The sequence below is a fragment of the Diabrotica virgifera genome, chromosome 1 (genome assembly GCF_917563875.1).
Source record: "Diabrotica virgifera virgifera chromosome 1, PGI_DIABVI_V3a".
Taxonomy (NCBI): Eukaryota; Metazoa; Arthropoda; class Insecta; order Coleoptera; family Chrysomelidae; genus Diabrotica; species Diabrotica virgifera.
In genome coordinates, this window is record NC_065443.1 from 240,808,308 (window position 1) to 240,952,486 (window position 144,179).

A 144,179-nucleotide genomic window follows, 5' to 3' on the forward strand; every position below is an offset into this window, starting at 1 on the left:
TTATGAATTTGTAAAAATAAAAGGTGCAGATTCGTGATTTGCAAAATTAAATCGCAAAAATTAAGTGAAAAAATTTGAAATTGATCTATTTGATCACGTCTGTGTTAAACTATAGAGTCCAAAGAGAAGTGTTATGGGGAGTTTTAGATCTAGACGTGTTATAGAAAAAAAGGTGAAACTTTTAATTTTAAGAAAAACGTTGTTTATTTTTTTTTATTTTTATGGTAAAATTGCGATTTTGACAAATTTGATTTTTTAATAAAAAATTAAGTAATCGCGTGGGAAAAAAATCAATATGCCGTTTTAATTGCCTATTTGTCTAATTTGTAAAATTCATATTAGAGTTTTCAAAAAGCGTATACAGGGTGAAATTTTTTCTAAGACTCAAACGAACTAATTTTTTAATGCCGGACCTGATTTTTTTCTAGTTTAAATAAATCAGTTGATTGGGTGGAAACATAAATCAAATATTTGTTTGAAAAAAATAATTTTTGTAATAAAAGTTATTTTTTTAAATTTATGTTTCACTTTACCAAATTTTTAATTCATAGTAAAATTTTTTTTTTTTATAAAAAATTAAGTAATCGTGTGGGAAAAAAAATTAATATGTCATTTTAATTGCCTATTTGTCTAATTTGTAAAATTAATATTAGAGTTTTCAAAAAGCGTATACAGAGTGAAATTTTTTCTAAGGCTCAAACGAACTAATTGTTTAAAGCCGGACCTGATTTTGTTCTAATTTGAATAAATCAGTTGATTAGGTGGTAATAGTATAACGATTGACCAAAATAAGAGACACCTCGATCTGACCGTTCAAAAATTATGACGAATATAAATTTCTGTCAAAATGCGAAACTCGCCCTGTATATTATTAAACAATGGGAGCAGACACTTTTTAATGGTCATTTGTTATTCCCCATAGGGGCCTCTATACGACGTAGGAGTATGTACAGTTCCTCATGACTCACCCTGTAGAAACAGACTGTTTGACTTATACACACTTTTATATAAATCAAAACGGGAACTGGTGTATGGTTTCAAAGACTGATAGTATGTAAATAAATTTATTAAATTCAGCTAATTACTTTCAGCATTTTAATGCCATCATCAGAGCTATCCTATAAAAAGACTAAGTTGAAAAATCTTATTAATAAAAAATTATAAAGTGAAACTTACGTCTTATAATTGTAACTACCTCAAATGAAGAGAAAACTTTTAACAAACGCGTTCTACTATTAAAAGTTAACCCAGGGATCTAACCACTGGCCAGGGTAAAAACCCTTAAATGAAGCGTTCGGACGAATAACGGTCTATGTTACAAATTATCAAAAATAGAGTTTTGGTATGAATAACGGTCTATGAAATGTGTAGATTCCACTAAATATTATAGTTTGTTAATATACCAACTGATGGGGCGAGTATACCAATATGGAGAGTGTGAAAATAAATTTTTAAGTTGGAACAAAGGTCTATGCGACATCAACGTCAAGCGTGCTTCGACTGTACCGAACCAAATCGGTCTGTTTTGTGGTACCGTGCGAATGGTTACCTTTTGTTTACATTCTAGTATTGTTTTGGTTGTAGTGTGGTTGTAGTCTATGTAGTTTTATTACATTATGAAGGAAAACGAGATAGAACAAACCAAAAATGTTCGGTTTTCACCTACTGATATTCGTAGACTAAATAAATCAAAAAGAAATACCAGGCAGATAAAACTAGAAATTTGGAATGATGTCTCTAGAAAAAATCGCAGAGATTCGGGTCTGGCATACACAACAAGGAAGACAAAAATCTTAGTTCCTGCTAAGACGGGTATAAATAAGAAAAAAATCATACAAGCGAAAGTTTTATTTTCATAAAATTAAAAATTAAACTTTACTGTTTTTTTTTTCGTTTTACTTCGAAATGATTATTAAAATAATACTATTTTCCATTCGTCTCTATATAGATTTATTAATTTTATGTTATTTGTTGAAGGTAAATGTATGTCGCAAATCGAGTAAGCAAATTGAATTTTATATCACATGTTATATTAATACATATAAATGTAATAATTTGTGTTAATAAAATTATTTCAAAAACAATTTTTACTTTTATTTGTGGAATAACGGTCTATGTTACATTTTCAGTCACAAACTTTCAAGAAATAAGCAACATGTTCAAACTCACCTTTTCTCGAAAATGTCAACTTGTAACATAGACCGTTATTCGTCCGAACGCTTCAAATGTATAAAATAATCACATTTAATGCGTTTTAAAAAATGGCTAAAATCAACAGCTGTTACTGACAATATGCAAAGACGACAGGATGCGGATGGAAACAAAAGTTCCTAGCGGTATCTGTGTTATTAAAAAATAATTAAAATTTGAAAATGACAAGTTAAAAAACAAAACAAAACAGTCAGTTCTGACCAAATATAGAAGTAAGATAGATGAAAAAACCAAGGAGATGTACCGTTGGACAAGCTCAGATTTCCAAAGCTGTTTCTTTAAACTAATAATATTGTTCTTAAAGAAACAGCTTTGGAACTCTCAGCCTGTCCAACGGTACATCTCCTTGGTTTTTCATCTATCTCACTTCTATATTTGGTCAGAACTGAGTGTTTAGTTTTTTAATAATTTAATAATACTTTGACAATTTTGATAATTTTCACATTTAATTTTTTACTTTAAACTTAACGATTGTTATTTAAATTTAACTTTAGAATTTCATATTAACTTCTAACTTCAAACCAATAAGTAACCTACAAAATATGACAACTTAGTCATTTTCAAATTTTAATTATTTTTTAATAACACAGATGTCGCTAGTAACTTTTGTTTCCGTCCGCATCCTGTCGTCTTTGCATATTGTCAGTAACAGCGGTTGATTGTAAAAATGGTAGCCATTTTTTAAAACACATTAAATGTGATTATGATTATTTTATACATTTAAGGGTTTTTACTGTGACCAGTGGTTAGATCCCTGGGTTAATTTTTAATAGTAGAATGTGTTTGTTCAAACTTTTCTCTTCATTTGAGGTAGTTACCATTATAAGACGTAAGTTTCACTTGTATAATTATTTATGAATAAGATTCTTCAACTTAGTCTTTTTATAGGATAGTTCTGATGATGGCATTAAAAATGCTGAAAGTACTTAGCTGAATTTAATAAATTTATTTATACACTATCAGCAAAGTCAGGCAAATATTCAGGCTAAAAAGGAAGATATATGCGCATATATTATGCATATTATTTGTGTCAAATATGCATGTTTGTACATAATATTTTAAGTATGAAAGTTGCTGTGGTACTATTTTATGTTTCACCAATTCTTTGAAAAATATAAGTGGTTCGGAAGAATCTACTGGCTTCAATTCAGCAAAAGTTTCTACATAAAACATTGCAGCCTCTAATCAAGTTCTCATCCAGTAACAATAGGTTTTGGTGGAAGACAAAGATTTGGAAAATGTTCTTTATACCACTGATACCTCATAGGTGCTTTAAGAATAATTTTGTTCATATTTAAAATAAAATTATTAACAAGTGGAAATTTATTTCTAATTTCTTCTGCGACGCTATTTAAACCATGTGCTAGGCAAGTTGTATGTACTAAACGAGGATAAAAAATTTTCAAATTGCTTCCTACTTTAACCATGTAAGGTGCAGCATCTGAAAGAAAAATAAAAATTTTTCGTTGGGAACAGCTAAAGGAAGAAAAAAAATGCTAAGCTGTCTTGCTAAAGCCTTAAAACTGTTAGCTAGTGCGTTGGTTTTATTCAGCTTCTTAGAAGCAATTAAATGCGATTTACAAGCTTGCCTATTTTTAAGAGATCCGATTAATAAATGTACGATGTAACGTCCAGAAGAATCAATTGTTTCATCCACACATATATAAAAATAATTGTCTCCTATTGTCTCTAATTTTATGTTACTCAGTACCGCCGAATATACCTACAGAATTGATCTCGTTTCTTCTTAAGCTTCTTTCACTTGAAATATTCCATTTGCAGTACTTTCCAAGAAATATTCGCTGACTTTCGTTTGATAATTTGGACAAAGATATATTTTAGCTTAATGCTTCGAACAAAATCATGGTTAAATGTCTCTTGCTCACTTGATTTCCGATTAGTTGATTTTAAGCACCTAGATATCGAATCTTGCTTTTTCTCTCCCGATTCTAATTTATTTTTTTTACCGGTGTGTAAACCAGTTCTGCAATGCAATGCTGGACCGTTTGGAATTTTATTTTTGGCATGGAATTTCTACAGTAACGAAACAGCATGAAAAAAATTCCTACAGCAAACTAAATATTTTTTAGATCGGGGGTTTTTTAAAGCATTTTAAATTAAAAATGTATATTTTTTGGTTTTCTGATTATTTTTATGCAATTTAAAATATTTAGGTTTACTTTGTATTTACTTACTGCATGCTGAGCATAATAATTTTCCCATATCAATGACTAATTCTGGATGCCTTGATCCACACAGAAATACCAGGTACGAAGGATTTGAACCATGAATAAACAAATAAATTCGCTTTGAAAACCTATTATATGCATTTTATTTTTAAATATACCAGTATATGCAAAATTGAAAAGAAACTACAAATATATGCAAATGCATATGCATATACACTATTGCATAGTTGCCTGACTCTGACTATCTGTCTTTGAAAACATACACCAGTTCCCGTTTTGATTTAATTTAATTGTTGCTAAACTATTCATTCAACTTCCGTTGGCTTCTGGAAATTATAATCTATACCAAAAGGGCTTTATTTCACCAAGTTATTTAATTCTTCTTCTTCTTCTTCAAGTGCCATCTCCGCGACAGAGGTCGGCAATCACCATAGCTATTCGGACCTTGGAGACGGCTGCTCTGAAAAGTTCGTTTGATGTACATCCGTACCATTCTCTCAGGTTGCGCAGCCACGATATTCTGCGTCTCCCTATGCTTCTTTTTCCTTGAATCTCTCCCTGCATAATGAGTTGGAGCAAGTTGTATCTCTCTCCACGTGTAATATGTCCGAGATATTCCAATTTTCTGGTTTTAGTTGTATTTAAGACTTCCATTTCTTTATTCATCTTTCTCAGAACCTCTTTGTTTGTGACGTGTTCTGTCCACGATATTATTAGAATTCATCTATATACCCACATCTCGAATGATTCCAGTTTTTTCATTGATGCCGCATTCAAGGTCCAAGCTTCCATTCCGTAAAACAGAGTCGAGAAAACGTAGCACCTAGCCAACCTTATTCTTAGCTCTAACCTTAGATCTCTTTAGTCCAGGGCGCATCTGTTTTGAGATGGACGTTGAGAGGTGACTCAAATTTTTTGCAGAAATTGCTTGAAAATAAATCAAATAATAATATTTGAGTTATCCTCCCTCTTAAAAAGGTCCGGAACATTGTTTAAATAATGAAAATGTCAAAAAATGAAGGAAAAATTCGATTTTTTTCTTCGTTTTTTGATTATAACTTTAAAAGTATTCATTTTCAAGAAAAGTTGTACTGACATAAACGTTGTGTAATTAAATTTCCTACAATCTAGAATTGGTTAAAAATTTAAAAAATAGTCACCCTAGTTGCAAAATAGCAATAATTTCGAAAAAACTATACAAAAACAAGTATGCGCACTTTACGTTTTTCAACCATTTATGCTAAACTTAGGACCTTCATATTTAACCCAGAAAAACTTTACGATATAGTAAAACAATACTATAAATTTCATTAAGATCGGTTTAATAGATTTTGCAAAATAAATTTTGCAATCCAGCTTTCGCAAAAAAAATTCATTTTTTCAAAATGTTACAGGACTGAAAATAAAGCAGATAGCAAGTTGAAATTTTTTTTTGATTATAGAAGGTCATTGGAATGCCCAATCAGAACAAACTATCCACTGTGCTGCGCGTAGCACCAATAATTAATGTTTATTTAAAAAAATTCCTGACGCCGTCGTGTTAATCGATTTTAATTTTTCAAAATTGCATATAAAAGGTACAGTACACTTATATACGTAAAAAAAAATTCAACTTTCTATCTGCTTTATTTTCAGTCCTGTAACATTTTGAAAAAATGATTTTTTTTTGCGAAAGCTGGATTGCAAAATTTATTTTGCAAAATCTATTAAACCGATCTTAATAACCTTTACAGTATTGTTTTACTGTATTATAAAGTTTTTCTGGGTGAAATTTGAAGGTCCTAAATATAGCATAAATTGTTGAAAAACGTAAAATGCGAATACTTGTTTTTGTATGGTTTTTTCGCAACTATTGCTATTTTGCAACAAGGGTGACTATTTTTTAAATTTTTAACCAATTCTATATCATTGGAAATTTAATTACGCAACTTTTATGTCAGTAAAACTTTTCTGGAAAATGAATACTTTTAAAATTATAATCAAAAAATGAAGAAAGAAATCGAATTTTTCCTCCATTTTGTGACATTTTCATTATTTCAACAATGTTCCGGACCTTTTTGAGAGGGAGGATAACTCAAATATTATTATTTGATTTATTTTCAAGCAATTTCTGCAAAAAAATTTGAGTCACCTCTCAACGTCCAAATGTACTATTTTTACAGATGCGCCCTAGTCTACTTGTGCAGAGCACTTTTCTCATTTTGTTAGCTCTAGCCTTTTCTATTCTAATTTTAATCTCCTGGAAGTAATCATTTGTGGAGTTGATCATTGTTCCAAGATAAGTATATTAGTCTACTTGTTCGACGTTGGTTCCGTTTATGAGGAGATTCTCGTTATTTATTTGAGTTTTAGATATTCTCATAAATTTTGTCTTCTTGATGTTCATTGTTAAACCGTATTCTTGGCTATATGTCGCTATTCTGTTAACCAGTCTCTGAAGGTCTTCAATATTTTCGGCTAAGACGACAGTGTCATCCGCTTATCTAATATTGTTAATGGGAACTCCGTTCACCTTTATTCCAGCTGTTTCACCCTCAAGAGCTTGTTTTAGGATTTCTTTCGAGTAGGCATTAAAGAGAACTGGAGACAATACGCATCCCTGTCTCACCCCACGTCTAATTTCAATTTCCTCTGACAGCTGTTTGTTAACACGTACTTTTGCTCGCTGCTTATAGTATAAATTAGATATGATCCTGAGGTCATTGTAGTCTATCTTCTTTAATTTCAGGACATTCATTAATTGTGCATGTCTTACTTTGTCGAAAGCTTTATTATAGTCAATAAAACAGACATATATATCTTGATTGACATCTAGGCACCTTTGTATTAGGATTTTAAGTGAGAAAAGAGTTTCACGCGTTCCTAGGCGTTTGCGAAACCCAAATTGTGTATCATTAATATCTATGTCCAATTTATGATATATTCGGTTATGGATGACTTTCAGTAGCAACTTCAGCACATGGGACATTAAGCTGATGGTGCGGTAATCGGCGCATTCTCTTGCGTTTTTCTTTTTGGGGAGACAAACAAAGATCGACGTTAACCATTCTTTGGGTAATACGCCTGAGCTATAAATTTGGTTCAAAAGTATAACTAGAACATCAATGTGCTGTTCATCTATAATTTTTATTAATTCGATAGGAAGCATGTCAGCCCCAGGGCTTTTTCCGTTCTCCATTCTTTCTTATTTAATTATTGATAAATAATTACTAACCTTAAATTTTAGTCGAAAATTTAAAATTTTGTTGGAAAAACCCGCATTTTCCGAGGAACATTTTCGTCGAAGTAAATTCAAAAAAACGTGTCTCTATGCAGATATAATTACGGTGAATTTTTATTTGGGTGTTTTTGGTATAAAGTTAAAGTCTTCGGAGTTATAGAGCAATAATTGAAAAAAGACAAATTGGGGGCGCCATTTTGTTTGTAAAAAATAGCACACTATCTGCGGACTTTGCATACCTATATTATTAATAGATAGAATCAGAAGATTAGATTCCAGCAATGAAATTGCTGGTAAATAACTTTTCCTTGTATTTTGCTAATTTGCCCAGAGTACATCAAATAATTACGTTTCATAAGGCTGTAACCTTGTACTGTTATACTTGTTATCTATTTTTTAAGTTGTTCTAACAACCTCGCTTTTATTCTGTTGTTTTTCTGTTGAATTCTGAAAATATGTACTACCTGATAACGTAAGTTTACATATAGATAAAGCTTAATAGGATAAGTTTTGTGTTTACGTAGTATCAATAAAACTGCTCTACTTTCTCTATAAAAATGTATGTGGCCACATTTGTACAACATAAATAAAGGATTCGTGATTTAAGGTTCATGTTTATTTATACAAAAAGTATCTCCCAACCTCAACAATACTAGTCAAACAACAACTTTTTGCTAATCAACCCCGTATAGTTCAACCCTATAAACTCTCACAGCTTACACCGACTCCTTCCTTCATTCTCCACACCTTCGGGTCTCTGGAAGCGGCGACCGGTACAAAACCACGTTGTAAAAGGCCTGTAATCAATGGACATTGCTTCAACTTGTTCATTTCCCTTTCTAATCAAAGCGCACCTCCCTCTATTTCCTTTTTTGACCTGTTGCAATTTGCGGAGACCGGATGGTGTACGAAATATCTCGACCGAGCGAGATAACAGGGCAAGGGAGGTTATAATTTTGTGACAACGGAGATAACGAAAGCTTTGGAGACCCTACAAACGATTTTTGGAACTTTATGGTTGTTTATGGCGCTCGTTGTGTTACGCTATGTCGCTCTCAATTCACACTTCCCTCATAAATATGCTTAATGTAGTACCATTGACAAATGTATAATTAAACCAATTAATGAAAATTGTAAAAAAGAAAGAAATTTCTACGTTTCCCGGGTACCAGTGGCTCCAATAAATTCATAAAAACTTTTAATTGACTTTCTAATCTTTAGGGAGGGGGTGTCACTAGTAGTATAAATTTAAAATCTCGACTGAATTTGACCGTTGCGTTAGCCGCCATCTTGATTTTAAACGAGAACCGTTTTTGCTCAATATCTCCGCCATTTTCAACCGTTCGACAAAAAGTGTAAAAACTGAAATTCTTGAAAATGTGATTTTCTATAATTTCGTTCATTATAATTTTTTTCGTGCGGTCGATATTTTCCGAGTTATGGGGAAAAATAATGACAGTTAGAGAACAATTATTGATTTATTGAATTATCTCGTTTACTATTAGTTTTATACCATATTTGAATCTATAATGAAAAGGAAGAGAATTAAATTTTGTACAATTTTGATCTCTTTCATTTTTTTGATGAAATCAATATTTAAGGTAGTACGTATGCGGTAAAGGCGCGAGCGTAAGATCTGATTGATTTTATAGCAATTGTTTTTGTTCAATATCACCGCCATTTTCAACTTTTCGACAAAAAGTGTAAGGACTGGAATTGTTGCAATTACGATTAACTACAATTTTTCGGGAAAACCAGTGGCGGGCCTACGAGGGGGGATGGAAAAATTCCCCCCAACAGGATCCAAAATTTAAAAAATAAAAATATGTTAGCTAACATGAAACTTAACTATCGACAGATAAATAGACAAATTCAACCAATAAAACTTGCTAAATAATAAAATTAAGTGAACTTAATGCGTATAAGTTATTTTTTATGTCTTTTATGTATGTACTTAGTTTGGTTGGTGTTTCATTGGGAGTTTCAAAAATTGTATAAATTATAATTGTTTTTATTTTTGTTTATCTACAATTATGTCGTAAAGTTAATAATAAATGAGACAATTCAATAAATATGCTTCCCCTCCGCTTCCACTACTTTCCCTTTTAACTCGGAGAATATTGATCGCATAAAAAAATTGTCGAAAAGAAATTGTAGGAAATTTCGTTTCCAACAATTTTAGTTCCTACCGTTTTTGTCGAAAAGTTGAAAGTGACGGAGATAAGCAACAACGGTTCTTCTTTAAAATCAATATGGCGGCTAAGGCAACCGCGGAATTCAGTCGAGATTTTAAATTTACACTACTACTGATCTCCCCTAAAGGATAGAATTATAAAATTTGAGGCAGCTCGGAAACAAGATTCAATTCAATAGTTACGCTACCCCCACCACTTTTTACTATTTTTCCACTTAACTCGGAAAATATCAACCGCATGAAAAAAATTATTAAAAAGAAATTGTAGGAAATCATATTTGGAACAATTTTAATTGAAAATGGCGTAGACATGGAACAAAAACAATTGCTACAAAATCAATCAGGTCTTACGCTTGCGCCATTGTCGCATACGTACTACCTTAAATATTAACTTAAGCAAAAAAATTAAAGAGACTAAAATTTTGTAGAATTTAATTCTCTCTAGTTTTTTATAGGAATATTTTTGTCGTAAACTAATAATAAACGAGATAATTCAATTATGCTCTACCTCTAACTATTTTCCGCCATAACTCGGAAAATATCGTCGGCACGAAAAAATTGTAAAAATAAAAATGATAGAATATCACATTTTTAACAATTTTGGTTGTTATACTTTTTAAATTAACATTAAATGCAAAGATAACATCAAGTCAATTTTCTCTCATACTAAAGACAAAATAAAAAAAACTTCAAAAAGTGGCATTTATAAATTGTCATGTGACAACGTGGGTATAACGATGCGACCTTTGGATACTCGTATCAAAGAGCATCTGTCAAAGATCGATAAATCTAGCTTTGGTCATCATTTACATGCATCGAAACATAGCTTTAGTCCACAAAGAGATAGTAGGATCTTACACAGCATACCTAATAATAACTATACCAAAATGAATCTACTAGAAGATCTAGAAATAAGTAGAGAAATGAAAAGAAACCCTCAAAACTGTGTTAACACCCAGATTCAATTAAATTGTATATTTGATCCTATCTTTAAGAAATTTCTTTAATAATTTTGGTTTAGTATACAGTATACCCAACCATTTATGAAAGTTTTTTGAACATTACTTTTAGGTATTCTTGAGTTTTCGTTCATTTTTTACATATTTTTAAACAAATAAATATTTGTTATTTGTCTGAATTAATCAATACGATTTTTTAAAAAAATTTTAAATAACAGCTTTCGAACTCTGAGCTTGTCAAATGATATTTTTCCTAGGTATGATTTCATCTAACTTCTTCTACACTTGGTCGAACTATAACAGTTTTGTTTTTGGGAGAATTTTGATAACTTATAATATACACGTTAACATTTTACTTCAATCATAATAATAGTAATCTTTTGAAAATTTAACTTTAAAATTTAGTATCTTAACTTTAAATTCATTTAACCTATACATGGCTTTTTAGTCATTTTCAATTTTTTAATTAATAATTTATGAATATAGAGGTCGCTTAAGATTGTAGTTCCTTCTTTACCATTTTAATAAATGACAGTCTTCCTCAGCTGATCTGCTGTTCACGTGGGCTCAAAATGGTCTGACTCAGCCATGTTGTCTTTATAAATTAATAAAAGAATTTAGATGTGATTCTATTCACTGTAAAGGGTTATTATACCCTATATCTGTGGCTTTTGCCCAGTATTCATGTTTTTTGTTGTGTTGTTAAGCAATTGCTCTTCTATGAAGGTATTTTAAGAGGACGTAAGTTTTTCACTCATTTTTTATATGAAAAAAAATCTTATCTTAAATATGTCCTTTTAGGAAGCTCTGATGATGGCACGTTATGTGTTGAAAGTACTTAGCTGATATAAAATATTTTTTTTACACACTATCAAAAGTTTTTTGAAAACATACACCTGTTTGCCGTTTTGACCTATTTAGAAGTGTGTACAAGTCTTACAGTCTTTTCCAAGTCTTTTCCAATTAAGTTATACTTTTTGTCAAAAAGTTGAAAATGGCGGAGATATTGAGCAAAAACGGTTCTCGTTTTAAAGCAAGATGGCGGCTGACGCAACGGCGGAATTCAGTCGAATTTTAAATTTACACTACTATTGACCCCCCCTAATGATTAGAAAAATAAAATTTGGGGCAGCTCCTAATGCAAGGTTAGGCCTGTTATTCGTCTAACAAGACTGGACTATCAGTCTACTACTACTCGTCGGTTTATAATATTCTCCGCCGTTTGCCGACGTCCAATAGCTACTTCGTCCGTTTTTTCCCATACATCCTCTTCTATTTTTGTCTCTCTCAGCTCTTTGTCTATTCCTTCGCTCCAACTTCTTCTCAGTCTACCTAGTTTTCTATTCCGGTCTGGTTGCTATTTTAATATTTCTTTTGGTGTTAGTCCAGGACGCATCTGTTTTGAGATGGACGTTCAGAGGTGGCTCAAATTTTTTTGCAGAAATTGCTTGAAAATAACTCAAATAATAATATTTGAGTTATCCTCCCATTCAAAATGGTCCGAAACAAAAATTCGATTTTTTTATTGGTTTTTTGATTATAACCTTAAAATTATTCATTTATAAGGAAAGTTGTACTAATATAAAAGTTGCGTGATTAAATTTCCTACCATATAGGATTGGTTCAAAATTTAAAAAATAGTCACCCTTGTTACAAAATAGCAATAAATGCGAAAAAAACCATACAAAAACGAGTATTCGCATTCTACGTTTTTCAACCATTTACGCTACACTAAGGACCTTAATATTTTACACAGAAAAATTTTATGATATTATAGTAGAACAACACTGTAAATTTCATTAAGATAGGTTTAGTAGGTTTTGCAAAATAAATTTTGCAATCCAGCTTTCGCAAAAAAAATTCATATTTTTAAAATGTTGCAAGACTGGAATTAAAGCAGAGAGCAAGTTGAATTTTTTTTTGCTTATAGAAGTGTACTGTACCTTTCATATACAATTTGCAAAATTAAAATCGATTAATTACCACGGCGTCAGGAAATTTTTTAAATAATCATTAATTTTTGGTGCTACGCTCAGGACAGCGGTGTTCGATTCACACAAGTTGATTTCTACCAAAATTTCTTCCAATCTTTATGTAATATATTATTTTCTTACTCTATATTTTGTTGTATTTTAATATTTTAATTCCACAAAAATCAAACTAATTTTATTATTGTTTGTAAAATATTGTTTAAACAATATTGCATATATTTAAAAATAATAAACTTTTATTCTCTAAGTTAAAATATATGAACAAAGAAATTTTTGCTAAAAACGTGTTATTTCAAAGGATAGAGTATGTGGTTTTATTTTGCAATAAACAAATTTGTTTATATATATCGAAATGTAATAAAAATTAAAATGTATCAATCATTATCAAAGGTCATTGGAATGCCCAATCAGAGCAAACTATCCGCGGTCCTGCGCGTAGCACCAATAATTAATGTTTATTTAAAAAAATTCTTGACGCCGTGGTAGTTAATCGATTTTAGTTTTGCAAATTGCTAATGAAAGGTACAATACACTCCTATAAGCAAAAAAAAAGAATTTCAACTTACTATCTGCTTTATTTTCAGTCCTGTAACATTTTGAAAAATGAATTTTTTTGCGAAAGCTGGATTGCAAAATTTATTTTGCAAAATCTATTGAACCGATCTTAATGAAATTTACAGTACTGTTTTACTGCATCATAAAGTTTTTCTAAGTGAAATATGAAGGTCCTAAGTGTAGCATAAATGGTTGAAAAACGTAAAATTCGAATACTTGTTTTTGTATGGGTTTTTTTTCGCAATTATTGCTATTTTGGAACAAGGGTGACTATTTTTTAAATTTTTAACCAAATTTATATTGTAGAAAATTTAATTACGCAACTTTTATGTTAGTACAACTTTTCTCGGAAATTAATACTTTTAAAGTTATAATCAAAATACGAAGAAAAAAATCGAATTTTTCCTTAATTTTTTGACATTTGGATTATTTAAACAATGTTCCGGACCTTTTTGAGAGGGAGGATAACTCAAATATTATTTTTTGAGTTATTTTCAAGCAATTTCTGCAAAAAAATTTGAGTCACCTCTCAACGTCCAAATGTACTAATCTTTTTACAGATGCGCCCTGGTCTATGTTCGTTATTCGTCTAATCTTTATACACTGCTTTTTAGATAAAGCTATCCACTTTAAATAACTTTTGAACCACTGATTTTTAGAAAAAAACGCAAAAACACGTCAAATAATACTTGAAGGGGGAAACATTATGCCATATTTAAGCTTGCCGGGAAAGGCATTCTCTCACCCCTCGTATCACTCTTCAATTTTTATAAATAATTACTTCCACCTTTTTTTATTTTATATTTTAATTCTCTTCTTTGTACTGATTTCAAAAATGTACACGTGATGGTTAAAGTGATTAGTTTATGAGAAAAATAAATTCAAAAGCAAGAAAACTGGATTGAAAAAAAATATTATTTTTAACAATTTTATTACATACAAACATTATTTAGAATAAATATTTCACTACCAAAAATTTTAACAAGAGTTATTCAAAATAACTTTTGATATCTTTTGCAATGTTCATTCGTTATAAAATTGTTAAAAAAATAATTTTTATTCAATCCAGTTTTCTTGCTTTTGTATTTATTTTTTTCCTAATAGTAGGGGAGGAAAGTATGCCAAATGTGCAGTCACTCGAGCAATATGGGGACCTATTGTGTTGTGAAGAGTAGGTCTTAAAACCAAAAAAAGTTAAGTAAAATTTTCCATTTTAGTGGGGACTTTCCATTTTTTAAGATTTTCCATTTCCAACAATCGTTCCGATTATAGCGGCATCTATCCATAATTTGAAAAAATGTTTCAAATAAAAGTTAGTTATTTTTACGTAAGGAATGCAAATCTGCAATAAAAAATGGGGGCTCCTATTTGAGATTTTAAATTAACCCCTTACCCCACCTCCGTGGGGGGTCGTGTTTGGTGCCATTCGATTGATTTTTCAAAAATACGGAATAAGTGTATTTTTTAGTTTTTCGATTTGATTTTTATTTCACGAAATATCGCCGGATTTGTGTTTAAAATTTTAAATTTACCCCCACCCTTTTCCGTGGGGAGTCGTGTTTGGTATCATTCGATAGATTTTTGAAAAATATTGAACAGGTATTTTTTCGTTTTTCGATCCTACGTTCATTTCGTTAAATATTCGCATTTTTCTTGTGAAACTTTGTGATTCGCCCGTTTCCTTACGCCCCGCTTAAATCGTCAGATTTTTTAAATATGCACTATTTTGCATATATGCTTAACTTACCTTATCTTAATCTGACAATTTCGAGTTTTTCTAAGGGTAGATTTTTTTTTCGGCTCCCCTTAACGAACTCCCCCGTATTAAGAGCTAATGTACGGCAGAGGTACATTTGTAGAGTACAAGGTTTCTCCCCATATGATAACCTGACGCGCTCGAGTAACTGCAAAAATCCCCGTTTGGGCTCCCCTACCATAAACTCATCACTTTAAGCATCAAGTGTTATACATTTTTAAACTCAGTACAAAGAGGAGGATCCAAATATCAAATAAAAAAGGTGAAAGTAATTTAAACAAAATTAAGGGATGATACAGGGGGTGAAAGGGTGTCTTTCCCCGTAAGATTAAATATGGCATAATGTCTCCTATTACATTCTTTCACGGTTTTTGCTGTATATTTTAAAGAACCGCTTGAATTGACATAAAATTTGGCATAAGCATAGCTTAGATGTCAATGAAAAAAAGTGATATGGTGCCGATGTATGCTTTTGCTCTAGGGGTAAGTTTCACCCCTTTCACCCCATCTCGGAGGTGAAAAAATATATGTCCAAGATAAGTCCTGAAATAAATAAACTGCCTAATTTTTATCAACTATTGTTTTATAGAGTTTTTTCACCAAATCAATACTTTTCGAGTTATTTGCAAGTGAATATGTTAATTTTTCAATAAAATAACCACGTTTTAGAAGGTTTTTCGCAAATAACTCAAAACGTAAGCATTTTGTCGAAAACAATATTCTCAGCAAAACTATAGCCTGTAAAAAAGTGAAAAAAATGCTGTATATATTAGGTCTCTACACCTAGAAAAAGCAGACTTATAGCTAATGAATGAAAAATAGCTTCATATTCGAAAAATTCCAAATAGAATAATTCAATCTGAAATATTCAAATAATGAAGCCTTCTTGGGGAAAACACATGACAACTTTTTTAAAGTGTTTAAAAAAGCTATATTTCTGTTTTTATAAAAAAAATTTGTAGCTTTAAATGTAAGCAAGTTACGCTCAAAATAAAGTCGGTCCCTTTTGTTTTGACAAAAAAAAAATCAGGAAGATCACCCCCCAATTAGTAATTTAAATGAAATTAATGGTTACCGTTTCACGAGTTACTTAACTTATATTGTGTTTATATGATCTGTAAGTTTGATCGATTCAAAGTGCTTATTTTTAAAAAAATTTGGTTTTAAAGTAAAATTTAGAAAAATTTTATATTTGACAAAAATACTTTTTTTTCTAAATAAATTAGAAATTGTTAGAGATACCAAAAATCTTAAACAATAAAAAAAGTCGCCTTTACTTTTCTGAATACTTAAGACAAAAATTGGTCAAGATTCGGTGTTTCCAAATTTGCATACACTCGTGATAAGTGACTCCTTCAAGCCCTTTTAACTACAGCTCTTTCAAAAATAAGGACTTTGAACCGATGAAACTTACAGATCATATGATCAATACATACGTGAGTAAAAAACCTGAAGTGGTAAGAATTAAGTTCATTTAAAATGCTAATTAGGGGGTGATTATCCAGATTTCTTACCAAAAAAGGGACCAACTTTATTTTGAGAGTAATTTGTTTACTTTTGATGCTAATTTTTTTAAACAAAAATAAGCATTTTTAGACACTTTGAAAAGTTCAAATGAATTTTCCCCAAAAAAGCGCTTCGTTTTTTGGTTATGGCACGTTAAAATATTCGATTTGGAATTTGACAAATATGAACTTTTTTCATTAGCTATAACTCTGCTTCTAGGGGAGTGCATATAGATTTTCACTTCGGAAAAAATCAAACAAGGTAGAACTTTTTGTAATTTTATTAAGAGATGTTTAATAAACAACATATCAAAAAGTTCTACTCTAGAAGTGGGTGCTTCATTTTTTATTAATAAAATGAACTACGAAGTTTGATGTTTTTTTAAATAATTCCGAAAATATAAATTTTAGAACCAAACTAACTTGACCCTTGAAAAATTCAGAAAATTAAAAAAAAAACTTATATAAAAAATTCTCTAAAATTAAATCTGTATCTTCTATAATTTTTTATTTACAACGTTAAAGTCACCCTTCTCACAAACATTGGGGCACTGTAAGCTAGCGTACGACGAAGTGCACGGTTGAGTTATTTTAATGTAATTATTTAACTAATAGATCAAATGAAATTTTACAAATTGAACCTAAAAGAAAAATAATTAAGCTATCTTAGGGTTATAATAAAAATAAATAAAATGTATGGGAATAAGTACGGTGGGGGCGGAAATTGAGCCTTACATGAATTTTGTTTAAAAATGATTTAAAAATGTATAACTAATACAATTTTTCTTATAAAACCCTCAATTTTGCACAATTTACCTACCATGCATCGTACTAAATAATATTTCATTCAAAAAAAATCTCAAAAATTTAATTGAAAAGATGTAGTTAGCAATATATTGCTAAGACGTCTTAAAAAATGTAATTTTTGAAATCTTTGTAGTTTTATAGAATCATCACCATTTTAAGACTGTATTACTCAAGTTTGAACAGATCTATTACAGTTTTATATATGTTTTTTTTTAATCTTAGTATATAGTCTTTAAAATGCACTAAATTATTTTACTTTAAAAATGAAATAGACTATTTCTTTTTATAAAAATTAAGAAAGATAAGAAAAATATAATACAAAAACCGAAAATTACCAGCTAAAAAAATGTTTATATAAAGTGATCAAACTTTTTCTGTAAAACTTACCTAAAAACATTTAATAATAAACTTCAACAATAATAAATGTTCAGCAAAAAAAAATTTTTTAACGCTTATACACTGCGTAACTTGGAACCTATTGATAACTTTTTTATTATCAGTTTTACGAAAAAAAGTTAACCTTTATAAAACACTTTGCATCGTACATAATCTAAGATGCAATCATCAAATATCAAATTTAATAAATTTTATACGAGGTATGTCAAAAAATACGAATTTCACTCTGGAGTAAAGTATCGTTAAATTTCACAATATCGAAAATTGTTAATTTGAAAAGTTGTTTGGAATTAAAAAATTTGTTTTAGTGTTCAATTACATCTTTCTAATTAAAATATTGTGAATAATAAAGGCACTTCACTCTTAAGAAAAATTCATATTTTTTACATACCTCGTATAAAATTAAAAAAGTTTAATACCTGATAGTTGTGTCTTATATTTTAGACCAGGAAGAGCATTTCATGAAGAATAACTTTTTTTCGTAAAAATGATAATAAAATAGTTATCAAAATTTTAATAAAATGATGTTAAGTATCCGTAATTTGAAAAAAAATTTAATTTTTTTTTCGATTAGAATAATGTGATTGTATATTTAAACATAGCTTTTAATTTCAAACAACTTTTCATAATAGCATTTTTTGATATTCTGAAATATAAAGGTACTTTACTCTTTTACGAAATTCACATTTTTGACATAACTCGTATAAAATTGATAAAATTTGATATCTGAAGTTTTAGATTTTTGGCTATCCAGAGCATTTTATGACGAATATCTTTTTTTTTTCGTAAAATTGATAATAAAAAAGTTTTCCATGTGGTTCCTAGTTACGCAGACAAACTGTATAAGAGCTTCTGTATAAGAATTTTCAAATTGAAATGCCATATTCGGATTCAGTATAATCAAAAACAAAATAGAAACATATTTGATCAAAGTAAAATCATGAATTCAACGATATTTTTAAATTTATTAATACAAAATAATTGTTATTGTTTAAACAATTAGCGGCCAAATCTGCGAGTAGAACTTTTTACTTTAACATTTATATTATAAACTAACAAAAAAAGTTTTAGAAAAATATAAGCTTGTTTGAATTTTTCGAAACAATGCATGTTTTCGTTCTAATTGCACTCCCCTATTCTACGAGGTATGCTGACCTTATATATGCACCATCTTTTTCTTTTTTTCCCTCTATAATAATAATCTGTTTGCACAGAATTAAACACGTGATGAAATTCTTAATATACGATGGGAAAGTAAAATCATTATAAAATAATTGTTTTAAATTTGTAAAAAAATGGTCCTTATAACTACTTCAACCTCATCTAAGATAAAGACTAGAAAACTTATTTATGACAAAACAATATTTTCTACAGTATCTCGGACATGTGATGGGGGCGAGAAGTATGGCATCCTGGGATTCATAATGCAAGGAAAGATAGATAGCAGAAGCATCGGAAGAAGGCGAATTTCATGGCTGGAGAACCTGAGAGAATGGTGTGGCTGCAGCTCAAAACAACTATTTAGAGCTACTGCCTCAATTATTAAAATAGCGATGATGATTGCCAACCTCCGTAGCGGAGATGGCACCTGAAAATTATTTTCGTCAGTTTCAAACATGATTTTTTTCCAGTAGTGGAATCGTTCACAAAATTTTATAAAAGTATAAATGTTATGTTTATATGGGACTAGACAGTTTGGTTGTAATGAAAATTACATTTTTACCTAAAAGATACTTGACCTTTCGATTTCCACTTCAGAAATCGTTACCAAAATAACGTTTATCAAAAATATTTGGCTGTAGCCAAAGCCAAACTGTGGCTAATCCTATTAGACGAGGCAACGAAGCTTTAAACCTAGGAATTTTGTGCATTAAGATGAATCGCCATGTTTTTCATTCGATTCGTCGGAGTGTCAGGGAATTTTGTGAACTAAATTCATCTCCGGCAAAAAAAATTGTGCACGAGAAAAAGCATCTTTAAAGGGTATCTCAACACGATGGAAAATAAAAAATTAAGGCTCAGAAAATATTGACGGAAATGAGTTTAATTTTTATACTTGGGTGTTTAGGAGGTCACTGAACACGAATTTCACGACGGCGATGGTATCCGAGGTACCTGGTGGCCAGGTACATTCGCGAGACCATCGAATAATTCCCGAAATGAAGATTGGATCGAAAAATTGAAAAAAACGATGTTCAATATTTTTCAAAAATCTATCGAATGACACAAAACACGACCACCCCACTCCAACCCCTGGAGGTGGGGTGGGGGTAACTTTAAAATCTAAAAAAGAAACCCCATTTGTTATTGTAGATTTGGATTACTTACGGAAAAGTAAGCAACTCTTATTCGAAACATTTTTTAGAATTGTGGATAGATGGCACTATAATCGGAAAAAACGATTTTTGCGTGATACCATAGGTAAATTATAGAAACGGTCTAATACCTCGAGAAATAAACTTCCAAATAAAAAAGCAAAAATTTTGGCTTATTTCACATTGAAAATAGTTGATTATAAAAATCCCACAAGGAAATAGCTTCAGAACAACATATGGATAGATGGCGCTATAATCGTAAAGACACTATTTATTAGCGCCATCTGTTAACAATTCTAAAAATGTTTCGAATAAATATATTACTTATTTTTTCATGAAAAATCCAAATCTGCAATAAAACATGGGGATTCCCATTTAAGATTTTAAAGTTAACTCCCCACCCCAGTTCCAGGGGGTGGAGTGGAGAGTCTTTTTGATGTTATTCAATAGGTTCTTGAAAAATATTACATACGTATTTTTTGGTCTTTTATTTGGAAGCGTATTTCTCGAGATATTAGACCGTCTCTATAATTTACCTATGGTATCACGATAAATGGTTTTTTTCCGATTATAGCGCCATCTATCCACAATTCGAAAAAATTTCTCGAATAAAAGTTGCTTATTTTTACGTAAGTAATCCAAATCTGCAATAACAAATGAGCGTTTCCGATTAAAATTTTAAAGTTACCCCTACCCCACCTGCAGGGGATGAAGTGGGAAGTCGTATTTAGTGTCATTCAATAGATTTTTAAAAAATATTAAAAGCGTATTTTTCCGTTTTACTTTATCGTACTATATACGTAGTATAGTATAATAGATAAAGTTATAGGATCGTGCAAAAAAATTTTTTTCAGATTTCACTTTTTTTCGACGTTTTGAGTCCCGCTGGGTCTAAAAAGCAAATAAAAAAAACATGTCGGAAGTATGTACGTACGTACGTACGTATGTCGCCACCGCCCAGCAAAAACTACCGGACCGATTTTGATGAAATTCGGTATGAGTAAGTTTAAGAGAATTTTGTCGAGAAACTAAGCTTTTAAAAAAAACCTCTCAAAGGGGGGCCGAAATAGGGGGGTTATTTAGGGCCCATTTTTGCAAATTTTTACCGAAATGAATGAAATTCAACTCAAAGTAAGCTTATCTATAGGTAAATAAAAATAAGGAATTTGACATTTCCAAATTCAAAATGGCGGCCAACATGGCCGATCGCCCACCCGACACATTTCGCTACCTATCTAAAAACTTGTTTAAGATAAGTTTAATTTGAAAACGTCGTTATATAGCTTAAAGATGGGGCTATAAGAAGAATGTTATCGTTTTTCAGAGAAAGTTACGGGTTGCCTATATTTAAGGGGTCAAAATTTTACATAAATTTGAACTAGTTTTTCTCAAAAATGGCTCCAAGGAATTTTTTTATTTTTTGATATGTTTTTGATATCCTATCGCTAAATTGAATGACATTAGTCAGATTTCTTAACTCCCTATAGGAGGCGAGTTATGTATTTTTTATAAAAAAATGTTTGAGTGCCCGTAACTTCCTTCATAATAGAAACTTAAATTTTAAATTTTGCAGACATATATGGTACTTTATTATCTATTATCACAATAAATTTTACCAAAAATATGGCTTCCGGTTGAACCGGAAATGAATAAAAAATCTTAATCTTTTTAGATGCGCCCTGTATATTTTTACATATTTTGAAAAAATGCAAAATTACCTTTCCAATGACATAAAATTCGTTGCTGTACCTCAAAAACTCGAAAAGTTACGGCAACTAGAAATTTTGCTATAATCTTAAGTGTGTCCTCTCTCACGCGATCATAGCAGAGCATTATTGTAGGGCACTCAATGAGGGTATTTGGCTCCGAATTCTATCCTACTACATTGATGTACTTGATATTTTCACAGTAAGTAGGAAATAGCTCAAGAAACAAAATCTACCCTATATACTATGGCGCTTTTATCTTGGGGCGGTTCCCACTTCTTCAAGGGGGTGGAAAATTTGTTGGTCAAAATAACCACGGAAGTGGCTAAAGAACCTATGTCTAAGCAAAAACTGGTCTATACTTTTTTTTTGAGAACTCAATACTTTTTGAGTTATGCGTAGTTGAAAATTGGCCATTTTCATTGAAAAATTACACCTTTTCGGACTGATTTTTTGTGAATACCTTCAAAACTATGCATCGAACTAAAAACACTATATAAAACATTATTTAGATTATAAATAATAAAGAGATTCGTTCATTCGTAAATGTTGTATTTATAATACAAAAATAGATATGGTAGGTGAAAATAGTTTGTTTTTTGGTGCATGATCAAATTGGTGTATTCAACTTAAAATAACAGAGGAACGGTAGGTTTTAGGTGTATAATGCTACCAACACCTTTTGTAGTGTTTGAAAAGGCCTTTAAAAAGAGCACCGTTAAATGTCGGTTACATACAAATTAAGCGAGATATGGTGTAAAAAAATATAAGACTAATGTACTTTAAGGAAAAATGAAAAGTATATACATTTAACTCCTCATCCAACATAATTTAAATGTATTGTTTTCCTTTTGCAATACCTTTTAATATAGTGTTACTTCTATTTTCAAAAAGTTGAACGAGTTTAAAATGAATGGTTTTTGTAGAAAATGTGATCAAATTATAGAATGAATTTTTAAATTTTCTTAAAAATCTTCCTTTTTCTACATGTAATTCGAAAATAAAAATATTTCACCCCTGAGAATTGGTGGGAACCGCCCCCATGATAAAAGCGCCATAGTATATAGGATTGACTTTGAATTAGGAGATTGGACTACTCCCAAAATTTCCTTAAAATCCATGCAGTAGGATAGAATTCGGAGATAATATCTTGACTGGCATAATCGAAATAGAATGAAATGTAAATAATATAAGCTATTAATTTCTCAGAAAAATGAACTAATTTTAAATTCTAAAATATCAAAATAACGAGTAACTTTGTTATTTTTATAGAATGCCAGTATCTAGTACCATAACGATAATAGATCGGTACGATAAAGTTCTCGGGCGACCCTTCCGTCCAGCGTTTTTCGGTCCAATCTTTATTTCGCGAATTATTCGATCGTCCCAGGCGACCAGCTCCACCCTGGGCCCCAGGTACACCGGAGACCATCGCCGTCATAAAATTTGTGTTCACTGACCTCCAAAACCCCAAAATATAAAAATTGAACTCATTTTCTTCAATATTTCCTGAGCTCTAAATTTTTAGTTTTCTGTCTCTTCGAGATGCACTTTTAGTCCAGAAAGCCACTGCGCATCCGCTAGGAAAAATATTCTAATTCGGATTTTTTGCACAATCTTACTCAAAAAGGACCCCTTTTAACAAATTTGCATGTTGCCAGGACCAAAAGTTGGTCAAAAATTTTTTAAACGTTTTTTTTTGTTTTTTTCCTAAAATTATTTTTTTTTGCATGGAACAATTTTTTTTAAGTTTTTTGGATCATTCCAAACAGAAAAGGTCTTTACTGACTTTTCTCTAAAGTTGATAGTTTTTGACATATAAGCGATTAAAAATTGAAAAACTGTGAAATAGGCCATTTTAACCCTCAAAAACTATGTGAAAAACTGAAAATTTGAATGTTGCCAAGGTAGGTCGATATTCTTTAAACATCGATTGATGAAATCCCGAAGAGTTTTTTGCAATTCAATATCAAAAACCCCTTTGTTTTTTAATTGCCAATCAAGCGTGCGCGGCACTATTTTCCACCGTTGCATGTGTATACAGTATGGTGCAAATGAAAGGAATAAATTCGTTATTTCGTAAACCGGTGACTTTAACCTTTAACTACCCGCGCATCAAGTTATAACATAACTACACGCGTGGCGTACTTTGTACGCCACAAGAAAATACACTTAAAAATAGCGGATTTGTTTAATTTTTTTTGAAAAAATACACTTAGGTGTTTGTTATAAACCTTATTCGGCATCAGTGAATACTTGGAGTTCCTTTTCAGTAAGCCAATTGGGATTTATAACTGGAATCATGGAATAACTGGATTCCATGATAAATAAAATTACTAATAAAAAAATTTTTTAAATGTGATTTTTTACAGGAGAAAAAGTATTGTTTACAAAGAAAAATATATTTTTTGCCACAATGACTAAAAAACAATTAAAATATGTACTTATATTACGACTTATAGTAATATAATTCTGGGGTATATTGTCCACCACCGGAAACAACAAATAATGAAATGTAAATTACGATCTTTCCAGAACGCCGATTATAACGAAACTAAAACCAAATTGTAAAGCACATTCCAGTGATAGGTTAGAAAAATAAGCAAGGTCAAAAATTAAATTTTTAAATATATTTCCAGTAGAATTCTTATATCTGGCGTACAAAGTACGCCAGCGCGTGTAATTAAAGGTTATGGAAAAATCCCAAAACAGGTCGGTTTTTATTTTTAAGTTATGATATTGTGGCATATATAGTATACTAGTGACGTCATCCATCTGGGCGTGATGACGTAATCGATGATTTTTTTAAATGAGAATATGGGTCGTGTGCTGGCTCATTTGAAAGGTTCTTCAATTCTCTCTTCAGTAATATAAACATGTACACATAATTATTTATACAGGGTGTCCAAAATTTTTTTATTAAAATAAATCATTTGGCAAATTGACAAAAAAATTAAATTATTGGACACCCTGTATAAATAATTATGTAAATGTTTATATTACTAAATAGAGAATTGAAGAACCTTTCAAATGAGCTGGCACACGACCCTTATACTCATTTAAAAAAATCATCGATTACGTCATCACGCCCAGATGGATGACGTCACTGGTATACCATATATGTCACAATATCATAACTTAAAAATAAAAATCGACCTGTTTCGGGATTTTTCCTTAAAAGTCGCCGGTTTACGAAATAACGAATTTATTCCATTCATTTGCACCATACTGCATACACATGCAACGGTGGAAAATAGTGTCGCGCACGCTTGATTAGCAATTAAAAAACAAAGGAGTTTTGAATATTTTATTGCAAAATACTCTTCGGAATTTCATCAACCGATGTTTAAAGAATATCTACCTACCTTGGCAACATTCAAATTTTCAGTTTTTCACATAGTTTTTGAGGGTTAAAAATGGCCGATTTCGCAATTTTTCAATTTTTAATCGCCTATATGTCAAAAACTATCAACTTTAGAGAAAAGTCACTAAATACCTTTTCTGTTTGGAATGATCCAAAAAACCTAAAAAAAATTTGTTCCATGCAAAAAAAAATTTTAGGAAAAAAACAAAAAAAAACGTTTAAAAAATTTTTGACCAACTTTTGGTCCTTGCAACATGGAAACTTGTTAAAAGGGGTCCTTTTTGAGTAAGATTGTGCAAAAAATCCGAATTAGAATATTTTTCCTAGCGGATGCGCAGTGGCTTTCTGGAATATTTGAAAATGCATTTTTCCATGCACAAAATTTTTTGCCGGAGATTGCCGGATTTTAGTTCACAAAATTGCTTGACACTCTCTCGAATTGAATGCAAAAAGTTTCATGACGATTCATCTTACTGCCCAAAATTCCTATGTTTTGGGCTTTTCAGTGCTTCGTTGCTTCGACTATATAATATATAATATTATATAATATTATTATAAACATACTTAACACATTGCCGGCCGCGTCGCTCATATATATTATGAGATACACAGATATTTTGCAAGGGGTCACGTCGCTCATTTTTAATATACACGTATTTGTTTATGTTATTGCCATTGATATCAATGTCCCCTGAGACTATTATCCCGATTAAAGCGTGGCACGCAATGTGCTAACAGTTAGCTTAAACATGCCACAAGTCAACAGTTTTTTTACCCAATTATAAAAGTTCTTGCTCTATAATAATTGTAGTTTTTCACTTAAATTTCAGCGATATTTATTTGTCGGTTAGGTCCATTAAAAAACTTGTTTTTATTATTGCCTTCGAAAGGTAAACCATATTTCAGAATAGGTGGTACATATTTATTATAAATAATTGGTTTCAGCACGCTACTCAGTATTTCAGACCCTTTAACCTTTTCGTTTGAGTTCTAGTTGATCATATCAATAAAATTTTTATTTGTACTGTACTTGTGTTGTTGTATATTTTGAATTTTGTTCATGTCCGAATAGTACACGCAATTACACTTATTGTTGCTGTGAAAAATACAAAATGGTTTATTGTCAACAGCAACGACGTACTTGTTTGAGTTATAGTAGTAATTTTGCGCCAGAAGTGAGCGATATAAATTTTAGCGATATTCGTTGAGCTATAAATGTTATCAAACGCGAAATCAAACAATATTCGTTTAAGACCTAAATCAATAGGTCGGTTATATTTTGTTTATTATTGTAAATATTGGTTTATCTATACCTGCATATCATTTTTAACAATATATTCATTGCAAAATATCCAATTGACTACACACACATACATTCATTTTTTAAAGAACCTTTATCCAAATATTAAATAACGGGAGTTACATTAAATCTAAACTACCCAAATGACTCTCCAAGAGATATAAGTTCTTATAACGGAAAAGAAGCTCATTGTGTTAGGTCTTGGTCGCCAATTTGTTGAAGTTAGCACGATCAATTGTAATCCAAGAACATCCTAACTATAGGTGTTAGAAGATACCCATATAGTCCTTACAAGTGAGTTGGTTGCGCTTACAGACGGTTGTTTCTGCTTCTGGACCTCCATATGTAGGGAAGTTGCCTCCGTTTCACTGGAGCTAGTTGTTACCGACTTTTTCTCCAGTATTTTTTTCTTTCCTTCTTTGTATCCATAATTTAAAAAACCACTAAAAATCCTTTATAAAAGGTATATTTATATTAAAAAGACACTTTTGGGCTACATCATAGAATGTTTTGAATCTCCAATTTAAGATATGCTGATGACACTACACTTAAAGCAGCAAATGAGCAAGAAATTTTTGATATCCTGCGAAGAGCTGAGTACGAAAGCAATAAAATTGGTCTAAAAATCAATAAAGCTAAGACAAAAATAATGGTGGTCGACAGATTCGACACTACTCAACTGACTAACATGTTACAAGAATACCAGATTTACTTTGACTATCTCGGGTTACTATAACTAACGATGGTAACTATGAAGGAGAAATTCGGAGACGTATTGGTATGGCAAAAAATGCATTGAGTCTCCTAAGTAACGTTTGGAAATACAGATCTATCTCTCAAAATATCAAGATGAGACTGGTGAATGCCCTTGTATTCTCAATATTTCTATACGGAGCAGAGACTTGCACCCTTCGCGCATGCGAGTTCCAAAACATTGATGCCTTTGAGATGTAGTGGTGGAAAAGAATGCGGCGCATACCTTGGACAGCTAATAGGACAAACGTTTCCATTACTTAACCAACTCAAAATTAAGAAACGGCTGTCTACAATATGTCTGCATCGAATACTGCAATTCTTTGGTCACGTGGTTCGCAGAGGTAACGAAAGTTTGGAGAGGTTAATTGTTTCTGGAAACTTTCACCAAATAGATGGTCCGACCAAATAGAGAATTCAGCTGAAAACTCATTCAGCGGAGCTCTTAGAGCAGCTGAAGATAGAGACCAATGGAGAAATATTGTTAGGAATATTGGAAGAAACCATGATCCTCAGTAATGGGGAAATGACAAGAGAGAGAGAGAGAGATATATAATGTTTTCGGAATGACAATTTCATTATCAGTGCTGCTTACGAGGTATACATTTTTGAGCATGAACCTTGATCATACCTCGTAAAAAGCACAGATGATGGAATTTCCTTTCCAAAGACGTTCTGTGATGTAGCCCGAAAGGGTCTTTTTAGTATAGATATACCTTATATAAAGGATTTTTTAAGAAATTCTTGTGAATTATGGTATACAGTCGACTAGACCTAACTATCCCACTCCAAAAAGGGTGACATTTGACGTTAAAAGAGTTTTTCTCTAGATTCCGAATACATTGAGAAGGTGCATAAAACCACTTTGTCTAAAAGTTTGCTTTCCCAGATTTTCCATAGATATATCCTGAGCCCATGGTTACTTAGCCTTGGTAAATCTTCAAACTCCAAAGCGTTAACAGATGCACTTACTCAAGTCCCTAGGGTTGGATTAACTTTTCTTTAGCTAAATCGCACTTGTGTTTAACCGCATAGTTAAATTCTAGGACACGTGGCCTGCAGGTAGTATTCAGAAAGCAAACATGAGATCCTTCTTTTGAAATTTCTTCATAACCCACAAAGGTGGCTTTTGGACAGCCTTAGTCTGCCTGCATCAATCTTGGCCTCTGGAAATCCTGTTACCGGCCAAACCCGATTTCAGGACAAACTAGTTTGGCCTAGGCCAAACTAGTTTGATATAAAGACGCACACTTCAGGCCAAACTAGTTTATCCTGAAGTGTATGTTTTTATATCAGGATAAACTAGTTTAGTCTAGTCTAAACCAATTTAATCTTCTTCTTCTTCAGGTGGCGTCCTCGTTCCGAAGTTTGGCTATCATCAAGGCTATGCGTATTTTTGATACCGTAGATCTAAATAATTGGCAGCTGCTGCACTTGTACCAATCTCTTAAATTCTTCAACCATGAATGTTTTCTTCTGCCAATGGATCTTTTACCTATTATTTTTCCTTGAATAATTAATTGTAGTAGCTGGTACTTTTGTCCCCTCATTATGTGTCCCAAGTATTGCAGTTTGCGCTTTTTAATAGTAAGCGCAAGTTCTTTTTCTTTCTGCATCCTTCGCAACACTTCCATGTTTGTCACTCTATCTGTCCACGATATTCTCAGTATACTGCGGTACATCCACATCTCGAATGCTTCTATTTTCCTTGTATCGATCTTTTTCAGTGTCCAAGCTTCCATTCCATAGAAAAGAACTGACAGCACGTAACATCTCATCAGGCGAATTTTAAGATTTAAACTTACCTCTCTTCCGCATAAAACTGTTTTCATTTTGGTAAAAGTAGCTCTAGCTTTTTCTATTCTGATCTTGATTTCTTCAGAGTTGTCGTTGTTTTCATTAATCACAGTTCCCAGGTAATTATATTTTCTAACACGCTCAATTCTTTGATCATGTACGGTTATGTCAGTAAAATTTTGTGGAGATTTCGACACCATCATTATTTTTGTTTTTTTGATGTTAAGTGATAAACCGAACTTTTCGCTGCACTCTACTATTCTGTTTATCAGTGTTTGGAGATCTTTCGGGGCTTCTGCTATTAATACTGTGTCATCAGCGTATCTCAAATTGTTTATTAATCTAAGTCGAAAGTAATTGATTACAGATTGATTGATGATTTAAACGTAAGTTTAGAAGACATTATTAAGAGTTGTAAGACTTTTGAGTATTTAGGGTAAATGATAAACCGAGACGGCACTTGGATGAAAGATATAGAAATGAAAATAGTACTGGGAAAACAAGCCACGAAAGCACTCCATGGAGCAATATGGAAGAACACTCTAACTAAAGAAAACAAAAAAGGATTTTTCATGGCATAGTGCTGAATATTACCCTACAAGAGCGGAAGAATGGCCAGTGATAACAATAATACGAAATAAAATACAAACAGTTGAATTGGAGTTTATGAGAAGGTCTACAAATTACCAGGTAGGATAGAATAAGAACAAAGGAAATATGAAACAGAATAGAAGTAGAATGCTCAATTATAAAAAAAGTTGTGGTAGTAAAACTAGAGCTCTGATATGGTACGATCATGTACCAAGAATGCCGGAGCACAGGTCGCCGAAAAGATTACTGAACTGGGTCCCGCGGGAAGAAAGATGGAGCGGAAGACCTGCTGTGAGATGGAAAACTCATATAGGAAATGCTGTGATAGATAGAAATCTCAGAGATGGCGACTGCGAGAATAAAGTGCTATGGAAGACGAAAACGGCAAACTCATTATGGGAAAAAGCCAAGAAGAAGAAAGTAATTCAGCGAACTGGTACGGCTTAATATAAATAATAAATTGAATCAAATACTTTGTTCTTGGAAAAATAATCATTTTTATTAAATCTATAATTATTAATAACAAACAAAAGATAATATTGAGTTATATTCGCCTATTGACAGCCTAGGTTAAATTTATCACCTTTAGTACCATTCTTGGATTATAAGCTTTTATTTGACACCTCATTTGTCATTATACCTGGTATAATGACGGAGGAGTTGAGTTCACGGACAGACAAACGTGGACAATTCAATGTTTTCACATTTTTTCAAACTTGGTGAAAACAATATTAATTCGTACTCGATATTATTAGTAAGTGTATCTTATCTTTTAATTTTTGGAGAAAACCTCATGCTTTTATATATTATTTTTTATATTATTTAATTATACAAGAATGTATTGATTTATAGCATGCATCAATATCTTAATTCGATGTATCATATTATGATACAATATATCGATGTATATTTTTTTGCCATCTCTGTTGGGACGTGATTTGGGAATTCCCCGCATATAAAAGTCCTTACATGTTCGCTGAATTACTTTCGACTCGGCTAAATTGGTTTAGACTAGGCCGTACTAGTTTATCCTGAAGTGTGAGTCTTTACTATATCAGGATAAACTAGTCCGGCCTAGACCAAACTAGTTCGGCCTGAAATGTGTGTATTTATACCAGGATATACTAGTTTGGCCTAGGACAAACCAGTTTGGCCTACGGGCAATAGGACAAACTAGTTTGGCCTAAGCCAAACTAGTTTGTCCTGTAATCGGGTTTGGCCGGTAACATATATATTTTTAAAATGTGTTTATATACTTCACTTGTTATTTCTCTTTGTCTCTCTATGTCTCTTTCACTTTGTCCGGGAAAAATCTTGTAATCGATTTTAAACATACTTCCTGACTAGCTAGAGATCTAAAATTTTGAGAATAGCTTATAGCTCGATGGCAATACAATACTCAACATATTTTACATGGATGCATTGAGATTTATTATTCCAAAGTCTCATAGTTATTTTTAGTTCTCTGTTTTCATAATATTGGTCTAGTGGCTAGGGTACCTGGCTTTCACTTAGGAGGCTCAGGATCGGTTTCCGGTATAGGAAATCTTTTGTTTTTGAAACTGACATATTGTATCCTATAAATCTTAAAAAGATGTAATTATAAAAAGGTCTTTCTCCCTAATGCGTAGTTATTTAAATAACCTATATCCAAATATTAAATGACGGAAGTTACCTTAAATTTAAACTGCCGAAATATCTCTCCGAGAGTTATAAGGCCTGGTAATGGTGAAGAGGCTCATTGTGCTAGGTCGTGGTAGCTAGTTTCTTGAGGTGACCAAAACCAACTGGAAGGCAACGTCATCTTAACTACAGGAGTTATACGTTAAATCGAGTAAGCTTATGACCATTAGTAACAAAAATATAACAGAAGGTCAACTCTACATCAACCAAACCCCTGTCAAAATAGTGACGCACTACAACTAACTCGGCACCATAATAAATGAAGAATGCATCAACAACCAAAAGATCAGAGCGAGCATTGGGAAAGCTATATCCACCTTTCACCGGATGGGGGCCTTTTTCAAGAGCTACAATCTGGTATGGGCAGAAATGTAAGGCAAATAAGTAAGAATGCAGCGATGCTACGTACTCTGTGTTCTTTTTTATGGTGTTTTAATCGTGGAACTTAAACGAAGATATGTGCAGAAAATTGGAAGCACTTGAGATATGGGCTATATTGGAAAATTCTTAAAATCCTGTGGACTGACCGGTCACAAATGAGGAGGTTCTCAGAAGAATGAAGAAGAACCAAGAGGTACTAACCACCACCACATCTCAAAACTTAGAATAGGTCGGACTCATAATCCGACATGAATCCAGCTATGCCTCCTGCAAGCCAAGTTGCAAAGAAAAAAATTTGAAATCCGATGTCCATGAAGAAGAAGAACATCCTAGTTAATCTCATACTCAGAATCTGTTTAAACACACCATATGAGCAGCTTTTCTACACTGCTGCAGATAAGATAAACATTGCCATGAGGATCTCCAAAATTTGTCACGGATAGGAGCATAGGCAAAAGTCTCAAACGAAGATGTGGTAAGATGAATTGGACGTGGCATAAAGCATGTGAACACAATTAAAATAAGAAAAATATCGTGTCTGGGCCACATACTTCGAATCGATAAACACTCTCTGCTACACGTCGTCATGCAAGGACAAGGAAGAGTAGAGAGGAAAAGAGGCTTGGGAAGAAAGAAAAAATCTTAGCTGAGGAATATTTCACGTTGCAAAAGACAGAGAAGCGTTTAAAAAAGTGATCGCCAACCTTTGTTAAAAGACGGCGGCATAAGAAGAAGAAGGTACATCAAAAAGAAGAAGAGTAGTCCTTACGAGTGGGCTGGTTTCGCTTAAAAAAGGTTATTCTTCCTCATCCTCATTCCTCCTCATATGGAAATTTAACTTTCCAACTCCATAAAAGGGTGACATTTAAAATTTATGGAATTTTTCTCGAGACCCAGAATGCATCCCAGTCCCTTCCAAAACTCATTTTTAGTTTGCAGTTAAGATAAAACGTACCTAACTACAACTGAGAGGTTCAGCTAGATGAAGCCAAAACAATTGGCTCCCAACGTTATGACGCCATATATAGATTAACTTCAATATAATATGATTATTTATTGTTAATAAAATGAGTTCCATCTCATTCTCTCAGAATTTGAGCCAAAAATAGATCTTATAAGGAAAACCGCCTCAACATTAAACCTTCACTCTATCCGTTCTGGAGTCCCCCAAGGAAGTGTCGTTGGCCCATTCCCATACCTCGTCTATACAGCAGACATACCTACCAATGATGATATACCTAATGGCTACTTTTGCTGATGGTACAGCAATTCTAACTTCAGACTCAGATCCTTAAAGTGCTGCCAACAATCTTGAGGATTACCTACAAGTGCTACAAACCTGGCTTGAACAATGGAAGATTAAAGTTAACACCGAAAAATCGACAGCAGTTACTTTCACAACAAGAAGACAATCATGCCCCCAAGTATATATCAATAATATAATTCCACAAAAAACTGAAGCCAAATATTTAGGGCTGGAGCTGCAACTAGACCACAAGCTTACTTGGAAAACCCACATTAAAGCCAAACGAACGCAATTAAATATAAAATTTAGACAAATGTACTGGCTACTTGTAAAAAAGTCACAACTCTCACTCGAGAATAAAATTACTTATCTACCAGATCATCCTCAAACCTATTTGGACTTAACGAATTGAACTCTGGGGTTGCAGTAAACCAGTAAACCTTTCAATACCAAGATTCTACAAACCTTCCAGTCCAAGATGCTTCATGGTACGTTTTCAACCATACATTACACAATGATCTTGGTATTCCGTTCATAAGGAAAGTTATTGACCTTCAAGCAAAGAGAGCCATAGAAAGAAATTCCCAAAATCATTGCCAAATCATAAGAGAATTATACCAACCACCACTTACCTACTACCTACTAGACGTCTAAATAAAACCTGGCCCGAAGACCTTGGGGATTAGGGAACTAGATGACTAGGGCACAGTATATAGAGCGACAATAAAACCACTTATCTGTCAGCGCTTTGATTTTAAGAAGTAATAACAGCAGTACGCAATTGGTAATTCACCAGTGGTGGATGCGGGTTTTCCCTGTTAAAATCCGTACGTTTCTATGCGACTAGCAATGCGAGAGTGTGGCAAAAGCGACTGCGAACATTGCGCGGTCGCCATGCGCGACTGAAGATTTTATTTCCAATTTTTCGGAGAGTGGTTCTACTGTAGGGAGAACCGTCAATGGACGGTACCCGCTACAAGCCACATGCACCCATCATATTTGCTAAATACTCTTGTACCACTGAGTAGGTTGTAAATTAGCTGTAATAAATAAATAAAAGAAAAAGATATAGAAAACAATGTATTTCAATTTTATAATAAAAAAATATGAAAAAATAGTTATTTATGATATAAGTGTTAAAAGTACACGTTTAAGGGACGCATGTGAAAGTTTGCAGAATGAGCGAAGCGAGTTCTGCAATTCACATGAGTGCCTTAAAAATGTACTTTTTAACACGCATATCATACAATTTTTTTTCTACAAACGTAATTACAGGACAATATCTACAAAAACCTTTACTTGAACTTGACTGACATTCCGTTTTTATATTTTTTTGACATCCAAATTGCCTATACGGTCAATATAGTCCAGAAAGCCACTGCGCATCCGCTAGGAAAAGTATTCTAATTCGGATTGTTTGCACAATATTACTCAAAAAGGACTCCTTTTAACAAATTTGCATGTTGCCAGGACCAAAAGGTGGTCAAAAATTTTTTAAACGTTTTTTTTTTTTGTTTTTTTCCTAGAATTATTTTTTTTGCAAGGAAAAAACTTTTTTTAAGTTTTTTGGATCATTCCAAACAGAAAAGATCTTTAGTGACTTTTCTCTAAAAATGATAGTTTTTGACATATAAGCGATTAAAAATTGAAAAATTGCGAAATCGGCCATATTTAACCCTCAAAAACTATGTGAAAAACTGAAAATTTGAATGTTGCCAAGATAGGTAGATATTCTTTAAACATCAATTGATGAAATCCCGAAGAGTTTTTTGCAATACAATATTCAAAACTCCTTTGTTTTTTAATTGCTAATCAAGCGTGCGCGACACTATTTTCCACCGACAGTATGGTGCAAATGAAAGGAATAAATTCGTTATTTCGTAAACCGGCGACTTTAAGGAAAAATCCCGAAACAGGTCGATTTTTATTCTTAAGTTATGATATTGTGGCATATAAGAAAACGGGCGATAGACCGATTTTGAATTCTGAAAACAGTTAAATATTACTTAGCCCTTTATGATCCACCTTGTATAAGATCTTGGACAATCAACATAGGTAATTTTATCAATTTTATTTATCTAATATGTCGGAAAAAAGGAAACTTTTTAGTATGAGGTAACGATCTTTCAATACTATTAAAGATGTATTAATGGTTTACGTATATTGCAACTGTAAAAACTATCTGGAATATAGAGAATTTGCAAATATCTGCCAATTGAAGTCGACAGCGAAGTATTATGGAAAGAATATTGCTATTTAAAATAAGAATGGAAAAAAACAAAAAAAACTTACTACAAATAAATTGATGTAAGCATCAGACTTACCTAGTACCAACATGCTTTTAGTCTCGATGTCTTCACTCTGCAACGTAGATACGGAGCAAGTGTAATCTCCAGAGAGATCAGGTCCGGCCTTCCAAATGTGTAACGCCCTGTGTCTGCTGTTCGCGTCTACACTTGCAGCATACTCTAAATTCAGGCGGTCCTTGAGAATTCCCAAGCCTTGAGGTCGTTTCTTTGTACCTGGAAAATCCGCAACGTTGTTTGTTTTAGTTAGGTTAGGTGCTTGATTAATGCAAGTCTGTTATAGTTATATGCAAGTTAAGAAACCAGAACTGCTAAATCACCAATAATAAAAGGACAGCGTCAGCAAGCTTCACCTCGACCACACCTCGGCGTCACCGAGCTTATAAATAAACTTTTGCATTGTATAGCGTCACTCTTATTTTGCATTTAATTGTAGTAAGTAGTCCCTTGTCAATAAAGTTCTTTTTAAAAACGTTGTTCTTGGACTTAGAAACTTCACTGGCGCAGTCAGTAGGATTTTTCGGGAATTACGTCGCAAAATTACGTTACAAAAATCGAACGATTTCGCGAGTAGTTTTTCGTTTTAACGATTTACCGGAAAACCGAACTTTTTTGTGAAAGTGTCCAAGATCAGCTTTAGACAAGGTATCACCAAGACCTGGGGAGAGAACAAGAATCGTCGAACCCTAGAGGCAGTAGATTTTAAGCAGTAGTTCAACGAGACCTGGGAGAAGAACAAAATCGTCGAATCCTATAGGCAGAAATGTTGAAATTCTACATTTTAATGTAAGTGTTTCCTATTTTTTCCATTTTATTATTCCATTTTATATTTTCCTATACATATTTGAAAATACTTATAGTCAGAGAGCTAACGAGAGTAAATATTTTTTTTTAAGATTTTATGATTTTACAAAGATTTTTATTTTAAATAAGAAAAAGAATATTATTACTATATTATATTATTATATTTTTGAAAATATTTGATTATTTTGAAGTTGAAACATATTTTATATTTTATTGCAAGTTGATATAGTATCTGAATAAGAAGAATAACTATTTAATGAGTGAAACTGATAGTAAATTAGATTTAAGTAGCCTTGTAGCAGAATTAAATTCAATTTTAGAACCAAATAGTAATAAAGATAACGAAATGGCTCAAACAAACTACCAATTGTTAAAACTATACTTAGACTCTATCCCAGCATATGATGGTAATCCACATACTTTAACCATATTTATTGAAAATTGTGAAAATTTAATAACTAATTTTGCTAGCCAAACAGATGGCACTTTGAATACATTTTTACTTCGAGCTATATTAGGTAAATTAAATGGAAGAGCTCAAATGTTAATAGGCTCTAGGACAGAATTAAATACATGGCAACTTGTAAAGGATGCCCTTAATCTTAGTTTTGGAGATCAGAGAGATCTCGATTGCCTTATCCAAGACCTGATAACGTTGAGGCCTTTCAAAAATGAAACCCCTTATAATTTCGGCATGCGATGCCAAGAAACACGTAGTTTAGTAGCACAAAAATTAAATACCCTTAATATTAAAGCACCAGAAAAATTAATTAGAATACAAAGTTACGATGACTTATGTTTAAAAACTTACATTAGAGGCTTACCCTTATCGTTACAAACAAATATTAGATTGAGAAACCCAGACAGTTTAGAGAAAGCTATGTGCTTCGTTATCGAAGAAGAGAATTTTCTATATTCGTTACAACGCGGAAATAATTTAAACTCACAAAATTCTTTTAGACCCTCATCGAGACATACTCCTACGAGAAACAATAATTCTAATCAAACTTATATTCCTAGAAATAATTTTCAACAAAATCGCCCTAATATGAGATTTCCACCTTACCAATATCAAAATATCAGACCGCAATACCAGAATAATAATTTTAATCCTAACAATACTTTTCAACCACACCAAAATCATTTCCGAAATTTCAATAATAATTATAATTCTAACTTCAATCCAAGAAATTTCGACAATAATAATTCTAATTTTCGACCAAGATACTTCAATAATAATAATTCTAATTTTCAACAAAGAAATGTTAATAATCAACCTCAAAATCAAAATCAATACCAGCCAGAACCGATGGATACAAATTCACGAAATACTTCTTTAAGATCTAGACCACATTTTACTTCCACGCAATTATTTAATCAACAAATTAATAACGATCAAATACAATTCGAAAATCCCTTTGAAAATAATAATATTCCCACTGATTACAAATACCCGACTCAAAGTTCATTACCCTATTCATTACCGCCTTACGAGAACAATTATGAAACTCAATCCAGTCCTTATCAAACTCAAGACAACACAAATGAAAGATCATATCACAGTCCAACTCAAAATGTTGAAAACGTAAATTTTTGCATGACCCAAGAAAATTACAATCCGACATAATATACTTAAATACAACGATAGCAGATTTACCACATATTATTATACCAGAACTCAATGCCAGATTTTTATTAGATACAGGGTCTTCCAAAAGTTTAATCTCTCCACAGTTAGCGCATAAATATTATAAAAATTTTATTTCTTATGAAAATTTTAATATACAGACGGCTCACGGAATTTCCATGCACAATGAAATAATTAATATTCCAGCTTTTAACATTTTTAAAGTAAACCAATATAATAAGTTTTATGTTTTTAAATTTAGCGAAAATTTTGATGGATTAATTGGTATAGATTTATTACAAAAATTAAAAGCTTCAATTAATGTCAACACGAGACAAATGAAAACGCCTTATGTAACTATACCCATAATTTTTGAACCCAGTAAAAAGAATATATTATATCCCAAAGCAACTTTTAATCATACAATAATTATTCCCCCTAGAACTAAGCAAATAGTCAAAATACCGGTAAAATTAAATGAAGGATTAGGTATACTAGAATATAAAAATTTCGGTAAAGGAATCGAAATGCCCAAAGCAGTAGTTAACGTAAAAAATAATTTTGCTATAACCACTATTACGAATATGAGCGAATATAAGACAACGTTAAGTAATATTGAACCCTTAGATATAGAACCATTAGATATAGTAAATACTAATTTTATAAGAAAGATGGAAACTGACGAAGAAACGTCTATTAATGATGATAATATGTTAAAAAGGAATTTAAAAAATATAAGGATAAATCATTGCAACAAAGAAGAAAAAGAATTACTAAAAAAGCTTTGTTTCCAATACAGAGATATATTTTATTGTGAAGGCATACCCTTAAGTTTTACTAATAGTATTAAACATAAAATTAAAGTTACTGATGATTCTGCAATATATACAAAATCATATCGTTTCCCGGAAGTTCACCGAGAAGAAGTTAAATCCCAAATAAATAAGATGTTAGCAGAAGGTATAATAGAAGATAGCAATTCAGCGTTTTCCAGTCCCATTTGGGTGGTCCCGAAAAAACAAGATGCTACAGGAAAAAGAAAATGGCGTCTAGTAATAGATTACAGAAAGTTAAACGAGAGAACCGTAGATGATAAATACCCATTACCAAACATAACAGAAATTTTAGATAAATTAGGAAGAGCAAATTATTTTTCGACACTAGATCTTGCAAGTGGCTTCCACCAAATAGAAGTAGACCCACAAGATGTTGAAAAAACAGCCTTTAGTACCCCACAAGGTCACTTTCAATTTAAAAGAATGCCTTTTGGTTTGAAAAATGCACCCTCAACTTTTCAGAGAGTAATAGACAATGTTTTAAGAGGACTAACAGACGAAACATGTATAGTATATTTAGACGATATTTTAATTTATAGCACATCTTTACAAGAGCACCTTGAAAAATTAAAAATAGTTTTCGAAAGACTTAGAAAAAGTAATTTAAAGGTACAATTAGACAAGTCAGAATTTTTACAAAAAACAGTTATGTATTTAGGACATGTAATTACCCCTCAAGGCGTAAAACCAAACCCTGATAAAATCGCAGCTATAAAAAGATTTCCCATTCCAAAAACCCAAACTGAAATAAAAAGCTTTTTAGGATTACTAGGTTACTATAGACGATTTATAAAAGATTTTGCAAAAATTACTAAACCAATGACCAAATGTTTGAAAAAAGGTTCGAAAGTAAACCACGATAAAGATTTTATTGACTGTTTTGAAACTTGTAAACAAATATTAACAAATGACCCTATTTTACAATACCCAAATTTTAGCGAACCATTTATATTAACGACAGATGCTAGCAATTATGCAATTGGAGCCGTATTATCACAAGGAAATGTACCAAATGATCGACCCGTCGCATACGCCTCAAGAACACTAAATAAATCAGAGACAAATTATTCAACTATAGAAAAGGAGCTATTAGCAATTGTATGGGCCTGTAAACATTTTAGACCATACCTTTACGGAAGAAAATTTTTCATTTACACGGATCACAAACCATTATCTTGGCTTTTTAGTCTAAAGGAGCCAAACTCAAAATTAATACGTTGGCGTTTAAAACTAGAAGAATTCGATTATAAAATTATTTATAAAAAAGGAAAACACAATACAAACGCAGACTGTCTATCTCGCATTACAATTAACGCATTAGAAGATGAATCAATAATAAATAATCCTGGAGACGTAGACGAAGATATTTTAAAGTACCTCCAAAATTTTGCAGAGAATCCATTAGAGACACAACCTTCAACAAGTGACAATAACGAATCGAGAAAAATTAACATTATTTCTGATATAAGAATACCTCCAGACAAAATAAATACACAAGACGAAAGCTCAGACGAATCTACACAACATACAACCGCAAACGAAACAACGAATCAAGGAATACCCATTTTAGACGAAATAATAAATAACAAAGTTCACCAAATCTTAGTATACCCTAACGTTTACCCAAAAACCGATATAACTCATGAAACTTATCAAAACCATAAAATAATTAAAGTAAAAATCCCTGAAACTGATAATGAAAAAGATATTTTTGAATTTCTTATGGCATACACAGACCTTAACACTACATTTTATTTGTACTTCAGTAAAGACAACCTGTATAATGATTTTAATAAATATTACCTAAAACATTTTTCTGAAAATGGTCCGAAACTAATTAAATGCACTAGATTAATTAATACAGTAGCAAACGAAGAGGAACAAATAATTTTATTAAAAAACTACCACGAAGGAAAAACTAACCATAGAGGAATTAACGAAACATTTGAAAAATTACGTCAAAATTATTACTGGAAAAATATGAAGACAACTATTACTAATTACATTAACGAATGTTCTATTTGCCAAAAAAATAAATATGGTAGACACACCCCTTATGTCCCACTAATGCTTACGGAAACCGCCAGCAAACCTTTTCAAATTATTCATATAGATATTTTTACATATGACGGTAACAAATATTTGACCCTCACAGACGCATTTACTAAATTTGCTCAAGCTTATTCTATTCCAGGTAAAAACGCAATTCACATTACGAAATCCTTAATAAAATACTTCACTTCTTTCGGCATTCCCCAATTAATAGTAGCAGACAAAGGTAGAGAATTTAATAATGAAGTAATAAAAGATTTATTAGCAATTCACAAAATCAAAGTTCATTTTACTACTCCTGGCCACCATGAATCAAATTCAATAGCTGAACGAATACACTCTACACTAATCGAACATTTAAGACTTCTAAAACAAACGTATCCTAACGAAGATGACCTAATGGACTATGCTCTTATAGCTTACAATAATTCTATTCATAGTTCCACAAAATTTACCCCATTTGAACTAACTTTCGGACATACAGACTCTAGAAACCCCAACGAACTATTTCTTTCTCAAAATTTCTATTCAGAATATATAAATAATCATAAAGACAAATTAAAACACGTTTACCAAAATGTACATGAAAATCTAACACAAAATAAAACTAAAGTAATTGATAAACGAAACGATCAAGGAGAAATAAATTCAGAATTTAAAATTGGACAAGTAGTTTATAAAGTTAATACCCAAAAACGTAACAAAAAACATCAACCATACTTAGGTCCCTACAAAATAACCAAAATTCTTGACAGAAACCGAGTAGAACTTGTACGACAAAGACTTAAATATAAAAAAGACATTAACCAGACAGAAATTATACATATTAAAGAACTAAAGAAACCTCCCGTTGCAGGTTCACCCTCTGGACAACAAACGTCGACGCAAGACGAGACACATCCAAATTCCATAACTTAAACGACAATCCCGGACTTTTACCCCTTCATTTAGGCACAGCCCGAATTCAGACAGATGTTTGGACTTTTATACATATCTATGACATTACAAACATTACTACAAATTTCCTTACTCTACAAAATCAATATGATTCCATGATAAATACCCTTTCAAATACTTCCCAAATTCTAAGCTTTAATAAAGAATTTCAAGACTCCTATCATTTAATCCAAATTTTAGAAAACAAAATTTATCTCGAATTAAGACAATTAAATCCCTTTCGGAATACCAGATCTAAAAGATCTCTATTTGATGGTGTAGGTTCCGCAATAAAATTTATAACCGGAAACCTAGACCAAAACGATGCAAAACGCTACGACGACGCTATATCAACTCTAACAAATAATCAAAATAATATTAAAACTATAGTTAAAAATCAAATCACCTTATTAAGATCTTCAATAAAGAATTTTGAAAATAATACAAAAATCTTAGCTCACAACCAGTTAATTTTAAGTTCACGCATAACAGAAGTTCAAAACTTAATTAAAGATATAAAAGTAGAAAAAGTTGAGACATTTCATTATTTTGCACTAGAAAGACTTGTGTCACAATTTTACACTAGTTTCCAAATTATTTATGATCTACTAGAAAAAATCGAAGTTGCTATCAGCTTTTCGAAACTAAATACATTTCATAATTCGATAGCCGACCCAGATGAACTATTTCTCGAAATATTAAACGTTAGTAAATTCCTTAAAAATAACAAATTCCCTTTTGAATTATCTTTGCAAAATATTTTGTTGTTCGAAAAAATAATAAAGATAAAAAGTTATAGTAAAGCAAATAAAATAATTTTTGTACTTGAATTACCCATTGTTGAGATCAATGACTATGATTATTATCATCTTTATTCCTTTCCGACCCGATACCAAACTCATTTTAGAACAATTATTCCAAAATCCAAGTTCCTACTTTCCAATCGATACCAATATGCACTTGCCAACGTTCAGTGTCAAAAATTGTTAGAAGAAGAATATTTATGCCACGATGTCCAGTCCATTGAAGTAACACCAACAGCCCCTTGCGAAGTTCAACTAATACAGTACTCAAAATTTGTAAATCAATGTCAATCAGTGCCAACAGAAATTAACAATATAAAAATTCAAAAACTTGAAAACAATAAGTGGATCGTAATAACTCTAAACAAAGTGATTAGTATTCAAAAATGCGACAAAAATTCGGACAATATTCCATTAAACGGTAGTTACTTAATCGAACTCAATAGTGCGTGCGAAATTTATATAGACAATTACGTTTTAAAATCATTTGAACTAAAAACTCCAAACTTTGTTAAAATGGAACTGCCAAATTTAGAAGTGTTACTAAAAACCCCGGTCAGTGATCTAAACTTTAAAACAATAAAAATAGACTCAATAAAATTAGACGAATTAAATAATGTTCAAAGTGCTTTAGCAGATCAAGAAAACAAAATAGACAATCTAGACACAGTTCCCATTCATTTTCAACATGTCAGTTTTTATACCATAATTTTATATGTCATAGCAATCATCTTCCTTGTCTACACCATTTGGCAAATATACAGAAAAAATACGAATCCAGAATCACCAAAGGAATCCACAGAACAAGAAAAGAAGGTACCAGAAAATTTTCCATTTCTTCGAACTATGCTACCCCATAGTTCTCATCTAGCCCCGGAGGAGTTAAGAAACCAGAACTGCTAAATCACCAATAATAAAAGGACAGCGTCAGCAAGCTTCACCTCGACCACACCTCGGCGTCACCGAGCTTATAAATAAACTTTTGCATTGTATAGCGTCACTCTTATTTTGCATTTAATTGTAGTAAGTAGTCCCTTGTCAATAAAGTTCTTTTTAAAAACGTTGTTCTTGGACTTAGAAACTTCACTTGCATATATAAACACGTTATTAGTAATAAAGGGGGCGGTTATAGCGGTTATAATAATAAAGTATTTATATTGGGTATTTTATATAGTTCACGAATTTTCGTGTAGTGGAGAAATTCGGTTTACAATACGTAGAATTTAATAGTAAAATGAATAAGATAGTTTTACGTATGTAGCGGGTATCCCAATAAGAATGGCTCTCGGCCATATCTCAGGAACAGTTTATAGTAGCTTTGAGAAAAAAGTATTTATAACAAAGGTTGCTTTGGGAAAAGCCTGGAAATTATTATCATAATTGTAGCTTCACCGTTAGAGGGCGTAATTGAATATCAAAAATTAAAAATCTTGCGCAATAAAATTCTGCGCATATTTGATTTCACAAGTTTAAGTCTACCTTTGCAAATAAGAGGTGGGGGTGAGTGGGAACCTTGTTATGAAAAAATGGCTGTAAGTCCGGTTCTGCTAAATCGAATTTTGCAAACTTGGTCTTGTTGAAAACAGCTCTTTTTCGTCAATCTAAGAGTTATAATTTCGAAACAGCCTATTAAGTAATATGCCAGCTAGGAAGCGTTATTTATTTATTTTCAGAAATCTAGTTTTCTTTGGAAAATATTAAATACAAGTATGCACTATTAATCCTGTATTACAAATTTATATCAAATTAGCAACAGAATAGAGAAAAGCGAATGTCGATATCTTTTTTCTGTCTCGAGATATCTTAAGAAACGTGTAAGTTTTAAACCTAACCGTTACTTTCACCGGTAAACGAAGTTAAGGAAAGGTAGTTTGCTGTGGAAAAAGCAAAGAAGCATTTTCCAGATCTCGACGTATATAGGTAATTAATTAAAACAACAATTAGACAAACGACACACTATAAAATATAACAAAGAAATACAAACAGCTACCTAGTGACTACTTAAATTTTCAAATTATTGCCCATCATTTTTGATTCAAGCATTTACTCTTTTAAGAGTAGATTGAACAGTAGTCTTAATTTCTGTTTTCGAAATGCTTTGAATGGAGTTTCGTATTCTCTGGATCATTTTTTATCGAGTAGGTCTAGCTGCAAAAACAAGGTCTTTAATCCATTCCCATATCTAAATAAAAGTTAAATACCAAACCGTCCCCACACCAAACAATTAAATCTGGTGATAGTCAGATAATTGGACCCTTTCTTTTCGATAATGCCAGATATTATTGGTGAACGCTATATCATTTTTTTAAGGAATGAATTGCCTCTTCTTCTGGAAGATGTACCGCTAGCAGTTCGTAGGTCCATGTTGTTTCAGCACGATGGTTGTCCCGAGATTTTTTAGATGAGACATTCGCTGATAGATGGATAGGACGTAGAAGCCTATTTTTTGGCTAGCCAGATCACCAGATTTAACTGTTTTAGACTTTTATTTACGGAAGCGGATTAAAGACCTTGTTTTTGACCCTACGCTAGGCCCACTACTCGAGAAAACATAATCCAGAGAGTAGGAAACGCCATGCAAAGAATTGCGAGAGCAGAAATTGAGACTGCTGTTCAATATACTCTTAAAGAGTATATACTTGCATCGAAAATTATGGGCCATAATTTGAACATTTAAATTGTCACTAAGTAGTTGTTTTTATTTCTTTGTTATATTTTATAGTGTTGTTTATCCTATTGTTGTTTTAATTAATACACGTTGACATCTAAAATATGTTTCTTTGTTTTTTTCCACAGCACACTACCTTTTGCGTTTACCGGTAACAGTAACAGTTATGTTTAAAATTTACACGTTGTTAAGATATCTGGAGATAGAAAAAAGGTATCGACATGCGGTTTTCACTATTCTGTTGTTAATTTGATTTAATTTTGTAATACAGGATTGAACATGCACACTTGTATTTAATATTTGCCAAAGAAAACTAGATTTCTAGCTGGCATATTACTTAATAGGCTGCTTAGAAATTATAACTCTCACATTGACGAAAAAGAGCTGTTTTCAACAAGGTCAAGTTTGCAAAATTCGATTTAGCAGAACCAGACTTACAGCCATTTTTTCATAACAAGGTTCCTTCTTACCCCCACCTCTTATTTGCAAAGGTTGACTTAAACTTGTGAAATCAAATATGCGCAGAATTTTATGACGAATACGATGATCGGATTTCCAGTGCCCTTTCATTAGGCAAATTTGGTAAAATTTTGATTTTTTAATTTTTGATATTCAATTACGCCCTCTAGCGGTGAACCTACAATTATGAAAATAATTTCCAGGCTTTTCCCGAGGCGACCTTTGTTATAAATATTTTTTTCTCAAAGCTGTACTATAAACGGTTCCTGAGATAAGGGGAACAAGGGAACTTCAACGATCATGGGAAGTACAGAAAGCAATTTACGTCTGCTTTATAGATTTTGAGAAGGAGTTTGATAGAGTTTAACATGATAGGTTGTGTGAATATCTAGAAATGGTTGGAATATATGATAAAGACCTGAGAATTTTACAACATCTATATTGGAATCAAGAAACTTGTATTCTGGTAGACGGCAAAGAAACGGACAAAATTTGCATTCAAAGAGGTGTCAGACAGGGTTGTGTGTTATCTCCAACTTTGTTTAACGGATACTCAGAAATAATTTTTAATGAAGCCTTGGAAGGACAAAGTGGAGTTCGAATCGGGGGAGAAGTTCGAATCGGGGGAGAAACTATTAAAAACATCAGATATGCAGACGACACCGCGATCATGACTGAAAATATCAAAGATTCAATTCCTTATACATCGAGTCACTAGAGCATGCTCCAATAACAGATTTAACATAAATGCAACAAAGAAAAAGTTACTTGTGGTTAGTAAACAAGACGTCGGCCCTGTGCAACTAATTGTCAGTGATAAACCAATAACAAAAGTTAACCATTTTAAATACCTAGGATGTTGGATAAACGAGACACTAAATCCGGATGAAGAAATTAAAACTCGTATAGAAATTGCAAGAGGAGCATTTATGAAACTTAGATCTATTCTGAGCAACTCTCAGCTAAACTTACAACTAAGAATAAAGATCCTATAATGTTATGTGTATTCTGTATTACTATATGGATGTGAAACCTGGATCATGAAGGTTAACGTGATGAACAAATTTGAAGCCTTTGAGATGTGGTGGTATTTTAGAATGCTCAGAATATCTTGGGTTCAACGCATTTCAAACAGAGAAGTTTTAAACAGAGTAGGTCAGGGCGAAGGTGATTTAACCAAGATGATAAAAAAGAGAAAAGTTGAATATCTGGGGCACATAATGAGAGCTGGCAGATAGAGGATGCTGCAGTTAATACTCAATGGAAAGATCGACGGAAAAAGAGGAGTTGGTCGGAAGAAATATTCATGGCTCCGAATACTTCGTCAATGGACTGGCTTATCAGCAGATCAACTATTAGATGCCGCACAAGATCGAGAACCATATCGGCAAATTGTTATGGAAGATACCCACGTCTAAAAATTTGGGCACGGTACTTAAAGAAGAAGAAGAGATATGGCCGAGATCCATCCTTATTGGGACACCCGGTACAAACGATAGGAAGTCTCATTGTTTGGATAACTTAACTAAACTGCGTGTTTATATTTTTTATGGAATTCAATGACGTACTCGTTAGACATTACGAAAGTTTGGAAACGAATAGAAACAGGAAGATGTATTTCGAGTCAATGGAAGGCTGACCGACTAATGTTACATCAACTAGGCGTCAACCATGCATGTATTTTATCCTTGTTATTATTAAATACCTCGTACGACCTTTTCTAAGGCCATATTAGATAGCAGGGGAAATATAATAGCCTGTTGATGACGTGGAAATGATAACAACAACCAGGACAATAACCAGCACAAGAGCCACGGAAAACCGTAACTAGATGGTAGCAGCAGCTAACTGAGTGGGATTACAATATAAATCAATATATTGTTGGTCCGCTATAACTTTTCCCATGCGTCACAATTCATTTTCAAACAAATTAAGTCAAAGCATAAAGTGAAAGGAACGTCGATGTGTATATACATTTTGTATACTGTATACTATATACTACACACATCGGCGTACGTTTCACTTTATGTTTTGACTTAATTTGTTTGAAAATGAATCGTGACGCATGGAAAAAGTTATAGCGGACGAACTATATATCCAAATTCGTGCAGAGTAATACAAACACGAGAGCTGGAAATGCTGACATGGTTCTAATTGTCAATGAACAAAACTTTGTAGCGAATCATGAATCATAATATGTATATCTGGTAGGATTCTTGTTGGTTAACACCAATAATAAGACATCAGGGGAAATAAAAAGGCACATCATAACTGCAAATTGATATTATTATGCTGTATTAAACCACATGACTAACAGACGTCTGCCTCCAAAAACTCGCAGAAGACTGTATAGAATATTGATAGTCTCCGTTCTCACGTATGGATCAGAAGCATGAACCCTTACCAAAACAGATGAATCTTCTCTATCGATTTATGAATGAAAGGTACTACGCAAAACATTTGGAGTGGTTTGTGAAAACGGATTATGGAGGCGTAAATATAACTTCGAACTACATAACATCTACTAGCATAAGTTTGGTGGAAAATAATTATATTACCACTATAATCAAGCGAAATCTGCAGTATGCAGGACATGTAGCCCGAGCCTCGGAATCGAACAGGACAAAAAACAGAATAGCCGATGGAGGAAGGGAAAAATAAGGTAAAGACCAAAGCTGAAGTGGATATATGGGGTAACACAGAGTGTTGAGGAGATTGGTGTTACCAACTAGCAAATTCAAACAACGGACAGAGCTTAATTCTGAAGAAAGTTTAAGAAGGTCAAAGCCCTATATAGCGGATGTAATACCTTAATGATGATTATGATGAAGTTATTCAATATCTACTCAGATGTAACCCTCAAACAGGATTGGACAAATAAAGAGTTTTGGATGAAGGTTATTGGTCAGTTAATAATACGATTCTATATACTGACGACACTGTCATCTTGTGCGACAGTATCCAGGGACTTCAAATAATGTTGGATTACGTAAACTCAACAAGAGAAGAAATGTATATACAGTGCTAGTCAAAAGTCCGTACCCCCCCTCTTATCTTTTGAACGGTTTTACCTATAATAGTGAAATTTGGATGGAGGAAATTAACTGACGTAAGCTTCTTAACTAGTTATGACAGGTGACGTAATAGTGACAGATGACGTTACAGAGCCACTGTGACCGATAATTTTAAATGGGACTTTATGGAAAGTGATACCTCGTTTGAAAGGTATTCAAAATACCCACTCAGCCATACTAATTTTTTTGTGTTTTAGTTGATTTTGATTTTGGTGAATAAATTAAATAAATATAATATTGTAGCTTCGCATTTAATTAATAAAAATTCAAATGTACGCCTATGGTTTTTTTGTCAAAAAAGTTGACGTTTTTCGATTCTCTAGTAGTTTTTACGTCAACGTCAACCTTTTTGACAAGAAATCATAGGCGGAATTTTGAATTTTGAATTAATTAAATGAAACTACAATTTTATATTTATTTCATTAATTCGTCAAAATTAGCTTAAACTTAAACAATATTAGTATGACTGAATAGGTATTTTCAATACCTTTCAAACGAGGTGTCACTTGCCATAAGGTCCCATTTAAAATTATCTGTCACAGTGGCGCTGTAAAGTCATCTGTCACTATTACGTCACCTGTCATGACTAGTTAAGAAGCTTACGTCCGTTTATTTCCTATCTCCAAATTTCACTATTATAGGTATAACCGTTCAAAAGATACGAGGGGGGGTACGGACTTTTGACTAGCACTGTAGATATGTATAAGTGACATTTAGATTATATTGTATGATATTTAGAAATATTCCGTACGAAAATGCCTCCCGAGAGGTAGATCGACAAAACATTGAGGAGTTACTGAATTAAAATACCTAAGTTGCTACATTAGAGAACAAGTTGACTCAAGTAAAGAGACCAAATGAAGAATTGAAGAAACTCGTTCAAGGTTTTCTCAAAAAGAAATCATTCTTCTGTAACCATAACTTAAACTAAAAGTTGCATCAAAGAATTATAATGTGTTGTTCTATTTAATCTTTGCTTCTCTATGACACTTCCTTCTCCTCTGTCTTTTCTCCTTCGTAAATATTTAGTGGCATCATTAGATTTGTTTGACTATTTCTGTTTAATTATCTCTTTCATGCGTGTGTGTTGTTTCGGTTCTTACAATAAGTGTAATAAGCCATGTCCTTTATTTGGTCCAAACATCGTACTGCAGATCTTTATCTGGATATTTTGCTCTCTACGTTACCTTCAACTATCATTCGTTCCATGCCTTCCCTTCTTCCGTTTATACAGGGTGTCCCCGAAAATGGTGCGTTCTTTTAAGGCAGTGGTTCCCAATCTTTTATGTCTGGCGACCCACCTTCTGATGTTTTTTCATATTCGCGACCCATCCCTCACCCATGATGATACGCTATTCTGTACTTCACTCAACTACTGTAAGAGCCACGCCGCGACCCACCTGAAATCTGCCCGCGACCCACTAGTGGGTCGTGACTCACCGGTTGGAAACGCTGTTTTAAGGTATGGATATAATACACAATTTAGAATAAAAAAGTCCTATAATATTTTTTTCTAAAGTTACCCGTTTCCAAGAAAAAAAATACATTGAGTGACTGTTGAAATTTAACCTAATTCTACCCTTTGTTTATTTACTATTTGAGGTGTGATTTTTGGGGTTGTTGACATCAGTAGGTATCTTCCTGCAAAATAATTATTTCTTGCTTTAGTAATGTGTCATTTTTGCTATTATCTGAATTAATTAAAGTTTTATAATTCAGGCTCGAAATTTTACATAAATTATAACTTTTACTTAGTAACTATGGTTAAATTACTAAAATGTAAATGCACCTAGGAAAAATTATTTGTATGTAATGTTTTTCTGAAATCTATTGAAATATGGAATAGTTTTAAACGAATGGATAAAATGTCAATTATTTACAATAAGAAACACTTCATCTTTTTACTAAACTAGTATTATGTATTTATTAAGCTTTAAAGGTGTTGAATACAAGGTTTTGAATACAAGGGGTTTTAACTGAATTACATAGTTTACAGTTGAAATTAAATACAACAGACAACGTTTAATAATTCTAATTTAGTTTTTTATATTATGCCCGGACTGTCAGTAGTTTGTTTACTAGTGATCTAAAATTAAATTGGATGTTTGTACTTAATTTCCAATAATTTTTATAATAAATCTAGTTATTAGTAATGCCATAATTAACTAAATTATGTCTGATTGTTTCTGCAGCATCAAAAATGCGTTCCTGGAATTCAGGTTCTGTTTGTATTTCATGTCAAATCTTGGTTATCATACACTAACGATTTCAGTCCCCAAAAATAAAAATCCAGTACATTGAATTCGGGACTTCGTTGGTGGCCACAGAATGAGTCAATTCCTACCAATTAAACTATGAGGATAAGTGGTATCTAGAAGATTTTTCACAGCTTTGGGTCTCTGGCGTGAAGAAACCACATTTCATGTCGTGTTTGCAAATGCACTTCAAGAAGTACCGGCAAAATATTTTACAAGAAATTTATAGGCCTCTCCATTTAGTGTTCTGGGTAATTCATAAAATATTGCACCCTCTACCCGTTCTCTATTCTTTACAAAGTAACTGATAAAATATTTGTTTAATTCCCGAAATCACTACTCGTTAAGAAATAAGAAATACCCGTTCTTTTGGTATAGAATAAAACTAGATAACCAATGTACAAGATTACAAAAATTGCAAAATATCCAATATCAATAAAAAATATTGTCAATAACAAAATATTGTCAATAACAAAATGCCAATAACCAAATTCTTGGTTTGTCTGATGTGAAAGGACGACCATGGACAAGGTGGAAAAATGTAAACACTAGAACCCTGCATAAGTGGTTGATATTTACATTACTTTAACTACCAGATACAATAATTGACCTACAGACCTACTACATATTTTTAATTGTGACTGTCTATTTTTAAATTTTTGAATGGCGCGTTGTTGCCAAACTTCAATTTGCATATCAAAATGTATTTTAGTTTTTTGGTCAAACGGATCAATTTAGAAAAGAATGTGATAAGACTGTTTTGGTCTACATTGTGCCTTCTACCTATACCTTTAAGGAACGCACTATTTTCGGGGACAACCTGTATATCTAAAATATCACAGTATATTGTGATTGATAGTTGTGGTGAGTATAGTTTCTATGTTAAGTTCTGGTAGAATTGAATTATTTGTGCGATGTACGGTCCATGGTATGCACAAAATTCTACAGTATATCCACATTACAAATTCCATTCTACGCTACCAGCTTTTTGATGGTCCAGGTTTCTGAAGCGTCGGTGACGATAGGAAATTTCAATTTTCAAATAAGGCGTAATTTTGTGTTTTTTGTAATGTCATTGTTATTCCACAATTTTGTAAGTTTGGCTGTTGTATAACTACACCTATAGAAACCTAAAGTCTTAAGTCTAATACGATCAGTCGCCTAGAAGTCTTCGTGATGTGGTTGTAAAGAAGAATTCTCCCCATATACTGGACAGTTATGAAGACTAACGAAGCAGTATTAACCTTCCGTTAGTCGCGCGGTCTACGATCGTAGACCACTCTCCTTTAAGTGGTCGCCAATTCCAGAAAACTGCACATACGCCCCCATCTCGCTTAGTAGCTGTCACTAATACTTCCAACTTACTCTTAAGTTTGCTAAACGCCGCCGATCTGTTTGCATTATTTTTTTAACATTATTCAAAGAGCACTGGTCTACAACTGTAGACCGCGCGACTAAACGCGTTTCAGTTTTTAGTTGGATAATATGTAAAGCTAATATGGAGCCTGCTGTGTATATAAGCTAATAACATAAATGAAATAGTTTCAAGATGCGAGTTTATTGAAGACTTAGCATGTGAACTAATCAAATCCCAAATTGAATATGGATCAACTATACCTTCCCCGCTAAGAGCACTTAGACGACGAGTTCGCGTACGCTCGGAGTTCAAGAAGTCGTACCCCTCCCACTAATATTCTAAGAAATTACGTGGGATGATGTTGTATTTGGCCATGAGGTTGCAATAAGTCAACAAGAAGGTCATGCCAAAAATGTGACAAATTTGGCTGCAAGGAATATTTGCTCTGAATGTTTGACGGACTAAAATTGTGCCACTTTTACCATTTAATAGTTTTGTTCTTTGTTTACTTTTTTGTTTTGATCTTGATTATTCATCACTACTGGTCATTTTATAAGTTCAACGATAAAAAGATTTGTGTTTTTTACTAAATTGAGCTTATTTTTATGACCATTTTCATTTACTTGCGAAAGCCAAGATTCAAAAAATATCTATCGAAGTACAGAAATAGAAACATGTTATTAACCATTAATTTGTTAATTTTGTCAAAATCCGGTATTATACGACAAAAATCTATTGGTCTACAATCGTAGACCGCGCGATTAAGCTCGTCAGCAAAAACCGCGCGACTAACGTAGGGTTAAATATAGCAAATGCCACAAGTAAATTACTTGAAATTATTCAGATAGGAAAGATATCATCTAGGGCTAGGGCATGATGCAATTGGAAGAAAGTAGATGTCATGGGTAGAGAATTAACATATCGGAAAAAACGGGAAAAATTGGGAAAAAATGGGAAAATTTGAAAATATTTTTCTAATTGAGACTTAAGTGTACTTAAACTAAGAGACTTTAATTGTAAGTGTCAAAACCGAAACCTCAAAGGTAGAAAGCACATTATTTAATCAAATTGTTCAGTGGTATATTTTTTCTGAGTCTGAATCTGAATGTTCAGACCAAGCATCTGATTCAGACACGATCTCCGCTTCACCATCCTGAACGAATAACACAACATGATTTTTGTCAGTCGTCGTTTCGTTTATAACCAAATTTAAATGAATAGCAAAAACTTATAAATTTATCCTGTGATAACATATTTTTTTGCTTGTATATATGAGGCCGCGTAAATACCAGTTTCTTTCTGAAGAGGCGGAAGGTGGAGGTATATTTAAAATTCGGGAGGCAATTGGCATAAGTGGCTGCGATGTACATAAACCTTGCTACCATATAACAAGATTAGTACTACATATTTGCACTATCCCATAAAGAATTTCGACTAAAAAATCCAGTTTTTGTTCTAAATTGGGCTAGATTTGCCACCACCTTCCCTACATCTAGGTTTAGGCCCAGTCTTTTCACCTCTAAATAAATAGTTATCGGGAAGTTTATCCGGCAGATTACATGTATATCTGTCCAATAAACTTCCCGATAACTGGAGTTATTCGGAGGTGAAAGACCGGGCCTTAGTGAACAAGCCATTTCAGAAATGAAGTCTATGGCTTCCATTAGTTGGTTTTCATTCAATAATTATTCTTCTTTAAAGTGAGCATCAAGAGGCTGCAATGTTAATCAGCTTAGATCAAAATTCGTAGTGATTTTTAACATACATAACAAGCTTTCGATAAGAGAACTAGTCTGGTTAACTTGTTGGGGAATATTTTTTAATATTATGTCTTTTATATACCTACTTAAAGACAAAAGGCACTTCTGATAATAAATATCTATCGAATTTTACTAAATTTATCGATTTTGTTACGGGATGCAGAATTGGTTTAGTATATTGTAAAAAAATGTAAATTTTTCCGTATTTTTTAATTTTTTCCTGTTTTTCCGGAAAGAAACAGGTTTTTTTCCTGCCCCCAATTTTTCCGGAAATTTTAAATCTCTAGTCATGGCTTAAAAGTTTTGTGAGTGGATAGCAATACGCATTGCTTAATAACTATTTTGAACAGAATAAATTTGTGAACAACTTATCAAGTTAATTGCTAGCAATAGGAAGACCTTTTTTTCAATAAGCCTGTTATTATTCTCCGAGAATAAATCATCTTAGAATAAAAAAATTGTTTGTTTTTGGAAAAACATTGATTTATATGTGCACTTTGTCACAAAAAATTGTTACCTGGAATCCATTGGTACACCAACGTCTTGTTGAAAAACCACTTCACCACCAAGTCTTGGTCATTATCTTCTAACGTAAAATCACAGTCTAATGTTACCGGATCACCGTGCTTTATCACTTCCGGGACTTCCAACCGATTTATTTTGACCCCCGTACCGAAATTCACTAAAGCTGAAACAAAAACACATGTCAGATATGTTGATTTTTTTACTAATTTATTCATTAACGTTTGTTGCTTAAAACCCTTTCAATCATTTAGGGAAGAGTAAAAGTGAAAGGGTTTTTTAAAAATGTACATTAAAAATGAAAGAGGTTGCCGAAGCGAATAAAGCGAATAAAGTTGAAGGGTGTGTGGTATTTTTATCTCGTATTTTGTGTAAAGCCGGAAATTATCTCATATATAAATAAATTTTATAAAAAATATATTTTATAAAGTATAAAATATACACTCAACCATACTTATATCATGTGATATTTTTTATTATTTAAAGCTTCTTCTTGTAGTTCCTTCTCCTATCAGAGGTTGGCTATCATCACAGCTATCCGTAGCTCATTGGCGACTGCTCTGAAAAGATCTACTGAGCTGCAACTATACCACTCTCTTAATTTTCTCAGCCAGGAAATTCTTCTTCTACCTATATAGCCCAATAAATGACCGTTTTGGAGTGTAAATTCCAGGGGCAACTCCGAATTGCATGAAAATTTGGATTTAGGTTCTACTTACCCTCCACTTCAATGTTGAATTATTGCCGTTGGTTGCTTTTACTTGGGGGGTGACATTTACCCCTTCTCGGGGGGTGAAAAACGCGTGTTTGAAATAAGGCCGGAAATATATAAATAGACTTATTTTAAACACCTTTTGTTATATAAAGTTTTTTAGGTAAGTCAATATTTTTCGAGTTATTCGCGATTTAAAATGTTGATTTTTCGACAAGAAAACTACATTTTCAGGCTGTTTTTCCCAAATAACTCAAAAAATAAAAGATTTATCGAAAAAAATATTTTCAGCAAAAGTGTAGCCTATAAAGAAACGAAAAAAATGGTGTACCAGTAAAGTCTACAAATTGAGCAGAAGCAAAGTTGTAGCTCATGAAAAATTCGTTCTTATTCGTCTAATTCCAAATCGAATAATTCAACGCGAAATCACCGAAGAAAGAAGCGTTTTTCGGGAAAAACTTATTAACATTTTAAAAGTATCGAAAAAAAAAAGCTTATTATTTGTTTTTTACAAAAGTTTACAGCATCAAAAATAAACGAGTTACACTGAAAAAAACAGTTGGCCCCTTTTTTTTGGTAAAAAAAAAATCGTGAAAACCTCCCTCTATATAGCACCCTAAATGAAATTGATCGTTTGGCTTTACTATCTATTTTAACTGTATGTGTAGTGTTTATATGATTTGTAAGTTTAATTGGTTTGAAGTGCTTATTTTTGAAAACATTTAGTTTTATAGTAAAAAAAAATTCTAAAAATTTTGGAAAAATTTAATTTTTTCAAAATAACTTAAAAAGTATTAGTGATAACAAAAATCTTAAAGAGTGAAAAAATGTAGGTTTTGCTATTATAAATATGCTAGTTTCATTTTGTTTCTCCGTAAGACAAAAATTTGTTAAAATATGGCTGTTCAAAATTTGCATACACTCATGCAGTGATTACGTGATTAGTGACCCATTCAAGATTTCTCAAGTATAACCCTTTCAAAAATAAACACTTTAAACCGGTAAGACTGACAAATTATATAAAAAATAGATTGGTAAATAAATTGTTTGTAAAGCGGTAGCGATTAATTTCATTTGGGGAGCTAAACACGGCGAGATTTTCATGATTTTTAACAAAAAAAAAAAAGAGGGCCAACTTTATTTTGAGCGTAACTCGCTTATTTTTAATGCTAAAACTTTTGTTAACATTTAAAAAAAAAGCTTTTTATAAACACTTTAAAAAAGTTTAAATGGGTTTTTCTGGAAAAGTGCTTAATTTTTCGGTGATTTCACCTTGAAATATTCGATTTGGAATTACAAACGAATAAGAACGTATTTTTTATAAGCTATAACTTTGTTTTTATTTGATAAACCTTTGATACACCTCTGATACACCATTTTTTGTTTTTTTTTTGATAAGCTACACTTTTGCAAAGGATATTTGTTTCGATAAAATATTTACTTTTTGAGTTATTTACGAAAAACTGTCTGAAAACGTAGTTTTTTTGTCGAAAAATTAACATTTTCAGTGGCAAATAACTCGAAAAGTATGACTTACGTAAAAAACTTTATAGAACAAAAGTTGCTTAAAATCAGTCAATTTATCCATTTCCGGTCTTACCTTGAACATATATTTTTTCACCCCCGAGAAGGGGTGACTGTCCCCCCCAAGTAAAAGCAACCAACGGAACAATATCCACTTTGAAGTGGAGGGTAAGTAGAATCTATTTCCAAATTTTCATGCAATTCGGAGTTGCCCCTGAAAATTATACGGTATCGTCGAATTTCCCGTTCATTTACTGGGCTAATAGATCTTTTACTCTTTATTTTACCTTGCATTATGAGCCACAATATCTCATATTTGGCACCTCTGGTAATGTGGCCTAAATATTCTAGCTTATTTAAAGCGAATTAATGCTAAATTAAATTTTCTTCCATCGCATCTCTCAGGAGACCCACTACAGGTTATAGCACCAAATCAACATACCTGCGTGCTATAAAAGTTGGTCGGATGAAAATTAAAGAGTTTTTTTACCGATCATAAATCCACCCCAGAGCAAAACTCTTTTATATTTGTGAACAAATCTGGTAGTTTCCGTTCTTGCTTGTCTTCCTGGCCCTCTAAAGCCTTGGTTTCCTCTAAAGCGGCACCGACAAACTGAGACTGTAACACTGCGATGAACGACGTCATAAAAAACTGTATCACGCAAAATAATAGCAGTGGTTTCCAAGGATGCGTTGGAAGCCACCGCTTGCTAAGTTGACACATTCCATTGCCGCAGTGAAGAACCTTGAATTTTTCACCGTAATCTGACGTCATTCACCGCAGTGTTACGGTCGTAGTTTGTCGGTGCCGCTTTCTAGGAAACCCAGGCTTAAGTATACGAATTCGTTAATCATCTGATTTTACATATTATTTTTTTTTTTCGTTTAAAAATATCACACTTCTCCAATTTCCAATGTTCCGGTTTTGGTGTTGAAGACACCAATTTACGTGATTAGTCTTGTGATGCCTGGTTAACTCGGGATCCCGTAACTTCCTCCTGCTATATAGTCCTTGGGCGCAGCAACTCTTCTTCTAATCGTTTCAACTAAAATGTTTATACCTATAGCTTCCAAAATCTGCAGGTTTCAAATACATTTGATTTAATGATTTAATGATTTTCAATATTATTCCATATAAGCTTGGTTGTGTGTATGTTACAGTTCAAGTTGATTATCCAGTTGGAGTTGACTCCAACTAGTTGGAGTCGACTCTAACGGCTGGTTTCAGTGAAAGTTGATTACAAATATAAAATGAAGATTTATATTCAACATTTACTAGTAAAAGTAGACTCCAACTAGTTAAAGTATACTCTTCCCAATGCCATTTAGTAAAAGTTGATTCTGATTCACACAAACAGCCGATTCTAGAAATAGAAATTAAATGTTACTGAATATGTTCAAATTAGTCTAGGCTGTATCGTCGCCCCCGTTAGGTAAATTACTCCGATTCGAATTTTTTGCACAAAATTACTCAAAAAGAGGTCCTTATAACAAATCTACTGGGTGCCAGGCAGTACCTTGATCGATAAATTGTTTAAACAATTTTTTTTTAGACAAATTCACAAAAATAATTTTTTCACTTCGAACAATTTATTTTTAGGTCATTTGAGTTATTCTGAGCAAAAAAAGGTATTTTGTGATTTTTCTCTAAAATTGATTGTTGTCGAGTTATACGCCATTTAAAATTTGATAAATGCAAAAATAGCCATTTTCAAGGCTTAATAACTCGGTTAAAATCCATTATTATGAAAGTCAGAAAGTGACCAAATCAAAGTTTATAGCCCCCTGTACAAGATCCAGCAGAAATCTTTGTCACTATTTTATCACTAAGCTTTATCTTTAATCATTAACAATGAGCGCTAAGTGCGTATTAGGCGGCCGTCAATGGTGAGTGCTAAAGAGATGCACCATTTGGGCCGTCCAATGGTGAATCTCACTCGCATTCACATTGACGGCCGCCTCAATACGCGCTTAGCGCTAATTGTTGATAATTAGAAATAATATCTTTAATGAAATAATGACAAAAATTTCTTCAGGATCTTATAGAGGTAGCTTTAATCTTTGATTTTTTTTTAGTTTCTGACTTTCATAATATACAGTGAGCACGTAAAGGTTGGAATAAATTCATTTTCTCGAGAATGGACGATTTTAGAAAGAAATCCCGAAACAGGTCAATTTTTATTTTTAAATTACGACTTTTTGGTATATATATCATAGTAGTGACGTCACCCATCTGGGCGTGATGACGTCATCGATGATTTCTTTAAATGGGAATAGGGGTCTTGTGATAGCTCATTTGAAAGGTAATTCAATTTTCTATTGAACAATATAACTAATAACATAATTTTTTATACAGGGTGCCCAATTTTTTTTATTTTCTTGATTAAATTTACTGACAAAAAGAAGAATGCAAGTATGTAATTTATTTAATTCAAAATACATTTTACTGCTCTCATAAAACAGAATAAAATGTTTATTTGAAAAATAATCATTGCTTTTCGCTTAAATTAAATGTTCAAACTGTCAAGAGGAAGGTGGGTGGCTGCTTTAAGACTGAATTTAAGCAAAAAACAATATCTTTATTTGTCAAATACACATTATTTCTTGTTTTCTGATAGGAGTAAAATGTATTATGAGTTAAATAAATTACACACATTCTTCTTTTTGTCAAAAAATTTAATTCAAAAAAATATTTTTTGGACACCCTGTATAAATAATAATGTTAATGTTTATATTACTGAATAGAAAATTGAATTATCTTTCAAATGAGCTATCACATGACCCCTATTCTTATTTAAAAAAAACGTAGATGACGTCATCATTCTAGAAATTAAATGTTACTGGAAATAATTATGTTCAAATTGTGATATTTATATTCTAGGCTGTATCGTCGCCTCCGATAGGTAAATTATTCCAGTTCGATTTTTTTGCACAAACTTACTCAAAAAGAGGTCCTTATAACGAATCCACAGAGTGTCAGATGGTGCTGTGGTCGAAAAATTGTTTAAACAACTTTTTTAAACAAACTCACAAAAAAAATTCCTTTAGGACAATTTTCTTTACATCATTTGGGTCATTCGGAGCAAGGTCAAAAGAGGTCTTTTGTGATTTTTCTGTAAAATTTATTGTTCATACTTGTTTATTGTTATATTTATTTCAAAATACGAAAATGACCATTTTCAAGGCTTAATAACTCAGTTAAAAATTATATTAGTCACCGAAAGTGACGAGAAAGTCATCGAAAGTCACGAGAAAGTCCGAAAGTCACCAAATAAAATTTTAACGACCCCCCTACAAGATACTGAAGAAATGTTTGTTATTATTTTATTACTAAGCGGTTATTTTTAATTATTAACAATGAGCGCTAGGAGCGTATTGACGCAGCTATCAATGTGAGTGCGAGTGAGATGCACCATTGCACCATTTTGACATTTAAAAATTAAAACTTCTGTAAAACCACAAAAACACTTTTTTTGTAATTTATTGCTCACATGTCATCACCATGACAAGGCGAAAGTTCTTCTTCTTGTGGTGCTTTTTACTTTAGTGGAGGTTAGCGACTACACTGGCAAATCTGTCTCTGTCCAATGCGGCTCTAAACAAAGATGTTGAATCAAGGCCGGTCCAGTCTCTGATATTTCTAAGCCATGAAATCTGGCGCCTACCGGGACCCCGTTTTCCTTTAATCTTACCCTGGATGATCAGTTGCGTGAGGCGGTACTTTTCGTTTCTCATTATGTGTCCCAGGTAGCTAACTTTTCTGACTTTAATGATTTTTAGCAGTTCCCTACCTGTACCTATTCTCCTCAGAACATATTCGTTGGTGGTGTGGGTTGTCCAAGGTATTTTCAAGTCACTTCTATAAAGCCAGAGTTCAAAGGCGTCCAACTTGTTCATCAGTATTGTGTTGTGTCCACGCCTCCGTTCCATACAAAAGTATTGACCACACATAGTAATGCAGAAAACGACATCTAAGGCTGATATTAATGCTACTGTTACAAAATAAGCTTTTCATTTTGATAAACCCCTGTCGGGCTACCTGTGTTTTCGCTCTTGACTTCTTGTTTATAATCAAGTTGATTGTTGAACCAGCAACCAAGATATTTGTACTGGCTTACGTATTCAAGCTGTTGGTGTTTCACATATTTATTGGAAGAGGTAAATTTTTGTTCCTTGATATTTTTATAACTTTGGTTTTCGCAGTATTGATCTTCATCCCCATTTTTTCACAACTCTCAGTATCCCTATCCAACAGTATCTGCAGACTATGGTCCGAATCAGTCATTAATACTGTGTCATCTGCATAGCGGATGTTATTTACTCTCTGACCGTTTATCCTGATTCCTTCTGAAGAGTGCGATAAAGAGTTCGCAAATATTAGCTAAGAGTAGACGTTAAAAGTATGGGTGATAGCACACAACCCTGTGTAACACCTCGTTGTATTTCAATTGGCCTTGACGTATTACCATTGGTCTTTACGATTGCTGCCTGATTCCAATAAATAGCCTCTATAATTTTAGAATCTCTTTTGTCGACTCCGATGTTGTTCAATCTTTCTATCAAGGTCTTGTGCGTCACCCTATCGAACGCTTTTTCAAAATCTATGAAACAGATAAAAAGGTCTGCTTGCTTATCTTTGTGCCAGAGTTTGAAGACAGAATATTGCTTCTCGTGTCCCCATACCTTTCCTGAAGCCAAATTGTTCTTGACCGGTGACCTTATCACATATTTTATAATACAGTAGAATCTCGGTTATCCGCCATAAACAGGCCGACGGAAGGGCGAATAAGCAAAAATGGCGGATAATAGGGAGCGTTAAATGAAACACAAGTTGAGCCCTTGATGATTTCCAGTCTCCGATAGGAGTGGCACAAGAAGAAGAAGAAGAGAATCAGTTTAATTTTGACTGACATTGGACATTGTAGATAGAATGATTTAGGATGAACGAAAAAAACTAGCGATTTTCATCTGCCTTGCTGATGTATCTCGTTTTGTTGCTGCCAATACTCGCCATCTTGTAGCATCATAATATCGACAGCTCTTTCTTCTTGTTGCTCGGAAAAAAGTTTTACTCATTCTTTAATATTTTCAAAGTTATATAAATTTGAAAAAAAAAATTATTACTTCAATATAGCGGCGGATAAAACGGAACGGCGGATAAATGAAGGGCGGATAACCGAGACTCTATTGTATATTCTGTTCTGTATGATACGCAAGAAAAGCTTTAGAATGTTATTTAATAGACTTATAAGGCGGAAGTCCTGGCATAATTTGGCATTCTTCTTTTTAGGTAGTGGTATGAAGACTGATTCAAGCCATATTTTAGGGATAGTCCCTGTATTGTAAACATTATTAAATAGTCCAAGAAGAAGGTCTAAGTTTTCTCGTTGATTAACTTCAACAGCTCAGCTGGTTTTTCATCTTTTCCTACAGATTTGTTGTTTTTTAGTTAACGTAGAGCATATTCCAGTTCGGACTTCAGTATTGGAAGACCTTCGTCGTTAGTCTTCCAACATGTTTATTTGTTCTTCAGGGCTTGAAATCAGTTTGCCTTCTGCGTTGATTAGATTATTTAGTCCTTGTTCTTTATTTAGTCCTCGTGCTTGTGAATTCCTGAGTTTCTTATACAGATGGAAGTCATCATGTTTTTTTATATAAGTTTTCGATTTCTTCACATTGTTCTATTTTCCATTTTTCTTTTGCAATTTTTATTTTTTGTTTAATGGTTCTATTTAATGCTTTGTACATTGCTTTGTGCTGTTTGAATTTTCTTCTTTTATCCATTAAATCCAATATTTCCTCTGTCATCCATCTTTGCTTCCGTGGTCGCTGTTTTGTGAGCATTTCAGTTGCCGTTGCAAGGGCGAGTCTGATTTCCTCCCGAAGGCGAAAGTTAAGGATGTTTAATTATATGAAAGTGTGCTAAAAAACAGTGCGAAAAATTAAAATCCATTTAAAATACATTGTTACTTCAGACACACTTTAATCCCTTCATGTACTGCTATCTATATTTACAATTTTCACACAATAAAACCTTTACTTACATAATATGAGATAAAGTAGATAAAAATTATTTTTGTGAATTTAACAAAAATTGGTTAAACAATTTTTCGACCGCGGTACCGCGTGACACCCTGTGTATTTGTTATAAGGATGTATTTCTTTGAGTAGGTTTGTGCAAAAAATCGAATCAGAATAATTAACCTAACGGGGACGACGTTACAGACTCTACTAATAAGTAGTTAAAACGGTCAAGACAACGAAACGCACACTCATCAAAAATGCACTTGAGATTCTCGTATAATCAACATTTACTGAATCGATCCAGGAAGAGTCAACTCCAACTAGTACAAGTTGATTTAAATTTTTAAAATCAACTTTTACTGCTCGTTTCAGTTGGAGTTGACTCCAACTAGTTGGAGTCGACTCTAACTGAGAATCAACTTGAACTGTAACATGTATATATTATAGATATACAGTGTGTAAATTTGTAAAGTGCCACCCCCTATAATTTGGTCCCTATATAAAATCTAAAAATATGCAAAAACACGTCAAATTTATTTGTGAGGGGGACATTTTGTAGACCAGTTTTCAACTAAATTACATCAACCCTCTAGCGGAGGCGGAAATTCCCCACAAAATCTTTAATGGAAAGGGTGATTAAGTGATACCTCATTTTAGAGGTCATTCAATTACCTTCTGTACCATTTTCTTTACAGTACTTTTGGGAAAATCTTGGACTCAATACTCTAAAAAAATTTTGGAGTTCTGAACTCGATAAATTTTTACGGTTTTACTTGTAGGTCTGGATCCCGCGTATGAAGAAAAAGTTAATTAATATCAAGCTGAAAATTTGTTAATAGCCTAAGGGTGTCTAGTCGGATAAACTTTGATATATGGGAACACTGGAACAGGGCAGTTTTAATTGTGGAACAGGTTAAAAATTGGGAACGGTCAGACCACGATAACGGCACATTTATTTTGTCCGACAGAACAGACTTAAACTCTCCGAACAGAGATTAAACTCTCAGGCAAAAATCAGACTGCTATTTATCGCGTGTCATCATTCCTGTCATTTGACATATTCTACATGTTCCACTCATTAAAACGCCCATTTGGTGATAAATAGCAGTCTGATTTTTGCATGAGAGTTTATTCTCTGTTCGGAGAGTTTAAGTTTGTTATGTCGGACAAAATACATGTGCCGTTTTCGTGGTCTGACCGTTCCAAATTTTTAACCTGTTCTACAATTAAAACTTCCCCTGTTCCAGTGTTCCCATATATCAAAGCTTGTCCGACTAGACACCCCTAAGCTATTAACAAATTTTCAGCTTGCTATTAATCAACTTTTTTCCATACGCGGGATCCAGACCAATTGATTTTTCCAAAAATACTCTAAAAATACTCCAAAACGTGACAAAATGTATAAGTAGGTATCTTTTATTAGTTAGTACGTTCCGATGCCAAAAATTTGAATACCTACGAAGAGATTATAAAGCATAAACAAATATTGAGATTTCCAAGCTATTTGCTACCTGAATATAAAAAGATATGTATAGTTACAACCAAAATTTTAAATTATATGCACTTTATGCACACTTATATATAAATATGCAAAATTTGAAGGTTTTGCATTTTTTATGCATAATATGCAAAATATGCCATTTGCATATTTGCCCAAGTCTAGATATTATTGATATATTCCTTATGCAACACTAAAAAATAGGCAAATTTTACGATGTTACCAAAAAACAATTATTGTTTTTTGGAAGCTCTGTAATAACCAATATTTTTGCATTAGTTGATTTAACGCAAAGAACACAACATGAAATTACTAATATAAGTAAACTACAATAATTCACCGAGTTAGTCGTTTTTTTTTTCTCGCACGTGTATAAGTGTATATTGACAACAAGATAAAGACAAATAAAATCTATTAATGTCATGTCAGAATTAAATTCAGTTAATTTTATGAGACAGAAATGTATCTTTGCGAAATTAGTAAGCGATGTTAATTTATGACCTACGGGAACCGGTGAGCTCTATGGTTTTATCCGCCGTTAAATTATCCAGTTTAAAGTTATAGCACAACTAAGCAGCTATAACGGGGTTATTGTCGCGAAACACTAATAGTATTTAGCACCTGATGCTTGGGTTAGAAGCTGGACTTAATTAAGTTTTAATATAACTAAGTTTTTGGTTACAAACCGCAGTTTATGAAAAGCGTTGATTACACAGAGTAACGCTAAAAAGCTTTCTTAATTGTTTAATTTAGTACTTATTATGTTCTTGTATCTCATATTATTATAATAAACCTATGTGCAACTTACAAAGGGCTATACGCCTTTCTGACTGGTGTTTTGTAAAACTTTTTTCCTTTGTAGATTTGCATGTAGGTTTAGAATTTTTTTTGTCTGTAACTGGGGCAGAAATAATCAAAATTGCTATGGTAAGGGCCTTGGTTGTACTTTTGTTACTGTTTATGTTTCTCCAATACCCTGCTGCTCCAATATTGCCCTATTTATATCCATCGTATCTGTTTCTGTCATATTTATAGCCTCCGAGGACTAACTTTATCTAACCCAAACAGTGATACTAATTTAGTTCTGAATAAAATAAATCGATTTGTGGAACAATATAAAATAAAACTCTCGTATGTGCCCAAAATTTAACATGGGACAACTACTATATCCAGTTGCTCGATAAAATTCAAACCGTACAAAAGTATGTAAAACTATTTGGTGTTTTATTTATTTTTTATGATTATACCCTTAATTCTAGTGCCTACGTTTTGTTCATCCATTGCCTTGATATCTTCCGAGTATATATTAAATAATATTGGTGAAAGTATACACCCTTGTCGAACACCTCTTTGTATCTCTATTTCTTCTGATGTTATGTCTTCTATTTTCACCATCACACTCTATTGATTTGTGTATTACCTATTTTGGGCCATTCCACGGACATACGTCTGTTTTGGATTACTTCGACAACGACTATTTTACTGAACAACATAAGAAGTACGAAAGTAAATGGCGCTAATAATTATTCCAATAAACAACAATGTAATTTGCAATTTACTTTCGTTCTTCTTATTTTGCACAGTAAAATATTCGTTGTCGAAGTAATCCAAAACAGGCGTATGTTCGTGGAATAGGTGTGTTCTTATTATGATGTGTTCTTTTAAAATTTGTAATGAATTTCACATTTTGGGAAAACTATGTATTACACATAAAAATTCTTTCGGCATCGAAAAATACAAAATATAAAGTTGTACCTATAGTCCAGAGAAATAAGATTTTTCTCGTGACACATCCCCCTCCAGGCCGAAACCAAAGTTTTTGAGGAGTATGGACATCTATAATAATAACCTATATGTTTCCTGCAGCCGATTTTGATGATATACATAGTTATAAACAAATAAAAATCAAAAAACGGTAAATTTTCGCTTTTCTCGTCTATTACTAAAAAGTAAAGCATTCTAAACAAAATTGAGAATAAGAAACTCATAAATCATATAAAAAACTTATATATGGCGTTTGCTGAATATATCTATCCTATTTTGTTGCTTAGATAATTGCAAATTAAGTCATAAATTTTGAGATTTTTTAAAAATGTTCATAACTTATGTAAAAATTAAGTTAGAACCTTCTTATTACATGGAATGCTGAAACTTCTTGTGGGTAAATTATATTTTAAATTTTAAAGCATTTGGTCAAATAGTTTAAAAGTTATTTAATTTGTTTTTCCCAAATTCATTTTTTTTGCAACACTATAAGTTAGAAAATTATGAGGTTACAGTAACACTTCGAACAGTTTATGAAAGAAGAACATTTACAATATTAACTTAATTAAAAAAATGACAAAAAGTAATTTTAAACAGTGTAAAATTATTTTGCAAAAACATGTCGATTTTTGCTTACTTATAAACAATTAGAAAAAGTTTTTAACCGTTACCCGTAGAAAAATTATTAGATCTAGAAAGACTGAATTTTTATACAAATTTAAAAAGAAAAACAATTGTCCTAGGACAATTAGGGACGAAGTTAGCCCCCCCTTTTTTAATTCACATTTTCTTGCAAAATAATTTTGAAATACATATTTAGAATTATTTTTTGTCATTTCTTTTTAATTAAATTAATACTATAGATCTTCTTCTTTCATAAACTATCCAAAGTATTACTGTAACTTCATCATTTTCTGACTTATAGTGTGGCAAAAAAAATTAATTTCGGAAAAACAAATTAAATAACTATTAAACTATTCGACCAATTGCTTTAACATTTAGGGTATGATTTAAGCACCAGAAGTCTCAGAATTTCGTGTAATAAGATAGTTCTAAGTTAATTTTTATATAAGTCATGAATATTTATATAAACTCAAAATTTATGATTTGTTTTGCAATTTTTTAAGCAACCAATAATGATAGACATATTCAAAGAACGCCATATTGAAGTTTTTTATACGATTTATGAGTTTCTTACTCTCAAAATTGTTTAAAATGCTTAACTTTTTGGTAATAGAGGAAAAAAGCGAAAATTTACCGTTTTTTCACTTTCACTTGTTTATAACAAACTATGTGTATCATCAAAATCGACTGCAGGAAACATATAGGTTATTATTATAAATGTCCATACTACTCAAAAAATTTGGTTTCGGCCTGGAGGGGTTGTGTCACCAACAGGATATCTTTTTTCTTATTTCTCTGAACTACTACATATTAGTTTGATTATAGTCATTGCTTTGTTTATTCTTACCTAATTTCGACCTAGAAATATTCTGCTCCGAAATTCGTTAGTCATAAAATAGTTAATTTCAAAAGTCTACTTCGGCTCCTAATAAATATTAACGAGATCAGTTTTGAGTTTGAAGATAGCGTCTCCCGTACGTGCGGTAAGGGAATATTAGTTTCGGGTTAGTTATCTAACGGAACATCAACTAAACGCTAAAGGTAACCAAGCATGCTCATATGGCAGCTCGGTGAACTTGATTATATTGGAACGTCTTATTTAGGAGCTAACACATACGATGAAAGTCAATGAAGTCATGTATAATTTAATAGAAACTGGTACTTAATGGCTTTCAACATATTTTGGAAGACCCTCTTATTAATTTAAGCATGGTTGTAAGCCCTAATAGAAGTGGAACAACACGTTAAAAATTGCAAAATGTTATACATACGTCATATATGTATTCCTTAAAAAATCAATTGTATATAAAATTGTTTTAAAAATAAAAAAAAATCTATTTTTATTCAGTTGCAATGCGAAGGCAAAAATGTATTATTTTTCACTTAGAACAGGGAGCGTAGACCAGCACTCTAAATCGATGATTTTCGACTCAATTTGGAGTCATCATCAGAGAGGCGTAGGCCTGCTGCTCTCTGCTCGAAGTGGCAAAATCACGAAAGCTTATCCCCGCATTGCAAATGACGTTTATGGAGTAGGTGATTGGCGTCTTTAAGCAACTGAAAAGTAAAGTAAGTTTTCAACCTATAGAAACATTAATAATATTGAAAAATATTAAAAATATTACTAAAAAATTTTTAATTGAAAACTTATTGGTCCATTTCCCTGGCAACACCTCCAGGGCTTCTAAACATTGCATGCCAGATGGATGCTGAAGCGAAAAGACACGAGGAAATTCAAAAAATTTACAATTCACGATCCCGTCTGTTCAGCTGGTAAATTCCAACGGAAAATGGACCTAGTTACTCAAAGGAGTAAAGTCCAATATAAAAATAAAATAAAAATTCCCTTTTTATTCAATTGCAATGAGAAGGCAAAACCGTCTTTTCTTCACTTAGAACAGGGAGCGCAGACCAGCACTTTAAATCGACGATTTTCGACTCTATCTGGAGCCATCATCAGAGAGGCGTAGACCTGCTGCTCTCTGCCCCTCTCTAAGTTTTCAATTAAAAATCTTTTAGTAATATTTTTAATAATTTTTCAATATTATTAATGTTTCTATTAGGTTGAAAACTTACTTGGCCTTTAAAATTGTTCTGTTTAAATTTTTTTAATTTTACTCTATCTTCTTGCTGAAATTTTCAACTACATATCTACTAATTTATTTTACAGAGTATGTCTTAAGGAGCGGGATGGTAAAACATTTGGCGAAATTGATATAAATTCAAAAAAGTGAAAAACACTTATTAAATATTTTTCTAAAATCTATCGAATGACGAAAAATATGATTTGGCGTATTCACGAACAATTGTGCGAACAACAGTGCAAAGAATGGGAGAGATACATCAGAAACTTTCTGACGAGGCTTCCCGAGAAAATGCTCCACGTACTACTGCAATCGCCAGTTAACTTGGCGACAGCGAATACTCAAAACGTCACAGAGACTGACGATCATCCCCTAAGCCACTCTGCAATTTTGGATTTGTGCGTCTCGCCAAGTTAACTGACGATGACTATACCTGTGATAACCAGCTGGGCAAAAGTTTCAGTATACTGAAATCATAAGTCAAAAAAAAAACAATACAGCAAGCCAAAAATAATAAAGCACCTGGACCAGATCAAATTCCTGCTGAGCTACTTAAACCTTTGAGGAGGAAATCGCTACCTACTGAACCACTTTCTTTAGCAAAATATAAGCCGAAGGAAAATACCAGATGATTCGTTGAATCATCTGGTATCAATCTGATTCGTTGAAGCTGTTTATCACGTTACCTATGAAAAGCAGACCCACCAAATGCCGCGATTTTAGACTAATCAGTTTAATAAGTCACGTATGTGAGATACTTTTACGAATAACAGAATACTGAGTATTCCTTTTGTTGTAGAATGGGCAATAAACTATTTAGATTTAGAAACATGTTCTGGGAATTCAAGTGGTACTATTTTGTATGCGCGTTCTCTTACAAAACAGTTGTGAGTTCCGAAAGAACGTTTATGTTTGTTTCATCGATTTAAAGAAGATATTCGACCGAGTGCAGTACAACACGATAAACTTTTCGATTGCCTGCGAAAAGCAAGACTTGACCACTACGATATGAGATTCCTAATCAATATTACAATCAAGTCGCCTTCATCCTGCCCTTGTATTCTCAATATTTCTATACGGAGCAGAGACTTGGACTCTTTGCGCATGCGAGCGCCAAAAAATTGATGCCTTTGAGATGTGGTGCTGAAAAAGAATGCTGCGCCTACCTTGGACAGCTTATAGGACAAACGTTCCCCTTCTAAACCAACTCAATATTAAAAAAAAGGCTGTCTACAATATGTCTGCAACGAATTCTGCAATTCTTCGGTCACGTGGTTCGCAGAGGTGACGACAGTTTGGAGAGATTAATTGTTTCTGGAAACGTTCCGGGGAGATGATCAAGAGGACGATCACCAACTAGATGGTCCGACCAAATAAAGAATTCAGCTGGAAACTCATTTTGCGAAGTTCTTAGAGCAGCTGAAGATAGAGACCAATGGAGAAACATAGAGAGAGAGAGAGAGAGAAAGAGAGAGAGAGAGAGAGAGAGATCTTTATCCCAATTGGATATTCTAGTCTTTTTAATCTGTACTATGCAGAAATCTTTATGGATGATGAAGGATGAAGTAGTTTTCAATCCTAATAGCAAAATTAATAATATTGAAAATATAAAAAACATTAATAAGAGATTTTTAAATTGAAAACTGAATAAAAATGGTATACATTTTTATCTTTATGGATGTTTTGGATGACAGACAAGAGGAAACAAGACTAAGCGGAGAGGGAACAATATAGATACGCTGACGATACAGTCATCTTTTCGTAAAATGTACAAGATCTCCAGACATTAGTAAATCTAGTCAGAGAAACAAGTTATCGAAGAGATCTTAAAATCAACAATTTCAAAGAGCAAAGTGGATGGCAGTTGGAAATACTGCTACTCTATACTTCTACTGTATCTGTGATTAAAACTATATCATCAGCTTATAGAAGGGGGCTGATCGTTATTGCATTTAAGTTTTTGTATCCTACTGAAATGTATTGAGGGTTATTTGTTTGATCTTTTCTATTTTTTATTAAGGTATCCATGACTATTTTAAATAAAAGAAGACTAGTTTATCTCCTTGTGTAATTCCCGTATCCCATTTGCACGTGCCTAATTTTTCTCCATTTATTTGTACTTGGCCTTCTACTTCTATATAGATTTTATCACTATCTTTTTTTTTATATTTTATTATAACTTTCCAATATTTTCCACATCATTCTTCTGTTTATCCTGTTAAATGCCGCCTTCAGATCAACGAACATGAGAAATAGTTCATCCCCTTTATTTACGACAGCTTATAATATAAGCTATTATTCCTGTCGCCAGGGGGGGTGCAACGGCCTTCTTTATTCAGATGGACTTACCCACGTTTTTTGTATATATTTTGATCCGTAGAACGCGAATTTTTTGGGTAACAGTTGATCCGGATGTCCATTAGATTGTTATAAACAAAGAACATGAGGAATTACATAAACGCGATTTCTCGCAAATCAAAACATTTTTTTGTATTTTTTGGATCATTCTAAGCAAAAAATGTTCTAACAAGTTTTTTCGTATGATGCATAGTTTTCGAAATAAATGCGGTTGAACTTTCAAAAAATCGAAAAATTGCAATTTTTTAACCCGAATAACTTTTGATTAAAAAATAAAATAGCAATTCTGCTAACAGCATTTGAAAGTTCGAGTCAAATTTTATCGGTTTTGATTATTTGCATTGCCAAAAATTTATTTTTTTATTGTTAAACAAAGCTATAAACACATAGTGTTTCCCGTGCCCAAGACATGCGTTTTAATGCATTCTACGTAGAAATAGCTTCGCTTGCATTTGTACCTACTCTACATAGTCGTTCTATTTTTTAGTTTAGTTCTAGCAGCCGTAGAGGTAACATCGTTTAATAGTGGCTTGTGAATTTAACCAATATAAGTTAAAAGTTAAACAGTTTTTATTGTAAACACAACTGTAAGTAGAAAAACTTAATTTTTAGAAAAGAAATACAATTTACATTTCAACGTTCTACTCAATCGAAACCAGAATATTGCCTTAGAACAGTTGAATAGTTTTTACTATAAACACACCTGTAAGGAGAAAAACCCAATTTTTAAACAAGAAATACAATCTACATTTCAGCGATCTACTTAATTGAAACTTGAGTATTGCCTTAGACAAAAACTTAAGTAATTAGTGGTACCTTTAATAGTACGGTTAATATTACTACAATGGATTTAAATTGTCAGGCATGCCATAAAATTATAACACCGACAGATGGTAGCAAACTGGAATGTTCTGGATGCAAAACAACATGGCACGGTGTTTGTGCTCAACCTCAACCCTTAAATTTTTCACCTGCAACCTTGTTGACATGGAAGTGTCAAAATTGTACCACAGAAGCAGATGCTAGCACAATGCACTTCAACGCAATTATGGCTCAGCTTGCTAATTTAAGTAACACTATCGCAACATGTAACACTCGAATGTCTGACTTACATAATTTAGTAAATTCTCAGTCGACAAAAATTGACGCTTGCATCTCGGAAATAGCGGTTCTAAGAAGAGAAAACGAACAGCTAAAAATTAAAATCCAGAAAATAGAATCCTCTCCTCCCGAAAATATCCTTATAGAGCTGGCTGATAGAAAACAAAGGGAAAAAAATGTTTTGCTCATGGGTGTTCCAGAAAATACAGAATCCGATGAAGTTAATGCACAACAAATATTAAATCAGGTAGCTCCTAACTTACAAATAGCTTCGCATCGCCGGCTTGGCTTTCCTCGCCAAGATATGAAACCAAGGCCGCTGAAAGTTACTATGATGTCCAGTGAAGATGCCCTTTTTGTTCTTAAAAATAAATCTAAACTGAATCAAAACTCAAACTCAAACATATACATAAAACAAGATCTGACACCTTGCCAGTCAAAATATCTAGCTGAATTACGAACAGAGCTACAAAGTCGTATAGATAATGGGGAGAAAAATTTAACGATTAGATACATAAACAAAATACCTAGAATTACTACAAGAGGAACAACCAAACGTGATAGAGAGGAACAGGAATCACCTAGACGTGAAAAGGGACTCAAGACTTCAAAGCCTGCTTTATGTGGGGCAAACTCATCTGTACCTGAATAGCAATCATTCAAAATAGTATTTTGGAACTGTCAAGGATTTGCCAATCTGGATGAATTTGTTAGAGATTACGATGATTTTTCGGTTTTATGTCTTACTGAAACATGGCTACTTAATGAGTGTAATAATTTGTCAATTGTTTTGTCATCCTATAATGTTATAAGTAGTCCTGCTTCGAAAGAGAAATCCGTGGGCAGAGCAAGCGGTGGTATCTACATATTTTATAAAAATGTATACAACTGTGTAATTTTAGAAAAAACACCGTGGTGGCTATTTTGCAGACTGGTTTCTCCTTCGGAAGAGTCTATTATTATTTGCACAGTATATTTTAAACCGTCCTTAGATATTGTGTATATTCTAGAACTTTTTCAAGTATCTCTGTCGGAAATTCTAGAAAACCATTTCGATGTTCCGCTTCTAATTGGCGGTGACTTTAACAGTAGAATATCAGATATTGGAGAAGTTCCGCCAGAGATGCTGGAGGGCACAAATCTATCGGAGTATCGTCTAAGCAATGACATGGTTTTAAATACTAAGGGGCGCCATATTATTGACTTCATGAACACCAACTCTTTCTGTCTACTTAATGGGAGGACTGAGTCTGATACACCGGCACAATTTACTCACATTACCAAAGCTGGAAATAGTGTAATTGACTTAGCATTTATCCAGAACAGTGCAATACCTATTATCCAAGATTTATGTGTAATGAACCATAACAGCCCTTCTGACCACTTTGGTATACTGGTAACTTGCGTTTCCGACTTTTTTCGAGAAAGTCGTTTCAAAAAAGCACTTCCTATACAAAAAAAAACTATATATCAATGGAATACTGACCTTGCCTTTTTCTATAAAATTTCTATGCAACATTCGAATAAAACGTCTCTTTCTATAAATATTGATGCACAGGAACTATACAATAATCTAATGTCAGCAATTAAAGAAACTGCTTCGCAATTACAACTTTGTAAAGAAAAATCTTTCCCGTCGTGTATCAGGCAAAGTCCTCCATGGTTTGATCATGAATGTACCTCAGCTAAAAACAACATGAAACAAAGCCTCAAAACAGCTAAATCAAATAACTTCCGCGACCCCTATAAAACAAATTTTTTGACATCAAAAAAAGCCTATAGACAAATAATTAAAAAGAAAAAACATATATATTTTCATAACCTGTATTCTCAACTTGCAAACAGCAGGGACTCCAAAACATTCTGGTCAGTGATTAGGAAATTTCGGAAAAATCACAATACTTCTTTTATCGATGTAGACGTATGGGAGCAATTTTATTCGAATATATATCCCCCAAAACTATATCATAATGCCCGTTTTTTTGATGCAAGACATCCCATTTTTGACGCTATTATAACCAGTGACGAAATATATATAGTCCTAAATAACTGTCCCAATCGTAAAGCACCTGGAACTGACCATATTTCTTATGAATTCTTTAAAAATCTTCCAAATAATTGGATACTGTATTTAACGGGCATGTTTAATAGAATACTGGAAACAACCATTACGCCGCATAACTGGAGTGAAGTCATTTTTACTATGATATTTAAAAAGGGCAACAGAGATGATCCAGCAAACTATAGAGGTATTGCCTTACTTAATTGTGTTGAAAAAATATTTACTAATATTTTGTTAAACAGACTCAGAGATTGGGTTGAAGTAAATAATGTTCTTCCCGAATGTCAGTCGGGTTTCAGGGGATCAAGGGGTTGCATTGATAATGTATTCACCCTCACTTCTGCTGTACAACTGCAACTACGACTGAAAAAACGCAAAGTGTACGCTGCCTTTGTAGATTATAAGCGGGCTTTTGACTCCATTATCCATCATTTGCTGTGGCAAAAGCTATTTGGCCTTGGGGTGAGTTCTAAAATAATAGCCATTTTGAAAAACATTTATGATAATGCTAGGATGTACATCAAAACTCCAAACGGCTACACAAGACCATTTGATATTTCAACAGGAGTCTTACAGGGTGAACCTTTGAGTCCACTATTATTTAGTTTATTTATTGCGGATATAGAACAGTTTTTTATTAGTCAAGGATCACAAGGTATCTCCATTGATAGCCAAAATCAAATAATAATGCTATTGTATGCTGATGATTTGGTCATTCTTTGTGACTCGGAAGTTGAACTCGGTAAAAATTTAAGTTATCTAGAAAAATACAGTGACAAAAACCAGCTAACTGTAAATGTTGGCAAAACCAAAATTCTTCCATTTGCCCGAAGCGGTCAAATTGTCAATAAAGGCGTTAAGTTCCTATATAAGAATGAAAAAATAGAAGTTGTTAACAAATTTGTATATCTTGGAGTCACCCTAACCACAACATCACTTTTTAAAGCAATGGCCGATACAACAGTGGAAAGAGCAAAACACGCAATTGGTAACGTGATAGGTTTAATGGCTAAAACCAAAATGAATTCTTGGACATCTCGTGTGCAACTTTTCGATTCGCTAGTTCAAAGCCTTGTTATGAACTGTGTGCCCGTTTGGGGAATGAGATATGCTGACCAGTTAGAAAGAATACAAATAACTTTCTTTAAAAAACTTTTACATCTCAGTATCAATACACCTGATTATGCTGTTAGGTTGGAGACAGGAAGAGTAAAAATTTCTTTTACTATTTTCAAGCTAACTTTAAATTGGCTTATCAAGCTATCGCAAATGCATGATTTAAGACTTCCTCTTATTTGTTTTCTGCGTCAGCTTCAAATTTCTTCAGCAAATAATTCAATAAATACGAACAGATACAACTGGGTTTCACAGTTTAAGCAATATTTTCAAATATTAGATTATGAATTTTCTTGGGATGAAAACATCTCTGATTGGCTATTAAAAAACAAGAAAAGCATGTTAAAAAAGTATATGGATATGCTTCATCAAGAAGACATTCAAGCAGTCTCCATGTCAACATTCTCAACTATTTACAAACATTTATCCGTAGATACCTCAGTACAGAAATATCTGGAATTTCAAATTCCCATAAAATACATTCGTGCCATGGCGCAACTTCGAACATCTAATCGCCATGTGTTAAAATTTACCTATAATGGTATAACATATCATATACGACCATCTGAAATCTGTACTATTTGTAACACAAACAAGTTGGAAACTCTTGAACATTTACTGTTTGAATGTCCCATTTACAGTTCAATGAAACCGGTTAATATGGCCCCCCTTAATAATTGCACCGACCTTATTGGTTGTCTTAATAATGTAACTATAATATCTCTGAAAGCAATTTCAATATATATTTGGAATATCATAAAACTTAGATCTTTTGTTTTAAATGAATAAGCTTCAGTTTCTCCTTCATTGGTGTTTATTTAAGAAAACAAGTCTCCATTTCAGTTAGTAATAGCGATTAACTTTTGTTTAAATTTGTTAATAGTTACTTATGTTCTAGACTAGTTGTTAGTTATATTCTGTACTTCAGTTTCTCCTTCATTGGTGTTTATTAAAAAAACCAAGTTCTCCATTTCAGTTAGTGATAGCGCTTAACTTTTGTTTAAATTTGTTAATAGTTATTTATGTTCTAGACTAGTTGTTAGTTATATTCTGTACTTACTAAACTCATTGTTATAAAACTGTAGTTTTTAAAAACAATAAATGTCTATCTATCTATCTATCTACATAGTCGTTCTATTTTAAATAGTTAAAAACATCACTCAAGCACTATGTGTTCAACAGTTTATTGTTCAACAATAAAAAAATAAATTTTTAGCAATGCAAATAATTAAAACCGATAAAATTTGACTTGAACTTTCAAATGCGGTAAGCAAAATTGCTATTTTATTTTTTAATCAAAAGTTATTTGGGTTCAAAAATTGAAATTTTTCGATTTTTTAAAGTTTAACCGCGTTTATCGCTAAAACTATGCATCCTACGAAAAAACTTGTAAAAACATTTTTTGCTTATAATGAACCAAAAAATACAAAAAAAATGACTTGCCGTCAAACTTCCAACATGTGAACAAGTCACACCCAAATTTCAGATGTTACCTAGGGCAAATTAAATTATATTTTAAACATCAAGGCTTAAGGTAGCTTTTTATACTTATGTTTCCTTAACGGACTACTTGAAATGGGCTTTGACCCACATATTTTTGTAAAATAGCATTTTGGTGGCTAACATGTACATTGCACGTTAGCACTGATGATGACTGGTAAACCAGTCGAAAACTAGTTATGTGAATTGATGTGGCCCTTTTGAGGGTTTTTTTAAATATACCTTTTATACAGCATTTATTGTTTTTGTATCACATGGTATACAGCCAACTACAGGAAAACTTTTTTCCTTGTGGATTTTTACAAAAAAAATGTTTTGTTTTGCGAGAAATCGCTGTTATGTAATTAAGTTTATTGTTTATAACAATCTTATCGACATCCGGATCAACTGTTACCGAAAAAATTCGTGGTCTACGGGTCAAAATACATAAAAAAACTTGAACAAGTCCATCTGAATAAAGCAGGCCGTTGTACCCCCTCCCCCTGGCGACAGGACTATATCGTTTGTTTGACGGTTTGACCTAAATATTCGTCTTCATTTTCGTTTCCTATCACTGATCTTACACGCTTCTCCATAATTCTTGTATATACCTTGAAGCCGACCGATGACAAGCATATTGCTCTATAATTCTAAACTTCTAACACATGAATTTTATTATGTTGTGATTTTTTGGATATTGGTAAAACCATGTTTTTCTTACAGTCTTCTGGGCTTTTCTCTATACTGCATGCTTTCTTACATATCTCTAATAACCAGTCGTCTACTTTCTCTCACATCCATTTTACTCTGTATAGAACTGGATTCCGCGTACCAAAAAAAAAGTTGATTAATAGCAAGCTGAATATTTGTAAATAGCTTAACGGTGTCTAGTTGGAAAAACTTTGATATATGGGAACACTGGAATGGGGGAAGTTTTAATTGTGTAACAGGTTAAAAATTTGGAACGTCAGATTACGAAAACGTCCCATGTATTTTGTCGGACAGAACATCCAATTGATTTGTTACCATTTCTTTAAACTGTCATGCAAAAATCAGACTGGTGTTTGTTACCAACTGGGCATTTTAATGAGTGGAACACGAAGAACATGTCAAATGACAGGAATCATGTTGGTTAGTAATAGCAGTCGTTCTGCTATTAATAATCTGATGTTCCAAATTTTTAAACTGTTTCACAATTAAAACTTCCACTGTTCCAGTGTTCCAATATATCAAATTTTGTCCGACTAGACACCGTTAAGCTATTAACAAATTTTCATCTTGCTATTAATCAACTTTTTTTGGTACGCGGGATCCAGGCCTAGTAGGTACGATGTAATTCATTATATTAATTTCAGGTTTTATGCGGCTTACTTTAAATGTAGGTTTAACGGTTTAGAATTAATTCATATAGAGAAAGGAATCTGGTGCGTTACGCATATGAATATCTGTTTACATGTCATAAAGACCATCTGATCAATTTGGCTATTTTGCAGGAAGCATGTTTGATATTACAAAGTTATATTTATATAATTTGTACATCACATAGTTGGGTAACAACTTACCTTAAAATTAAATTTGAAAAGTTCCTATATTAAAATTTAAACCGCAATAAAGTTGCAGCTCATAATTTTGACGGGCTTTTATGACCGCATTTAAAAGTTTAAAATTTCCAAACTAACTCTGATAGAGCGAGTTTTTTTTAATATACTAATATTTGCATAGCGCCACATTAGTCTGCGGAATAATGTAAGAATCTACCTAAGAATTATTTTTATTTAGTTTTTTTATTAAACAGAGCAATTTAGTGTACTTATTGTTAGTTTTCTTAATTTGTTTACTTCATTAGAAAAATGTTTAAGAAGTATTGCGTATATATATCATTTTCTTAAGGGGAAAGGCGCAAAATGTCTCCTGTCAAAATTGTCAATGTGTTTTATTGTATTAATTTTTTTTCGAATCCTGAGGAACCAATAAGAATTTTTGAAAAATTTAAAAGCAAAATGAAAAATTACGTTAGTACCGAGGGACGAAAGTCCCTTAGAATGAATAAAAAGTTTCTTTTGAATAAAATATTTGCAATTAAAAATCACACTAAATTTTTCTTTTATTTTCACCCCCGTAACTTATTATGATAAACAATATACAATTTTCAGGGACTTTCGGCCCTCAGTAATAATGTAATCTTTGATTTTGCGTTTAAATTTTTAAAAAATACTTAGTTTTCTCAGGATTCGAAAAAACTAATACATTTAAAACACATTGAAAATTTTGACAGGTGACATTTTGCGCCTTTCCCCCTAACAGCCGTCAACTAAAAGAAAAATGTAGCAAAAATTGCTGCTTGCTATTTCATTTATCAATTAGAATAATATTGTTCTATTATTCTAAATAAAATTATTTTTTAAATTTAATTGTGGCTTATTTACCATCTAAATAGTTAAATTTTCAATATTTTTTTTATTTTAATTTCTTTTAAAACTAGTTATTCATGAATTTTTCCATCACTTACTTTACAGGCTCGGATTACTTCTTTGGATTTAATACTGCCGATATTTAGCCATTTTTAGCTGCCATTAGGCCAATATGGTACTCATAAAATTCCTACCACATATATTTTAGAGTCACAATTTACATTTAACCAGCTTCCAAGGCATTTAAAATGGTTTACCCGTTCTACCCCTTCTCCAATAAAAGACAGCAGACCCTGATCTATACAAAATATACCTTTTGTATAAAAATACAAAAGATAGCACCAATAGGTAACCTTCAATGCATTATAGTAGGATACAAAAACTTAAATGCAATAATGATAAAAACTCTCTTCTATACGCTGATGATATAGTTTTAATCACAGACACAGTAGAAAAAAATGCAAAAAATAATGGACATTTAGCAAAAATAGATAGGTATAGAATTTAAAAATGAAAATGATTCTCAATACAACAAAATTTATGATAATAAATAAAGATGAGAAAAAGAAAGGAATACTAATATAATATTAAATGGAAAAATAATAGAACAAGTACCTATTTTTAAATATTTGGGAAATATAATAACAGATATTGAGAAACGGACATGGCAATAATAGTAATACATTGATTAAGGCTTCTAACGTGTATTACTCATTAAAAAGTACTATTCTTGGGAAATCACAAATAGACAACAAATCTACACTCAAAGTATTATAACAGTATATTAATCCTATAATGACATATACATATACATACATAGCGGAAACACGTAAGGTCAGGTGGGGTAAGTGTGTATCCGTGGTAAGTGTGTAAAGTCAAAATATATTCTAATATGGTTATATACTAGTATCCTCATCTACGATTCTTTAAAGAAGAATATAAATGCTTACAAGGTAAACTGAAACCAAGATTCGCTTTGCTTTTATTTAACTAGAAAAGTGTCATTATGTCTGGACCTAACGTTAAGTGCGCATTTCATGCGAGACGTGCCATTCAGGATCAAGTACCATCGGCATTCTGTGTTGAATATTTAAATAGCTGAGATATAATGAACATTCTACTTTTACATACTTACCCAGATTCATTTCTATTCATTCATGGCTAAAAAATAAATCGTAGACACATTTCCCCAATTTGAAAGGGGAAGTGTGTACTGCGGACATAGTTAAAAAAAATATATGGTGACGTCATTGCCGTGGAAAGTTATAAAATAAACAAGATGTAGGTAATACGAATTAAAATATTAAATTAAAATATTAGCTTCAAATCTTACTTGGTCTTAAAATGCGGTATGTAAATATTATACTAACTTTAAATATTTTGCTACACATTTACCCCATCTGACATGTGCAAAAGAAAAACGATTCAATGATAAATGTGACGAAGATGAGAATGCATGGGAAGAATAGGTAGAGATACGAGTATAAACAATATAAACAACAAGTCCAGATAAGAGCCTCGGAGTAATTTGAAAACCATTATATACAGGGCGTAACAAAAATAGAGGTCATAAATTAAATTACATATTCTGGGACCAAAAATATTTTAATTGAACCTAACTAACCTTAGTACAAATCGTTGATTGGGAAGAATAGTATGATAAGTCAAAAATGGTTCATTTTTAGTTTATATCGACAAACTACTCAGAATGAATGGATCTATTATGGAGAAAAGTATTGTAAGTGCAGTTTAAACGACAAGCACTAGAGAGCTCTGTGACCAAGTATGGCATCTCCCACTTCCACACAACCGGTGCGTGTGGAGAAGACTCGGGTAACTCAGTTGTCTACAGTTCGTGCTAAGCTTAGGTCATTTTTATTTAATCAATACTATTATAAGTCAAAATATTAACACTGCTTGCATCTTATTAGTGAATATTTTTGGAGCAAGAGAATTACATTTCAAAATATCATACTCTTCTTTAACAGGTAAGCATTTATTTTTGTTATAATTTTGGTCAGTATGATGATTACAAATAATATGATACTCTTGAATAAAATAAGTACAACTGTGGGCATTTTATTTTTATTTCATTTTGAGTTAACATAGTTTTGAATATAATTTTGCGCTAAGTATAACGTGATATTTTTAGCTAACATTGTCTTCAACATAATTTCACTCAAATCCAAGAAATTATTTCGTTTTATCATTATATTCCTTAAAATATTTTTTTCTTACTAGATACTTAATAACGCATTTTTTTTTCACATACGCAGGAGAAAAAATTCGTGTTTGCAAATCCTTCTTTCTGGCAACTCTTCGCATTAACTCTCAAGTAATTGAGACCATTTTACGCAAACAAAATAATGAACTAAATGGAATAATACAGGCAGATAATCGAAGTAGACATGAAAAACATAGTGTTCCTGAAGAGTTGAAAGAAGAAGTGCGTAGTCATATTCGATCTATTCCTTGAATGGAGAGCCACTACTGCCGACCTCAATCAAAGAAAGAATACATTGAAGGAGGAAAAACTATTGCCGACCTGCACAGAGATTATGAGCAGCGTTGTAAAGAACTCGGGAAACCTAACGTAAACTACTTGATGTACTCCATTATATTCAAAGGAGAGTTTAATTTATCTTTTTTTATTCCAAAAAAAAAGATAAGTGTGATTTTTGCCAGGGTTTTATTAATGCCTCCGAGGTAGAAAAACAAGAACTTCAGGAACAGTACAATAACCATATTGAAGACAAAGAACTGGCAAGAAAAGAAAAGGACATGGATAAAAATTCTCCGGATAAAATTGACGCTGTTTATGATATGCAGGCAGCATTGCCATGTCCACAAGGGGACTCGTCTTCTTTTTATTATGTATCAAAACTAAGTGTGTATAATTTAACATTGTACGAGCTTAAAAGTACGGACGAAATGTGCTTTATGTGGCACACGGTCTTGCTCACAGATGTGCAAATGAAGTGGGTTCGTGCGTTTGGAATTATTTGAAGTCTGTGAACGACAAAAATAGTGAAATGATAGATGTTGTATTTTATACTGACAACTGCTTCGGACAAAATAAGAACCGCTTCGTATTTGCTTTATACACATATGGAGTTTCTATTCTGGAAAATATTAGGTCCATCACCCAAAAATTTTTAATTAGTGGTCGTACTCAGAACGAGGGAGACCACGTTCATTCTGTTATTAGAACGTTCAATTTATAGAACATATAGTGTAGTGTTATAGAACGTTTACGTACCAGATAAATATGTAACATTGGTTAGACAAGCAAAGAAGCATGGAAATCCATTCAACGTACATGAAATGGGTCATGAGAATTTTTTTGATCTAAAACAACTATCAAGTGATATGGGCATAAAGGATTCTTTTAAGACGGAAGAAGATGGATCAGTCCCTCTCTCAGGAATATGCGTTTTAAAAGTTACCAAAGGAAATCCTAGTCACATGCTATATAAAATGTCGTACAAAGAACAGGAATTTAAAACCATAAACGTTCTTCAAAGCAAATGACGACTTCCATCAGCACGTGACGTTACTATAAAACAAGCTTACAAGAAGAAAGTGGGAATAAGTGAAAAAAAGAAAGCTGGCCTGCTCTCTCTTTTTGAAAAGAAAAAAGAATGTAGCGGTTATGCCACAATACTATAGAGATTTTTACGCTTGTAGAAACGGAAACTTGTAGAAACTTTCATTTTTTTTTAATGGGAGCCCAAATTTTTTGTTTTTTTATATTTGTATTGTACTATAACTAAGATTTTTTCATTAATTGTTGTTTAAACTCTAATAAAACATCTAAACTGTCCCGTTTTATGGTCCCGAATAACCTCATAATTGTGAAATAGTACAAAATTTTTATAAAGAAAAGTATTATAACTCAAAATGGGGATGAAAAATATGAGTTGGGGGTGGTATATGGATTGGATGTAAAACCCATATTGTCAGTTAATACTGTAAGTTTTAATTATTCTGATGAAAAGGATATTTAATATTGTATTGATTAAGTAATCCGATCTCGTAACCCATCTCAATCTTTAATTGTCTTTTCTGTAAACCTAATGTTTTTGAAATATCATACAATCAACGAAATGTGAACACAAAATAAGTTACAGCCTTTTGAAGTTAGAAAATAAAAATCGATTTTTATCGAATATATCGAAGACTATTTGAGGTTACTTATTGAAAACGGACATGTGTAATTCTTAGGAGAGGAACATCTTAAAAAGTATATAGTGAAATTTGTGCACCCCATAACAATTTTTTGGGGGTTTTGTTTGCTTAAACCCCCCAAACTTTTGTGTACGTTACAATTAAATTACAAATGTGACACCATTAGTTAAACACAATGTTTTTAAAACTTTTTTGCCTCTTAGCGCTTTTTTGAAAAGCTAGTTTTTATCGAGTTATTTTGAATATTTGTCAAATCCACCACATTTATATACGATTAAGTACGATTATGGAGATCTGGTAATAATATGAAAATTTATTTATAAATTACAGTTTGAGGTATATTTTGACCCATATTAAAAAAATAAGCCACATCTTGATAAAAGGTGCCTTATCGGAAAAATACTAAGAGGCAAAAAAGTTTTAAAACACTGTGTTTAACTAATGATACCGCAATAATAGTTTTAATGGAATTTAAACAAACATTTGGGGGGTTTAAAAGCACAAAACCCCCAAAAAAATATTTATGTAAACATATTTAAAAAAGAAGTTGCATCTCTATTAAAACTGGTCTATCGAAAAAATCCTGAGAGGCAAAAAAGTTTTACAAACATTGTGTTTAACTAATGTTGCCACAATAATAATTTAATTGGAACGTACAGAAAAGTTTGGGTGGGTTTAAGGGAACAAAGCTCCCATAAAATTTTTATGGGGTGCAAAAATTTCACTATAATTCCTTTTTAAGATGTTCCTGCCATAGGAATATTACATGTCCATTTTTATTAAAAAATCTCTAATAGTTTTCAATATATCAGAAAAAATTTATTTTCATTTTATAACTTCAAAGGGCTGTAAATTTTTTTGTGTGCATATTTGTACTAAGGTAAGTTAGGTTCAATCTGTCTATTTTTGGTCCCAGAACATGAGATTTTATTTATGACCTGTATTTTTGTTACACCCTGTATATATTTCAGTGACGTAAATTTTTTTTAATTAGACAATTACCAGTATGTGCGATAATAGTGAACATAATATTCTTAATTGTATATCAAAAAATGCGAAATAACTACTTCTTAAAACCTACCAAATTTCATGCGCATATCTAAAAAGTTTTGGGGCAGTAAATAATTTTCCAGTTTTTAAGAAAAAGTTCAACACCCCGTATCACGGAAACGAAGCATTTTCGGACATAGATATATCCAACAAACTGTCCTTATTTTGTATGCAGAATTGCCTCCCAAAATGTATCACTTATTTACTAACACACTGTCTATGTTTTCTATGAGATGGAATTTTAGAAGTCCATTTTTTCATTGAACAGAAATAATAAACTTGAAAAGAAAATATAATATATAATCCATCAATTTTACCATCCTAGAAAATGAAACGACAACATTTTGATCCACACTATAGAATAACCTGATATAACCGATCGCTTCTCTGTCAAGCGCTTAATCACATTGGCTTAGTTTCCCGTAGTGGTATAATTCAGTTTTACCTCGGCATGGAACTGGATTATCACCGATGACAACGGACAGTGAGAAAGGGCCTTAACTAAGCTCACCGCACCCTATCTGCTCGGACATTACCCCCATGAAAACAAACTAAGTGCACTGTAATACCGAAGTTATAAGGAATATGCTTATTCTGTCCAACCTGTTTGTGATGTTTGGTTTGTGAGAGAGATAATGTAAACGAAAAATTATTATATACCTGTTTCTCTAGAAACATAAATTTTAATAGAGGTCTTCTTTATAGCAAACAATTAAAATCTATGGCTTAAAACCAAAATGAGATTTCTTTCTCGTAACACTATTTAATAGGTGAAGCAACGAAGCACTAAAAATCCCAAAACCTAGGAAGTTTGTGCAGTAAAATGAATCGTCATGCAGCATTTTGCATTCGATTCGAGAGAGTGTCAGGCAATTTTGTGAACTAAATTGATCTCCGGCAAAAAATTTTGTGTATGAGAAAATGCATTTTCAAAGTGTATCTCAAAGAGATGGAAAATCGATGGAAAATTTAGAACTCGGGAAATATTGACGGAAATGAGTTCAATTTTTATATTTTGGGGTATTGGAGGTCAGTCAACACAAATTTCGTGACGGCGATGGTCTACGAGGTACCTGGTGCCCAGGGTGGAACTCGTCGCCTGGACGATCGAATAATTCGCGGGACGATCGAATTATTCGTGAAATGAAGATAGGGATCGAAAAACTGAAAAATACGTGTTCAATATTTTTTGAAAACCTATCGAATGACACTAAACACGAACCCCCACTCTACCTGTGGAGGTTTGGTGGCGTAACTTTAAAACCTTAAAGAGAAACCCTCATTTGTTATTGCAGATTTGGATTGCTTACAAAAAACTTTTATAGCTTACATAAAAAATAGCAACAAAAAACGATTTATCGTGATACCATAGGTAAATAATTGATTTTATAGAAACGGTCTAATATCTCTGGAAAACAACTCAGAAATAAAAATCTAAAAAACAATTTTTTAATATTTTTCAAGAACCTATCGAACAACAACCTACACGACTCTCCACTCCACCCTCTGGAGGCAGGGTGGGGGTAACTTTAAAATCTTAAATAGAAGCCCCTATTTTTTATTGCAGATTTGTAAATGTCTAAAAGTTCGTTGAAACAATAAATTAAATTGTTGTGACAACGAAATACTATTCAGTAATCACTGTTAATCAATATTACGAACTAAATTTTTTTGAGTGTAACTTGCTTTAATTTTTTAAAAATTTTTGACAGTAGAGTATTAAATTATGAGGTATTCTTGTACTAAAAGTTACTCTTGTTTTAAGTTGGTAAATATACCGTTTTTTTATTTTTTTTTCAAATTTTTCTTAAATTCAAAATACGAAAAATTTTAAAATTAATTTTTCTAGAAAGCGGTGCATCCCACCGACTTAAAGCAAGAGTACCTTTTAGTACTAGAATACCTCACAATTTAAGACTATAGTGTCAAAAATGATTAAAAGTTAAAGACAAAAAAGTTATGCTATAAAATAACCGTTGCCCTACCCAAAATGGACTGCTATGACGAGTACTAGAAATTCGCAATTGATGGAATCGATTTATCTATGGAAGATAAAAAGGCGGACCGCAGTTTTTTTCTATCGAAATGGAAGCGTTCTGGAAAAATAAAAAAAACGAATTACAAGGCGCCATCTTCAATAGCTCCCTTAGGAAACATTTTTGGATTAGGTGAATGGTATTAAATTCTCTTAAAATTATCTTAGGAATCTTAAAATTAACTTAGTAATCTTAAAATTATATACAGGGTGTTATATTAAAAAAAAAACATAAGTTTGTGTCACCCTGTCGATACGGGTATCCCTCTTTATTAAAAATATTTTTAAATTATGATCCTATCTTTGCCCCAAATTTTACCTTAATAACTTTTTTCGTATCTCTTACAACAAACAAGTAATTGGATTTTGTCACACGAATGCCCTACCCTGTATATGAGATAACTATAAAACAATCCTGCCTCTTTGTAAATAGACTTATATTAAGATTTTTGAAACATATGCAAAATAGCATGACTCAGAACATCGTGGAATTTTTCACGAATTTTCTTACAAATATAGAACTCCTGCCGTCTTACAAGAACCATTTGACCTTCCTGCCGAGTACCGAAAAAGTATTGATTGCATTTGAGTATTATAACTTTTCAAGGCAGCACTCAGAAAATCACGGAATCAAGGTAAAAATTTTCCGCAGAACTTTCCAAGGGACAAGTATACTTAAACGGTAGGAGACGTTATGCCAACATTTTTTTTTTGAATGTGTTTAATTTATTTAGTTGGCAGGACTCAGAAAATCATGAAAATTTCATTATTCTCCTTACATATTTGTACACATATAAATACTCCGTTAGCCCGTTTGCAACCCTCCTGCCCAAAAAATTTTCTTCATAAAATCCATTGTATCCTGTCATTCTACGGATATGGCAGGACTCAGAAATTCATCGCAAAACCCTATTTTTATTTTTTGGGAAAATCTCATTTTTACAAGAAAATGTCACAGGAAATTTGTGGATATTTCCACAAATTGTAAGTACCTTGTCTATCCTTCCACTGTTGCAAAAGGCAGGACTTAGAAAATCGTGGCTGAACTTCTGTAGGGTAGGGTGGGGCAAAAGTACGCACAGGGCAGAGGTACGAACTTACATTTTTCAGTAACTTCTTATATGTTGGCGACAACATCTTGTGGAATATATTTGTACTATTCAGTAGCATTGGAGGAGAAACTTTGGCGCAATCAGGGGGAATACAACAACAAAAATGAGGTAAAAATTAATTGTGTACCTTTTGATTTTATTTTTCTTAAAAATTGATTGATTCTAATTCTTAATCTTTCAAACTCAGATTATTATTGGTTAGGCATGTTGAAAGTTTATTGTTAGAAGACTTCTTCTACATGACAGTTTGAAGTTCACATGTGCATAGTTTCATATTGGGGTTAGATATATTATTGGTTGCCGGATGGGGCAAAAGTACTCACACAAATGGGGCAAACGTTCGCAGTGCGTATCTTTGCCCCCAGTGAGGTAGTCTTGGCAAATGCAGGTTTCAAGTGAATCTGCAAAGTGAATATCAAGTTGAGCTTGATATTCTATCAGCTAATTTTGTCTCAATTGCAAAATGTCTCAAATCCGCAAAAGCACGACCATGCGTACTTTTGCCCCATTGGGTGGGGCAAAGGTACGCATTTACATTTTTTTTTAAAGTTATCAACACTACAAAAATAATATTGAAGAATTTCCATTTGCCTAATATGATTACAAAATGTATCAATTTTACTTTCATCTATACTCTGTGCCAATTTAAGCATTAGGAGATTCACTAGAGATGAAAATTTAGAATATGCGTACCTTTGCCCCCACCTACCCTATAATATCTCCCGGTCTATTTAGTCGGTATACTACATTTCTAATGCTCGGTATAGACAACAACGATTTTTCGTAGCGATGTGACTGTTCAGTTTGTTGGTGCAGTTTATCGAACGTCCAATAAGTGTCCACAAGTCTCCAAAATTTGCATCGATCATCAGTTCCCTGCCGAAGCTCAAACTATAAATATCCGTCATCCGTGATAGAAGACAACTAGTCAAGGGCGCATCTGTTTTGAGATGGACGTTGAGAGGTGACTCAAATTTTTTTGCAGAAATTGCTTGAACATAAATCAAATAATAATATTTAACTTATCCTCCCTCTCAAAAAGGTCCGGAACATTGTTTAAATAATCAAAATGTCAAAAATTTAAGCAAAAATTCGATTTTTTTCTTCGTTTTTTGATTATAACTTTAAAAGTATTCATTTCCGAGAAAAGTTGTACCAACATAAAAGTTGCGTTATTAAATTTCCTACAATATAGAATTGGTTAAAGATTTAAAAAATAGTCACCCTAGTTGCAAAATAGCAATATTTGCGAAAAAACCATACAAAAACAAGTATTCGCATTTTACGTTTTTCAACCATTTATGCTACACTTAGGACCTTCATATTTCACCCAGAAAAACTTTATCATACAGTAAAACAATACTGTAAATTTCTTTAAGATCGGTTTAATAGATTTTGCAAAATAAATTTTGCAATCCAGCTTTCGCAAAAAAAAAATTCATTTTTTCAAAATGTTACAGGACTGAAAATAAAGCAGATAGCAAGTTGATTTTTTTTTTGGTTATAGAAGTTTACTGTACCTTTCATTTGCAATTTTCAAAATTAAAATCGATTAATTATCACGGCGTCAGAAAATTTTTGAAATAAAAAATAATTTTTGGTGCTACGCGCAGGACAGCGGTGTTCGATTCACACAAGTTGATTTCCACCAAAATTTCTTCCAATCTTTATATAATATATTATTTTCTTACTCTATATTTTGTTGTATTTTAATATTTTAATTCCACAAAAATCAAACTAATTTTATTATTGTTTGTGAAATATTGTTTAAACAATTGCATATGTTTAAAAATAATAAACTTTTATTATTTAAGTTAAAATATATGAACAAAGAAAGTTTTTGCTAATAAAAGTGTTATTTCAAAGGATAGAGTAGGTATTTTTATTTTGCAATAAACAAATTTATTTATTTATATCGAAATGTAATAAAAATTAAAATGTATCAATCATTATCAAAGGTCATTGTAATGCCCAATCAGAGCAAACTATCCGCTGTCCTGCGCGTAGCACCAATAATTAATGTTTATTTAAAAAAATTCCTGACGCCGTGGTGTTAATCGATTTTAATTTTTCAAAATTTCAAATAAAAGGTACAGTACACTTCTATATGCAAAAATATTTTCAACTTGCTGTCTGCTTTATTTTCAGTCCTGTAACATTTTGAAAAAATGAATTTTTTTTACGAAAGCCGGATTCCAAAATTTATTTTGCAAAATCTATTGAACTGATCGTAATTAAATTTACAGTATTGTTTTACTGTATCATAAAGTTTTTCAGGATGAAATATGAAGGTCCTAAGTGTAGCATAAATGGTTGAAAAACGTAAAATACGAATACTTGTTTTTGTATGTTTTTTTTCACAATTATTGCTATTTTGCAACAAGGGTGACTATTTTTTAAATTTCTAACTAATTCTATATTATAGGAAATTTAATTACGCAACTTTTATGTTAGTACAACTTTTCTCGGAAATGAATACTTTTAAAGTTATAATCAAAAAACCAAGAAAAAAATAGAATTTTTCCTTAATTTTTTGACATTTTGATTATTTATACTATGTTCCGGACCTTTTTGAGAGGGAGGATAACTCAAATATTATTATTTGATTTATTTTTAAGCAATTTCTGCAAAAAAATTTGAGTCACCTCTCAACGTCCAAATGTACTAATATTTTTACAGATGGGCCCTGGTCTAAACATCATTCTTGATATAAGACGACGTCGCGACATGCTTGCGATCACCCAGCTTATTTTGTGCAGAACACAGAACAACACAGAAGAAAATCAAGGAATCTGTGGTGTAAATATTGGCTTATCATAAAAAAGGCGCACTCTCACGTAAACGCTCTAGCGGGACCAGGTGGTCAAAATTTCCCACGCAACGATCCGCTCCTCCACTTGTGATTTTGATAAAGCTAAAAACATATCGTCATACAACTTTTTAGCTTCAAAGAGGCTATAGAACCAAGAGGTCATAAAGAAGAGCAGATTTTTTTCAACTTTATTTTTTGTGAGAGCAATGTTGCTTTAAAAAATCTGAAAAAATTTAAGGAGATCTTTGGAGTATTTTTGGAGTAAAGAACAGGCTGATTGAACAATCGATCAAAATCAAAAGACTTGAGAATGGACTTAATTCTTGCCCTAACTTCCTTTTGCCCACTGCGATAAAACTGTGCAGTCGACAACGGTCGATTTATGTGATCAACTGTGATCGACAACGACTTATTGAATAAATTTTGTTCGTGCCTACCGACAGTTTCCACCAACCAAATATCTGCGTCAATTTGCGTCCACACGTTCGACAAAACTGCACCAACGATCTGCACAGTCACATCGCTACGATAAATCGTTGTCGTGTACACCGGCCATAAGAGCCTTTCCAGGAATAGACCGCTTGCCTAGTTTGCTGGCGAATTATTTGAATCTGAATTTGTAAAGACAATCGATTGTTGAGTTATCCTTCCTGCAGCACGTACAGTAGCTACGCTTACATGTTTAATATTGCTTCAATTATCTTCACGAAACACAATTAGGGTATATTCTAAACACTGGAAACTACTCCTTTGGATTCCGGTGTCAATCTGATTCGTTTACATGTACTAGGCAACCTCCTATAATGCAACCGTCTCCATTTCATAAAATAGTTTCTAGTACGGGTATTCATACCTTTCCTTATGAAACTATAAATCAGAATGAGATTTAATTATGAACTAGTTTCAAATTCAGTGGTTCGAATTTCTCAAAAATAAGCCAATTTTGTTAATATCTTACTTATCCCGGTCACTTATTTGTTTACCTTTTTCTTTGACGCATATTCTATTTCCTATGTTTGTAATGTTAATCAATGTTTGCATGATATTTTTGAATTTGCCGTAAGAAGCAAGTCGTCGGCATAAAGAACATATACTTCAAAATATGCTTATGGTAGGGGAGCCCAAGCGGGGATTTTTGACGTTATTCGGGCGCGTCAGATTATCATATGGGGAGAAACTTGGTACCCTGCAGATGTACCTCTACCATATATTAGCTCTTAACACAGGGGAGTTCGTTAAGGGGGGCCCGAAAATAAAAATCTATCCTTAAAAAAACTCGAAATTGTCAGATTAAGATAAGGTAAGTTAAGTACATGCAAAAGAAAGTATATTTCAAAAATCTGACGATTTGAGCCGGGCGTAAGGAAATGGGCGAGTCCCAAAATTTCACAAGAATAAAGCGAATATTTCGCGAAATTAATGACAGATCGAAAAACTAAAAAATACGTGCTCAATATTTTTTAAAAATCTATCAAATGATACCAAACACGACTTCCCACGAAGAGGGGTGGGGGGTAAATTTAATATTTTAAATACGAATCCCGCGATATTTCGCGAAATGAACATCAGATCGAAAAACCGTAAAATACACTTATTTAATATTTTTAAAAAATCTATCGAATGGCACCAAACACGACCCCCCCACGGAGGTGGGGTGGAGGGTTACTTTAAAATCTTAAATAGGAGTCCCCATTTTTTATTGCAGATTTGGATTCCTTACGAAAAAATAAGTAACTTTTATTCGAAACATTTTTTCGAATTATGCATAAATGGCGTTATAATCGGAAAAAACGATTGTTGGAAATGGAAAATTAAACTAAAAAATGGCAAGCGCCCAGTAAAATGGAAAATGTTACTTAACTTTTTTTGGTTTTAGAACCTACTCTTTACAACCCAGTAGGTCTCCAAAGCGCTCGAGTGACTGCACATTTAGCATACTTTGCTCCTCTACCATTAGAAAACCAAGCCATACTAGCTGAGCGGAATAATTCTATAACGCTCCTCATACATAGGAAAGGAGATCAAACAGACCTCGAAAACTGTAGGACAATTAGTTTTTTAAACCACCTGTATAAATTGTTTGCTCGAATAATCACTGCCAGAATTGAGAACAAACTAGAAACATGCCAACCAAGAGAACACGCAGGTTTACGCCCTGGTTATATAGTACAAAAATGAGCATCTTACTTGTCTAAAAGGCTTAATCTAAAAACTGTGGAGTACAACCGGCCGCTAGTTTTAGTATTTGTTGACTACAAAAACGCCTTTGACACTTTTTAGGTTGTAGCCATCTTATGAGCTTTGAGAGATTGTAGAATCGACTACCCATATTCCAACATTATTCAACATATAGATGCAAATGTGCAACAGCAATAAACCTCCATACCCAAACTCAAAAGATAAAACTAAAAATGGGAGTTAGACAAGGAGACAACATGTCTACAGAACTGTTCAATGCCGTAATGCAGCATGCATTCCAGATGTTAGAATGGGAAAACAGAGGTTTGAATATCGATGGTGACAGGCTGAACCACCTAATATTTGCAGATGACATAGTTTTAATAACCGGCGACTTAAAGCAAGCCCACGAAATGCTGCAAGAACTACAACGAGTTTCGAAAAATGTAGGGTTGGAAATAAACTTTGGGAAAACTAAAATGATGACCAGTTTAGTACCTAACGGACCATTGAAACAAGAAAACTGCCATATCGAAACAGTTGACAAATACATCTATCTGGGCCACGAAATACAAATAAGTAGAGACAACCAAACATGCTAATTATCTAGAAGAATAGCTTTAGGATGGGCAGCGTATAGCAAACTAAGAGACGTGTTCAAGAAAAACATCCCAATAAAGCTAAAGAGAAAAGTATTTAACCAGTGCGTACTTCCGGTGCTTACGGATGGAGCTGAAATACTGACAATGACCAAAGCATCAATACGAAAATTACAAGTGGCTCAACGAAAAATGGGGAGATCCATGCTTGGCCTAACTTTGAGAGACAGAATACGAAATAATAAGTTACGGCGAAGAACTGGAATGGAATATATCATAAAACGCATTATGAAGTTGAAGTGGAAATGGTCAGGACAGGTCGCAAGACAGATAGAGAACAGTTGGACAAAGAAGATTTTGGAGTACCGGCCAAGGGCAGGCAAGCGAAGTCGTGAAGACCACCTACCAGATGGACCGACGACATTAAAAGAATAGAAACAAACTGGATTGCAGCTGCGCAGGACAGAGAAGGGTGGAGACTTCTTGAAGAGGCCTATGTCAGACAGTGGACAAATTTGGCTGTGTGATGATGATGATGATGATGATGAACCTTTTTCCCTATATAGGTTTATAAAATTTATCATCGTTTTAAGATTGGTTTCTTTTTTCTGAATTATAACAATTATAAATTTTTTTGTTTATGATTTTGTCAGTACCTTTATTGTTCATCCCTCATCCATCATCTTGCCAACATGATTGTGCCAATTCCATTTTAGATGCAAAATAGGATCAACAGTGTCGCACCCCTATCTTGTTCCTGGTTACTTAATCTGAAACTCGGTCTTTTTGTCTTAACTACTCCCAGCATTGATCTTTAAACTTTCCTCTGCATTATATGCGTTATATATTTTGTATATTATTTTTGTCGTATTCAGTGTTTCAACATCATAGGTTAGGAAAGTTAGTAATTATTAACTATCACAGGCTCAATGTACTTTTACCTAGTTACTTGACTGATGCTAATTGCATTAGTATTGTACAGCATTGCTCTTTTTACACTACAGAAACCGTAGCTATTAGGAAAGCTCTGGATTGGCTAGAGCACGAAAATCTCCAAGTTTTGACAAAAATTCACTACTACCACATGTCCGTTTATAACGTTCTTCGCTATGTTCCTCTTCTATGTCCCTTTCTCCCAGCTCTTTATTTATTCCTTCGCTCCAACTTTTTCTCGGTCTACCTCGTTTTTCTTTTTCCTTTGTTCATCCATTCTTTGTATATACCCGAACCAGATAAGTTGTTTTCTTGTTAGGTCATCCGTGATTCACATTGTTTCTCTAATGCGTTCGTTGGTAATCCTTTCTCTTCTAGATCTTCCTGCGGCTCTTCTCCAAAAATTCATTTTTGTTGCTCTCAGTGTTGCCAGTATTCTTTCTTTCAGTCGCCATACCTCACAACTCACAACTGTATAAAGTGATACTTTTTATTATAGTCTCATATATCCTCTTTTTATTTTCTTTGCTAATGAATTGGTCCCATAAAATGCTGTTTAACATTGTGATGGCTTTTCTCCCTGACGTATTTCACTCTCTTATGGATTTGTCTAATGTTTCATCGTGCGAAATATTGATACATAGATACTTGTAGTTACAGCATTGCTTTATCGTGGTGTTATCGTCTAATATGAGATCTTTTTGTTCTCCTCCAGTGCACAAGTATTCGGTTTTTTTTATTTACTTCTAGACCCGATATATCATACTCTTCAATTAATTTTGGGGCCATATAGTTTAAATCGTCATAAACTTGAGCCATTATTACTTGATCGCCTGCAAAGTTGAGCGTATATACCATAGTGTTGGTAAGCGGTATCCGCATCATTCTACATTTTTGTTTCCATTTTTTTAAATCACTTTCGAGGTATATTTTTAATATAAAGTGGGGGCCAGGCAACATCCTTGCTTTAATCCTTTTGATGTTATAAATCCTGTTGTTATTTATCTCCTTGTTTTTATTTTTGTTATCGGTTGATTGTATGTCACTTTGACGGCTTTTATTAATTCTATTTTAATATTCGTGCTTTCCATTGATTGCCACAACTTGTTCAGTGAAACGCTGTCGTAGGCTTTCCGCAGGTCGACAAACAACCTATGAATTTCTTGACTCCGTGCCATCTTTGTTTCTAATATCTGGGTTAAGGAGACAATGTGGTCAATAGTGGATCGACCAGTACGAAATCCTGCTTGTTCTTCTACTTCAGAATCTACGTATTGTCTCTCGATTCGGTTCTTTAAAACCTTTCCATATATTCGACTGATATATCTGGTTACAGCTATTTCACTGTAATTTTCACAATTATTTTATCACCCTTTTTATGTATAATAGTACTAAGGTATGACATCTTCCATTCCATAAGGATTTCGCTTGTGATTATGCATTCTTGAAATAGTTGTCCAAGACATTCGTACAATTGGTTCCTTCCGTACTTAAACAATTCTCCAGGTATATTCCCTGGTCCGAGTGCTTTGTTTCATAAATTCAAAAGTTCACACCGGGATAAAAATGGTACTGGCATACAAGAATATATTTATAGGTCTGTCTAATCAAATCCTATATTCAATAAGTAAATTTAACCTGGTAGCCCAGTAAATGAACGGGAAATTCGGCGATACCGTGTAATTTTCAGGGGCAACTCCGAAATGCATGAAAATTTGGATTTAGGTTCCACTTACTCTCCACTTCAAAGTTGAATTTGTGCCGTTGGTTGCTTTTACTTGGGGGGTGACACTCACCCTTTCTCGGGGATGAAAAAACCTACGTTAAAGATAAGACCGGAAATGGATAAATTGACTGACTTTAAGCAACTTTTGTTCTATAGAGTTTTTTACGTAAGTCAACACTTTTCGAGTTATTTGCCAATGAAAATGTTGATTTTTCGACAAGAAACTACGTTTTCAGACGGTTTTTCGCAAATAACTCAAAAGTAAATATTTTATCGAAAAAAATATCCTTAGCAAAAGTGTAGCTTATAAAAAACCCAAAAAAATGGTGTATAAGTTAAGTCTATCAATCAAATAAAAACAAAGTTGTAGCTCATGAAAAATACGTTCTTATCCGTCTAATTACAAATCGAATATTTCAAGGTGAAATCACCGAAAAATTAAGCACTCTTCGGGAAAAACCCATTTAACCTTTTTTAAAGTGTTTATAAAAAGCTTTGTTTTAATTGTTAACAAAAGTTTTAGCATTAAAATAAGCGAGTTACGCTCAAAATAAAGTTGGCCCTCTTTTTTTTTGTAAAAAATCATGAAAATCTCGCCGTGTTTAGCTCCACAAATAAAATTAATCGCTACCGCTTTACAAACAATTTACTTACCTATCTATTATTTATATGATCTGTCAGTCTCACCGGTTTAAAGTGTTTATTTTTGAAAGGGTTATAATTGAAAAAGCTTGAACGGGTCACTAATCACGAGTGTATGCAAATTTTGAACAGCCATATCTTAACCAATTTTTGTCTTATGGAGAATCAAAATGAAACTTGCATATTTATAATAGCAAAACCTACATTTTTTTACTCTTTAAGATTTTTCTTATCACTAATAATTTTTAAGTTATTTTGAAAAAATGAAATTTTTCAAAAATTTTTAGAAAATTTTTTTTTTACTATAAATCCAAATGTTTTCAAGAATAAGCAATTCAAACCAATCAAACTTACATATCCTATAAACAATACACATACAGTTAAAATAGATGGTAAAGCCAAACGATTAATATCATTTAGGGTGCTAAATAGAGGGAGGTTTTCACGATTTTTTTTACCAGAAAAAGGGGCCAACTTTTTTTGTGAGTGTAACTCGTTTATTTATGATGCTGTAAACTTTTGTAAAAACAAATAATAAGCTTTTTTTCGATACTTTAAAAATGTTAATAAGGTTTTCCCGAAAAACCCTTCTTTCTTCGGTGATTTCGCGTTGAATTATTCGATTTGGAATTAGACGAATAAGAACGTATTTTTCATGAGCTATAACTTTGCTTCTACTCAATTTGTAGACTTTACTTGTACACCATTTTTTCGTTTTTTTATAGGCTACACTTTTGCTAAAAATATTTTTTTCGATAAAATATTAACTTTTTGAGTTATTTGGGAAAAACGGTCTGAAAACGTAGTTTTTTTTTTGTCGAAAAATCAACATCTTAAATCACGAATAACTCGAAAAGTATTGACTTACGTAAAAAACTTTATAGAACAAAAGGTGCCTAAAATAAGTCAATTTATCCATTTCCGATCTTATTTTAGACAAGCGTCTTTCACCCCTGGAGAAGGGGTAAATGTCACCCCCCAAGTAAAAGCAACCAACGGCACAAATTCAACTTTGAAGTGGAGGGTAAGTAGAACCTAAATCCAAATTTTCATGCAATTCGGAGTTGCCCCTGGAAATTACACTCCAAAACGGTCATTTATGGGGCTATGGCAAGGCAGATGGAAAATATTGGCAAATATATCAAATAATCATTAATACAAGATGATTATATTATAACATATCCAAACGATCAGCAGCAACCATCACAAGATTAAAACTAGTCACGGTGCAGCTCCTGGTTACCTATTATAGTTCAGTTTATTTGCAGATGCACTAGAAATCAACAAACCCAGATACGGTAAATGTTACAAGGAGCACTCCCAAACCATGATTTGCAAGTTTATACATTGTAAATCATGATTCGGGAGTGCTCCTCGTAACATTGAAGTGTCGTGGTTTGTTTATTTCTAGTGCATCTTGATTGTGATTTTAGTATAGCTAGTCCAGAAAGCTACTGCGCATCCGCTAGGAAAAATATTCTAATTCGGATTTTTTACACAATCTTACTCAAAAATGACTCCTTTTAACAAATTTGCATGTTGCCAGGACCAAAAGTTGGTCATAAATTTTTTAAACGTTTTTTTTTTGTTTTTTTCCTAAAATTATTTTTTTTGCATGGAACAAATTTTTTTTAGGTTTTTTGGATCATTCCAAACAAAAAAGGTCTTTAGTGACTTTTCTCTAAAGTTGATAGTTTTTGACATAAGCGATTAAAAATTGAAAAATTGCGAAATCGACCATTTTTAACCCTCAAAAACTATGTGAAAAACTGAAAATTTTAATGTTGCCAAGGTAGGTTGATATTCCTTAAACATTGATTGATGAAATCCCGGAGAGTTTTGTTCAATACAATATCAAAAACCCCTTTGTCTTTTAATTGCCAATCAAGCGTGCGCGACACTATTTTTCACCGTTGCATGTGTATACAGTATGGTGCAAATGAAAGGAATAAATTCGTTATTTCGTAAACCAATGACTTTAAGGAAAAATCCCAAAACAGGTCGGTTTTTATTTTTGAGTTATGATATTGTTACATATATAGTATACTAGTGACGTCATCCATCTGGGCGTGATGACGTAATCGATGATTTTTTTAAATGAGAATACGGGTCGTGTGCTGGCTCATTTGAAAGGTTCTTCAATTATCTATTTAGTAATATAAACACAAACAAAAATGCTAGGTCTGGAAATTAACACAGAAAAAACAAAAATAATGACTCAGACGAGAAGAAATATAGTCCCAGAAAACATTATACATGAAGATGACATTGAAACGGTTGAAAAGTTTACATACCTGGGAGTAGAAATATATGCCGACGGATCAAAAGATGGAGAAATAAGGAAGAGAATAACGCAGGCAAACAGAGCTTATTTTGCCCTCTCCCATATATTTCGGTCAAAAAGTGTCCACCGAAATACAAAGATGAGAATCTATAAAACCTTAATTCGACCAATAACATGCTATGGCAGTGAAGTCTGGGTGCTGAAAGAAACATCCAAAAACAAACTCGACACATTCGAAAGGAAAGTACTTAGGAGAATACTAGGACCTGTGAGGGAAAACGGAATCTTCAGAAGTCGATACAACAACGAGCTTTATCAACTTTATAAGGAAACGCCCCTGTCAGACTTCATTAGATTACAAAGATTGCAATGGGCCGGACATGTGATAAGAATGGGAGAGGATAGGCTACCAAAACGAGCACTGAATGCTAGAATGCAAGGAAAGAGACCGGTTGGGAAGCCACGAAAGCGCTGGGAAGACACAGTAAACAGCGACGCACAAGCCCTTTTAGGAGTCCGTGTATGGAGAAGAGCAGCCACAGACAGGCAAGGGTGGAGGCAAAAAATAAAGGAGGCCAAGGCTCAATTTGGGCTGTAGTGCCGTAGAAGAAGAAGAAGAATATAAACATGTACATAATTATTTATACAGGGTGTCCAAAATTTTTTTATTAAATTAAATCATTTGGCAAATTGATAAAAAAATTAAATTATTGGACACCCTCTATAAATAATTATGTAAATGTTTATATTACTGAATAGAGAATTGAAGAGCCTTTTAAATGAGCTAGCACACGACCCATATTCTCATTTAAAAAAATCATCGATAACGTCATCACTCCCAGATGGACGACGTTACTAGTATACCATATATGTCACAATATCATAACTTAAAAATAAAAATCGACCTGTTTCTGGATTTTACCTTAAAGTCGCCGGTTTACGAAATAACGAATTTATTCCATACTGCATACACATGCAACGGTGGAAAATAGTGTCGCGCACGCTTGATTGGCAATTAAAAAACAAAGGGGTTTTTGATATTGTATTGCAAAAAACTCTTCGGGATTTCATCAATCGATGCTTAAAGAATATCTACCTACCTTGGCAACATTAAAATTTTCAGTTTTTCACATAGTTTTTTAGGTTTAAAAATGGCCGATTTCGCAATTTTTCAATATTTAATCGCTTATATGTCAAAAACTATCAACTTTAGAGAAAAGTCACTAAAGACCTTTTCTGTTTAGAATGATCCAAGAAACCTAAAAAAATTGTTCCATGCAAAAAAAATTTTTAGGAAAAAAACAAAAAAAAAACGTTAAAAAAAATTTTGACCAACTTATGGTCCTGGCAACATGCAAATTTTTTAAAAGGGGTCCTTTTTGAGTAAGATTGTGCAAAAAATCCGAATTAGAATATTTTTCCTAGCGGATGCGCAGTGGCTTTCTGGATTAAGCTAGGTTAAACAATCATTATAGAATCAGGAAATTATTCGTGCGATAATATACCCAGTGAAATATTAATGACACCCTGTTTGGATGTATTAAAAATCGAGCACTTTCAGCAACATTTTATGAAAACCTACTTAAAAGTAATATGCAACGTCCAGTAAACATAACACACCTACTGTCACTCAATGATAATCAATGTACCAACTCGTATGCAATTACTTATATGCAACCGGATATTTAATATAAATTTGTTACAATCAAGTTTCAAATATTAAATATCGGTAACATAAATCATTCACAAATTTGTGACAAATTTGTGACATTTAGTAATGGACTAGTTTCAATGCCAAACACACTATCATCATCAAACAGATATCTTTAAAAAAATCCACAACGAAATTAACTTCCTGTAGCTGGCTGTGTACCATAAATCACAAAAAATTACTATAATCCTTAATAAATGGTATATTTTATTAAAATCCATAAAAAAGGGCGGCTACATCACAGAAAGTTTTCGAAATAACAATTCCATCATCAGCGCTACCTGAAAAAATTATAACCTTTTTATTGAAGATAAACTAGAAAATTAAGATGGTTATATTTACAGGTTAAATGACATACTCAAGCCACCAAGATTTTTGGGTGAAACCTTTAAATATTATACAGTTTTAAAATGTTGTGCGTATAAAATGTTCCTGGTTTAATATCAGGCATCCCAGGTTCTAACCACGTGGGCTGTGTCCATAGAATCGAACCTGGCATCCAGCACAACAGCCATAAGATATTGATTAATCATATATCCTAACCTCCCCCCCCCTCCATTCCATTAGTCATTTATTTTCGGATATATTGGTGTTAGACCTCTGGAGCTCTCAGTCTCCTCATATTACTACTAGTCCCGTCTAGATTCATATTTTACAATAAAAAATTGTCTTTAACCAACTAAGCCTTCCATCTCTCATCGATTTTGTTGGGCCCACTTTTAATTAACAACTTTTATCAAAAGATCATTCAGAGATAACTTACAACATAATTAATATCTTAGAAACATACAAATACGTAAACACATATTAAAGTTTTTCCACTCCTAGGTGTTATTAAACATATATGGCCTTATTATTTTCTAAGTTTATTAATTCAACATTACTAAATATACCTCATTATATCGGCAATAAGTACTGATGATTGCTAAATACTACTAAATATATTGCATTCCATCGGCAATAAGTACTGATGATTGCCTGCCCACAACCCAAATATTAACTCAGTTCCACTTGATTTTTACAATAATTGGATATGTTTTTATATACCACCTTTTATATTTACGGCAAAGTATCTTTTAACCTTACACTTAGGGCACTACAACTACTTCGGCACCATAATAAATGAAGAATGGACCAACAACCAAGAGATAAGAGCGCGCATCGGAAAAGCTAGATCAATTTTCAACCGTATGGGGTCCTTTTTCAAGAGCCACAACCATAAAAGTAAGAATGCTGAGATGCAACGTCTTCTGTCCTTTTTTAGGTGTTCAATTATGGACCTTAAACGAAGATATGTGCCGAAAATTGGAAGCATTTGAGATGTGGCTATATCGGAGAATTCTTAAAATCACATGGACTGATCGGGTTACAAATAAGGAGGTCCTTAGAAGAATGGGAAAAACCGAGAAGTAATAACCACCATCAAATCTCGAAAGTTGGAATACTTTGGCCACATTATGCGAAATGAATCCAGATATGCTCTCCTACAAGCCATTCTGTAAGGAAAAATATTTGGAAAGCGAGATCCAGGAAGAAGAACATCCTGGTTAAAGAACCTCAGTACCTGATTTAACACAACATCTGTGCAGCTTTTCCGCGTTTCTGCAGATAAAGTGAAGATTGCCATATTGATCGCCAACATTCGTCACGGACAGGCACATCAAGAGGAAGAATTTTTTAACCCCAAAACATGGATAGAGCTTCATAGTTTAATACTCTTGTATTGTCAATACGCTTGCCTCGATATTATTGAAAATATCGATATCGAGAAAAGAAATATAACGCTACAGTTGTTTGATTATATTTTGTAGAATAAGTAAGGTAAACGAGTGTAATTTCGGCGGTAAGGGTTATTTCGGCGGTTTTCTCAAATTATTAAATTTATTAACGTTCACAATAAAAGAAATTAAAATATAGGCATTTCTACTCATTCCCTATACATCTGGCAACAATATTAAATAATTTCGGTTGGAATAAATACCTACGTGCCGGCCTAAAAAATCATTACTCGTGTGTTAGACATTGTGGAAGCCGAATCTGCGATCTTATAAGGTAAGTGATCTGTACGGATTTTTAAAATTCTTTTTTCTTGCATTTTACTTGTATTTGAAAATATAATTTTGTGTTCGGAGTAGTCTGTAAGGTTTGAATTTTATGCTTTGAGTCGTATTTTTACGTTTTGGCTTTGTTTTTACAATAAATATAGCACCCCGAAATTACCAACAACCTAAAATAAAGTGTTGGTAATTTCAGCGGTATTGCCGAAATTTACCGCTACACCAGTTTATATTAGGATTTATTTATTTAGTTTAATTGTCAGCAAAAAATATAAAAAAAAATAATTAAGCTTAATAAAAAAATATCTCTTTTTTTTGAGGTAATTTCGTCATACTTTTTGTAAGGTTTATTCTAAGTAATACTATTCCTCATTTTTGACGTATTTTGAATTGCATTAAAAAAAATTAAAGTTGCAAGCATTTTTTTCTATACATTTTTGTTTATATTAAAATTGTGTTTTAAATATTGTTTTTCCTCCAGGTTAGCCTCAAAGGTTTAGACTTGGTGTTTTAAGTCGTATTTTAGTTTTCTGTTTTATACTTACAAAAAAAAGTGAATGCCGAAATTACCAACATCCTAAAAGGAAGTGTTGGTAATTTCAGCAGTACTGCCGAAATTTCCTGCTAGACCAATTTGTATTAACATAAAGTTTGTTTAATTATATTGCTAACAAAAAATATGAACAACTATTAAATTTAATATAAAAATATCACATTTTTTTCTTGAGGTAATTTCGTCATACTTTTTATAAGTTTTATTTTAAGTAATACTATTTCTATTCTTTAACGTATTATGGCATTTCACTAAAAAAAATTAAAGTTGCATATATTTTTTCTATACATTTTTGTTATATACTAAAATTGTGTTTTGAATATTGTTTTACCTTCGAGTTAACCTCAAGGGTTTAAGCTTTTTGTTTTAGGTGATATTTTATACTTACTGTTTTATACTTACAAAAAAAATTGAATGCCGAAATTACCAACAGCCTAAAACAAAATATTGATAATTTCAGCGGTACTGCCGAAATTTCCCGCTAGAACAATTTGTATTATTATTTATTCTTTAAATTCAATTGCCAACAAAAAATATGAAAAACTATCAAGTTTAATAAAAAAGTATCTAACTTTTTTCTTGAGGTAAATTCGTCATTCTTTTTGTTAGTTTTATTCTAAGTATTACTGTTTCTATTTTTTAACGTATTATAAATTACATTAAAAAAATGAAAGTTGCATGCATTATGGCATAGATTTTTTTATATTCTAAAATTGTGTTTCAGATATTATTTTAACCCCGGGTTAGTTTCAAAGGTTTAAACTTTATGTTTTAAGTCGTATTTTAATTTTTTGTTTTATACTTATAAAAAAAAGTAAACGCCGAAATTACCAATAGCCCAGAACTAAGTTTTGTATTTTCGGCGCTATTGCCGGAATTGCCTTACACACCAATTTCATTAAGTCATACAGTTTTTAAATTTAAGTAGTTGTTAACAAAATTGATAAAAACGTATATAGTAAGTATTTTATTAAAAATTGTCCAACTTTTTTATGCGCTAATCTCGTTATATCTTCTTTCAGTTTAGTTTTAGTTAACTAATATTAACTAAATAATAAATTGGGTCTTCAGTAGTTGAGTAAGTACTTAACTATTTTTTTAGCATAATGAAGCCCAAAAAGAAAAAGCCTTATACTCAAGAAGATATTAAACAAGCTGTGGATGCCATTGAAGCAGGAATGTCTATAACAGCTGCTGCTAAACAATTTAACATACCCAGACAAACTCTTTCTGATAAACGAAATAACAAACATACTGGATCAGTTGGGACTCAGACAATTTTGTCTAAAGATGAAGAGCAATTTTTAGAAGAATGGATACTTAACTCAGCAAGGCAAGGATTTCCCGTTACAAAAGAGCAGCTTTTAAATAGCGTAAAAGGAATACTGGATGATCTGCAGCGCCCAAATCCTTTTCACAACAACCGGCCTGCGGCCTGGTAGGGATTGGTATGACAGATTTATGAGAAGGCACTCCAATATAAGTCTAAGGATGTCCCAAAATTTGACTAAACATCGTTCTAAAGTATCGGAAGAACAGATACGTAACTGGTTTGCAGAAATAAGTAGCTACCTTGAAAAAGACGGCTTCTTAGATATCCTCCTAGATCCAAGTAGGGTGTATAATTGTGACGAGACGGCTTTTTTTCTGTGTCCAAAAGGAGACAAAGTTTTGGCCAAAAAAGGAGATAAAACCGTCTATGCGTTTATTACTACAAGCGAAATAGAGTGCCTTACTTCATTAATAATGGTTAATGCTCTAGGCCAGTTGCCTCCTCCTATGGTAGTTTACACAATGCAACGAGTTTCAAAAGTGATCAGTTCCAGCTTTCCCAAAGGTTGGGCAATGTGACGCTCCGAAAATGGATGGATGACCCAGGAAACTTTTTTTGAATACATTGCGAATGTATTTATTAAGTGGTTACATGATAACAAAATTCAAAGGCCAATTATTTTATTTGCTGACGGTCACACTTCTCATCTAACCCTTCAGCTCAGCCGATTCTGCTCCAAAAATGGAACAGTTCTGATCAGCCTTTATCCAAACTCTACCCACATATTGCAACCATTGGATGTGGCTTTATTCCATTCTCTTAAATCAACCTACAAAAAACTTATTCAAAACTGGCGCGTAGATAATCCAAATAAAACCTTTGCCAAAGATAATTTTGCTCCAATTCGAAATGAAGCGTTATTAAAAAATTGTCACTTTTCAACAACAATACAAAATGGATTTCGAACTTGTGGGCTCGTGCCCTTTAACCCAGATAACATAAAGTTCCAAAAGTTTTTTAAAAACGGTGTTACTCAGGATCTGCAACAAAGTTTAGATGTCGAAAAAAAACTAAAAGAAATTAAAGAAAAAGAGGAAAGAAAACAAAGCAGGATTGATAAACAAAAAGAAAAGGAAAACCAGCAGTTAAAAAAGAAACAAAATACAAAAAAAATAAATCTTCCAAAGATGAACCAGCAAAAACTGCTTTAAAATCAGATGTTGGAGAGTATTTGGTGGTAAATTATGAGGACAACCTATTTCCAGGAATAATTATCTCTGTGAATAAGGAAAATAAAAGTTTTAATGTCAGGTGTATGGAAAAGTCGGGGTCTTTTTGGAAGTGGCCACAAAAGGAGGACATATTAACCTATCCAAAAGAACATGTTGTCTGTTCGATTAAAGAACCAAAATTGATAAATGAAACCAAAAAATATATGAAGTACCGGATATGCCAAAAGAGTTTATCAAATTATTTAATAAATAAGGGTTCCTATAATACCAAAAAATAGTTTTAAATACCGTTAAATACCTATTAAGTTCAACACTGTTTTGCAATAATAAATGTTTTGTGATTATTAGTTGGTATATTATTAATAAGGAATATTTTTAAACATTTAGATGTAAGTACTTATTTGTCCGTTCTGTTTTGTTATGAACGTTTTTTGACAACATGAAGTAAGGAATGTTTAATGTGTTGTCATATTTTCATATCTATACATTTTTTATGTGTTTATTTCAGTTTTAGTTCCTATAAATGTTTGTTTAAAATGTTAATAAATGTTGGTTTATTAAATGTTTGTTTAAAATTTTCTTATTTAAATTTTAAATAAAAAAAGGCAAATATTTTTCTAACAATAGTTTGTCTTCAGTCACCACCGAAATTACCAGCATAACCATCACGAAAATAGCACCTTCCTATGCCGAAATTACTGACGTAGGTAGTTTCTGCACTCTTTTTTTATTTAACTAAATCAGAAAAATAAATAAAATAACTAGCCTTCCCCTTTTGATAAAGACATTATTTCTGAGCCGAAATCACATACTGCAATTTTTATAATGTGTATAACTGAGAAGTGCTTGCCCTAAAATATTATACCTCAACAAATAAGGCCTTAAGCCGCCGAAGTTACCCTCACTTACCTTATGTAGATTATAATTATTTACATTAAATTATTAAGTGATCTGCAACCCAAGCATCAGCTGTTATAATATTTTCCACTTTAGTGCCTGAACTTGAAACTCTTGAGAGTGAGTAAATGACTGTTATGATTACACTGTTTATCAAGTGGAATTTGTGGCAATATTATAGAAGTGAGTGATGACGCAAAAATAATTTTCAACAAGAATACTGAATTCCGATTTATTGCGAATCTCAGGGGACTTTCCTATCTTTTCAAAATAGTATTTTTAAACAATATAGAATTAGTAAGTTTTAGTCGACTTTCAAAGAAGCATTCAGCCATATTCAATTTTTATAAGAATCTATAAGTTATAAGTAGGGAGCGGATTTATATGCGATCAATTTTGATGAAATATGCGCATATATATGCAGTAAAAAATTACGAAATATGCGCAAGATATGTACGAAAATTCAAAAAATGCGCATTTCGAGAAACCACAAATCTTCTGTTCTATTCTATTCTAGGGGGTTCTTTTATAGGGGGCGGGGGGGGGGGGGGGCAATCTTATTTATTATCTTTCAAATAAAATTATTATTTTTTATATATGCAATTTATTCACATTTTTTACAAAAACTGATACCAATAGTTACCTATTTAGAATAAAACAACAATATCACTATATATAGGTATCTTCGATTATAATTCACTACAATGTGTTTTTCTAAATTTTTTTCGAGGTAACATTTTCTTTGATCAGATAAAATATTTTTATAACTTCAAAAACTCCTTTCAACATCAACAGAAGTAATTGGGGCGTATTTAAAATAACTTGTTAAAGCCGAAAATTCTGCACCAAAATCAATTTCAAAATTTCCATTAAAAATTTCGCATATGTCCTGCAAAGTTTTAAAGCCGTTTAAAAACGGGATCTGATCTAAAGCATGACTATTTCAATTTCCTTTAGAAAATCGTAAAACTATTGTAACGATCCGAAATAAGTATACCTTTAATTTAATAATATTTATTTCTCTTTTAATTCACACCGATTACTTGCATGACGTAATCATAATAATAAGTGGTCACCGCGAGAAAACTTTTTAAATTCAATTTTCAAACGCAACAAATTCCATAACGAAAGTCATTTTTCTGATAATCCACCGACTAACTGTCACTGTCTAATAAATCATTTTAAAATTTACTTGTGCATACAATCTGGTTTCACACAATAATTTTGGTAAGTGTTCATTAAATATTTCCTTTCCTTTCGGTTTAATAATGGCTGTCCATCGATAAAAGAAAACGTTTGTCTTACGGTATAAATTGTTACAGGTTTTGGAATGTGAAAAAGTCACAAAAAGTCCTGACTTTTTGGCCAGATTTTGCGAGGTAGCGTATATTGTTAGGACGCTCTCGTTTTGATATGCCGTTAATTTGAGACCAATTCAATTTAAGACCGTCTAGTTTGAGGCCTGTACGAATAAAGTCAACCATATTTTGATTGTTTTACAATTGCTTATCCTGTTTGCTGAATTTCCACTACATACCCATTTGGAAAACTAAAGTAATAAATTTTATTTAATATTTCTCATCAATTCGGAATGTGACGACAGAATCCAGCTTATTTCCTTCTTTTTTTTTGAAAATTGAATATTTAGTTTCTAAAGAATTTTGTTAGAATACTCTGCTACATAATATTATATTATTTCTTATTTGTGAAGACTAAGAAAGCTTTCCGGCGTCCAAAAATAAGTTAATTACATAGTAAATAATAATAATATCTTCTTTTTCGTTTTGATAAAATTATAATTTTTTTTGTTATTTAATTGAACGATAAATATACCATACTCTAACGTTATTACCGTTGTTCACTATTCCTAGTTTTTTTATACTTAATTCTATTCCAGATGATGAGGTGTATCTAGATGATATAGTAAAGGTAGTTAACCTCCTAATAAATATTTCATATATTTTTTTTTGTGTAATCTGACTATGTATACCATGTTTGTTTTGTGTGGTTTCCATGTTTCTCCTAGGTTAGCTGAAAGATATGGTGGCGCCCGCTGAAGATTGGAAAATAAGACCTGACACCGATCGTTGTACTAAAATATTTTTTTTTTATTTGATTTTCATAATTTGATCTGATAAACAGCATCACATCTCTAATAACATCCATAAGAATCCATCCCTATAATCTCTAGAGACTAGAGCTACCGTGGTATTTATATGTGTTAGCTTCCTCCAGTGTGTTTCTCATTTTTTTTATCATTTTATTTGAGTGAAATCTCACCATTCTATGAATCGACACTATAGTGTTGCTACACATAATTTGACGCTCGAACGTGGGACTTATTCTGTAGAGGTTTGTGATAGTGTTTTTTTAAGTATAAGAACAGGCATACATAGAAATAAAAAAGGAACTAATTTTTTTTTCTTTCACCTTTTATTTTTTTTCGATAACATAACACCTTAGTAAGTACCAGGAACAGCAACAAAGAACAATCTATTCAAATTTAGAAAAAATAGATATCTTGTTAATGATAAAAATTTTGGTTGCATTGTTTATGTAAACTGAATGATAGGAATAAATAATTCCAGTTTTTTCGAATGTTAGTGTTTGTTTGAATCTGTCAACAGAATACCTCCAAGGGTAAACTGTGGATTGTGTCCTAATGATTGAGTGATTTTGCCTTTTTAGTGTATGTTTTTTTTTTCTGGACAACAGTGTCGTGTCTGGTCGCATATCAAATATTTTGTTTTTGGCAGGTAATAACGAAGTCGTCGTGTGTTTGTAGTTGACTCAAGTCTTTTGTCTTTCGGAAAGTTCTGAAAGTTTTTTTTGTGTGAATTTCCAGTTTAGAAAGAAAATTTCAAACATACCAAGGAGATTACGAAAATATTTATCTTGTGTCTTTGAGTCAAGTTACTACAAATTTATTTCCCCAAATGTGACTTAGTTTTTTTTTTGTTTGCTGAAGTGCACACTATCGTTTTTTCGACGACTTAAATATATTGATTTGGTTAAGAAAATTTTTTTCTTTTCTATTGAGATTTTGTTAATTCTTTTAACGATAATATGGAGTCCTCTATTGTACCATATTTAAAAGTTGATGAGTTAGATTATGAACTTTTTATACGGGGAGTTAAAACTACAAGGAGTGTTAGTGACAAAAAGACTATTCTTCGTAAACTTCTGTTAAAGAATTCTCCAATAGACATTGAAACCAATATTCTTCACTTTGACGATGAAAAGACAAGTATTGATAACACTTTAGCTGATATTACCAACCTTGTTGATGAATTTGAAGGTGATGATAATGATTCTGTCTACCGTAGAGCTAAGGCTAGGTTGACCCATCTCGCTTATAGAATTGCTCGTCTTCCTAGTGTTTCAGCTGATGAAGTAGAATACAAAAATGAAGCTACTGCAAATTGCTTATTATATGAAGGTCAACTTGATGATAAGATTGTCTCTAGTCAACCATCCACTACCTTAGGTACTCCGATTAATCAGAACAATGTCGTTATCCCAACTCCAGTTGTACAAGTTTCTCATCCGATCAATCTTGCTGATTGGAACATCAAATTCAATGGTGATCCAAAAAGTGTATTCTCTTTCCTTGAAAAAGTTAAACACATCTCAGAATCTAGGAATGTTTCACAAGAACTACTTTTTCGTTCAGCTGTAGAATTATTTTCTGGCAGTGCTGCTACATGGTTTAGAAGCGTTCGTCATACCATCACGAATTGGCTCGACCTTACTGTTTTATTAAAAACTACATTTCTACCGCATGACTATGACGAGGAATTATGGAGTCAGATCAAAACTAGGAAACAAAAGAGGAATGAATCTTTTGCTTTGTATCAAGCTCAAATTCTGTCCTTGTCAAAACGTCTGACTACCCTTCCTATTGAAAAAACTCTAGTTAAATATATGAGACAGAATATTCTTCCAGAGTATATTCCCTTAATTGCTTTAACCGATACTAACACCATCGAGGAACTTTCAATAGTTATCAGAAAATTAGAAAATAACGCTCAGATTTCAAATGTTAAGAAATAATCATCTTCTAATGTTGCTTTGGTTAGTCACCAACGTCAGACTAAACATTCTAATTTTAGGAATAAAAAATCTTCTCAAAACCATGCTGAATCGAATCAGTCTTCTGAAAACCTTTCAAGTGGAAGTCCCAAAAATGTTATATGTTTTAATTGTCAAAAACCGGGGCACTTTTCCAGTGAGTGTAGACGAAAACATCAGCGTTACTGTTATCGCTGTGGTAAAAAAGATGTCACCATTCCAACATGCCCCAATAATTGTTCAAAAAACTAAAGAATGACACTACTGTGTTCGGTAGGTGTGTCTTTCGTAGGAGTAAAGAATCCGAACGAAAATGTCTTTCTATTTCGACTAACAAAAATTTCGATTCAAATGAGTGGTCCAAATGGCTCAATAACGTTAAAATTTTTTTAAACCAACCAAAACCACAAATAACTCCAGTTATATATTCCAAACCGTGTGACAACCGACCATATCTAAAGGTACAAATATTTTTTCAGACTTTTACTCTTCTGTTAGATACAGGATGTACTACCACTGTCGTAGGATCCCAGGGAATTGAATTTCTTCTAAAACATGACGTTCAGATTGCAATACCCAATCATAAGAGTGTATCGCTTGCCGATGGTTCTAGTCAAAAGGTAACTGGAATTGTAGATTTGCCGATAGTTGCTAATGGCGTATGTCACGTCATAAACTGTCTTATTGTTCCATCCTTACCTCTTACATTTATTCTTGGTAGCAATTTTATTTCGAAATTCTCTCTTTCGTTGAATTTTACTCAAAACACTTGGAATGTAAAAAATCGAGTATGTTTAACATCATGTGATGAATCAGAAATGAATGAGTCTTTTGATTATTTGAGTTCTATTGAATCGTTAGATCCAGAATCGAAAAATCGTGCAGAAAAAGCTATACAAAGTTTCCAAGAAGTAGACAATAAAAATGGGATAGGTTTAACTAATAAGATCAAGCTCACTATTGACACTGGTGATGCCAAACCATTTCGGAAACGTCCTTTCCCAATGTCCCCATATATGGCCAAAATTCTAAATGATGAATTGGACGAAATGTTAAAACTTAACGTCATAGAACCTTCTAATAGTCCATGGTGTTCCCCTGTGTTACTGGTCAAGAAGAAGACAGGCGAGTATAGATTTTGCTTTGATGGCAGAAATTTGAACGAGGTCACTCGTCATGACACTTATCCTTTGCCAAACATCGATCGTATTTTGTCTCTTTTAAGAAATGCTAGATATATCAGTTCCATCGATCTTAAAAAAGCTTTCTGGCAAATTCAATAATGGATAATGCTTCACGTGAAAAAACCGCTTTCGCTGTAGTAGGTCGTGGACTTTTCCAATTTACAGTCATGCCTTTTGGCTTATGCAATTCTGCACAGACACAACAAAGACTAGTCGATCAAATTTTTGGTCCCGAATTCGAACCATATATCTTTACTTACATCGACGATATAATAGTTTGTTCAGCTACAGCCGAAGAGCATATAGCCCTCCTTCAAAAAGTGAAAGATAAACTCAAAGAAGCAAATCTTACCATCAATGTGGAAAAATGTGAATTTTTTAAAACATCTCTTAAATATTTAGGTTACATCGTTGGCAATAATTCATTGAGATCTGATCCTGATAAGATAACTGCTATGGTCAATTATCCTCGTCCGACTAACACCACGGAAATAAAACGTTTCATTGGCTTGTGTTCTTGGTACCGACGTTTTATCAAAGATTTTTCGACACTTGTCTCTCCCATTAATGACTTACTTAAAGGTAAGAAGAAAAAGGAACTTATATCTTGGAATCCCGAAGCTGAAAAAGCCTTTCTCTCTGTTAAAGAAGCTTTAATATCTTCTCCTGTTTTAGTACAGCCTGATTTCTCCTGTCCGTTTACTGTTCAATGTGATGCTAGCAATACTGGTCTTGGTGCTGTTTTAACCCAAGAAATTGATGGCGGAGAAAAGGTAATCGCTTATGCAAGTCGTTCTTTAACTAAGCAGGAACGTAACTTTTCCACGACTGAGAAAGAGTGCTTAGCCGTGTTGTTTTCGGTTGAAAAATTTCGTCCTTATATTGATGGAGTCGAGTTTACTATCATAACTGATCATTACTCTCTTTTGTGGCTAACGAATCTTAAGAATCCGACTGGACGTTTATCTCGTTGGGCGATGCGTTTAAAACAGTTTGGTTTTAGAATTATACATCGAAAAGGAACTTCCCACAATGTACCGGATGCACTTAGCAGAACTCATGAACATTCTGAAATTTCCTATCTTGAGGTAGATACCGATCGTATCGATCCCTGGTTCGATAATCTGCGTTCTAAGATCCTTAATCATCCAGATGAATTTCCCCAATGGAAAGTCGAAAACGATCTCGTCTATAAATTCATACCGTCTTGTTTACCGTTTAATTCGAATATGTTTGAGTGGAAAATATTAGTGCCCAAACCTCAACGTCGTGATGTCATCAATTCATGCCATGAACCACCAACATGTGCACACCTCGGTGCTTACAAAACTCTTGCACGTATCCGAGAACGTTATTATTGGCCGAAGATGCGCCAAGACGTTGTAAAGTATGTTAGATCTTGTAAGACTTGTGGAGCTCAAAAAGCCCCTAATACTGCTAAAATTGGAAAAATGGGTCGTCAAAAACAAGCCGATTTTCCTTGGCAAATCATTGCTGTAGATTTAATAGGTCCTTTGACTCGTAGTAAAAGTGGCCACTCCTGGTTACTTGTAGTAGCTGATTGGTTTTCTAAATTTACTCTATTACATCCTTTGAGGAAAGCTACTGCTTCGAATATTTGCAATTTTCTTGAAAATCAAGTTTTTCTCATGTTTGGAGTTCCTCAGCATCTTCTTTGTGATAATGCCCCTAATCTTAATTGTAAGATCATGAAAGATCTGTGTGATCGTTACAACGTTCAAAAAATATGGTTTTCCGCAGTCTATTCCCCTCAGGTTAATTTTGTCGAGAGAAGCAACCGTGTCATCGGAACTGCTATTCGTTGTTACGTAGAAAATCACTGTGACTGGGATAAAGAAATCCATAAGATTCGTCAGGCAATAAACACCGCCAAGCATGAAGTGACTCAATTCACTCCAGCTTTTTTAAATTTTGCTCGGCATGTACCTATCTCCGGAAATTATTACGGTCGAATACCAAATGATCTTGTTGATTTGGAAATTGTCCCAGGTGACCGTAAATCATATGCCTCTGAAGTTAAAGGTTTGTCTGAAGTTTTCTCTTTTGTACGCAAGAATATCACCAAAGCTTATGAGCGCAATGCCAAGACGTACAACCTGCGCAAGCGTGATGTCCAATTTAGTGTTGGAGATAAAGTATGGAGAAAGAATATGGCTCTCTCCAGTGCACCAAAAAAATATATGGCAAAACTTGCGCCTAAATATGTGTTATGTACAATTGTGAAGAAATTTTCTCCTCTAATATATGGTTTGAAAAATCCTGATGGATCTAATGCTGGCAAATGGCACATAAAGGATTTGAAAACATATTATCCTGATAATGATTCAGACGACGAACCGAACTCGTCAGATACAGAATAAAAGAAAGTTTTTCTTTATTTAATACTGTATCGAGTGTATGTATAAACTTCTCCTGTTTAAATTACTTATGGCCAGTGTGTCCTTTGTGACCATTTTTGTTTTGTAACGATTTTGTTTTTCTTTTGCCAAATAAATCCAGACATCCATGATCTGTCTTATCTGGTAATTGCGAGAGAAAAATTTTATAATTGTGTTGTTTTTGCTTTGAGTTCGGCAACCATACATAAAGCTGTCAGATGTGTATACTATACGCATGCTGGTCGTTTTTGGTTTATGCCTCTACTGTGTATCACAATGTTAATGATATGTAGGTTATATATCATATATCTGTTGTGCAGTTTGTTTTAATCTTGGTGTGTATTGTTAACACACTACCTTTTAGTTCTGGTTGATGATGGATGTTAGTGTCGATTTCATGAATATTGGTAAATGGTAAATTTTTGGCCGACATAACGTTTTTTAGATAATACATCTAAATAGTCAACATGTGTGTTTTGTGATTTCTCTTTCCCTATATAGAGAGATTTGATATACTCATGGGGTCACAAAAACAAAATGATGTATTAGTACATAATGTAGTTAATAGTAAATATAGTAGTAGTAGTAAATATAGTATTTTTTTTTATTTTTTTATGGGAATCGTTTATATCCTGAATTGTAGTAAACAGTACCTACTGTTCTGATATGTATTCTATCATATGAGTACTAGTTCGAATATTGTAGTTGTACTTTACCCTATAGACTAGGAATTTTGACTCCTTGCATTCAATATTTTTCTCATTCTTTCTCATTTTGTTACTAGCGTTCAACGGATGTCTTGGATAGCCAGGCACAGAGAAGGGCTAGGAAAAATGTTAGCAGATTTCCGCCAGCTACTTGTCGGAATAATAAGTTTTTCAGATATACCGTACCAATAATAATTTTTGAGTATCCTGATTAACTTTAAGTTATGTAACCTAGGATTTTAGACCCTCACCGATTTTGAGCTTACCAAATTTGACCCTCACCAAAAATGTCCCTATTACAGGCGTTTGATACGCGTTAGTTATCACCAGTCCTAAGGAAACAATAACTATTACCATCTATCTCATATGCAAGTATGTCATCCCGTATTTCTAATGTCTAACTTTTCTCCAGTATAACCCAATTCTTTTGTTTTCGAAAAACTAGTAACGTACCTCTATGTCTGAATTTCATGGTTTGTTTCTTTTATGGCCATGTTCCTACTTTTTGTTTTTTTTTTTTAGTTTACTCATATAACATTTACGCTGTGAGTGAACGTAGAAATGTGAAAATATGTGATTAAGTCCGCTTATAGACGTGAGGATAAATACGTATACCTCAAGTCGAGAGATATAATGAAAATCTCTATATGTCAAGCCACAAAGGCTACAATTCTCCTTCCATTTTAGTGTAATAGTATGGTCGTTTGAATAAATTTTATCTAAATTTTCTTTGGATGTATGAATTTGTCTTGGTCGTTTCGTTACGTGTGTTTCCACACCCATAGTCCGATCTAAATCGCGCTAGCGAGCTTTAGTTCGTGAAGGAGGTTGTGTAACGATCCGAAATAAGTATACCTTTAATTTAATAATATTTATTTCTCTTTTAATTCACACCGATTACTTGCATGACGTAATCATAATAATAAGTGGTCACCGCGAGAAAACTTTTTAAATTCAATTTTCAAACGCAACAAATTCCATAACGAAAGTCATTTTTCTGATAATCCACCGACTAACTGTCACTGTCTAATAAATCATTTTAAAATTTACTTGTGCATACAATCTGGTTTCACACAATAATTTTGGTAAGTGTTCATTAAATATTTCCTTTCCTTTCGGTTTAATAATGGCTGTCCATCGATAAAAGAAAACGTTTGTCTTACGGTATAAATTGTTACAGGTTTTGGAATGTGAAAAAGTCACAAAAAGTCCTGACTTTTTGGCCAGATTTTGCGAGGTAGCGTATATTGTTAGGACGCTCTCGTTTTGATATGCCGTTAATTTGAGACCAATTCAATTTAAGACCGTCTAGTTTGAGGCCTGTACGAATAAAGTCAACCATATTTTGATTGTTTTACAATTGCTTATCCTGTTTGCTGAATTTCCACTACATACCCATTTGGAAAACTAAAGTAATAAATTTTATTTAATATTTCTCATCAATTCGGAATGTGACGACAGAATCCAGCTTATTTCCTTCTTTTTTTTTGAAAATTGAATATTTAGTTTCTAAAGAATTTTGTTAGAATACTCTGCTACATAATATTATATTATTTCTTATTTGTGAAGACTAAGAAAGCTTTCCGGCGTCCAAAAATAAGTTAATTACATAGTAAATAATAATAATATCTTCTTTTTCGTTTTGATAAAATTATAATTTTTTTTGTTATTTAATTGAACGATAAATATACCATACTCTAACGTTATTACCGTTGTTCACTATTCCTAGTTTTTTTATACTTAATTCTATTCCAGATGATGAGGTGTATCTAGATGATATAGTAAAGGTAGTTAACCTCCTAATAAATATTTCATATATTTTTTTTTGTGTAATCTGACTATGTATACCATGTTTGTTTTGTGTGGTTTCCATGTTTCTCCTAGGTTAGCTGAAAGATATGGTGGCGCCCGCTGAAGATTGGAAAATAAGACCTGACACCGATCGTTGTACTAAAATATTTTTTTTTTATTTGATTTTCATAATTTGATCTGATAAACAGCATCACATCTCTAATAACATCCATAAGAATCCATCCCTATAATCTCTAGAGACTAGAGCTACCGTGGTATTTATATGTGTTAGCTTCCTCCAGTGTGTTTCTCATTTTTTTTATCACTTTATTTGAGTGAAATCTCACCATTCTATGAATCGACACTATAGTGTTGCTACACTATGGTTAAAAGTGTAAATTCTCTTAACAATAGGGGATTTAAAAGAATCACCAGAATTCTAGGTACCTACTAAATTGTGATACAAATTGTACTAAATATAATAAAAGTAAATAAAATTCGGATTTCCCGGTAAACCATCCTTCATTATTTTAACATCCTACAATAACGACGTACTATAAGCACTATAAGTACTTTGTGTTAAGATCGGGTATTTTCTAAGAAAAAATGAAAAGGCAGTGAATGAACCGTCTCTCTTCAGGTAGTTCTCGAATTAATAGATACGACAGCCTGTGCGGGGAAATATTTTGTGTCGAATTAAAAATTTTAAATTTTTTTTTGGACTTAAATGTTTTTAAATATGCACAAAATATGCATGTTTCTTTAAAAATATGCAAAATTTAGTAAAGTTCTCAAATATGCGAAATATGCATGCAATATGCATTTAGCATAAAATCCGCTCCCTAGTTATAAGAAATATATTTATTTTTTTTTATTTATTCAACGCCAATAAGATTCTTAAGAACATTACAATCTGATCAAAGAATGTGATCAATGAGCAACTTATTTCTAACCTAAATTACTACTAAAAACTTAAGACTAAGGACAAACTCTATAGTACCTCTTAGGTTTCTATAGTACCTCTATAGTACCATCACTTGCACCGTGTACTATTTTTCACTTAACTAACTCGAAGGGTTTCTTCCTCTTGAGTCTTCTAGCTAGATCCGTGTTGTCAAGGAGCGGGATAGTCTCAACATTGACGTGTTGAAGAAGTCGTTGTTCGTGACTCTTGGCAAATTTTTCTATGGTCTTGTTAACAGTATCCATGTCTAGGTCCCTATGGAGGTCACTGTTCCTATAGTACCATGGAGCGTTGACAATTTTCCTTAGTACTTTGTTTTGGAATCGTTGAATGATGTTTAAATTGGTATTACTAGCGCAGTCCCATAGCTGTAAGCCATATGTCCATATAGGTTTTATAATCTGTTTATACAAAAGTATTTTATTGTAGATCGAGAGAGTAGATTGTCTTCCCAATAGCCAATACATTTTTTTATACTTCATGTTAAGCTGTCCTCGTTTCTTTTTAACATGGTCCCTCCAGCGTAGCCTAGCGTCTAGTGTAATACCCAAATATTTTGCGGTATCGGCGTATGGTATCCGAGTATTATTTACGTTAACAGAAATGTATTGTTGTTCTGAAACTATTTTCTTGTGGCATTTTTACAATTTTAACTATTTATAATGGGAAATAAGCCACAATATTATTAAAAAATGATTTTTATTAACGTTTCGATTTATAAACGTTATTTTTATAAACGTTAATAAAAATCATTTTTTAATAATATTGTTGCTTTTTTCCCATTATAAATAGTTAAAAAAGGAATGTATTGTTTTTCTTTGTTTGTAAAATTTATATGCACTGACTTCATTTCGTTTAATTTCATTCGCCAGCGTTTAGTCCACTTGTTAAGTCTGTTAGAGATTTGTAGTTTTCTTGCTGCTTCTTCTGAAGCATAAGGATCTATTTATTTTTAAATTATTTTTAATATAGTCTATTGCTAAAAATTATTAATATAGCTAAATGTTTTAATTTTAGTGTACAGGATTGGTCGAAACTGAATGAGTATTTCTAGAGTTTTCTCAAATGAGCACCTTGTATTTTCGTATTGTAATGAAATGCTATTTTATGATACTTCATTATTTCCTATTTCTATTTATGATACTTCATTATTTGTGAGTTATTTTTGTCCAACATTAATTGCTATAACAATTACGTGAAATTTTATTTAAGCTTAGGTCGCTAAAAGGGTTGAAAGGTTAATTACAACCATAAATTATACTTACTCCATAATGCTTAAATCTCCATTTTTTCCATTTAAAAAGGGTGGATTTCACCCATAAAATGCAAAAAGCGCAAGTTGGCACCGTATCATTTTTATTTCCTGAGGTATCTTCTAACTACTCACCAATTTTCATGAGAATCAAGAGAGGTTTAACGAAATCGGAGGTGAAAACCTTCGATGGCTGCACTTTTCGAAATATAAAAAATAATTTTAAAGCAAGGGTGGATTTAACCCCTAAAATGTAAAGAGCGCAAATCGGCACTATATCACCTTTGTTCCTTAAGGTATCCTCTAACCACATCAAATTTCACAAAAGAATCTATTGAGGTTCAACGAAATCAGAGGTAATAGCTCAAATCCACCTTCAGTGATTGCACTATGTATATTTTAAGAGCTTTGTTTAATAAATATAGTGATAAATGAATAAAGAATAGTTTTTTTATTAATTTAATATCTTTTTAATTATGTCAAGGGTTATTATATTAATATTCCTTTTTATGTCGATATTTTATCGAGTATTGTACCGATATCGTATCGAAATCAATAGCAATACGATATTTTTATAAAAAAGTACATATTGACGATATCGATACTCTATAGTATAGGATGCTTCATTGGCATAACCAATACAATACTCAATACTTAAAAAAGTATCGATATTGTATCGTATCGTGAAACTCTATACATGGATGTTTGATACTGTTATAATTTTTAACATTAGTATAAATTTTTCAATTTGTTGGCTAAACTAACAATACACAAATTTACATTTCTCATTTTTCTCGTTTAGTTATGACATATTTCAAAATGCCATTCAATTCAGTTGCTAGTTAATGTCAGTGGTGTGAGGTACCATCTTCTAGACCAGGGGCTCCCAAAATGGGGGGGCGCGCCCCCCCTGGGGGTGCGTGAGAACATATCAGGGGAGGCGCGAGACAAGTTGAACATTAAAATAAATTTAGTTATTTTTCTAAAATTCAAAATTAACCGCTTGTTAAACTGTGTCTGGTAACGCAGAGTAAGCAAAAGTTATCTCAAATACTTCTTTTTGACAACACTGTGAAACGCCGAATTGATGATATGACCGAAGACATACAAAACCAGGTAGTTGATGCAGTAAAATAATCGCCATTTTTTGCTATTCAGCTAGACGAGAGTACTGACATAGCACAATGTTATCAGTTAATTGTTTATATTCGGTATATTCAAAACGAAAGAATGAAAGACGAGCTACTCTTTTCTACAGAGTTGGAGACTGGAGACCACGACAAAAGCTATTAACGTTGTGAAAGCAGTGTGAGAGTTTTTTGACAAACATGAACTCTCTTGGCAAAAACTGATCAATTTATTTACATATAGCGCACCTTCAATGCTTGGTTTTCGCTCAGGGTATTTGCAATTAGTAATAGAGAAAAATCCTAATGTGATTGGGATACATTGTTTTATACATCGACAAGCCTTGGCAGCAAAAACCCTTCCAAATGAACTTATGGCTGTCTTAAAGTTGTGTATTAAAGTAGTGAAGTACATAAAAAAAATCAGCGCGTTGAATACTCGACTTTAAAACTCTTTGTGAAGTTTCAGAAAGTGATCACAAAACACTGCTACTCCATACAGAAGTACGATGGCTCTCAAAAGGAAATATGTTGGCAAGATTATTTGACCTGTGAGATGAAGTAATCACTTTGGAACATCAAAAGCAAAATGAGCTAAACATGATCTTTAAAAAACATTGTACCCAAGTAATATTGGCTTATTTGTCAGATATCTTTGACTTGTTGAACAGCCTTAACCTAAAACTGCAGGGTGGAGACTCAAATATAGTAGTTACTCATTGTGATGGAGGCTTATTTATTCAACTGTGGTGGCGTAAAATATCAGCAAACCCCTGAAATTATTCAAATTTCTCTAAAGTAGAGCCAATCTCATAAGAAACGCGCTTTAAGGACATTTATGAAGGTTCAAGTTTGAAAATCCAAATATCAAACTATTTGGAGAGCCTAATTGAAGAGTTCCAGAAATACTTCCCAAACACTTGTGACAATTTTATTTACAGAATGTCAACTGATCCATTCCATATCAACATAGACTCCCTGGCTGAATCACTTCAAGAAGATGCTTTGCAAATAAATCCAAATGATTTTTTGCATTATTCCTCTGCCAAATACTTTGTTATAATGGACAAACCTTCATTTTCGTTAAAATATTTCAAAGTGTATCTTAATGGATCACGGGAAGCTCTTTATTTATATTTGCCTTTTTCAAGTAACTGTTTGTGCGATTTTCAACACTTGTGGCAATTAAAACAAAGTATCGGAATAAACTTGATGTTGCTAGTGACTTGTGCTGTGCACTTACTAAAACTCAGCCACGAATAGGCATACTAGTAAATAAAATGCAAGCACATCTATCTCACTAACCAACCTAATCTATTTTTCTTTTATTAACCCGCCGTTACACGCGTCTTCTATTGTGACGTGGTTGCACGCGTATGAGCGTCGCCCTCACCTACATAAATTCGACTTATTTCGAGAAAGAATGAATGTCAACATGTATAAATATAAAATGGATTGTACTCACATATTATAGAAAGTCTCGTAAACCAATTCTTTTTATTAATTTAACAAAACAAAAGTAAAAATAATATAGATCAAAAGCAAGTTTTCTTAATTTTCAATTTCAGCAAGCCACTGAAGAAATTAACGTTCCTTACGCGAATTCATTTTACTAAAAATACAAATTAAAATTAACAACTGTTCTGAAGCTATTTATTTGTGGCATTTATGTAATTAACTATTAATATTTTGTATTTTGATAACGACGTCCGAGGTGGAATTCGAAACGTCAATAAAATCAATTTTTCAAGTTAAATTGTGGCTTATTTCCCAATTAGAATAGGTAAATTTAAAAATGGGTTCTTAACCAGTGGCGCACCTAGAATTTTCCTCTGGGGGGAGGGGGTTTGCTTGGGCACCGAAAGTTTTTTGTATTATTTGTGAAAGACAAGTTACATTTTCCTACCTTCTATTATATATATTTCTATATGCCTATATTCTATATGCTCTGGGTGGGATTTTAACCCCCAAACCCCCCCTCGGTGTGCCACTGTTCCTAACCTAATCCAAACAATAATATTTTAATTAAACCTACCTAAATATTAAATAAAAACCTAAAAGTTTCTTTGAGATAACAGAAACGTGATTTCACCGTGACTGCACGCGCAGTGAGGAATTCCCTCACTTGAAGAGGGATGGATGTCTCTCCTTTCAACTATCACACAGCACACTGACCGCCTGAAATATTCTGTAACTTTTTCATACCCTCTCATGAACCATGCTAAAGGCATTCCTGGGTGCTTAAGGTTATCGTATTAGTTTACACAATTTCATTGCTTATAAACAAATATGGTGAGGGATTCCCTCATAGCGCGTGTAATGGCGGGTTAATAATAATTTTTGTATTTTATGGAACCTGATATTGTTGTATTTTATGGTAGAATAAATAAATGTTTTGTTTTCAAGCTAATATTTATCTGTTTTTGTTTTGTTCCTATTTAGGCGCATACAATTTATTGTCAAGAGGGGGAGGGGCGCGAGAAGCTTTTATTTCAACAAAAGGGGGCGTGGTACAAAAAAGTTTGGGAACCCATGCTCCAGACAAACTAGTCCAAGTGGGGAGAGTCCTGTGATGCTTGATATTAAATCCAGGAATATTTGAAACAACACACTAAATTTAATACAATATCGTAAAGATTTTAAAACTGTATAATGTTTAAAGGGTTTCACCCACATATATTGGGGGCTCAAGCATGTCACTTACCCTGTAAGTATAACCATCTTATAATTTTCAACCTTAACCAAAATTTTAATTTAAAAATTGAAACTTACGTTTGTCTTCATTAAAAAGTTTATATTTATTTCAGGTAAAAGCATTGATGATGGAATTGTTATTACGAAATCGTTTTGTGATGTAGCCCTTTTTAGGGATCTTAACCCTCGTAAGGCGGTGCGGGGTGCAGCTGAACCCCAGACCTTGTTTTGTCACCTATCTTTTTTAATATTTTTTTTTTATTTTTGTCCATTTTTTTATTCGCATTAAATTCAATTCTAAACGCATTCCACCCATTACAGCATTTAACACTCATTGCGTTTACTTGCTTTTTTTGGACAAATGACTGTAGGGTACAAATGATGAAAATTTCGTATCCTGAATTGGACGTCTCTGATGTTCCACCTGGAGCTAACAGAGTTACGGGACCAGGTCGGTGTTACTTATGTCAGAGAAAAAAGACCGAAAGTCCCGGCATAACTGTATTGAGTGTAAAAACTTTGTGTTGCTTAATCTGTGGAAAATTCCATGAGTTTGTCTTGCAACAATAATAATTATTTTAAAGAAGAAATGAGTACTTTGTAAAATTTTGTTTCATGGTATAATAAACAAGTCCTAATTATCTTTCAAATCAATTTCCCCGACGTTCACATATAAAAAAATAGATATGCAGATGGGGTGCAAATTCACCCCGCACCGTTGTTTACGTAAGAATCTAAACACCGCCTTACGAGGGTTAATAAAATATACTTTTAAAGGATTTTACTAATTTTTTGGATATTTTTAGGAGTTATACATAATATTATGCTTCCTAGATATTATCTGAAAAGGCATGCGAGTTAAAATATCTTCATCAATGTTGATCCAAGCAGATTTTACAAAAATAATAAAATCATCAGTAAACAAATCAGTTTAATAAATTAAGCAATATAAGGTACATACTGTATAGTTTAGTAAACTTGAAATGCCTTTTTAGCTTAATATTAAATATAAACAACTGATGGAGCCTGAAACAGAACAAATATTTTATTACGCTACGTTGTGTTGACACGTTTGATAATGGAAATTGAGCACAGTATTTTATCTCAAACAGACTAAAACAAGTTTTATTTATAAACTGCTTTTATGGTGCATGAAGAGGCACTAAATTTCAATAACACACCTCCTAAGTAACATTATAAAACCTTTTAACCTCATAAATATAAATAAGTATTCAATTTTCACGCTTTTCCATGTTAATAATTACAGCAGAGAAAAGTCGACCGGGGAAAGAGACGGTTGGTTCATGTACAAGACATGTAATCTATGTTTATTTAACATTTTAATGAAAATATTACCCGAGAACAAGTTTGGGAGGTAATTACTGTACAAATATTGCAGGTCCTAATTTCCCAATTTAAATGCGTTGGAAGCTTTTGAAAGGTGTTCATTAGTTCAAGGTGAACGACGGATCAATGATACGATACTACTCGTATAATGGAACAAGAATAAAAAACCGCTAAACGCCGTAAAAATGAGTGGCGCATACAATATTCCAGCTACAAAATATGTGATATGAATATTACGTGGCGCTAAAATGTATTTTCATTTTGATGCAAAACAAAATTCTAATTTTATTTTAAAAGATTTTTACATAATGTTTGCTAAATTTGAAGTAAAACGCGTCACAAAAGAGTAACTTTGATACAATTTGAGTTTTGAAACTCTTTTGTGGCGCGTTTACTTCAAATTTAGCAAATATTATAGAAAAATCTTTTAAAATAAAACTATAATTTTGTTTTGCATCAAAATAAAAATACATTTTCGCGCCACGTAATATTCATATCAGATCATTTGTAGCTGGAATATTGTATGCGCCACTCATTTTTACGGCGTTTAGCGGTTTTTTATTCTTGTATCAGAAGTTTTTCAAAGTTATTTTTAAATTAAATGTATGAAGTTGAATACAATGTTCCTCTATTAAAGGTTAAGCTTTATAAATGGTCACCTTTGTTGCATTATCTCCCAAATGATCTAGTGTCAATCGAATGTACACTAGATTTTTTTTCTATTAGAAATAGATTGAAATAAAATATTGAGATGGCCGGTAAATGAAATCGAATTGCCCATTGCCAGATCAAATTTAGCGTCGTAACCACTACAACTACATAAACCATTTCGGGAATAACCGTTAATTGGATTATACTTTTGTAGCTTAATAACTTCTAAACGGCTTAACCGATTTTGATCAGTAGACATGAGTTTGAAACGTATTAACTAGTAGTATCTGATGGATTTAAGGTCAAGCATGATAACTGAAGCTAGGACAGGAATTATTGACCTTGAGAAACCGTTTTTTCGATAGGAAATAGATTTGATCATACTTATGAAGCCTATAACTTAAAAATTCGAATTTCTTCGGATATGAGGTACACACCGTTAGATTCGTCTAGAGTCCTTCTACAAACGCTCATTATGCGAGCGGTAGATAACCCTAAAATGACCAGGTACTGACCACGGAGGGCCGAAGGGCTAATTTTATTCATACTTTATATTTTCGAGGGTGCTAAAAACGAAAATGAGGTTTATTTTGAATTTTATGTGGGGGAACATTGTCAAAATCGCAATTTTAACCTAAAAATAAAAAAAATAAATCACGTTTTTTTGCGTTTACCTCGCTAAAACTCTGTTCAATTTTAATATTTTGTTCTGAAATTTTTGAAGTATATAGCTCTAACATTTCTAAAGAAAACGGTACTTATTTTAAGCTTTAATTCTTATTCTGATAAAGGTTATGAATTTTTCAAAGGGAAAGATACGGATTTGTGCATTGCAAAGTTTAATAGCAAAAGTTGAGTGACGAAATTTAAAATTTAGCCTTTTCATGACGTTTGTGTTAAAGTAGAGAGTACAAAAAAGTTTTCAGGAAAATTTTTGATCAAAATGTTTTATACAAAAAAATAGTGCAACTTTTATTATCGACATTAGAAATCCCCGATATAACGCTTATTTTTCGAGATACTGACCATGTGGGGTGAATGGCTAATTTTGGTCTTAGATTATGTTTTTCATGGTGCTGAAAACGAGAATGAAATTTATTTTAAATTTCTACTGCATATATTTCTTACCTTTGTGAAGACTATGAAAGTAACTCTAGTCTTTCAGTCTTTTTTTTTTGTAAAAGTTATGAATTTAAAAAAAAAATGGTGAAGATTCGTGAATTGCAGAGTTAAATCGCAAAAATTAAGTGACAAAATTTAAAATTTATCTATTTGATTACGTTGATGTTAAACCATAGAGTTCAAAGAAGTTTTATGGGGAGTTTAAGGTCTAGATGTGTTGTAGAAAAAATATGGTGCAACTTTTAATTTTAAGAATAACGTGGATTAACTTTTTTTTATTTTTAGGGCAAAATAGCGATTTTGACAATTTTCTCCCACCTAAAATTCAAAATATACTTGATTTTCGTTTTCGGCACCATCAAAAACATAAGGTAAGACCAAAATTAGCCATTCACCACCAATGATCAGTATCTCGAAAAATTAGCGTTATTTTGGGGATTTATGACGTAGATGTTAAACTATATATCAATAGTATTTTGTATTTTGACAACGGCACCCGATTTGGGCGTCGAAACGTTAATAAAAATCATTTTTTAATAATATTGTGGCTTATTTCCCATTCTAAATAGTTAAAATTAGATGTTAAACGTTGCACCATTTGTTCTATAAAACATTTTGATCCAAAACTTTCCAGAAAACTTTTTTTACTTATGTTTTATTTTTGAATTTGATTTAAAATCTATATTTCAAATTTTGTCAATCAAATTTTGCGATTAAACTTTGCAATTCACGAATTTTCACCTTGTACTTTAAAAGATTCATAACTTTTCATAACATAGGATAAGACTAAAAGCTTAAAGCAGAAACCATTGTCTTCAAAAAAAGTGAGTGATATATAGTATAGAAACTTTAGAAAAAACATATTAAAACGGACCAGAGTTGTAGCGAGCTAAATGCAAAAAACGTGATTTAATTTTTTTTTATTTTTATGGCACAATTAAAATTTTGACAATATTCCCCCACCTAAAATTTACAATAAATTTTATTTTCGTTTTCAGCACCATCAGAAACATAATCTAAGTCCAAAATTAGCCATTCATCACACATGGTCAGTATCTCGAAAAATAACCGTTATATCGGGGATTTCTAATGTCGATAATAAAAACTGCACTATTTTTTTTCTATAAAACATTTTGATCAAAAATTTTCCAGAAAACTTCTTTGTGCTCTTTACTTTAACATAAACGTGATTAAAAGGCTAAATTTTAAATTTCGTCACTCAACTTTTGCTATTAAACTTTGCAATGCACAAATCCGCACCTTTACCTTTGAAAAATTCATAACCTTTATCAGGATAAGAATAAAAGCTTGAAACCAGTACCGTTGTCTTCAGAAATATTAGAGCTATATACTGTAAAAATTTCAGAAAAAAATATTAATACGGAACAGAGTTGTAGCGAGGTAAACACAAAAAAACGTAATTTCATTTTATTTTATTTTTAGGTTAAAATTGCGATTTTGACAATGTTTCCCCGCATAACATTCAAAATAAACCTCATTTTAGTTTTGAGCACACTCGAAAATATAAAGTATGAATAAACTTAGCCCTTCGGCCCTCCGTGGTCAGTATCTAGAAAACTAAGCGCTTTTTTGAGGGTGTCCCACTCGTGTATCAGTTATTGGCCCAATTCGTAGGTTCAAATTTTGAATAATTGTCGAAAAACCAAAATTTTCAAAGTTTAGTTTTTCAGTTTTTCGGCTATACTGAGCCGTGTGTAGTGTATGTCTGATCCTTACGGCTTAAACACCATTTGAAAGCTTAACTCAGCTCTATTGATTTGATGTATTTGCGGTTCTCCTGTCTCTTCTTGATCCGAAGATATATACCCCTAAAAAATATGCTGTTCTGTACCTACCAAGGCCTGTAGCTGGCTTATGGGTGGTCAAAAGTCACAAACTACACCGGTTCTGAATCGGCCCTGTCCCCCTCTTCAAACACAGAAAAAAAATTCAAATCAATTTAACTTTTAAACACACATACATACATATCCACAAACATTTTTTCTTTTTTAAATAAAAATTGAGTCATAATTCTGAGCTCCCTAACTTTTGAATGGTATAACCGATTTTCAAAATTAAACATGCGTTGGAAAGGCAATGATCAGTATTATCAAAAGCCGTAAAGGCCGGACTTAAATTATTGAAGTTTTTGGGAGTTTTGGAGACGAGAACAAAAAACAGACTCTAAATAGGAAAGGCCGTAAAATCCACACCCTTGGAAAAAAATGGATGGTTGACATAATGGGTGAGTCTTTTCCTGACCTTTAAGATGAGAGTTGGTCCAATTTTCAATTCAGTCAGATTTAGAAAATCGCAAATTTCGTGTGTATATTTATAGTGTCGCATGTAGGGCGGTTTGGGTGTGCGTCACTGGCGAGAACTGCCGTTCTCTGGTAATACTATAGAAATCAGCAAAACTAGAATAAATAAAAAATCAGTGCTAGTCTTCAATATCTAAAACACTTAGACTTTTGTACTTTCATGCTTCACAACTTCAGTAGTGAGTCTGGTTTTGAACTGTCTCTTGTAATCTTATTTAATAATGTAGCACATGTTTAGCTTTAATTCTTAATGTATAATTCTCTTTTTCTGCCGCTTCTTCTTTTTGTTTAGACGTGATCCTCTGTTTTTTTATTATGCCTCCAGTAATTTGTCGTTCCACTGTTTTCCTGGTCTTCCCACTGATCGTATTCGTATTGGGGAACCGTCACTTGCCGTCCTTACTGTTGTCCTTATTTGTTGTCATTCGGCTTATGTCGTTATTCTATTCTACTCTTTTGTTGCTTATCCAGTTACTAATGTCTCCACCTTGCATATCCGTCTTATATCTGTACTTCTTGCTCTATCCCGTAGTGTCTTACGATCGAATTTTCGAAGAGTTTTTATCTCCTCTGTTCGAGCAATATCTTTGTCCTCTCTGCATCAAGTCGTGTTTCTGCCACGTATTTCGTTATTGGTCTGATGACTGTTTTGTAAATTCTAACTTTCATTTCTTTTTCGAAATTTTTATTCCTCCATATTGTGTCATTTTCTGTTTGTCTATTCACTTAATCTTCCACTTCTGTTTGGAGCTTTCCACAGCTAGATACTGTGATGCCTAGATATTTAAACTCCATCACTTGTTCTATTATCTGACCCTCTAACTCAAATTTACCTCTTATTGGATTTGCTGTTATACCCATGCATTTTGTGTTTTTTTGTGGAAATTAACATGGATGTAAACTTGATGGGACGAATCTCAAGAGAGATCGCAGAACTTTTTGTGGAGATTGACGAAAATGCAAAATAAATAGGCCTAGCCGTTAACGTAGATAAATATGAAACCCTAATACAAGAAAAAAAACAACGACACTTACAGAATTTAACAATAGACGACGCTAACATTGCATTAGTAAAACAGCTCACATACCTGAGTACACAGAACTGAGGACGGCAACAAGGAGGAGGAAATACGCAAGACGAATAATGCTTGCTAAGGCTACGGCTCCACGGGCGAGAAATTGACGCTAGCAGTAGCCGTAAAACGAACTTAGGGTTCCGCGGAACGGAATAGGAATAGCCGAACTGTACCGACTACAGGACTTGTCCGGAGTCGGTTCAGTTCGGCTATTCCTATTCCGTTCCGTGGAACCTTAAGTTCGTTTTACGGCTACTGCTAGCGTCAATTTCTCGCCCGTGGAGCCGTAGCCTAACAAAGCACAGTTCTCTCTGTCGCACGGGTTTGGAACCATAAACATCCATAATAAGGAAATCAAGTTCAAAGTATATAAAACTCTCAGATGACCAATAGGGCTTTTCATCGATTTTCATTTGTTTCGAGCTTCTGTCAAATATCGTATAATCCGTGTATAATATTAATATATACGTATTATACAACATATATGACAGAAGCTCGAAACAAACGACTGTTGTTAAAAAGTCCTATAGAAATACGTAGCGTAGAAACATGGGTCATGGCAGAACAGACAATAAACCTTAAAGTGATGAAAGGGTTGCTAGTGTGAGCACATATTCATGTATGTTAGGGAAATAAGTGCTATACTCACAATCCTTTATGTTGGTTTTATTACATTAACCTTCGGATGACCAAGCGGGGGAAATTGTGACCCCAGCGTATGTTTTTCTTTAACCCGGCACCTGCCACGTGGGGTGCTACCAGCACCCCATAACACGTTTTTATCAAATATTTGGTATTTCAAGTTTGGTAACCGAGCTGTGCGTTATAGTAGCTTTCTATAATATTGTATAGCATAGATGTGTTAGTGTTTGAAGTGGTTATTTAGTGTCATTCTGAATTTATAGCCTTTAAGTCAAATTGGGGTGTCATCATCTGGCATTTTAAGTTTTAATTTTTTTTGTATTTTTGATAAGCAGGTCAAATTTACATTTTTTACTGAAATAACTGATTTAAATTATTATTAATGTAGACTCTACACTCACTAAATCTTAATATTTTTAGATATTTTACTTGACTTCATGTATTACGGCTACTTGCTAATTTGCTTATAACAACTTATTCATTTTATTTTTTAACTTTTATAACATATTAGTGGCTAATAAGTTAATAAAACATGTTTCTTTATATTCTTGTGTTACTCGACACATTATTTTATTTTTTAAACAAGTAGATCACAGAAAATTTTTAAGGGGTGCTGTGAGCACCCCACGTGGCAGTTGAAAAGCCACGTGGCAGGTGCCGGGTTAATAAATTCAAAAGTATTTTCAATTTTTAACTCATTATTTTTTTATTTGAATTTAATATCATTCTAGATATCCTCATATTTTGAAATAAAAAAAATTCCCTATATTTTACGAATAAAAAATATATTCTGAACTTGATGTTTAGTAAAATAGCGTCTATTATGTGTAATTCCAAGTAGTTTTACGCTAATTACGTCGATTTTGCAAAGTAACAAGACACTTACTCAACATACACATTACACATGACACTAATACTCATGTTGTGACTGGCTGAATGACATAAAGTCCATGCCATAAAAAAAATTTAAAAATTAAAAAAAAAATTCATTTTTTTGTTAATTGTCATTTTTGACCTGGGGTCATATTTCCCCCCCTTGGTCATCCGTGTAACAAAAAAAGGTTGGTCATCGGAAGGTTAAAAGAAGGATTGGGCGAGCGGTTTCGCTGTTTAGAAGTTATACAGCATCGTCAGGCCTACAAGATACTAAGGCTAAAAATTGTATAGTGTAGTACAAAGGATTTAAACAATAGTCAGCTGATATAATGCTAATTATTTAGTTAACAATAGGTATGCTGTATTTATCCTAAATCCAACTGGGCTTCGCACACAGCTATAGAATATCGGATAACAGATGGGACAAAGCGAATAATACATTGGAGACCAAGACAAGAAGCATAACGAAGTAAATGTTGTACGTTAACAAGATGGTTTGACGACATAAAACGGATCGACAAAAATTATACAAAAATCACAATAAAGATGCAGTAGAAATAAACAAACCGAGAGACGTTGAATGTTACTAGGAGAATTCCCGAATCATAATTTACAATGTATATAGCAACATTCAACGTTTCTTGGTTTGTTTATTTCTAGTGCACCTTTGTTGTGATTTTAGTATATGTATTTGCAAATTGCAAACAGGACAAAACAGAATTACATAAAAAAGACTAAGGGAAACATATCCATCAGTGGAGAGATTCGGGTCGAATGATGATGATGAGGTATGCTTTAAAGTAAATTTCAAAGATAAATTTTTAATTTTAAGTTAAATAAATAGTTTATTTACGGCCAATACCATTTACAAAAATACCACATATCACAATAGGTATAGGTAGTATCACAATCATAAATACATATTGAAATATAGAACAATATCACTATATAAAGACTGAAAAATCATATATATATGAAACATTATCTATATATATGAAACATTATCTTACTTACTCTAAAGTAATTAGGGAATTAAAACTTGAGACTGTCATTTTCAGGTTGGGCGTAGATTTACACTCCTGTTATGTCTATGTCTCGGATGTTGTTTTTTGATGGAATGTGTCTAAAGATATTCAACCTCTCATCTTTACCGATGAGCCCACGGAGGTTGAAGAGGGCGAAACACATTTCTAAGAACTGGTGTTTGGATCTTTGATTCTATTCGAAAAATTTTTCCCAGCCAGAAATAGTGGATGTGTGAGTTATTCGTAAGGGGATTTTTCCACATTCTCTATTTCATTTGTTTGATATATATATATATATATATATATATATATATATATATATATATATATATATATATATATATATATATATATATATACCTATATACATATGTTACACTTGAAGTTTCCGCGGGAGCTATATGCGCTTTCTGTTGTTTTCCGGGTTTGACTCCGCGTTGAATAATTTTGGTTTTGAGAAAAACCATTATTTTGACGACGTTTCGGCAAGATCTCACTTGCCATTGTCAAGTCAGGTAGACTGTAGTGTACTTCCAGCAGCAGCGAGAAGCGGAACTACCTGACTTGACAATGGCAAGTGAGATCTTGCCGAAACGTCGTCAAAATAATGGTTTTTCTCAAAACCAAAATTATTCAACGCGGAGTCAAACCCGGAAAACAACAGAAAGCATATATACATATATATATATATATATATATATATATATATATATATATATACATCCCGCTATCATTATGTCATCTTTTCATGTTGCAGTCATTTGGCATCACCAAGAAATACTATCATTTTCGAATTTTAATTCGTGTATGTTTGTTGAGCGCATTTTTTAACGCCCTGTATCGTTCTCAGTTTTCTAAAATTTTAATTTTAAAAATTTAAATTATATACAAAAATTTTTACACTTCATAACCATTTTGACTTCCACCACATAAAAATGTGTATTTCCCATCATTTTGCCGCTTTTCGACGTTGCCACGAGTTAAAAATACCGATCTTTTGAGGACAGGTAGAAAAGGTCTATTGTAAACTTAGAGGATGGAATATTTTGGTAAAATATTCCATCCTCTCAGATTATAAACTACATAAAAGGTAGGTTCTTTACCTGTTCAGCTGGATTACCAAGCAAGGGTCTAAATATTTTACGAGTTGAATTGTGTTTATTTGATTTCATCTGTTAAATTAAAGTTTCTCATACCGACTTAAAATATTTGTTTGAAAAATTCATTTTATATTTTCGTTTAATATACTTAGGGTTTTTGGTCAGAATTTTGAAGAAACGCTTGGTTTGACATAAAATTTGGGACACGTACCTATAGCTAATATGTTAAAGAAAAAAAGTGATATTGTGCCGATATGTGCTTTTGATCTGGAGGTGAGTTTCGTCGGTTATAGGGTATGAAAACAAATACGTTCAAATAAGTCCGGAATTGGATAAACTGACTAATTCTAAGCAACTTCTATTTTATAGCGTTTTTCACTAAGTCAATACTTTTAGAGATATTTGCGAGTGAATATGTTCATTTTTCAACAAAAAAAAAAACGTTTTTATACGGTTTTTCGCAAATAACTCAAAAAGTAGGTACTTTATTGAAAAAAATTAGCAAATAGTAAATATAGCTTATAAAAAAGTGAAAAAATGGTATATGTGTCAGGTCTGTAGACCCAGTAGAAGCAGAGTTATTGCTAAGCTTTGTTTTAAAACCAAGAGGAGTAGGTAAACTAAATGGCAGATTCACACCCAAGAAAGTCACTAGAAATATCATCAGATAAATCTTCTTTTTTGGTTGATCATATCGGCCTTTGACGGTAATCTTGACTAAAAATCTAAAAATAAAAGGAAGAACGCAGAAAATACAAAAATTGCTGATAAAATAAATAAACTAACCTATGAAATGCCAATAGTGTCAAAATTTGATATGAGTAAAATTGCCTGAGGTTGTACCAATTACAAACAAGGTGTACGGCGCGGGAAATTTGAATGACTCCTCTTGTTTAAAAACAGACTATAGTGAAAAATAAGCTCTTATATCTCAAATTCCAAATCGAATATTTTAACGTGAAATAAAAAAAATGAAACACTTTTCTGGGAAAACTTATTACAACTTTCTTAAAGTGTTTAAGAAAACGTTTATTTTTATTTTTTTTTTAAGTTTCCAGCAGCAAGAGTAAGCAGGTTACGCTCAAAATACAGTTGTTCCTTTTTTTTTTGGTTAAAAATATTCTAAAATCTCCCTCTAATTAACAGCCCAAATGGAATTAATCGTTACCACTTCACAAGTAACTTTATGTATTGTTTGTGTTTGTAAGTTTCATCAGTTCAAAGTGCTTATTTGTGGAAAAATTTGGTTTTAAAGTAAATTTTTTTAAATCTTTAATTTTGAAAAAAAGACTTTTGTCAAAATAACTTAAAAATTATTAGTGATACCAAATATCTTAAAGAGTAAAAAATGTAGGTCCCACATAACAATTTCATGTTCTTAGTAGATTCATAGAACATACTTTTCAGAAAAAGTATATACTGAGAATGTGCGTAATTACCATTGCGAATGTGCAGAGCAGATACTGAGTATATACTACATTACAGTACTTAAACGTTCTATGTATATACTTAGAATGTACTACCGCACTTCTTTTCAGTATATACCAAGAATGTTCTTTTTAGAACATTCCAAGGACATGCTATAAACCTTCTATGTGTATACTTAGAACATACTACCGCACATCTTTTTAGTTTATACCAAGAAGGTACTTTTTAGAATATTCCAAGGAAGTGCTATAAACCTTCTATTTATATACTAAGAACGTACTACCGCACATCTTTGTATGGGAAGAATATTATATTTTTAAGAATATTCTAAGAAAGTGCTATCAAGTGCTATATTGCTTAGAAGTATGTTTTCAGCATCACCTAATCTCATCTTAGGTTCTACTGGTTCTACCAAATATCTATTTACATATTTTAATTGCAAATGAGAATGTAGTTAGTACCTACATTCTACAATATTACTTAAAAAGTAAGTACATATTTATAAATTTTAGTTATTTATATAAATCATTATATAATATTTAGCTAAACTAAACTATGCATAATAAGTAACTAAAATTTATATAATACTTATATGTACTTACCTATTTAAGTAATATTGAGTTATCAAAATAGATTATATATGTATTTTGAAGCACCGCAAACAAAATAAACAGATTATGTATGTTCTTTAGTCCTAGTACTACATCATTCGCCTTCATCCTTAACACTGCATAGTATAGATCCATAGATGATACAAATAATGAAATAATGCCTGTTTTCTTTTTCATATTTTACGGTTTTTTCCTATCCCTGATCCATTCAGGTAAGAATAGAAATGGTCAGAATATGGGGGGGGGGGGGTTATGAATGTATTGTGGAATAACAAAATCGGTGGTCAGTGTTGCCAAACGGAGAGAAATTTCCCTTTTTGCGGGAATTTTCAACATAAACGGTGATAAAGGGAAAAAGTTAACTCAAAAGGGAATTATTGTTCCAGTCAAATTGTAAAATATTAAGAAAAAATCAAAATATTTGAAAATAATTCAACATATCTTCTCAGATTTTGTAAACAGGAGGGAAGTTTTTTTTATAAAAGTGGGAATTTTTAAGGTAAGTTGACGGAAAAAGCTTACTCGACGGTTGGCAACGCCAAATCCTTTGGTTGCTTTGGTTGTGCAGTTTGGCACGTTTTGGTTCTGCGAAATGGTCTATTGAATTGAATGTACCTAAATTCAAATTCCAAGGATGTAAAAATACTAATGATTCATGATAAACTCGAAATGGTAAAGTCATTTTAATTATGAAAACGAATTTTTAATAGTATCTATGTAAACGTTAATACAATTAATGTTTAAACTTTTTTACCCTACAAAAATTTTGAAATGAAATTCGTCCAATACTACCTACATACATAAATTTTATTAATTATGTATTCTAAAAAATAACGAAGTTGATAATATGTAAGGCTAATATTATACTTCCTATACATACAAATTATTTTTAAGATATTTTAAAAGTATCTACTTATAAGTATGTGTTAAGAATGTACTTATAAGTATGTGTTAAGAATATTCGATAAAGGTATATTCTAAGAATAAACTTTTACGAATATTCCGAGATCCTACGTACACGAATATACTTAGTATATTCGGTACGAGAATATACTTTGAAGTATACAGGGTGTAACGAAAATACAGGTCATAAATTTAATCACATATTCTGGGACCAAAAATAGTTTGATTGAACCTAACTTACCTTAGTACAGATATGCGTATAAAAAAAGTTACAACCCTTTGAAGTTACATAATGAAAATCAATTTTTTCCAATATATCGAAAACTATTAAAGATTTTTTATTGAAAATGGACATATGGCATTCTTATGACAGTAGCATCTTAAGAAAAAATTATAATGAAATTTAGACACCCTATAAAAATTTTATGGGGGTTTAGTTCCTTTAAACCCCCCCAAACTTTTGTGTACGTTCCAATTAAATTATTATTGTAGTACCATTACTTAAACACAATATTTTTAAAACTTTTTTGGCTCTTAGTACTTTTTCGAAAAGTCAGTTTTTATCGAGATATTTTGAATAATTTTCAAATCCACCACATATTTGTATATGGTTAAGTACGATTATGGAGACTTGATAATAATATGAAAATTTATGTATATTTAGGTATAATTTGAACCGTATTAAAAAAGACGCCATATCTCGATAAATGGTGCCTTCTCGAAAAAATACAAAGAGGCAAAAAAGTTTTAAAAACATTGTGTTTAACTAATGGTATCGCATTAATAGTTTAATTGGAGCGTACACAAACATTTGGGGGGTTTAAAGGAACAAAACCCCCATAAAATTTTTATGTAAACATATTAAATAAGAAGCCGCAACTCGATAAAAACTGCCTTATCGAAAAAATACTAAGAGCAAAAAAAGTTTTAAAAATATTGAATTTAACTAATGGTACCACAATAATAATTTAATTGGAACGTACAGAAAAGTTTGGGGGAATTTAAAGGAACAAAACCCCCATAAAATTTTTATGGGGAGCACAAATTTCACTATAATTTTTCTTTAAGATGCTTCTGCCATAAGAATGCCACATATCCATTTTCAATAAAAAATCTCTAATAGTTTTCGATATATTCGAAAAAATCGATTTTCATTTTATAACTTCAAAGGGCTATAACTTTTTTTATGTGCATATTTGTACAAAGGTAAGTTAGGTTCATTCGAACTATTTTTGGTCCCAGAATATGTGATTTAATTTATGACCTGTATTTTTGTTACACCCTGTATAGAAAGAACATGAAATTTAGAATGTTTTTTAAGGTAGATGCTATGCTTGTACTACACATATACTAAAAAGAATATACTCCGACGAATGTTGGTAGGATATGCTTAGAACATGATGCGAACATCATTGTTATGTGGGGTGTTGCTTTTTTAAATATTTGGAATTTTTTGATTTTCTGGAAGACAAAAATTGGTTAAGATATGGCTGTTCAAAATTTGCATATACATACTCGTGACTAGTGATTCGTTCGAGGCCTTTCAACAAAACCCCTTTCAAAAATAAGCATTTTGAACCAATGCAACTTACAGATCATATACAGGGTTTCCCCGAAAATAGTGCGTTCCTTAAAGGTATAGATAGAAAGCACAATGTAGAGCAAAAAAGTCTTATAACATTTTATTCTAAATTCAGCCGTTTGACCAAAAAACGAAAATACATTTTGATATGCAAATTGATACTCAATTAGTAAATAAACAAGGGGTCCCATTAGATTAAATTTCACAGTCACAGGTTCTTCTACGCCATGTTGCCAGGTCATATAAATTTATGAAAATAAAAATTTACTCTTATGGAGAATAACGTAATTTTTGTTGAAACGGTTAACTTTAGGAAAAAATGTTACAACACCTTTTTGTTCTAAATTGTGTATTATATCCACACCTTAAAGGAACGCACTATTTTCGGAGACACCCTGTATAAACAATACATTTATCTAAAGTAACGTGTGAAGCGGTAACAATTAATTTTCATGACTTTCTTTTGCCAAAAAAAAGGGAACGATTTTATTTTCAGCGTAACTTGCTTACTTTTCACGCTAGAAACTGTTTTAAAAACACCAAAAAAATTTTTTTTTAAACACTTTAAAAGAGTTATGATGAGTGTTTCCCGAAAAGTGCTTTATTTTTTTGGTTATTTTACGTTGAAATATTCGATTTGGTATTTGACGAATAAGAACCTATTTTTCATTAGCTGCAACCCTGCTTCTACTGGGTCTACAGACCTTATACTGACACCTCTTTTTCATAAGCTATATTATTGCTAGGAATATTTTCTTCGATAAAATATGTACATACTTACTTTTTGAGTTATTTGCGAAAATCCGTCCAAAACGTGTTTTTCTATGAAAAATAAACATATTCACTCGCACATACCTCGAAAAGTATTGACCTAAAACTTTTATAGAACAAAATTTGCTTAGAATTAGAATTAGTCAGTTTATCCACTTCCGGACTTATTTTGCACGTATGTTTTTTCACCTCCAAGAAGGGGTGAAAGTCACATCCAGGACAAGAGAACATATCGGCATAATCTCACTTTTTTCTTTGGCATTTTAGCTACGTGTGTGCCAAATTTTATGTCAATCCAAGCGGTTCTTTAAAATCTGGAGGTTTTGCGATATTTTATCGTGAGTGAATGGAATAATAATTATTACAACGGCAATTATTGCCGTTGTCACTTTTAGATAAGAAGTCATTATCACAATGATATAGTCAGGTTAACTGAATTGTATAATTATTGTTTTTATCATTAAATGTGAAAACCTAGAATTATCCATGTCTGTCCGTCAATAAACACAACTCGTCTATTAGTAGGACAGAAAGAATGACAAATAATGTGTCAAATGAAAGCCTATAACCAAAATATGATATTACATGTGAGAAGTTTGACCTCGGACTGCCTGTTCCAGAGTTGCAACCGAAAGTACTGTTTTAAATTCGTCGAAATAGTACAAACTATTGGTCAACACGACTAAGAAAGACCAGAACAAATACATACTTCCGGTTTCATGCCTGTCTGTTCGTCCATATCTGTAGGTGAACAAAATTCATCCGTCATATCAGCTGACAAAAAGTTACACGAAGGGTTCAAATATCGACTGCCGGTTCAACTTCCGGTCACTTTTTGTGAAAAATTAGAACTTACGATGTCCAATTGCTTGTTACAATTTTTTTTATAAGTGTTCTACTCTATCTATTCTGACTTTTCATTAACTTACTTAGATCACATATAATTTAATACAGTTTTGATGTCAGGGTCTTCAAAATTTATGTGGTGAGTTCCGGTATGTGATGAATGAAAAACGACTCCATAAGCAGAAGAAAAAAGTGTTCTCAAGACCTAAGACAATACATCGACTCACAAGACCGTTGTGACAGTAGCAAAAATTCGAGTTGGGGTTCTAATTACTTTCTCATGCGGCTTACTCTCCTGACTTGGCCCCCTCCGATTATTAAGTGTTCCCAAATCTGAAGAAATGATGGGCGAGTCACAAAGTTTCACAAAAAAGCGAATATTTCGCGAAATGAACGTCAGATCGAAAAACTAAAAAATGCGTGTTCAATATTTTTCAAAAGTCTATCGAATGATACCAAAAACGAACCCCCACGGAAAGGGGTGAGGAGTAAATTAAAAATTTTAAATACGAACCCTGCGATATTTCGCGAAATGAACATCAGAGTGCCAGTGTGTGCTTTTTTTCTGGGGATGAGTACCACCCCCTTCTCGAGTGTGAAAAAATATAGGTCCAAATAAGTCCGTAAGTGGATAAACTAATTAAATTCCTTGTAACTTTTGTTTTTAGATGGTTTTTCGCAAATAAATCAAAAAGTAAGTATTTGATCGAAAAACTATTCCTAGCAAATATAAAGCTTATAAAACAGTAAAAAAAATGATGTATGTATGAAGTCTGGACACACAATAAAAACAGAGTTGGAGCTAATCAAAAGTTGGTTCTTATTCGTCAAATTCCAAATCGACTAGTTCAACGTAAAATGTCCAAAAAATAACGCACTTTTCGGGGAAAACCCGCCACAAATTTTTTAAAGAGTTTAAAAAAAGTTTTATTTTTGTTATATAAAAAGTATCTATTCTATCACCATCAGCATCAAAAGTAGACCGGGCAGTATCGTCGCCCCCGCTAGCGAAATTATTCCGATTCGATTTTTTTGCACAAACTTACTCAAAAATAGGTCCTTATAATATATCCAAAGGGTGCCGGGCGGTGCATTGGTCGAAAAATTGTTTAAAAAATTTTTTTGAAACAAATTCACAAAAACAATTTTTTCATTTCGAAGAATTTTTTTTAGATAACTTGTGTCATTCTGGGCAAAAAAGGTGTCTTGCCATTTTTGTTTAAAATTGATTGTTGTCGAGTTATATGCGATTAAAAATTTGAAAAATGCGAAAATGGCCATTTTTAAGTCTTAATAACTCGATTAAAAGTTATTATTATGAAATTAAAAAGTGAGCAGATCAAGTTTCAAACCCTTGCTTCAAGGTCCTTAAGAGATTTTTGTCATTATTTTATTACAAAGCTGTTATTTTTAATTATTAATAATTAGCGCTATAGTCCCGGATTTATCGTCGCCCCTGTTAGTGAAATTATTCCGATTCGATTTTTTTGCACAAACTTACTCAAAAAGAGGTCCTTATAACATATTCACAAGGTGCCGTGGTCGAAAAATTGTTTAAACAATTTTTTAAACAAATCCACAAAAATAATTTTTTCACTTTGAACAATTTTTTTTTAGATAATTTTGGACATTCTGAACAAAAAAGGTCTCTTGTCAATTTTCTCTAAAATTGATTGTTGTCGAGTTATACGCGATTTAAAACCTGAAAAATGCGAAAATGGCCATATAACTCGACAAAAATCAATTTTAGAGAAAAATCTCAAGATACCTTTTTTGCTCAGAATAACCCAACTTATCTAAAAAATCGTTCGTAATGAAAAAATTATTTTTGTGAATTTGTTTAAAAAATTGTTTAAGGTGATACAGTAGCGATCAACAGGTAGCCAAAACGCGTTCCAAGATTGCGGCTGTAATTTTGAATATTTTTTCAAGATATTTGGCACACGTATCCGTAATATAATAAAGAATGGCGGTACAGAGCCCAATTTGAAAAATATATTAGGTAATATTTGAAAATTATTCTGTAATTAAATACAATATTAAAAAAACGAGCCTGTACCGCCATTAAGAAGAACAAAAAAATACACTTTCTTCAAATAAACTTTTTTATCCGATGCCTAGATTTTGTGTCATTTTGGAACTACTAAAATGTTTTATTTCATTAGTCCAAAACAAAATTTAAATTTTTTAATTCGACAAAATATTTCCACGCACAGGCTGTGGTCTGTATTAATTCGAGAACCAAGAGAGACAGCTCATTAACCGCCTTTCATTTTTTCTTAGAAAATAAACGATCTCTACACAAAGTACTTATAGGATAATACGCCGCCGTTATGAAATGATTGTAGGATGTTAAAATGACGAAGCATGTTTTACCCGGAAATCCGAATTTTATATACTTTTGTTATATTTAATACCCTAATAGCACACGACGTCCTTTGGACGTCCAAAATAGGTCAATTTTTGGTCCTAACGTCCATGGACCATAAACGGACGTCCTTTGGACGTCCGACGCTGGACGTACTTCGGGTGTACTAAATATGTACGTCCTTTGGACGTCCGGCGTTGGACGTCCTTCAGGTGGACTAAATATGTACGTCCTTTGGACGTCCGGCGTTGGACGTCCTTCGGGTGGACTAAATATGTACGTCCTTCGGACGTCCGGTGTTGGACGTCCTTCGGGTGGAATAAATATGAACGTCCTTTGGACGTCCGTACTCGGACGAAATACGGACCTTTTCCAATCGTCCATATTGGACATATTCTACCAATAAGGGGATTAAACAGCAAAATTATTTAATAAAATATTAACTTAATTATGTTAATAAAATAGTTTAAATGGAAAAGATTATAAATCATATTTAATTCAAAACTGTATATGTAGTTTAATATCTAATACATGTTTTTGTTTTTATGTAAAGTGTGAAAATCTGATCGGTAAATTATTCGTTATGTCCACTCTACATCAACAATAAATTGAACAAGAAATTGACTAAGTTATTCAAGGCCAAATTTGACGAGTACAAAATGTATGATTTGTAAAAGAAAATGAAGGAATTTGATGAAATAGAACAATTGGATATGTTTTATTTTGTCAAATTTCTTTATTTTCTGTTTATTCACGGCAAAATTGGAAGTAGAATTGTGTTTTGTATAAGCCAAATTTGACCTTGAATAACTTGTCGTCAATTTCTTGTTCAATTATTGTTGATGTAAAGTGGACTTTATAATGTTTTATTATTCCCGTTACCAAGATGATAGAAGTTTGGTGGTTAATTCTAATAAGCAAAAATATAATTTTTATCAATGTATCCTTACTACAGATGAATATTGAGAGCATCTTTTTGAAGTTGAGCGTACGTGTGCCCAAAATAGGTCCAGTTTTAGTCCTAATGCGGATGGACTATAAATGAACGTCCTTCGGACGTCCGACGTTGGACGTACTTACGTGTTGAATAAATATGAACGTCCTTTGGACGTCCATTGGACGTCCGTGCTCGGACGTCCGTTGGACATTGACATCGATCCGTGAGCGTCATCTGCAAAGAAGAAAATCACAAGCCAGGACAACCAATCCAAATAGTGAGTGTTTCAAACTTTTGTGTTGTGTTGTCAAAAGTTTATTTAATTATTTATGTTTTTCCTTACATACTTACATATTTTTTCAAGCTTTTTGGTATATTTTTCATATTTTTTACTATATTTCGATAAAAAAATTCTTCGCAGTTTTATCCTAATCAACATCATCATCATTCTATCCAAAAAGGCAAATCGCCAAAATCGCAATTTTATCATAATATGATATGTATATTTGCATTTTACCACATTTTTTCGATGTTTTGAAACATTTTTGTATATCTTTTGTGTATCTATCTATATTTTGTATATCACCCCTCCTCGGGGTGAAACTCACCCCCCAAATTCACATACTAATTTGTAAGTACACATACTTTGTAAGTATGGAATAAAGGTTGCTTAATATTAATCAGTTTATCGAAGTCCGGACTTATTTTGAACGTTTTTCACCCCAGAGAAAGAGTGAAACTCGCCCCAGGGCAATAGCACACATTGGCACAATATCACTTTTTTTCTTTGGCATGTTAGCTATGCGTATGCCAAATTTCATGTCAATCCTTTAAAATCTACAGCAAAAACCATCAAAGAATGTAGTAATACTTGTTTTCATGAAGTCGGTGATAGAGTTTGACAAATCTTTATGGTTGTTAAATATCTTTTAATTTGTGTATTCGATTTTTAAAGGTAGGTACTATATACGTCCATTTGGCACAATAAAAAATAACCTTCGACCGGTACATATTGCTTGTATCGATGCTCGGTGCATTGTTCAGTCATAAATTTTACCTGTCCCTATAGCGTCGGCCGTCGGGTCCTATTGTAAATTATTATAATAATAGTCCGTCTCGGTATTTTATTATTTCTGTCATAAGTATCTCTGTGGAAATGCAAATGCTGCTTGTAACATCCCAAAAACCAGCTCTACTATTAATTGTACTCGTATAAATAAGTGTATAATATGTACCTACCTACTTATTTATTGTATTCATTTATAGACCTGGATCCCGCGTAATAAAAAAAGTTGATTAACAGCAAGCTGAAAATTTGTTAATAGCTTCACGGTGTCTAGTCGGACAAACTTTGATGTACGGGAATACTGGAACCGGGGAAGTTTTAATTGTGGAACAGGTTAAAAACTTGGAACATCAGACTACCGAAAACGTTCCATGTATTTTGTCGGACAGAACTTCCAATTGATTTGTTACCATTTCATTAAACTCTTATGCAAAAATCAGACTGCGTACCAGTCTACTTTTATTCTCTTAATATTTTTACTTAAAAAAAGTGTACTACAATCATCTCGCTAAACTTAATATAACTGTTTTCGAGATAAACCCATTTTAAATCTGCGATATAACATAATTTTTTGCATAATATTGTAGTTAAATCCGAAAAATCAACTTAAAACCATAATAATAATTGTGCCAATTCTCATTTATGTCATTTATATTTTTGGAGATTTTTATGGTTTATAAGTTATTTTTCGAGTTTAGCGAGACGAATGTAGTATATATTTTTTAAGTAATAATATTAAGAGAATAAAAGTTTTGATTCGAAAAGTATATGTAATGTAGAGTTCCCTCAGCGATGTGATATAATATTATTACAGTATAGCTCCCCGTGCATGACAAGCTTATGGAGGTAGCCCATATAGCCTAGGCTATAATATTATTAAAAAAATCACTTAGATGGGACA